Source organism: Tinamus guttatus, unplaced genomic scaffold, assembly GCF_059628265.1.
Source record: "Tinamus guttatus ecotype Peru unplaced genomic scaffold, ASM5962826v1 Tinamus_guttatus_pri_ptg000563l, whole genome shotgun sequence".
Lineage (NCBI taxonomy): Eukaryota > Metazoa > Chordata > Aves > Tinamiformes > Tinamidae > Tinamus > Tinamus guttatus.
Window position 1 is genome coordinate 1,524,379 of NW_028289097.1, and position 121,896 is coordinate 1,646,274.

The following is a 121,896-nucleotide window of genomic DNA, read 5'->3' on the forward strand; positions in this document are numbered from 1 at the left end:
TCATCCGGCACGGCAGCCGGCTCCGAGCCCTCCGGAGCCGTCCCAGGAGGAGGCAGATCTGAGGGAAGCCAGCGGAGAAGATGCCTGCAGCAATGTCAGTCCTCCAGCAGCCAGGCTGACAGGATTCAGAGCGGGGATTAAGGTTGGGATCAGGGATGCGAGGGAAAAATGGAAAAAAGCTGCTGCTTCCAGGCACCTCGGCTCACGAGGAAGACTCTCTGCAGGCACTCGGCGGCGAAGGGCCCCGAGGGCCGTCCCACAGCGGCTCCCTGCTGCCTCCGGACACTGGCACCGGCAGCGGGATCCCCTGCGGGACAACTCTTTCCATTGGAATTCCTGAGAATTCTCTACCTCTTTCCATCCAAACGCTGCTCCCACCTGAATCTCCACCGCATTCTCTGCTCTTGGGTCTCTCCCACCTTCCTCCCAGGCTGCCGGAACCGTCTTCCCGCTGCCAAGCCAGGGCAGCCGCGTTGGCTCCACGGGGCCTCCGGCCATGCCCGGGAAACGGGAGCTGCTGCCATCACGGGAGCTGGAGCGCGGGGAGAGCAGGAGCACGGGAGCTGGCGGGAAGGAAAAGGCCTGTCGGTTATGGGGGGCACAGACGGACACCCCGCTGCCGGAGCCGGGACTCCGCTCTTATCCCGGGCGGGAATTCGCAGCCCCCAGCACTGCCCAGCCCCGCTGTGGCCGGGCCGCACTTCCAGCCAAAGCAAACCCGGATTCTCTCCCCTCCAGCCTATTTCTCCCTCTCCCACTTCTTTAATTGAAATCCCTTATCTCCCTGCAAACCATTAACTTTCTCCCCGTCCTTCCCTCCCCTCCTCCTGGCTCTTTTGTCCTGGCCCGTGCCGGAGGGCGCAGCGGCCGGTGCCACCAATCCCGCGCAATTCCCGGCTCCGACGGCCGCAGCCGGAGGCTCCGGCTTCCCCTCCAGCATACAAAAGGCACCAAGTTTTCTCTTCCATCAGCACCGTCTTTTCCCCCTTTCCGCCTCTTTGATTCACTGCATCCAAACCTCCCCTCGCAAGGTTTTCTCCTTCTTTCCTACCCCTCTTTTTCTTTTTTTTTTTAATTTAAGTTTTTCTTTTAACTTTCAAGGTCAACACGGACAGACAATGCCACCAGTGCCTGTTTGATATGTGAGCGCTATTGGCGTCCATTGCCACGGTTTCCGTGGTAACACAGTAACCATTAATTTTCAATTAAAGTAGACAAAAAGCCCGATGACAGCTCCAGGTCTGCTGAAGATGTCAAGAATCCGTATTAATATACAGCAAGAGAGCATAATTGTGTGTCCATCTTCCCGAGCAACGAAAATGGAGGGATAATTACCAGCTAGAAAGCCACTCTGTAATTTTGTTCTTACTGTCACCACAACCCTACATATTAGCATAAATTAAAAGCAGGGTTTATTGTTACCAAAGTGCATTGATATTTCCAGCCTATTTTCTTCCTTTTAGCTGTTTGTTGTTGATGAGTGACTCCTGGACCATGGTGGGTGAGCCCACAGGAGCGCTCGCCGTGCCGGGAAGCGGAGACGCGGGAAGGGGAGCCCAGCGCCGGGAATGGATGTCGGATGTTGGATCTCGGCCCTTGGTCCTCCGCGGCTTGGCCGGGAGGTCTCCATGGAAAAGCCCCGGCCATCACGAGCTCCCGCTTTCCTCGAGGCCCCTCCACGCTCCGGAGGTCCCGGCTCCGTCGCTGCCGTCCCTGCAGGACTCACCTTGGAGCCGGATGGGATGGGAGGCTCCAGCCGCCGCGCGCCTAGTGACAGCCGCTGAATTCATGAATTTAAGTGAATGGAAAAAAAGCGGGTTCCTTGTATCATATCCAGGGAAAGCTGTCCTTCAAAAGGAAATTTAGTGTAATTACCCTTAAGGGAGCGATCCTCACTCAGTCAGTCACAACACTGACCTGCTGCTAGGATCTGACAGGGAAATTACAGGCTGTGTGCTCAACAAAAGGGGCTTCCTTCCTTCTTAGAGGAAAGATGAAATGCCGAGGTTTGAAAAGAAAAGTGTGGCCTTTAAAGCTGCATCTTGCTCAGGGTTTTCCTTTGCTCTGAAATCAGAAGGCGGTGGAGGGGGGCGGGTGTATTTTGATCCGTAAGATGAACCCAGAAGGGCCAAAATTCCTGCTGAATGGAGAAAGGGGCATCCCAGGGTTCCCTCAATACGCAGGGAGGCAGCGGGGACCGCGAGGGCTCTCGAGGAGCCGAGCGCAGGGCCGGGCTCACCAACTCCCTGCCGGAGCCTGTCCCGCTGCCCCGCTCTCGGATCCATGGATTTCACCTAGAGGAGCTCGGGTGCACCGGGAGAGACAATCATGACACCTAGGATTGAAACAGGGAGGGAATTAGTTGAACCAAATTGATACTCAAAGAAACACCCCAAAAATGCACCAATGAATTATTAAGTAAACATTTTATAGGGAGCTAGAAGAGCAGGACGACGGGACGGGTTTGTCTGCGATACTGCATCAAGCAATTCCTTCCTTGGACGGGATAGCGGCCCCGGGAAAACGGGAAAGCGCCAACCTCCCGTGCCAGGGAGCACGACGGCGGCTGGAGACGCGGCCTGCGGGCCAGGGCTGCCCTGAGCGCGCCGGGAACCGGAGCGACTTCAAAGCAGAGCAAAGAGGAGCGATAAGAGGTCTGGAAAACACGCGCGGCCAGGAGAGGCCGGAGGAGCGGCGCTTGTTTAGTCTAGCGCCGAGAAGGCCGGGGAGGGCAGGCGATAACACCGGGAGGATGCGACGAGGAGGACGGGGAGCTCTTCCTCCTATCCACAGGCAGAGGAGGAGGAGAAATGGTCTTCAGTGCAACAGAGGAGCTTTCAGCTGGCTATGAGGGGAAACCTGGCTGGAAAGCGTCGCGACGTGCTGCCGAGGGAGGTCACGAGCTGGTTCATGAGGAGTTTTTAAAGTAGCCACTGAATGCAGGGACGTCAAGGCTGGGACCCGGGTCTGCAGCTGGCCCTGGGAGCCCGTGGGAGGGATTGCAAGCAACAACTGACGGCCCCAGCCGCAGGGCAGTATCATTTCTGGGCCAAATCTGCCCAGATTTTATATCTCTGAGGGCTTAACCCTCAGCATGTAACTTCCCACCCAACAGAGTGGGCTGTTTGCTGTGTTTTCCATGCCTGGCAGATCCCACAAAGCTCCGAGCTGGATCTGCCCCGGGAGCACAAGAGGCCACAAGAGCATTGGGAAGATCCGCATGTGCCAGCGGCATCCCTGGGGACACAGGAAGATGCTCCCTGGGCTGCTAATGCCCCTGGCACCGCCGACGGGCCACGGGCCACCCTCCTGCTCCGGGAATTGCGCCAAATCCCGCTGCTACCCGCGCAAGGGCACCTGCTTCCTGGGGACAGGCCGCGTTTTGTGCTGTTTAGGGGCAAAAGCCACTGAGGTGCCTTGCGGGACAGGTCCGAGCGGGACGGGACCAGCTGGTCCCCAAGGAATCTCCTCTCACCCGTCCTTGCTGCAGAGCTTGAGGACAAGGGAGGGCTCGGGGCCTCCCCGGAGCGTTGCGGCCGCAGGGGAGGCCAGTGGGAAGGGACACGGGAGCCCTCCGGCCTCCGCTCCGTGTCCCGGGAGGGCCTGGGAAGGGGCCCGTGACCCGCTGGCCTCGTGGGATGCTGCCGCCTGCCGCATCCCGGTGCATCCCGGCGCATCCCGGTGCATCCCCGCGATCCCAATCCCTGCGGCTGGCCCCGGCGCCCTGGCCCGCGCGCAGCCGAGCTCAGGCGGCCGCAGCTCGCAAAGGGTCAACCCGATCCAGCTCTGCGTTCCCCCGCGACGTAAATACCAGCCTACCAGTCGACACAGAGTACATACATCTTAAACAAACACTTGGCCGGCCTGTTTATCTCCCCAGCCTTTAAACAAACTCTTTCAAAGGTTTCTGCTGATATGAGAGATTTACTGAAAACCATTCGCCCTTCTTAAAAGCCTCTCAGTTTATGCTGCTATGGGTGAAACGAACAGTGTTTGAGCCTGGAGTTTTCTGTCTTCTGACCACGTGTTTATCCTAGGGGCCACCGCTGGCTTTGATACGAGGGCAGCACGGACACAAATCTTTACAAGGGAAAATATAAAATAAACGGGGAGGCTGCGCGTGCGGCACGGGCCTGGGGCGCCGGGCGAGCACAAGCCCCTGTCCCAAGGGCTTGGGTATCCCGCACCGCTCGGCATTCCGGGGGCGTTTTCCATGCGGATGAGCGGCCTCCGCGAGGCTCCGGAGCTGGCGAGGGGCAGCAGGGAGGCTCCCGGCCGCCAGCCCCTGCGCGGGCGGCACGAAGGGCCGTTGCCTCTCGCTTTGGCTTCCCCATCCCTCCGCTCCGTCCGCTCCGTGCGGGGCAGCGGCTCCAGCTCCACCAGGGCACGATAGGAGCGGGACGGGGAAACTCCCGGCGTCCCGTGACGGAGCGGGACAGGGACGCGCCGGCCTTGCGCGCCGCGGGGAGGCCCTTTCCCGTGCTCGGCGTTTAGGAGAAACCCGGCAAAGGAGTAAAGGTCAGGCGAGAAACGCTGGTATTTATTTATACAGGAGAGCTTTAGCGAGCAACACGTATTTGGGAGCCTTTCGAAACAGCATCAGTCACGGCGCAGAGCTGCTAAACCAGTTTGGGAGCGGGAGCGCACGGAGCGAGCGCCGCGCGGGACGGGCCCCAGGAGCGCCCCGGCCACCCGCGTCCTGGCGGGGAGCCCCATGGCCAAGGCACAGGCCAAGAGAGTGAGCAACGTGGCCTGACGCCAGGGTGAGGGGCACGGTCAGCTTTTCCTAGAGGAAAAATGAAACTAAACACCCCAAGCACGGTCGGTCCCGAGGGAAACCGGTGCAGATGGAGGGGCTGCGCTGCCAGGCTGGCACCGCCTGGAGCGATCCGGACCCCGGCACGTGCTGCCTCCGGATGAGGCCGGGCCGCGCGGGCAGCAAGTGCCGGGAACGCATCCGGCAACCTGCGAGCGCCGGCGTCGCCCCGCGGCCCCGCGGCACCGCGTGGGGCGGCCGGAGCGGCCGGCGGGGCCGGCCCCGCGCCGAAGAGAAGCCTTTTTGTTCACATGTGTTGGCTCGGGTAACTCATCGGGGACCCGGCTGCAGGCGGGAAGGGGAAGAAACTCTCTCCAGATGAAAGGATGTCAGAAAATGGCATTTAGTCAGCGGCGGGTGTGTGTTAGAAAGGGGTGGAGGGAGGAAGGGGCCGCCGGGGCCGGGCCCGCGCCGGCCTTTCTGCCTTCCTAAGCTGTCAGCAGATCCCGAGTTGCGGCTGCACATGCGGCCGGCGCGCGGCCAAGGAGGCCGTCTGGGCGCGGGGGCCGCCAGCGCCGCGCTCCCCGCGCCGCGCGCAGACTAAACAGTTGTGACTTGGCTGTGAGCGCCGCGCAATTCCAGAGGCCGCTCCGCTTGCGCCTCGTTTAATTGGGCTGGCAGGCGCGGGGCCCCGGCGGCAGCGGGGAAGCCTCCCCGCGGGACCGCGCGCTTGGCCGCGCGCCCGCGCCGCTACCTTAGGAGGAGGGAAGGGAGGTGGCGGCGGAGCCCGGAGTGACTTTCCAAGGTGTTTACGGCTGCAAACGGCTGCCGCTCCGCGGTTTTATCTGCTGAAATTCTCACCTTTTTTTTTTTTTTTAATAACTCGCTTTGGAGGCAAACGAAGCGCAGGCTCCCGGAGCCCGGAATGTCACTGCTGCTCCAACGGCTCTGTCCCGGGTGCTGGTGGGGAAAGTGTCCCCAAAACGGGGACGGAGCTGGCAGGTTTGCCCTCGGCCTCGTGCCGGGATAGCAGCAACCCATAAGAGGCGCTGAAGCCGCTTCAAATCCGGCTCTAAACCGGGGCAAAACCGGTGCAACTGGGGATGCACCCAACCAGCTTTGGCCTGGGGTCCTGGCGCGGGATGCAGGATACGGGATGCGGGACGCAGGATACGGGATGCAGGATGTGGGATGCAGAATGCGGGATGCGGGATGCAGGATGGGGGATGGAGGATGCGGGATGCAGGATGCGGGACGCGGGATGCAGGATGCAGGATGTAGGATGTGGGATGCTGCTGTCGGCGGCCGGTTGGAAATGCCATCAAAACCAGCGAGGAGTCGAAACCATCATCCCCATCCCGGACCCAGCTTGGCCAAATGCACTGGGAGCGTTAAAAAATCCTCAGGAAGGTTTTCTAGACAGGAAAAAAAGAAAAAATAGGAGTCCCAAACACATCCTTAGGCTGCGCCCTTACAAGTCCCTTAACTCTTTTTTCGCCCCTAAGCGGGGCGGGAAACGTTGTGGTTTTTGCTTCGGTTCCTCGGCCGGGGCGGGGGGGTTGTTTGTTTTGTTTGTTTCCAAATTTTGCCTCATTAATTTCCAAAAAAAATTTCCCCCCAATAAAAGGAAAACATGGAAAGAAAAACAAACTATTAGAAAAGAGAGGAGGGAGGAAATGTTATTTAAAAGGTTACCAGACCACATCATTTTCCAATGATATTATATACTCCCTGCAGTATCCAAAATATATATGGGCCTTAGGCCAAGAATGTCAAAAAAAAAAAAAAAAAGAGAGAGAGAAGGAGGAAAGAAAAAGAAAAAAAAAACCCACCCAGTGTAGACACAACATCTGGACAGAGGCTGAACAAAACCTCCATTTATCACACTTAATCCTGCAATGAAGCAGTCAACAGTTTACTTCTGTTTTGCTAATTTAGCTGCTTTCATGCTTCCGAGGTGGAAATGCCAAAGTAAAAGCTCTGAATTAAGTGTCACTTTGTGAAGCTGGTTTTCCTTTTTCTCTCTTTTTTTTTTGTTTCAGAAAACTTTCTTCTCTTTTATTAATTCCTCCTTCCCTGCCCCCTCCAGGTTCTATCTTTCCCCCCCGGGATGAGTTAGGGAACCTGGTGCCCTCGAAAGCAGCTCGCGGAGCGGCGAGGACCCCAATCCGGGTGCCTGGACGAGGGCGCCGCGCTGCAAAGCGCCTCCCTCCCCAAGTGGGATAAGGAGCAAGGAGCGAAGCCCTGATTCCTACAAGGATTCAGCAGGTTCCTGCGGGACAAACCGGGCACGCAGGAGGCTCCCAAGGGAGATGGGATAGGAGAGGCCGGTGCCGGATATTCACCCGCTCCCGTGATCTCCCCGCGCTGTTTCTGCCGTGATGAGAGCAAACGATGCAGTGAATCTCTGTGCTCCGAGGCTGAGCTGACACTGGGTCCGACGGGAAGAGCCCCCGTCCCGCTGTGCGCCGGGCGTTATCCGGGAAGAACGTCCCGGGAAGTGCGGAGCGTTGGGGTCGTTCCGGGGGTTTGCGCTGCTGCCGCGGGCACAGCAGAGCCAACGCGGGGACGCGCTCGGCCTCGCGGAGCGGCTCCCGGTGCCGCCGCGTTCCCGGCGTGCCGGCGGCATCGGAGCAGCGCGGGGGCCGGCTAGAGGAGAGGCGCGAAGCAACGGGCGTCGCGCTTGGGAAAACGGGAGCGGAAAATCGCTGGCGTGCCGGGCATGGCGCGGCCTCCCCCATGGCTTCGAGGCACTGATTTCACAAAAACACACGTTGGTCGGAAACTGCAGAGCGGGTCAGAGCCCCAGCAGGACCGAACGAGACCCACGGGCAGCGGTGCCGACGCGGCAGGAGCGGCCACGGCCGCGCTCGGAGCTCGGGCCGGGCACGGGGCTGTTTGCAAGGAGCCTCCTTGGAGCCCGGCCCGGCCTCGCGGGAGCCTCCCGGCCCCCACGGCCTCGGATTCCCAATATCCCGCCCCAAGCGACACCCTGCAGCCGGCAGCGCAGGCCGAGCATCCCGCGGGAACAACCTCCTTCCCCATCCGGCCGCTTCCCGGGCCAGCCCCTTTCGACTTGTTGTCTCCTGCATTTCCCACCCCCCGTTTTTTTTTTTTTTTTGCATTTAATATTAATAGTAATGACTGTGGCAGTAAGATAATAAGCTTGAGGCAGATTAGGGGGGGGTCGCTGCTTATCGGCGGCCGCTGACGACGCATGTCTTTCACCTGCTCCTTTAATATCCCGGTCTTCCCGTGCTCCCGCCGAGCCCCCTCCCGGCGCCGGGAACAAAGGGGTCATTCTTGTGCGGGGTCGGTGGCAGGAAGGCCCCCGCCTCCCCCGGCCGGCCGCGCTTTCAAACGGGCCCTTTCTGCTCCGCGCTTTGAGCGGGGTGAACTCTGCGCAGGGTGACGCGGGGTCTCCTCGGGGAGCGCCGGAGCTCGGCCTCGCCGCCGCTCACAAAGGAGGCAGGACGGCGCCGGGAAAAGGGGATTACAATAGGAAAACCAAGCGGGATGGGAGGGAGGGCGCTCGCTTCCCCTGGGATTTGCCTCCCGCGCTGGCCCGGTGCTGCCGGGACGCTGGGCGGGCCGAATCCGCAGCCGGAGCATCCCGATGATCCGGGCGGGCTCCCTCCTGCGTCACCGCTCGGTGCGTTTGTGCGAGTCCTTTTAAAACCCTTTAAAATTAAACACTGTGGAATCAATAGCCAAGTCCCCCGGCTTCCATCTGAAAAAAGAAAATGAAGTGTCAAGCTACTGTGGCCAAGATCGAAGGCTTAAATTAAAAAAGAAAAACCCTGGACACTGAAACGCGGGATGCGAACGGAGAACGCAGAGTGTTTTCGTTTCCGAGCGCTCGTCGAGCCGTGGAGGCCGCAGCCCGTGCACAGACTCGTGACGGTGACGTGGCCGGGGCGGAGCGGGCGCACGGATGCGGGCGGTGACGTCGGGACGGGCTCCGGGAGCGCGGCTGGCACTGGGCTCCGCTCCTGGCTCTCCCCGTGCAGCTCCCGCCCGGAGCCTTGGAAACCTCCCGGCGTCACTTCCTGGGCACCGGGTCCTTCCGCGGCCGAGAAACCCACGGATTGAGTCGGGCTTCTCGTTCTGCTGTTTGCCAAGGAGCGGTTCTGCGTCAGCCTCCCTCCCTGCGCGTATAGAGACAAACACCACGACCTGTATTTACCTGTGCAGGGTCGGGCCCGCGCGCACCCACTGGTGCCGGCGGCGCGGAGGAGCCGCCGCGGGACGCCGGCAGCTCCGCAAACCCCTGAAATCTCTGTGTCCTGCCAGGAGATTCTTCCCTAATGCTCATTAAGCCGCTTGCAAATCCCCGGCTGCAGCAGTTTAATAAAGCCAAAGACAGATGCCATCAATCACGCGGGCGGCCGCACATCTGGGGGAGCAGGGCGCGCGCTCCGCGTCCCGCTGCCGCCGTCCCCGCCGGGGCTGCCTCCCCGCGTCCCCTCCGTCCCGCGCGGCTGCGCGGGCAGGACGGATCCCAGCGGAGCCGGTGTCCCCACCGCGCAATATCCCACACGGACTCCTGCCAAGCGTCCAAACCCGACCTGGCTTTACTTTGCAAAGGCCTTGACGGGCACGGAGCAAAAAGAGAAACGCAAAGGCGGGCTGTGACCTCGCCATGGGACACGGGACGTGGGACGGACCCCACGGCAGCCTGGCCCTGCGGCAATGACCAGGGTTTGCTCTGCTCCATCACCTCGGAGCGGCGGCGGGACGCGAGCGGGACGGGACACGGCGAGGGACGCGAGCGGCGATGGTGCCGGTGCCGGTGTCGGTGCCGGTGCCGGTGCTGGTGCCGGTGGCGGGGCCGCGCCGCGGGCCGCCCGCCAGCCCGCACATGTGGGACGCATTAGGCAGCGCCGCTTCGAGGGGCTCCGCTCGCTGCCACTCACCTCCGCGCCGCGCGGCAGCGGGATGGCAGGAAGGTTTTCACAGCTGGAATAAATTGCGGGAGCAGGAGGAGGAGGGGCTGGGCAGAGACAAAAAACAACATTGAACTCGAGGGGGAAGAAAGACAGTATTAGCGGAGGTAATGGAGAAAATATGTGTGTGTGTGTGAGAGAGGGTATTTTATTTACAGCCTGTTTGTTTGGTGTTGCCCACACACGGCGAGAGCCGGGCAGCGGCCGCCCTCCAAAACCCTGGCAGGCTCCGTGGCTCCGGCAAGGAAAAGGGGGGAAAAGAAAGCAGGGAGAGAGGGAAAAGCGTCGTGGGGAGGAAAGAGGCGGAATTAGGAAAGGAAGAGGTTGAGTGCTGCTGGTTTGGGATGCGCAAGGGGATCACCGGGATGGAGCTGGACTGGGAGATCCGCGTGCTCATATGGGATGGAGCTGGATAGGGAGATCTGCGTGCTCAGCCGGGATGCAGCTGGATAGGGAGATCGCACACTCAGCTGGGATGGACCTGGATAGGGAGATCCGCACACTCGGCCGAGATGGAGCTGGATAGGGAGATCCACACGCTCGGCCGGGATGGAGAGCGATGGGGAGATCCATGTGCTCACATGGGATGGAGCTGGATAGGGAGATCCATCTGCTCCGCCAGGATGGAGCTGGATAGGGAGATCCGCACGCTCGGCCGGGATGGAGCCGGACAGGGAGACACCCCCGCGCTCGGCTCCTTGGCAGGAGGGTTTTATCCTTCACCCTCTCCCCCTTGCCCCATCTCATGAAAGATTGGAATTAATATAATAACACACCTTAATAATATTATCCCTTGTCGAGTCCATAAAAGTCCCCTCTTGCATTACGGCATTTGAGAGACTATTAAGTTTTAAGGCCACGAGGCCTCCGTGAAGGAGAGAAGTCGTTTCCATTTTTTTCCCTCCCTTTCCAGGGCGCTTCCAGGAGTTTATGGGGCAGCCAGCGAGGAGGCTCCGCGTTCCCCTAGTGCGGGTGGAAAAGGGAAATTTTCACCTCTATCCTGGAGCAAAACGGCCCCCGCGTCCTGTCTGCAGCCTTTGCTACTGACCCTGGTGCTTGACGAGCTCAAGACGTGCAGGAGCTGCAGAGCTCGGCCCAGGAGCGAGGGATTCCCAGTGCGCCAGGACCGAGGGATTCCCAGTGCGCCAGGACCCCCGGGATCCGGGATCGGGCCCGGGCAGCGCCAAGGCTCTCAGCAGAACTCACCATTATTTTCCCTGCAGTGCAACCTCAGGAAGATGCGGCACTGTTGAGCCCTCCATCTTCCCTAAAAAACAAGCAGAACACCCTTCGGATCGGCAAGAAGACTTTGGAAACGTGACCACTTGCAAGCTCAAAAGAACCAGGAGGCCAATTAAAAAAAACCCTTTCGCATTTATTATTATGTAAAATCTCCTGCTCTTTAGGGCAATCTCATGATTATGAAGGGGTCAGGGGAACTGATTTATGATTAGAGAGCTCTTGGCATCGGCAATATTGTATATGTTTTAATTTTGAACCTTAATAATCCATCCAACACGCAGCCCTTGATCATGACACTCATTTCTCCCGTATAATTTTCCAGGACTCCGCGCTCCACCTCGGCCCCTCGCGCACATCCCGCTGCAACGAAGTCAAACGTGCTCCGACTTCCCCCAAACTCCCCCAAAACCCCCGTGTGCCGCAAGAAGGCAGAAAAGGGGCATTTCTGTCAACATTTGGCTATTTCTGCTGCTACCCCGGTGGTCAACGCCGACGGTGCGGAGCGGTGGCGGGTTGGCGAGCGGTGCCGAGGACACCCGCGCGTCCCCAACACCCCTCGCTGCTGCCGTCCGGGTGTTTGTTTAATTGTTTTCCCTCGGCGGCGGTGGCAGCGCCTTCCTGCCATTAAACCCTGCCACCCGCCTTCTGACTGTGTAATTTAAAGCTATAGTTAAATTATGACTTCTCTGAACCTGTTGTGGCACTGACGCATAACCCTAATTAAATGATCACATCCATTCCAAAGCCAGTCTTTTCTCCCCTCAAACGTTAATTACAACATAAGAGGCTTTAATGGCTCGCCTCACCTCCAGCTCCTCGAAAGAAAGGTCATGCGATTAATTTTCGTCATTAATCTTTCCCCAATGTGGACATTGTGCTGTCACCGGAGCCTATTAAACCCCCTGTGTCCCCCTCCCCTTCTCCTGCCGGCTCCCCCCTCCGCGGCTCCCCGACCCGCTGCCGACACGGAGCAGGATGATCCCAGCTCCGCTCGGGGCCGGGGCCGGAGCTGCGAGAGGCCAGGGAGTGGGATCGGATCCTTCCTGGGCCTGCGGAGTGGGATCGGATCCCGCGGGGAGTCAGGGAGCATGATCAGATCCTTGTTGGGGCCTGGGGAGCGGGATCGGATCCCCTGGGGAGTCAGGGAGCAGGATTGGATCCTTGTTGGGGCCTGGGGAGCGGGACCGGATCCCACAGGGAGTCAGGGAGCAGGATCGGATCCTTGTTGGGGCCTGGGGAGCGGGATCGGATCCCTGTTGGGGAGCAAGACAGCGGGATCAGATCCTTGTGTTCAGTCAGTCAGTCAGTTTTTCCTTCTTTTTGCTGGCCGAAACAGGCGTTTTCCCAAACTCCACAAAATCTCCTCCGGTGATCAATCCCCGGGAGGCTCCGGTTCCAGCCCTGCCCGTCCAACCGCGCTCCGCGAGGACACGGGGGTTGGCAGAGAGGGCACAGACGGCAGCATTCCCGTCGCCGGGAAGCGTGTCCGTGGGAAGCGTCCCAACGCGGCGGGGACACAAACAGAGGGAGAAGAGACGCTCCTGTCCCCGCTCCCCTCCTGCCCCCGCCGCATCCTGGAGGCGCTCCCGGATTCCGGCGCTGCCGGAGCGCGTGCCGGGCTCCCACGTGGCCTCGAGCTGCTGCGGGAGCCTCTCCGCGGATCCGGCCTGGAGAAAGGCCAGGGGCACGGGAGAGCACGGAAGGGCCGGAGCGGCCCCATCCCGGTCCTGCCGGGACCCGTGCGGAGGCACCGGCGGCCGGCGCCGTCCCCGGGCCCTTCCCGCCTCCGCGGGAGCCATCCCGGAGCGGCCGCGGGCCCTCCCGGCCACCGACCAGCAGCTCCCACCGACGGACACGGACAGCGGCGCTCCCGGGAATGCGCTCCCGGAACGCCGCGCCGCGGGCAGGGGCGCCAGGAGGGTTCGCGCCCGCGCGCGGCCCTGCCTCGGACACCGGCTGTTTTTTTCCCTCTTTGTCCCAAGGACGTTGGGGACATCACGTCCGCAGGGCTCCGTGGAGCAGGATAATAATAATTAATAACCATTAGCAACAATAAGGATAATACCAGCGCCAGGCCGGCCTGGCTGTGCAGAGGAGACACTTTTTTTTTCCACTTTAATGAAAACAATGATTTGACTTTGAAGAAAGTGACTTTTTTTTAAGTGAGAGCGGGATCCGCTCCCCTGCCCCCCCTGCACTCCCCCCTCGCCCCCTCCCTCCCTTTTTTTTTTAACTCTCCTTTTTTCTTTTTCTTTTAATACTCTGCGTTCTATCATGCAAATCCCCTTTCAAATTATGAGAGTATTAGAGCCATCAGCGGTAATGTCACCGCCACAAAATGAGAGCAGGGACTTAAGCACCTAACGAACAATGAAATGTGCGAGCCCTGGGACAGGACAATTAAGAACTGGGCTTAGCCAGCCAGGGAAATTTATTGCTATCAAATCCATATTTCTATTTTCCCCCTGAACAGTAACCTATTTGAATATGATTAAAGGGTTTCATTAGAGCCGGGAGAAAGGCCCGTGTCCCGCCGTTCCCCGGAGCTCGCGCGGACGCCGGGATGCGCGGGACGGGGCCGCGGGGACACGCGGCCGGCCCGGCCAGCTCTCCAGTGTCCCCATCCCGCGGCACCGCTCCGCATTCAGTTCCCGGCCGTTCCTGCTCCATGGAATTCCGAGCGGAGCCCTGACACGCTGCTCTCCGGGCCCTGCTGCACCCACAGCTGCCCCGTTCCTCCCTTTTCCAGCTGGGGCCATTGGGAGGAACAAGCGCCGCAACCCGCTGGTTGCTCCGCAGCCTGTTGCTGCAATCCGTGCCCGGCGGCACCCGGAACGCTGTGCGCGGAGACACCCCGCGGCTGCACACGGTTGTTTCGGGAACGCCTGGGCCGCTCCGGTTGTTTCCCACCTGCAAAGGCGGCTCATCCGGAGGCAGCGCCCGGCTCGCGCGCCGGCCACAGCGTTCCGGGGGCAGAGCGCGCGGATTCGGGATAGCCCAGTGCCCCGGGGCAGCATTCCGGCACGTCCCGAATCCCAGCAGAGCCGGCGGGACCCGGGGCCCGCGTGGCAGCGCTTCCCTGCACGGATCCCAGCGAGGGCTGCCAGGCGTTCCCCGCATCCCGCCGGGAACGCGGCCGGGCTCCCGGCGGCTCCCGCTTCCCGCCCCCACCCGGCATCACCGCTCCTAACGAAACGGAACTGCTGCCAGATGAAATATATTACTATTAAATACTTAATTCTTCTAGTGAGCGGAGAGCAGCCAGTATGAATACGATTATTAAAGAAAATTACTTTGGCTGATCAGATATTTCTGCATACTAATTTCTGACCCTTCTTTCCTCTCTGCTTGCTTCTCATCCCTTAGAGACCAGGACAGATAAAATTCCATCACAAATAGCTGATTACTGGGGCTTGCATTAAAATCAAATTTTTTTTCCTCTCGGCGCTAATGTCCTTGCCCAAAGTAGAGGCAGCAGCTGTCAAAAAAAAGAAAAAAAAAAGGGAAAAAAAACCTAGAGATTGGTCTAGATCTGAATATCCCTGAACTTTGAGGCTGCCGGTGTTTGGATCCAAATGTTGGAGCCGCTTCTCTCGTGGCCCAGACAGGGCCAAAGGCTGGTGGTTTGGGCGGGAAGGCACTGCCGGGATGCGGATGCGCACGGGACAGGAATACTGGGATGCGGATGCGGATGCGCGTGGGGTAGGGATGTTGGGATGCGGATGTGGATGCGCGCGGGACAGGGATGCCGGGATGTGGATGCGGATGCGCGTGGGGCAGGAATGCGGGGATGGGGATGTGGATGCACGCGCAGGGATGCCGGCACATGGATGCAGATGCGCATGGGGCAGGGATGCCGGGATGCGGATGCCAGGATGCGCGCGGGGCAGGGATGCCGGGATGTGGATGTGGATGCGCGCGGGGCAGGGATGCTCCCGGTGTCACCCGGGTACCCGCTGTGCCCATGGCCGGTGGTGGCCCGAGCGGGGCAGCCGATGGCTCCCGGCCACGGAGACGGGGCCGCTGCTGAGACCCTCCTCGTTCCTGTCTGAACCAACCTGGAAGCCTCCAATTTAGCTGCCAGGGAATGAAGACACCTGGGGAGGTGGCACACGCTGAAGCCCTAATTACAGCCTGAGCCTGTTAATTCCGGAGCCGCCGGGAGCATCGGGAACGGGGGCGGCGGGCGCTGCCGGCCCGGAGTGTTGGTGTTCCCGCGGTGCCTCTCCCTGGATGGAGGTGCCGGCGGAACGGGCTCCGGCAGCAGCTGGTTACCTGCGGGAAGCGCCCGCGGGGGCCCCCGGTGCCAGCGGCTTCTCATGGGGAGGCAGGAACGGGCCTTAAATGGCACCGGGGCAGCCACGGAGCGAGGGCGGAGAGCGCGCGGGGAGAGCGCGCGGAGCACACGGAGAGCATGGAGAGCACGTGGAGAGCACGTGGAGCACACGGAGAGCACATGGAGGGCACACGGAGAGCACACGGAGAGCACATGGAGGGCACGTGGAGAGCACGTGGAGAGCACGTGGAGAGCACGTGGAGGGCACGTGGAGAGCATGTGGAGCACACGGAGAGCACGTGGAGAGCACATGGAGCACGTGGAGAGCATGTGGAGAGCACGTGGAGCACACGGAGCACACAGAGAGCACGTGGAGGGCACACGGAGAGCACACGGAGAGCACATGGAGGGCACGTGGAGAGCATGTGGAGAGCACACGGAGAGCACGTGGAGGGCACGTGGAGAGCACGTGGAGAGCACATGGAGCACACGGAGAGCACATGCAGAGCACACGGAGAGCACATGGAGCATACGGAGAGCACGTGGAGGGCACGTGGAGCACACGGAGAGCACGTGGAGCACACGGAGAGAACACGCAGGGCACACGGAGAGCACATGGAGAGCATGTGGAGAGCATGCAGAGCACACGGAGAGAACACGCAGAGCACATGGAGAGCATGCAGAGCACATGGAGAGTACGCGGAGAGCAGGTGGAAAGCACGCAAAGTGCACATGGAGAGAATGCACAGAGCACGTGGAGAGCATGCGGAGAGAACGCAGGGAGCGCGTGCAGAGCGCACAGAGCACGGAGGAGCCGCTCCAGGAGGTCCTGGGGCCGCTCCAGGAGCCACTTGCTCTTCCTGGGGGCGGCTCCATGCGCAGTCTCCGTGCCCCGGCCTGGCCCAACGTGCCGGCTCATCCCATGGCCCGTCCCCATCCCTGGCAATCACTGGGGGGTTCAGGATGCCCGATGGCACCGCTGCTATTTGGAGCAGGTCTGGGCCCCCACGCGGCGCTCCGATGCTTCCCGAAGCCGGACGGGTCCTGCCGCTCGTCCCCATCCTCCTGGCTCCAAAGGAGCCGTCGCTCCAGCGGCCGTTCCCGCTGCCCGCGGCTGTGCCTGGATGCCAGCCCGGCTCCGCGCTCGCTTCCCTGCATTCCCTGCGGGACGAGGAGCTGGTCCCAGCGCGGCGTCTCCACGCGCTCCTGCAGGGATGATCCCTGTGCCAGGGCTGCCCTCAGCCCCGATTCCCGGGGGAGGTTCCCGGGCACAGCCCTGGGAAGCCCCCAGCATCTCTGCTTTGTGGCACGGGGGAGATCCCGATCCGAACGTTTCTGCTAGAGCGCTGCCAAGGGCAGAGGAAAGGCAGCGGGAAAACCTGGATGCTCCAGGGTATCTTTGCCCTGTGCTCACCAGGGTCCTGCCATAAGGTAGGAGGGAGGAAGGGAAATGAATACCCCAGGGATGGGAAGAGTCACGAAGATGGGACACGACCCAGGGACTCGGCACCGCTCAGGGAAATCCAGGCGGCTCCATTCGGGAGCCGCGGAGCGGGGGCGGCAGGAGGCCGTTATCCCGGCACGGGGAGCGCTCGGCAGCCCCTGCAGCTCCGGTATCCAGAGCTTTGCCGGACTCCAGCAGGGCTGGGGGGCTCATGGAGACAACGGGAACGTCGAGCGCGGTGGAAACGGGCGGAGAGGACGACGAGCAGCTCCGGAGACACCCGAGGGACGGGGACGCAGGGCCGGTCCTGCTGGGCCAGCCTGGCCCGGCGGCAATTCCGGACCCGCCGTCCTTCCCGGTGCGGAGGGGAGCGCCGGCACCGCGGGCGGGTTTCACTAACCCGGAACATTAACTGCAAAGGGATATTTTACAGTGCAGGAATATTTCTGCGTCTCTTGAAGATCCCCCCGCACACCCTTCCCTCCTCTGTGCGATCCGCACCGTTTCTCCCCAATCCAAAGTGTTTCTCCCCAGTCCACAGTGTTTTTCCCCCCGATCCATGCTGTTCCTCCCTGATTCATGCCGTTTCTCCCTGATTCACAGCGTTTTTCCCTGATCCGCGCCGTTTCTCTCCAATCTGCACCGTTTCCCCCCGATCCACAGTGTTTCTCACCGATCCATGCCGTTTCTCCCCAATCCGCAGTGTTTTTCCCTGATCTGCACCGTTTCTCCCTGTTTACCCAGTTTCTCCCCAGTCCACAGCATTTCTCCCTGATTCACACTGTTTCTCCCCAATCCACAGCGTTTTTCCCCAATCTGGGCCGTTTTTCCCTGTTCACACTGTTTCTCCCCAATCTGCACCGTTTCTCCCCAATCCGCGCCATTTCTCCTCAATCCGTGCCGTTTCTCTCCAATCTGCACAGTTTCTCCCCAATCCGCCCTGTTTCTCCCCAATCCGCACTGTTTCTCCCCAATCCGCACCATTTCTCCCCAATCCGCGCCATTTCTCCCCAATCTGCCCCGTTTCTCCCCAATCTGCACTGTTTCTCCCCAATCCGCCCCGTTTCTCCCCAATCCGCCCCGTTTCTCCCCAATCTGCACCGTTTCTCCCCAATCTGCACCGTTTCTCCCCAATCCGCCCCGTTTCTCCCCAATCCGCCCTGTTTCTCCCCAATCTGCACCGTTTCTCCCCAATCCGCGCCGTTTCTCCCCAATCCGCCCCGTTTCTCCCCAATCCGCACCGTTTCTCCCCAATTCACGCCATTTCTCCCCAATCCGCTCCGTTTCTCCCCAATCCACACGGTTTCTCCCCAATCCACACCGTTTCCCCCATCACCCCACTGAAAACGGGAGCCATTCGCGCCCTGTCCCGGCCAGACCTGCTCCCATCCCGGGACGCCCCTTTGCCGGCCTCACCGTGCGGGACAGCAGGATTCGGATCCGGATTTGCGGAGCTGTCGCGCGGCCTCCCGCTCCGAGGGCGCCGGAGCGGCCGTACGGCCGCTCCGGCGCCCTCGGAGCGGGAGGCCGCGCGGAACCGGTCCGGATGATCCCGTTCCTGCACGTTGCTGTTTCCCTGCGGCCGCCCGGATCCCTGCGCCGTGTCCCGGCTCCGCCATCCCTTGGGATCGGCAGCTCCCGCGGGACCCGGCGGGGATGGGCACGGGGCGCAAGGCAAACATCCCGTTTACATTCGAATTTCAATAAAGATGTTTTATTTTGTGTTTTATTGCCGTGGAGGAGCAATAAAAGCGGCCGTTAGCCCGAGGGAGCCTCTCCTGGCACAGGGAAGGTTTCCCCGGCGGGCAGGAGACCCCAAAGCGGCTCCCAGAGCCACCAGGCAGGGCCTCCCCATGGCACAGCCAGCGCAAGGGGCTCAGCCCCACAAGTTGAGGTGCAGCCGGGCTCAGCCCCACGGGTCGAGGTGCAGCCGGGCTCAGCCCCACAAGTTGAGGTGCAGCCAGGGTTCAGCCCCATGGGTTGAGGCGCAGCCAGGCTCAGCCCCATGGGTCTAGGTGCAGTCAGGGCTCAGCCCCATGTGTTGAGGTGCAGCCGGGCTCAGTCCCACGGCTTGAGGTGCAGCCCTGGCTCAGCCCCATGGGTCTAGGTGCAGTCAGGCTTAGCCCCACGTGTTGAGGTGCAGCCAGGGCTCGGCCCCACGGGTCGAGGTGCCACCGGGGCTCAGTCCCACACACCAAGGTGCAGCCCCGGCTCAGCCCCATGCACCGATGTGCAGCCGGGCTCAGCCCCATGGGTCTAGGTGCCGCCGGGCTCAGCCCCACGGGTTGAGGTGCAGCCCTGGCTCAGCCCCATGGGTCTAGGTGCAGTCAGGCTCAGCCCCACGGGTCGAGGTGCCACCGGGGCTCAGTCCCACATACCAAGGTGCAGCCAGGGTTCAGCCCCATGGATCAAGGTGCAGCTGGGGCTCAGCCCCATGGGCCGAGGTGCAGTCGGGCTCAGCCCCACGAGTTGAGGTGCCGCCGGGCTCAGCCCCATGCACTGAGGTGCTGCCCCAGCTCAGCCCCACGGGTCGAGGTGCAGCCAGGCTCAGCCCCATGGGTTGAGGTGCAGCCGGGCTCAGGCCCACAGGTCGAGGTGCTGCCCCGGCTCAGCCCCACGCTGCCCTCCCTGCAGCCTCGGCCATGCAGCACATCCCGAACGAATCCGACCCCCATCGCAAAACCGGGAGGTTTGTTTGGAGATGGAGAGTTTAAATCTGTGGGTTTTTTTTAATGTTTCAAAAGGGGAATCTCCTGGGTGCGTTGTTTTCCCTCTCTATTTGAATGGAAGACGCTCTCCTTGCGAGTCAATAAAGATATCCAGGACACCGATTACCATTTGGCCCTCTGCTTGTCTGCTGGATTAATTTCCACTAAATTACAGGTAAAGAGTGATTGATTATCGCGATGATTAAGAATTTATCCTCATCTAACACCTCTCATCTGCAGCGGCAAGGCCAGATACCGCAGGGACGAGCGGGGCCGGGAATGCCTGGGACGGGAGCCCTGGGGAAGGGGCCGGGATAGGCCGGGATGGGCCGGGCCGGAGAGGCCCCACACGGGAGCCGCCGGGCTAATCCCTGGCAGGTGACCCCGGCCGCCGCATTCCTGCGCGCCGCGTTAACCCCCGCGGCGCCGCGGTCAGGATGTGCCCGACGGCCCCGGCACATGTGGGAGCCAGACGGGGCCGAGGGCGGCCACGGCGCCGCGCGGGCTCCACGCGGCTCCCCGCGCCGGGCACCGCACCGAGGGCGGCAGCAGGATGAGGATGAGGAGGGCAGGGGCTGCCCCCCCCCGCAGGGGCTCTCCCCGTTTCCCACCCCGGGGCACACGGGAGCCAGGGGACACGCGGGAACGGCCCCGTGTCGCCCCCGGACCCAAGCGGGTCCTCGCGCTCCGGCGGCGGCTCCGTTGGCGGTGGCTCCGTCCGCGCCGGGCGCCGCTACCTGCGCCGCAGCTGTGCGGAACAAAGGCTCCGCTTCCCGGCTCCTGCTCTTTTCCCTAATACACACACATATTTTTTCGGAGCGACGCCAAAGTTTCCGGAGATCAAAGTGAAGCCGGTGCGCAGAGATGATGGAGACAATAAAACGGGAGAAGGGAAGCGCGGGGGGAAGGAGCGCGGGGAGCGGGGGCTGCACCGTGCCCTCTGCTGGCTGCGTCCCCGCCGGAGCGCGGCGCTCCCGGTGCATCCCGGTGCATCCCGGCGCTCCCGGGGCTCCCGGCGCATCCCAGTGCTCCCAGCGCATCCCGGCGCATCCCAGCGCATCCCAGTGCATCCTGGCATTCCCGGTGCATCCCAGCGCTCCTGGCGCATCCCAGCACATCCCGGTGCATCCCGGTGCATACTGGCATTCCCAGCGCATCCCGGCACTCCCGGCGCATCCCGGCACATCCCAGCGCATCCCAGCACTCCCGGCACATCCCGGCGCATCCTGGCCGTGCGCCCGGCAGCTCTGCCGTCCCCCAGGACCAGGCCTTGTCCTCGGGTCGCTCCGATGTCGGAGCACGGCGGGAGCCCCCTCGCATCCGCACGGATCTCCATCCGTGTCCGTTAACCAGGCCCGGAGTTTTCCCTCCCTTCCTCGCATCCCCTGCAAAGTCTTTCCCCGGGACTGAAATCTCCAGCCAGGCTGAGCCCACAAATCACCACCGCGTCCCCAGTTTCCGCACGGCAGCCGGGAGCCGCCGGTCTATCCCTGTTTTTGAAGCGGAGCGCTCCGGGGCCGGCACTGGAAGGCAGCGACCGGTCCAGAGCGGAGCCCCCGGCTGTTGTGGCCGCTTCCGAGCTCGGCCTCCGGCCCCGGGAGCCGCAGCCCCGGGAGCGGATGGGCCTTTGGAACAGGGCTCCTCTCCCTGGCGCTTCACGTGGGCCCTGCGTGCGCTGGGAAGACAAACGGAACGGCGGGATTTGTCTGGGAGCAGAGCGTGAACCGCGACGAGCGCCTTCAGCCCCAAATCCGCGTCGGCAGCGCGCGCCGATCGATCGCGCTCATCAAGAACAGGGAATATTCGCTTCAAGGGCTCCCCGAGATACTGCTTATCTGGTAGCTGGTTCCGTGACCGCCCCGGCGCTCTCGCTCCGTGTTCCCAGCGGATTCGCTCGCCGCTCTTAAGCGGGGATTCTGCGGAGCGGCGGATTCGGGCCGGGCGGCCGCTCGGATCCAGGCCCGGCCGCGCGGGGACTTTGGTGGCGGCCGCGAGGGCCCTGCTGCTGCTCCCCAGCTGTATCCCGACCACCAGCGCAGGGAATTCTTCGCTTTATAGGAGAGGGAAGAGAGCAGGTTTTCGCCTAAGCACGGGATTCCTGCGGCTCCATAAATCTCCGAGCCTGGGGAGGCTCCCGGTGCGGCAAACAGGACCGACCCGCCAGGTTTCCCAAGCTCCTGCTCCCTGCTTTTCCCCCCGGCTTCCCGCCCGTCCCGGCACCAGCCCTGCCCTTCGCTCCGGGACAACCCGGCCGGGGGGCCGTGTCCCCCATGCATCCTCCTGGAGCTGCCGCTGCCGCCGTCTCTCCCGCCTCGTCCCTGTCCCCATCCCCGTTCCCGTCCCCGTTCCCGCTCCGCGGCGTCCCGGCCGTGCCGGGGCCGAGGCCAAGGGGCTCCCGGTGCCTCCGGGTTGTGCCCGCGCGCCGCTCCGCAGCGCCGAGCGGCTCCCCCGCGCCGCTGACAGCGGCAGACGTTAATAATTAGGTACTATTTAAGGCTGATTGAAAACGAAGAGGTGGAGGTGTTGGGACAGCTGTGGCAGTGCCAGATGGATTGTGATTAGATTAGCGGCGTTCCATTTGACGGGATCTGAACCATGCTTTAATCGCTTACCGCGAGCGCTCCGCGCGGCGCCCGCCCTGTTGCGCTGGCGCGCCGGCGTTCCCGGGCGAGCCCGTGCGGCTCCGTGTCCCTGCAACGCGTCCCGTGCCAGCCGGCGCCGTGGGAACAGCCGTCCCCTCCCAGGAGCGCGGCCCGCAGGGGACGGAAGGGCCCCGGCCAACGCGGGGCCGCCGGGAAGGACGTGGTGCCGGGACGGACGCGGTGCCGGGACGGACGCGCTCCGGCGCCCTCGGGGCTGCGTCCCGGCGGCGCTCGGCCTGCGGCGTCGATCCTGCGCAGCTCCACATGGAGCAGCACGGCGGAGCAGCGGGAAAGGAGAAAGCCAAACCTGATGGCAGGATCCGTGCGGGATCCCCGGATCCGCGGGATTCCCCGGGCCGCTCGCGGTGTCACCCCTTTGTCACCGCAGGCGGCTGCGCCCCGTGGAGCAGAACCCGGCGGCTGTTCCTGCCCCTATGAATTGCCACCGGGCCAGAGGGAGCCCAGCTAGTTACCGAGACGGAGACTCCCGGGGTCACCCTGAAACGCAGCGCGGGGCCGCTGGGTCCCTGCTCTTTCTTCCGTTTTCCTTTTCCCTGGCTCTCAGCTTTGGGGAGCAGGGGGACGGGAACACATGGATGCCCAACTCCCGTGTCCCTGCGCCTGGCCAGGACACTGCAGGTGGTGACGGGGCTGCAGGGCCGCGCGGCGGCGCCGGGGACACGTGGGTGCAGGTTGGTGCACGTGAGCCCTGGCCGCAGCGCCTGGCACAGGGCACCCCGCGCCCTGAACGGCGCTGCCATCCAAGTGCATTCCTGCCCGTGGCAGCGCTCCACAATCCCGGCGCATTCCCGCCCGCAGCAGCGCTCCGCAATCCAAGCGCATTCCCATCCGCAGCAGCGCTCCACCATCCAGGCGCATTCCCGCCCCGTGGCAGCGCTCCACCATCCCGGCGCATTCGCGCCCCGCAGCAGCGCTCCACCATCCAGGCGCATTCCCACCCGCAGCAGCGCTCCACAATCCCGGCGCATTCCCGCCCCGTGGCAGCGCTCCACAATCCAGGCGCATTCCCACCCGCAGCAGCGCTCCGCCATCCCGGCGCATTCCCGTCCCGTGGCAGCGCTCCACCATCCAAGCACATTCCCGCCCCGTGGCAGCGCTCCGCTATCCAGGCGCATTCCCGCCCCGCGGCAGCGCTCCGCCATCCCGGCGCATTCCCACCTCGCAGCAGCGCTCCGCCATCCCGGCGCATTCCCACCCGCGGCAGCGCTCCGCCATCCAAGCACATTCCCGCCCGCGGCAGCGCTCCGCCATCCCGGCGCATTCCCACCTCGCAGCAGCGCTCCGCCATCCCGGCGCATTCCCACCCGCGGCAGCGCTCCGCCATCCAAGCACATTCCCGCCCGCGGCAGCGCTCCGCCATCCCGGCGCATTCCCACCTCGCAGCAGCGCTCCACCATCCAGGCGCATTCCCACCCGCGGCAGCGCTCCACCATCCAAGCACATTCCCACCTCGCAGCAGCGCTCCGCCAGCCGCTCCTTCCGCAGCAGGGCTGGATCCGCGGCGCGGCCGCCCGCCCCATCCTTGGACAGGATAAAGCGGCAGCTTCGCCCGTGCGTGCAGGCCTGAAGACCCGCGGGACAAACCCTGCCGTTCCAGCAGGCCTCCCCGACCTCAGCCCTTCCCACGTGTTTCCCGAGCCGGGGACAAGGCGGCCTCGGAATGATAATGGGATAACCCAGCTCATCCCGACCCTCCGCCACGGCCAGGGCCTGTCCCGAGGCGGGAAGGAGAAACGGGTGTTTTCCCTCACGGGGCTGGAGAAGTTCCTGTTATCTTGGGTGGCGTGTCCTAGTGTGTCCTGGCATGTCCTAGCGCATCCTAGCATGTCCTAGTGTGTCCTAGTGTGTCCTGGAATATCCTAGCTTGTCCTAGCACATCCTAGCGTGTCCTAGTATATCCTAGTGTGTGCTAGCATGTTCCAGTATGTCCTAGTATGTCCTAGCATGTCCTAGTGTGTCCTGGAATGTCCTAGCGTGTCCTAGCACGTCCTAGCGTGTCCTAGTGTATCCTAGTGTGTGCTAGCATGTTCCAGTATGTCCTAGTATGTCCTAGCGTGTCCTAGTGTGTCCTGGCATGTCCTAGCGTGTCCTAGCACGTCCTAGCGTGTCCTAGTGTATATCCTAGTGTGTGCTAGCATGTTCTAGTATGTCCTAGTATGTCCTAGCGTGTCCTAGCATGTCCTAGCGTGTCCTAGTGTGTCCTGGCATGTCCTAGCAGGTCCTAGCATGTCCTAGCGTGTCCTAGCGCATCCTAGTGTGTCCTAGTGTGTCCTGGCATGTCCTACCATGTCCTAGCATGTCCTAGCGTGTCCTACTATGTCCTAGCATGCCCTAGCGTGTCCCAGCACCCTCGTGAGCGCCGGCACGCGCTGCCGGGCGGACGCTCCCTGTTCCGCGCGGGATGAATCCCTGGGATCGCAGCCCCGCGCGGCACCTCCCGCCCGCTGCACCTTGCGCGGCCCCCGCGCGCTGGCCGCGCGCCCGGCCCTTCCACTCCTGTTTACAGAAATGGGAATTTGCATGATGAAAATAACCTGGGACGGATTTCGATTTTACTGCCCTTGGCAGAAGGCTTGGAAAAAAACGGCGCATAGTCAATTACTGGAATTTTTAAACACAAATAATATTTTATGTGATCAGCGGGCTGGCCCGGGGCCGGGGCAGCGCGCTCGGCCGGCGCTCGGGAAGGGAACAGGCCCCGATTGTGCCGGGCGCACGGGAGCCCACGGGCAGGTGCAGCCGCGTCGACCCCGGCGCGCGCGGCGCTCGACCCCGCGCGGCCGCCCCGAAGCGCCTCTCGCCCTCGGGTGCCCCCCGAGCGCCGAGGAAGCGGCGGCTCCTGCCGCTGCGGAGAGGGAGGCCCGGGAAGCCGAGGGCCGAGGCTGCGGGACGGAGCGAGGCCGGCAGGAAGGGGTTAAGCGGAGCGGGGCCCCGGCCCCCCGCGCTGGCAGGAGCCCCAGACCAACAGCCCAGGACCTGCTTCCTTCCCAGAAAGGCGCGAGCCGGCACGGCGGGTTCCGGGAAGGCCCCGCGCGGAGCCGCCCTGGCAGCCGCGGAGCTGCGGGAGCGCTCCCGGGAGCCCGGGAATGGCAGCGGGAATGGCAGTGGGAATGGCAGCGGGCGCCGTGAGGCCGCGCGATGCCTTCGCCCAACGGGGTCTTACAGGGCCTCCGCGCCCCGGAGGGCGCAAGAGGGATGGTTTGGGCAGCAGAACAATATCGATTCATTAATTTATCACAAATCCCCTTTATTTTAAAGGTCTGGCCAGCGAGGAGGCTTTACGTTTCCAGGACTACTGCCAGGTCCCTCCTTCCCTCCCGCACTCGCTTCCAAATCTCGCCCCAGGGTCCCCTTGGCGCTCACGCGGGCGCCAGGGCCCCGAGGCCACCGAGGCCACCGCTCCCGCCCTCCGACAGCTCCCGAGGACGGCACCGAAGCCGAGAGCAACCGCCCACCCGCTGTGCTCAGAAATAGGTGGAAAAAGGGGGAAAAACTGCTGCTGTTGTTCCCAGGCCAGGGGGAAGAAAAATTCTTTCCCTGTTTAAGGATTTTTAACACCTGGGTAGAGTTTCGCTCCTCGCAGCTGCCTGCTCCGAGGGCTCAGCGCTGCCTCCTAACAGCCCAGGGCTGGGTCCAAGCGCTCGGAGCTGGACGGATTCTTTCCATTCATCCGATGCCGGTCGGAGGTTTCTTGGCTCGAGCGAAGCCCCGCGACACCCGGAGCGCGGGCGCGCATGGCACACACGGAGCCTCCCTCGAGGGCCTTCTCCAACGACTCTTTCATGTGCACGGAGCTGGGTAGAAGCTGCCCATGAAGGTCCCCCACACGCAGAGGGGCTGCGAGTGATTCCTGCGGGGCGCAGGGCACGTCTCAGCTCCCAGAGCTCCCCGTGGTGCCCCCGGTGCCCCTGCTCCGGGCAGGGCTCATGGCCTGGCCAGCAGATTTCAGCTGTTGTTCCGCTGAAAGGCGCTCGCGTCGCCTCTCCCTGGTGCGGGAGCCGTCTGGGTGCCCGGGCTGGACGCTCCGCTCCAGGGCTGCCCTGGCTGGGCCAGGCAAACGGCACCAGCCCCGGTACTGCCTGGAGTAGGCACTGAGCCCGTCCCCGCGCTGCCCAGGGCTGGCACCAAACCCGTCCCCGCGCTGCCCGGGGCTGGCACCGAGCCCGTCCCCGCGCTGCCCGGGGCTCAGCAGCCGCGGCGCTGCCCCGGCCAGGGCTGCAGCTCCCAGCGGCAGGAACGAGCCCTTCCCGCAGCGGGCACGGTCCGTAACGGGCTTGGGCCGCCGGGGCTCACCCCGGGCAAGGGGGGCGTTGGGCCCGGGGCGCAGCGCAAGGGCGGCCGCTGAGGGACACGGCCGGCCCTGAGCGCATGGGGCAAGGAAGAGCCCCCGGGGCTGCCCGCCGAGCGCCCCCGCCGCGCGCATCCCTCCGTGCCGCGCTGCTGCCTTCCCGGTGCTTCCCGGCGGGATGGTGCTCCGGGTGCCGGGGCCGCACGGGCATCGGGACCCCGGGCACGGCTGGGCACCCGGCTCCGCGTGTAAACACGGCAGCGCGGAGAGCACCCGCAGCCCCCAAACTTGGCACTCCCTGCGCGGCGCAGCCGCGGGGTTAAGTAAATATGTGACTGCGAGCTGAGGAAATGAGTCAAAAAACAGCAAGGGAGAAGAAACGCAGATCTCCGGAGAGACGACGCACGCGCAGGCGGCCTCGCCGGGACTGCTCTTCCCCCTTGTCTCCTCCCAGCCAAACCTCCTGGACCGGCTCCTTTTCCAAGAGCCACCAATGGTCCCAGCACGTGGCACGTGCGGAGCAGCAAGGAGCGCCCGGCCGGCGCCGTGCCCAGCTCCCGGCCCTCTCGCATCCTCTTGCACGTGCGAGGAGGTGGCTGTGTCTGCTGGAGCACGAGGAGCTCCCTGCTTTACCTGGGGAATCCCAGGTGCCGACCACCCCTCGAACCCTCCGACAGCCGAACGGGAAGGAGGCGAGCGCTGCTGAGTGCTGAGCAGCAGCGTCTCCGAGACATCCGAGAGGAGACCGGGAATCAAACAAAACCCCCGGTCAAGCCCGTTGGGAGAGGAATGGGATCGCGGCCTCCCCCTCCGCCGCCGCAGCTGCCCCAGTCGGGCTAACTGGCCCTGTCACTCACGTGCCAGTCGGGCGGCCTCGGCAAGGGCAGCGCTGAGGCCAAGGGGCTGCCGGGCGGGCGGGCAGCGGCGCTGGGCAGTGCCCGCACTCCGGGGCTGCGGGAGCTCCAGGGCCATGGGAGCTCCAGGACAGGGGAAGCTCCGGAGCTGCGGTAGCTCCAGGGCAGCGGGAGCTCCAGGGCAGGGGTAGCTCCAGGGCAGTGGGAGCTCCGGGGCAGGGGTAGCTCCAGGGCAGGGGTAGCTCCGGGGCAGGGGTAGCTCCAGGACAGGGGTAGCTCCAGGGCAGGAGTAGCTCCGGGGCAGGGGTAGCTCCGGGGCTGTGGGAGCTCCAGGGCAGGGGTAGCTCCGGGGCAGGGGTAGCTCCGGGGCAGGGGTAGCTCCAGGGCAGGAGTAGCTCCGGGGCAGGGGTAGCTCCGGGGCAGGGGTAGCTCCAGGGCTGCGGGAGCTCCGGGGCAGGGGTAGCTCCGGGGCTGCGGGAGCTCCGGGGCAGGGGTAGCTCCAGGGCAGGGGTAGCTCCAGGACAGGGGTAGCTCCAGGGCAGGGGTAGCTCCGGGGCTGCGGTTGGGCTTCACCGTTCTCGTGCAGTCCTGCCGCCTGCAGCAGCGTGAGCTCCGGAGCCAGGGCCGAGGCGGGAGCGCAGGGGCCGGGCCGGCACCGCGGGAAGTGGTTCCGGCAGAGGGGCCACCGGGAGGCTGCTCTGAGGAGGCTTTGCCACTGACTTCACTGTACAAACAGCTTCTCCTTCCTATCCCCCATCGCCACCTCTCCACGGAACACTACTTACCCAAAGCACAAACCAGAGGAAAAGAAAGAAGGAAGCGGGAGGGAAGCAGCGCTGCTGCTGCCGGGTGCCCCCGTGCGCCGCGGGCCCAGCAGCAGCCATAGAGGGGACGGGGCTGCCGCCCTGCCTGCCCAGCACCACGGAGGGGATGGGTGCGCGGGGACGGCAGGCCGGAGAGGGGGCAAGAGCTCCAGCCCTGGCTTCTTTCCCCACTCCCTACCTGACCCGCACAAAACGCCCCGCATCATCACCAGGAACCAGGGGGAATGCTCCCAGCGGGGACAGGGAGCTCCTAGCATGGAGGCTGCCCGCGCCAACAGCCTCGGAGCCGCGGGCGTCCCGCTCCGCCGTGCGCTCCCGGGAGCAGCCTGGTGGGAGCTCCGGCTGCTGCCGCCTCTGCCCGCGCTCCCTCCCTCCATTCCCGCTTCCTTTCCTCCTCTTTGCGCGTTCCCCCCATTCCTTCCCCTTCCATCACGCCAACAACAGGTAACCAGGCCCTGCCTGGCCCGTTCCCGGGAATGCTGCAGAGCGGATCTGTGTTTCCCAGAGTCCCTTCTTGTCCAAGCCGTGGGTTCCCGGCCCCGCTCCCTGTCTGCTGTTTATTTTAAGCCGGTTGCCGGGTGGAAGCCGCGTCCCTGCAGTTCCTGTGCTTAATCCCTGCTTTTCTCTCCTCCTTTGCTTTCTTTCCTCCCTTCCCCGCCGCAAAGGTTAATTTGCCCCGGGGTCACGAGGAGGCTGCGGGGGACGGAGGCCGGCGGCGACGAGGGGAGGGTGAGCAGAGGCCCGGGGCTCCCGCCGGCTCCGAGCGGCCTCCTGGAGCTCCCTGTCCCGGCATTCCCGAGATGGAGCTGCCCACCCGGCTGCAGCCCGGATTCCTCAGTTTTTCCCAAGTTTTACCTTGAACCTCATCTGTGTGAGTGAACTTGCCTGCGCCTAAAGCCATTGACACGAGCGCACACCCGCAGGCACGGAGACGGCAAGGTCACGGGGATGGCAAGGCCACGGGGACAACAAGGTCACGGGGACGGTGAGGCCATGGGGACGGCGAGGCCATGGGGACGGCGAGGCCACAAGGATGGCAAGGCCACAAGGATGGCAGGGCAAGGGGACGGCAAGGCCATGAGGACGGCAAGGCCCCGGGGACAGAGAGGCCACGGGGATGGCGAGGCCATGGTGACGGTGAGGCCACGGGGACGGTAAGGCCACAGTGATGGCAAGGCCATGGGGACAGCGAGGCCATGGAGACAGTGAAGCCATGGGGCCAGCGAAGCCACGGTGATGGCAAGGCCGTGGTGACGGTGAGACCCCAGTGACAGCGAGGCCACGGTGACAGCGAGGCCGCACGCGCCCCCCTGTCCCAGCCCCGCGCTCCCCGCGCCCTCCCGGCTGAGCCAGGCCAGAGCTCCATGGAAGGAAGGAAGAGCAAAGCCAGGAACCTCCTTCCCCATCAGATTCACTGAACTGCTCTGAGTTATGACTGGAGGCCAAGATCTGGCTTCAGGCGATTGCCTAAATCATTTAGGAGCTGACAAGGTGGGGAGGGGGGAAAATGTTCTTGTAATTCTTCAGTCTGAGGTACATTAAGGAGCCATAAGCCATGTCGAGAGCTTGAATTACATTAGAGAGATTATCCTGTTACAGTTCATAATCCTGGATAATATACCATCCCGCGGCACACCTGCCAATGATAAATCTCACCCCGTAATGGGGCAGTCGTGACCCCGGCGGGGCCTGGCGCCCTCCTGGCACGGAGCGGCAGCGCCGCGAGGCAGAGGAGCCGGGAGGAGCGCGCGGCGATGCCGGCCTGGCAGCGCCTGCCCCGGTGCGGGAAGGACCCAGTGCGGGAAGGACCCGGTGTGGGAAGGACCCGGGTGCAGGAAGGACCCGGTGTGGGAAGGACCTGGTGCAGGAAGGCCCCGGTGTGGAAAGGACCCGGGGCGGGAAGGCCCCGGTGCGGGAAGGCCCCGGGCACAGGAAGGACCCGGTGTGGGAAGGACCTGGTGCAGGAAGGCCCCGGTGTGGAAAGGACCCGGGGCGGGAAGGCCCCGGTGCGGGAAGGCCCTGGGTGCAGCGGCCCTGCAGGGGTTTTGATGCACTCCAAAGGGAGTGGGGCCAGGGCCAGCCCCGGGAGCAGCCCAGGCCTCCGCTCCCCTCTCTGGGCCATGGTTCTGCCATGTCCTTCCTCGGGGACCGAGCGAGCGCCGGGCCTCCCGCGCTCCCCACCTGCCTCCTCCAGCACCGCCCGGGCCTCAAAAGCCCTTTTGTCCCTCCTCCAGCCCCAGCGACATCCTCGCTGTCGAGGCCGTAAATCCCTCAGTCCCCCTGACCCTGCGCTGGCCCCGCGGCCCCGTGTCCCCTGCCCTCCGCCGCTGCCATCCCCTCCTCCAGCCTTCGCCCTGCCAGCCAGGGCATCGCTCCATTTAATCTTCCCAATGTGTCCCAGAGGAAAACGCTCCAGCGCTGGGGCCAGCCCGGCCGTGAGTTTCACGGGGTTCCTGCCACCTCCATCGTCCCTGACTGCAGAGGGACGGCACCAATTTACCCAGCGGCCGAGGAGGGGCCGGGCCGGTGCCGCTCGCTCTGGCCCCGCTCCCCGCGGCAGATCCGTCCCGTGCCGCGTGTCGGGTGCTGCGCTGCCCTGCTCTGCACAGCCCGAGGAGAGAGCCCCCCTGTCCTCAGGGCCTTGCGGCGTCCCCTGGGGCCGGTGCACACTCGAAGGAGCCTCTTCCCCCAGGCCCGTGCGCTCTGTGCAAGTGCTTTGAGCCGAAGCCCTTTCGCTGCGGGAAGGGCACGAGGCCACGGGCGCTGCCAGGGCCCCCTGCTCGGGAAGGAGCTCCCAATCCCGCGGGAGGTCGGAGGGACGAGCGCGAGCGCAGACCCAGCTCCCCGCGAGCCGCCGTGCGGCGCCTCCTTCCTTCCCTTCTCCCTGCTCAACCGCTCCATCCTGCCGCCTCCCTCTGCTCCTCTCTCTGCCCGTGCCTCTCCTTCCCCCTTTTTCTCACCCTTGTTTTGCTTCCCTTCCCTCCTCCGTTCTGCCTTCCCCTGCGGCTTGCCAACTGCCAGCCGCTGACATCTCCTTTCATGTTTGGGGCTGAGCGGAGGCTCTGAACGTTCGTTTGATTCCGTTAAGATAATAGCTGGTTCACTGTCAGACGCAGACTGATCAGTTAAAACCTTAATCACTGCCTGTCTACTCACATGGCACTTATTTTTTAAGAGATTAATCCCCTAAGCACTGCACCAGCATACATTCAGGCTCAAAGAAAAGGGTGGGTTTTTATTATTACTCGATGCGTTTACTGTTTCTTTTTTCGCTCTGCCTTAAGCACGTCCTGCCCGCACCTCGCGGAGCCCCGGGGGCAGCGCTGGGAGCGCGCGGAGGCCGCGGGGTGTCCCGGGACGGGCTCCGAGAGCCGGGCCTCCCCCGCGGGCCTCCCCTCTCCCTTCCCTCTCCGTGCGGACGCAGGAAATCGCGCTGGAAAAACAACCCCGATGCGCGAGTGCCTGGGCTGAAGAGAGGCCTCGGCGCGCATGGAAGCGGGCTGGGAAGCGGGGTGTCCCCCGGCACCGGGATGGAGGCAAAGCCTCCGCAAAGCCGCTCGCCTTAGCGCGTGGACATTGAGGAAGCGCCGCTCCAGGCAGGTGGCTCCGGCCCCGCGGCTGCTCCTCCCGGAGCCCCATCCCGCTGCGGCACCGCACCGGGATTCCCGATCGGGAAACATGGAGAGAGCAGCAAGGCGCAGCCGGAGCGGGAGCAGGGCCAGGGACCGCGATGCCGACAGGGCGCCCGGCGCCGCGTCCCCCCCACCCGGGCCAGCTCCAGCCCCGCTTGGAAAGGCTGGAGCAGCTTCCCGGGAGCAGCTTCCTGGAGACAGCAGCAGGTTCGGCAGCCTCCGCTCGGCATCCGACAGGACCCGGGCCCTGGATTTCCACGTCCTGCTCCCAGCCCCACACCTGCAGCTCCGCGGAGCAGCGGCAGCGGTGTCGCCAGCTCCGGGATAAAAGAGGTGCAATTACTGGCTCCGAATTTGGTAAAACAAAGATGGAAGTGTAGGAGAGGAGGTTTATGTCAGCTCCCTTTGGCATTTCCTATTTAAAATGAAAATGTAGTGAGAGAGCAGGCTCTGAGTGTATTTTGGCAATTTTTGGCGAAATAAAACAAAACTGTCAAAGGATCTGTATTTATAGAAGCAGAGTTCACCTGCAGACGTTATTCTGCTTATTCCCCAAGATATTGCTGAGGCCAGGGGTTCAGCAGGGTTGGAAAAAACATAAAGAGAAAAAAAAAGGATGGAAATGAAATAAATAATATGCAGAATCTTAGGGATAAGGTTGGAGAAAAGAAAGCTTAGAGAGGAAAGGGATGCAAAAATCTTTGGTGTGAAGGATAAAGCAATCTCTGTCTAATGGAGATGAGGAGGAAGCGTTCCCAAAGGACTGGTTATCCCATAAATTAAGGGAGTCGATGGTGGCGCAGGTCAGGCGTGGGGTCCTCATTGCACTAAGTGCCGCAGGGGCCCCGCGCACCCTCCTCCTCCACAAACCCCAGCCTGGGCACACAGGGCCCTTCGCGTGGCAAACACAGGGCCAAATCACGGCCACAGTGTATGTGAATGAGCGAAAACAGCCCTTGTTTTTTGTCTTTCCTTGGTTTTGATCTTGTATGAACAGATGAGACCCTGTAAGAAAGTCCGTGGGGCGCACAGGAGTGTTCGGGCTGCGGCTGACACAACCCTTGGCAGGATGGATGGATCACTTGGGAAGGAAACAGGGTGCTCTGCAGAAGGGCAGCTCTGAGCCCCAGCCTGGGCGCTCCAGTGGGATCTTCCTTGGGGCAATGGACGCGTCGGCCCAGCCTCACGGCACAGCCTGCTGCAAGAACCACCCGCGCTCCCGTCTCCAGCAGCCCTGCACAGCCAGAGCCCACGGAGATTCTTAATCCACCCTGGAAAGCAGATTAAACTTCCTCCTCTCTTATCAAGGATCCTCCACTGCCTGACCCTAAAACACACGGGCTGTGCAGCGCACTCGGAATGAGCACTCGATGCGCTCGGAAAGACCCACCTGCTACCGCGGGGACTCCGCAGACACAACCCTGCTAGCAAGGATCATAGAATCATAGAATCATAGAATCATAGAATCCTTAAGGTTGGAAGGGACCTCTAGAGATCATCTAGTCCAACCCCCCTGCACACGCAGGGTCACCTAGAGCACGTGGCACAGGACTGCGTCCAAGCGGGTTTGAAGATCTCCAGAGAAGGAGACTCCACAACCTCTCTGGGCAGCCTGTTCCAGCGCTCTGTCACCCTCAATATCAAGAAATTTTTCCTCAAGTTTCTGTGGAACTTTTGGTGCTTCAGTGTGTGGCCATTTCCTCTAGTTCTGTCGGTGGCCACCACTGAAAAGAGGCCAGCACCATCCTCCTCACGGCCTCCCTTGAGGTGCTTCTAGACACTGCTCAGGTCCCCTCTCAGCCTTCTCTTCTCCAGCTGAACAGGCCCAGCTCCCTCAGCCTCTCCTCATAGGGCAGATGTTCCAGGCCCCTGATCATCCTTGTAGCCCTGCGCTGGACTCTCTCCAGCAGCTCCACATCCCTCTTGTCCTGTGGAGCCCAGAACTGGACACAATACTCCAGATGCGGCCTCACCAGGGCTGAGTAGAGGGGCAGGATCCCCTCCCTGGACCTGCTGGAGATGCTCTTCTTAACGCACCCCAGGATCCCATTGGCCTTCTTGGCCACGAGGGCAACTGCTGCCTCATGGTCACCTTGTCACCCACCACGACACCAGGATCATCCCTCCTCTCGGCCAGCGCGTTTGCCAGGGCCCCAGGCCAGGAGGGAGCTCAACGCTGCTGCCTCCGGGTGCCGCAATGCCCCAAAACAGGAGGAGCTGCCAACGCCGGGCACGGCTGAGCGCCAGCCCCGCGCTGATGCCCATCGAAGGGCACCAAACGCTCCTCTTGCTACTGCAAACCTCTCCACACAAACACCGCCTTGCGCTTCGCACTGCAGAGCGTGAACACCCAGGGGAAAACACATTCTTGTTAAACTTTAAAGATATCAAGGAAACAATTATCCAATTACCTTGTTGGTTTTTTATTATTGTTGCTGGGGCTTTGCTTATTGCTCCACAACGGGAGTTGCACTTTGCACTTCAGGCTGATATTAATAAATAATAGCCATGAATTAACAATCTGCCTCCTGCCATCCTAATCACAGATGTGCTCTCCGTGCCCGTGTTCTCAGTGTTCACGGCGCTGCTGGGCAGCGTTCCGGGCTCCCTCGCGCAGAGGGGGAAATTCCTGCATGTGGAGCCGAGTTTATGGCCCAGCTTCCCGGAGTGCTGGAGAGCTGGATTCCCACTGGGACTGCGCATTGCTCCCAGGTTCCCAGCTGAGGAGGCCTGCCCGAGCCTGCGCTGGATGAGGGAGCAACGGGTGTTTTGCTCAGGTTCACACCCTAACTGCTAGATCCTCCCTCCCGTATCTCAGCATCTCCAGGCCGTTTAAGAGCAGTAATAAACAAACCGAGGCAGAAAAGGGGCCATCTCTGCTTCTCAAAAGGGCCCCGGTGCAAAGAGCCAGATCGAGTAACTCGGAGCAGATTGCATTAAGGTTTGCTGGAAGCTCTGAGACTCCCGCGCGTGGCCGTGCTCCCATTCCCGGGCCTTGACCTCCAGGACCATCCCTGCTCTCCCAGCGGCCGGGAGCAGGCAGGCTGTGACGGATCGACCAGCCCAGCTTCCCGGAGGTATTTCCCACAGACTGTTGCTGAGACACACAATGAAAGTGATAAATATCCCCGTGGAAAATATACGGCACCTCATCTCCCACTTGTGTCGCCGTGAAGAGCAGGGGATAAATTTTAGCAAGGCCCTTTCCCTCTCGGGGGATAAATCCTTCAGCAGCAACGCTCCGGCGGGGAGCAGAGAACAACCGGAGAGACCCGTGACCCTGCCCGAAGCGCCGGGGCAACAAGTGGCCGGGCAGAGGTCGCGGGCCGGGCCGGGGCCCGCGGGCCGGCCCATCTGCCGGGCGGGCAGCAGCAATTACCCCGATCAGGGAGCTGACTCCCATTCCGCCCTCCTTCATCACGGCGCGGGGACGGGCGCCGCGGCGCAGGGAAAGCTCGCGGCCGCGTCGCCTTTGCATATCTTAATCTGAAATGACAGGGTGTGACACGGGGGGCCGCTGACCCTGCCAGCCTTCAGCTGTTCGTGTGGCAACAATTTCCAGCACCAAATTACTCCCAGGCAGGGCTTGATTGGAGGTTCAAGGCAGCAGGAGAGAGGAACCATTCAGAGGGCTGCGACACTCTTCAGAGCCCTATTTGAATACGATTTACATTCCGGGCTCTGCTGTTTGCGCACTGTTAATTGCATCTTGTGCCTTAGCTTATTTTGTAGTTGAAGGGACTTCTTCTTTGCTGTTGTTTTTCAAAGACCTGCTTGCTTACTTGCTTTGTTTTTTTTTCTCCTAAGGGGCTGTTGTTCTCAGAATATAGTTGTATTTCCTGGAAGGGAAAATAGATTAGTAGATTTAAAGGCCAGAAGGGACAAACAGATCATCTAGATGACCTCCCGAATGAGACAGGCCACAACATTTTACTCAGTAATTCCTGTGTCTCCATTTGTCCAGACTTAACCCAATACCCGAAGCTGGCTAAAACGCCAACATTTGAGGATGGCAGGAGCCAGCGGGGGCTCCTGGAGGGTTCCCGGTAGTTTTCATTCCCCTTCCCCGGAGGGACCATATGGAGAGACCTGAGCAGGACACTGCGATCCAGCTGCTTCGTGGTGGCACCTCGTGGCTCCAGCTGCACCCCCGGAACACAACCGCACGAGGCAGACGAGGAAGAGGTGTTATTTAATTGATGTTATTTAATAGATGCCTTCAAGGACCAGCGTCGCGCCCATGCCGATGTCACAGGGTTTTTGCCTTCTCGCACTTTGGAGCCAAGTTTGCCTCATACACGATGACTTGGTGACTCGTGGGCAGACACACGGGCCCCCATTTCTCATCTTTAAGATGCCATTTTCTTGCTTTTCTTCAGGCCTGTCTCTCAAACCTACTGTCCCATGTGCTGGTTCCAAAGCACTGATCGGTGCCTCACACCCGCTGAAGGCACCGACCGCTGCCGTCCTCTTCTTTGTCATCCTGAATCAGCTCAAAGCTGACCAGAGAGTTGTTGGTAGGAGATACAATCAGCTGGGAACACCAAATGATTGAGTTAGATTTAGAAGAACACGCACAAGACAGCGAGGTTGTGGATCGAGCGGCTTGTTGTCACCGAACGGGAAGAGGACACACGACCCAACACGCTCATTTTGCAGCGCTGCGTGTGCCCGCGCGGCGCGAGCAGCAGCAGGAGCCTCCCTGCCCTGCGCTCCTCACACCCCTGCGCGGGCTGCACGGCGCGGGCACGGATGGAGCGACGGAGAATCCTACACAGCCAAAGTCTGGGGTCAGCACCTCTCAGCTGGACTCAATGACCTCAACAAATTTCTTAACAAATTTCCTTCTCTTTGCAGAAAGGGTGACTACAGAAGGGGCAAATTTTTGAATTTCCAAACCTGGATGGAATTTGAAATCTCACCTCCTCCCACAGAACAAACACACAAAAAAACCAACCTAAAACACCTGTTGTGCAGAACTTTTCACTCTGCTTTTCCCAAGCGCTTCTGCAATCCAGTTGGAAAGCTCCGAAGTCTTCTGTAACTATATTAAATAATTTGTGACTGTGAGCTTTCCACATCAGCTTTGCCAGAGCCTCCATCTCCAAACAGGACCCCTCACCTTACTGGAGACCTCAGAGCTTCACCTGAGTTCTGCCAGTCCCAAAGCCGGGAGCCACCGCGTGGGGAGCAGCCGGGGAAGGCAAAATCACCCGTGAGATGTCCTGACACACGGCACGATGGATTCTGCCCTGAATTACACCACGCAGCACTGTTGACTTTTGGCTATTTTGGCATTCTTTTCTTTGAGCCCCATCTGCTGGAGTCCCGTGATTTCATGAGACACATTATCGTTCATTCGTTTGTATTTAAAAAGCACATTTTTAGCCTTTGCGGCCAAGGCCAGAAGCCCTAAGCCCGAAAAAGAAAGAAGGAAAAGTGTTTAAACGTGAGGAATGTCAGGGTTGTCCCATGATTTCACAATTTCTGACCACTGCTGGCTGGGAGCATTTGGTGCTGGCGCTGGTCAGAACGACCTCCCGGGCCCGTTCTCGGTGCGACGCAGGAGGGGGTGTCGGTGTCGGTGCCGGTGTCGGTGTCGGTGCCGGTGCCGCCCGCTCCTCTCCCGCAGCCCCGGGAGCTCCGGGCCGGGCAGCGGCTGCGGGATCCCGGACGGACGGACGGACGGAAGAGCGCCCGCCCCGGAGCGCCGCCTCCCTCCACAAGTTAAAACACGGAGGGCTGGAGAGCCCCCCGAGAGCAGGTAGATCCATCGGAGCAAGAGCGCCGGCCTCCTCCAAGGCAGGCGGGGAAGGCGGGAGGGGATCGGTTTACATAAGTACTTTGCCATATGAAGAAATAATTTAGTGGTATTAATAGAGGTTAAAGTTTCCCAGGAATCCACAACAGGCCCCGCAGACACAGGTGGGTTCTTTCACTCGCAGGGCCAGGGAGCGAAACCCGACTCCGGCCCGCGCAGGGAGCGGGAGGGCGACGGGGCTGCCGCGCGCGGGCGCGACGGCTCCGCGGCCTCCCCACGGATTCCCGGGCACAAAGCGGCCCGGAGCGGGCACGGGGAGGCCGGCACCCGCCGTGGCGCAGGGACACAACGTTGCTGCTTCCCCAACCTGGCGCTTTCTGCAAACCAGGGCCCCCCCAGAAGGAAGAGGCTTGCAAAGCTCTCCCGATCCCGGAGCCTCCTCCTCCCAAAGAAGCGCGTGGACCCTGGCGCCGCCTCGCGCTCCTCCAGGATTTGGCCCCGGCCTCCAGCCCGCGACACGGCGGCTGCTCTTCTGCTCCGGAAGGCACTGACAAAGAAACGACGATATTTGTTAATACACTTTTTTCCACTGAAAAGCAGTTAAACCTCCTAAGACACTTTTTCCAGACATCTAAATCCTTTAAAAATATTCTCTAGACTCCATAAAACTTACATTTTCCCTGGGTTCTCCCATGAGTTATTAAAAACCTGAAGGCCCTACCTTAAGAGCTTAGAGTTTGGTCATGATCAGAAATCCAACTACGCAGAATGGCGCCTTCTTGTGTATTCAGAGACGTATCCAAGCCCAGCGCGGAGCGTGTGCCGGGGCTGCGGAGCCGGCGGAGCCGCGGGAGAAAGCCCAGACACCGGGGAGGAGAAGGGGCTTGGGGACATCCCCGCTCAGCCTGGGGTACCCGAATGAGGGGACAAGCGCCCCGGGGTCCCTCGTCGATGCCCCAGACGGGCACACCAGCGTCTGCAGCTGTTGCAGAACTGCATATTTGCAGTGTTTACTCTTCTCTCAACAAACACCTGGAAAAGTCACTAAGAATTTTAATGGCATCCTCGGTTTCTTCCAAAGAGCTTATTAAAAATCACCACATATTTTTCAAAGCGCTCTGGATACGTGGGCCAGAAAGGCGGCCGTGCACAGAGCGCTCTGTGTGTCGGCGCCGCCGCGCGGGCCGGGAGCGCGGACGGGCCCGGGCAGCTCCGCGGGAGCCGCCGCGCCGATCCCACCCGCTCCCGCGTGCCGAGCGGCACCGGGAACACAACGGGCTCGGCGGGGCGGACGCCGGTGCTTCCATGCAGCCGGAGCAGAGCCGTGCTCCAACACCGCGGGAATCAAAGGGCTCCTAATACCCTCCCTGCTTCACTTAACCATCAGCTTGTCTGGGGCATGAACTCTGCCGACAGCAGCTCCGGCAAAGCGCTTAGCTCCTTCTTTCCCCCTGTTTTTCCCTTTCTTAGAAAGCTTTCTGCTCCCCTGCCCGCTCCTGCCTCGCTCCCGGCCTGCCTCCCCGCAGCCTCCCAGAAGCGCTGGCGTGTTTTTAACCCAGGCATGAAGCAATCCCACAGCCGCAGATTGTGATGTTTCAGATAACATACGGAGAATGTAAATCCTGTCAGCAAGTGCAACAGCCATAAAAGGCTAAAATGGATTCCTGTGGATTAGAAATAAAACACAGAAAGGGCCCTGTTCTCTCACTTTCCTCATCTCGCAGCCTCCTCCGCCTCCTCAGCCCTCCCTCTCTTCACTCCCCTTAAAAAATCGCCTGGAAATGCACGGGGCGGGTTTTTTTTTTTCTTTTTTTTTTTCATCAACTTAAAAGAAAAATAAAATACATTCCAGGAAAAGGACTGCTGCTAAGAAAACTAAAACCAGAAAATGCTTAAAGATGTTTTAATGACTTAAACACAGGGACGGGATTGTGCCTAAAAGTTTCCACATTAAAAAAAAAAAAAGGCGAATTTAATATTACATGTCCCCCCCTCCCCACTACCACTGCTGCTGTATTTCTTTCCCGGACCATCTGATTTAAGCGGGATATTATTAACACGGCCAGTGTGAACAGACACCAGGCTCCATTTAAGCAAAGTTTATGCTCCTGTTCCAAACCCAAAAGGTACAACAGAAAACACTCCTAAAACTAATGATGGCCACGTGAGTGGGGGGCTGAGAAGCTGTTAACAAGCAGCTGACAAGTTCCCCAGGCAGGAATTAGCCCCTCATTTCGAGGGGGATTAGCTGCGATCTCCCCCCTGGCTGCAGGACGGGCCGGGGGCGGCCGGGCCGGGCGCGGGGCCTTGAGGGCCGGGTGAGGCTCCCTCCACGGGCGGCACCGCAGGGTGAGGGGGCTCCAGCCGCGGAGCGGGCGCCACGGCCGCCGGAGCCCGGCCTTGGTGGAGCCTCGTGGAAATGGGGCCTGCGCGCGGGGGCCACGGGACATCCGAGCTCTGTGCGGGGCCACGGGACACCCCAGCTCTGTGTAGGGGACCATGGGACACCCCAACTCTGTCCGGGGCCACAGGACACCCCAGCTCTGTCCAGGGACCATGGGACATCCAAGCTCTGTGCAGGGCCATGGAACACCCCATGTCTGCGTGGGGGCCACGGGACATCCGAGCTCTGTGCGGGGGCCACGGGACACCCCACGTCTGTGTAGGGGCCACGGGACAGCCCAGCTCTGCGTGGCACCACCGGACACCCCACGTCCGCGCCGCCGCTGCTTCCAGGCTGCGGAAAAGCCGGGTACGTGACCGGGCGGCGCGGCCCGGCCTGCCGCGCGGTTCTCCTCGTGCTGCCGCCTGCACCGTCTGGGGACAGAGCAGCAGGCTGGCCCCAACCCCGCCGCTCGCACCCACAGAGGTGCTGGTTTCGTTTCCACACAGATCCTGTGAGGGTGGATGCTGGTTTCAGCGCAGCGGAGCTCTGCACCAGCTGCAAAGGGGAGCTCCGTCCTCCCCTCCGCAGCCTGGCCGCGAACAAGAGCCCAGGGAGGGCACGGAGAGGAGGAGACTCCAGCTCCTTCACTCCCGAGGTGGGAGCGCACGGAGCAGAGCTCTCCTCCCGCTCCGGGGGGCACACGGGGCTCTCCCGCGGGATCCGGCAGCGGGAGCAGGGGAATCCAGCAGCCCCGGGCAGAAGGCGACGCTCCTTCCTCTGCTCCCGCCTGCCCTGGGCGGGAAGGCCCTGCTGGAAGCAGCTCCCGGCAGCCTCGCAAGCCGCCTCCATCTGCATCCAAAAGCTCATTTCTCTCATTTCTCTTCTCGATTCAGTGTTGGGGAGGGGTTGGGCTTTTTTTTTTCTTACTGAGAACGTGCAAGCGTGTTTCAAACCCAGATTTCCATCCAAAAGAGTAGGAGGCCGAAGTCAGACTTCCCAGACCACAGAGACGCGCGGCTCCATCTCTTTCCAGCCAGAGTTTCCATTGTATCCTTCCCAAATGAACTTTCAAAACGCATGTGTGTGCGCCTGTGTGTGAATATGTGTGCTGGGAGCGCGTGCACACGTGTGCCTGTTTTTCCTTCCCTTAGAAAAAGGAGAAGAGGGAAAAGAAAAAGGCAAGTGAGCGCGTGAGGCTTTTAGGAGTTTAATAAACCGCCCTGTTGCCAAGTTGGATATGTGCATGGAAGGGGGGAGTTGAGGGTTTTAATCCTAGCTTTTGATAAATAGAAGACATTCTAGTCATAATAAAACGTGTTTTACACTTGAGGGGGGGAACAAGGGGGAGAAAAAGGAAAGTTTTGGCCAGGCACTGCAAACTCCTGAGCCCAAACAATGAGGTTAAGAAACATAACTGTAACGCATTAGTAAATTGACAATGAAATTGCAGTTACTTCACTGGCTCTTTATTAAATAAACACAGCCTGAAACGGACCTGTCTGCCCCGGAGGTATTTGTATAGGGCTCATATTACTAACTCAACACTGCTGCTAACGCACTCCCAGGCACCGCTCAGCCCGGAGTGCAAACACATTCCAGAGCAGACCCTGCAAGGTGGGGCCGACCTTGCTTTTCCCCTTGTCACTTTTTCCCTTTCGTTCAGACCCCAGCTTTTATAGCCACCGGCTGCTACCATGACATTTTATCCCCCTGCCCCGGCTCCTTTGAGGACCGAGCGGGAGACGGGCGCTCGGGAATACGTGTGCCCGGAGCGCGCTGCGGACTGGGCCTCCCGTCCGCACCGACTTCCCGCTGCGCTCCTGCTCCCGGGAAAAGCTCCTTGCTCCTGGGAAAAGCTGCCCTGCATCTTGCGCCGGTGCCAGCTCCCTCAGCTCAGCCCTTCCTGCCTCGTCACAAGCCCAACCAAAAACCCCACCAACGAACGGCCCAAACGGCTCCTCACAACCGTCCCGTTGGAGCCGCCGCTGCGCCCGCCGCGCGCGGGGCCTTTGCAGCGCCCCGGGCCTCGTCTATGTGATCCCGATCAACGTTCCCTGCTGCAGCCCACAGCGATCCAGGCCGCACCGCAGCAGGGCTGCACGTGGCAGCCACAAGGAGCTGCCGTGTTTTGTGGTGCAGCTGCAGCTCCCGCCGCGACGCGCACGGGCCCGGCGAGTCCCGCTCCGAGCGCCGCAGCCCAGCCCCGCGCACGGCGCAGGGAGCGGGAGCGCGTTCAGCACCCGGCGAGGCCCTGAGCAGCTGCCAGGGTCCCCTGGAGCTGCGCCAAGCCCCTTCCCAACATGTGAACGACAGGGATCCTGGGCGGCCCACGGGCTCTGCCGCAGACTGCGCTACTGGCGGCTTGCGGGGGCTTCTGCCCTTGTTTCAGGACGTAGCTCCTATGGAGCCACGTTTTCCCAGGGAGAAATTCCACTCCTGTCTGCACCCGGCGTGCACGAGCCCTGCTCGTCTTTCGCTCGTGACCAAAACAAAAAGAAGCGGCGGGTTAAGTGTTTTCTTGCTCCCACTGTCATCAAAGGCTTTATGAGAAAACATCAACTTCTCAAGGAGACAAAGTAGAGAGACAGGAACTAGCGAAGGGTGTAGAACGTGGAATTTACCTGGCACTAATGCTGTCCAACTAGTCTCCACCTACACTCAGAACTCACCCGGTCACTCGAGGCCTGTATTTCCAAATCCTCAGGCAGAAACACGGGCTGGTGTGATGAGGGAGCACACCAAAATTCTGATTTTCTGGAGCAATTTCTTCCCTACCTTCCACACAGACCACGGCCCCAACAAGGACAAGAACAAATCCACCCAGCACACACGGAGCAGCCTCTGTGCGCCTTCCTGCCGGGAGCGCTCGGAGTCAGGTGGATGCAGACAGCAGGAAGCAGAGATGAAGCCCCTGATGGGAATCTGAGCAGTACAGAAGAAGAGATGGACGTTTTGGGAACCCCTCTTAAGGACAGAGAAGGCATTAGACGGAAGAGCCCCCCTGAAGACACAGTATAGTAACGGCTATGGTGGCTTTGCTAACTCCAAGTGCCAGAGGCAACTACAGGGCTGCGTCGCAGAGCACCTACAGATCAGCCATGGCCTGGGCTCCTCCTCTCCCATCTCCTCCGGTGCCAAACCGCATCCAAAGCCGCCGGCAGCGAGCCGGCACTGCGCACGTGCTCGCTGCTCTGCGCTTCCGCACTAGCAAACGGAAGGGGCTGCCAAGGGTGGGGAGCAGCAAGATCTCCCTCCACTCCAGCTCCCTCCACGGAGGCGGCTGCCTCTCGCGGGGGGCCGTGTCCTGCTCCGCATTCCCGCTCGGAGCGTGCGGAATTCCCTGCTGGCCGCGAGCGGGCCGGCCCAGACGACCCCGCAGCTCCATGCACAATCACAGGGGTGTCTTGGCTTGCCAGAAAGGGTTTCAATTTTGTAAGAAGGAGCGAAAGGCAGAGCTTTCCACTGAGTTCTGTCATTCATATAGACTGCTGGGTTTTTTAACCTTTTCCTTCTTTTTCCAAGCTGCCGAAGCTTCCAAGTTTCCCTCTGGAATTCTCATCCCTGGAATGGCTTGCTCTTTCGAGTTACCATTAGCAGATTCCCTAAGTGCAAAGCACATGACGCCGGGGCCACAAAACCAACCCATCAACCAACCAAGCACCCAAGCTCTGCTCATCTGGACGCGAACGGGAGCACTGAGAGCAGAGCTGCGCGGCCCACGCACGTCTCCAAGCCAAGCCCAAGGGTCCTTCCCACTGCGCCCAGGCCGAGCGCTCCGGGAGCAGGGGGAACGCGGCGCTTGGAGCAGCTCTCCAGGCGGGACGGCACCACGACGGCCCAGCCGCTGCGTCTGCTCAGGCTGCCCTAACTAGACAACGTCCCCAGCGGGTGGCCAGCTCGGGAGCCCCCGGCAACACAAGCAGGAGCCGAGACGTGAAGCCAGGATCTCCCCTTCTCCTTCCACCTCAGAGCGTGGAGCACCCGGGTTTGTTGCCCACCTCATGTCAGCTCCCAGGCCTGGCAACGTGCACGGCCGGAGCACAGGACATGGGGCTCACCAGCTGCTTAACGGGCTCCAGCCGTTTCCTAACTGCTCCGCGGAGCCTCCCTCGCCGCTCTTTGGCACAGGGGCTGTGCGGGCCCCGCGCTGCTCCCCGCGCCTCGTCCTGCTTGCAGAAACCCCGGCGCTCTCCCCCTTCCCTTGCCACTTCCCGGGCAGGGGGAAGGATACAAGCAGTTCTGCAACGCAGTCCTGGCCTGGCTCTTTTTTCCAGCCTGCCTGGCAGAGAACGAGGCAGCTCTGGGCCTCACCAAGGATTTTAAACAAAAAGCCCCCAGCCCCCAGCCCAGCAGGTCAAGTCATTTTAGCATATGTACCTTTTATTTGTAGCGGACTGTTAATAATTAAGTGATGTCTTTCATACAGACATTTACAATAATTTAACCTTGCCCTTACTGTGTAATTTATTCTTTGCAGAAGCCAATAAAAATAAAGGCCCCATATTTCGTCTCTCGCTCTCTTTCTCTGTACATATATATAAATATACATATATATATATACACGCACACACACATATATCCAGAATAGTGTAATAGATTTCACATATTGTTCCATAGGTATCATTAGAGTAACAGAGCCAAGTGTCTCAGTTCATATGACTCTCTTTATAGGTACCTTATAATCCACATAAAATTGAGTTTATGTTTCCTTTCCATCCCCAAGTTCTAAACCAAGCAGAGGAAGGGCTGCCTCGCTCATGTATTTTCCTTCTTGATTCCAGTTCTCACTGCACCAAATTCCAAACTTGCCCCTGTTGGTGCACAGCCTCTGTAAAGGAGCCAGCCGAGAGCAAACCGGCCGCCACGTGCCAGGCGTCACGGCTCGGCTCTCTCCTCTCACCATGGCCAGTACTGGGCGCTCCAGGGGCAAGTCGGAGCAACGCTCGGAACGGCCCGGCTCGAACTGCCTGCCCAAAGCAAACCCCATCCTGGGGCTGTGCGGGACCCGCCGCGCTGCTCCCAAAGGAGAACCCAGCAGGCGAAGTGGAAGAGGAGCAAGGGAAGGCACTGCAAACAGAGATGCATTTCCATTCCAAAAAAAGAGAGAAAAAAAGCAGAGGACAGAGGGAAAAATAAAAGAGCCAAAGCTAGTGCTATTGGCTTCGCTTCCCCAGAAGGTCCTAGAGAGGCTGCACAGAGAAACAACAACAAAAATACTTTCCCCTAAAGCAACACTAGCTAAAATGCATTTATTAAAACACACACACAGACACTGAAGAGCCACGATGCTGCAGGGGCAGCGAGGCCACGGGAACGCGGCTCCGGCGGCTCCGCAGGGGCCGGGGCCTTAGCCGGGCCGGTCGTGCTCACGCTGCGGCCTGCTCTGCTGTCCCCCTTGCTCAGGGCTCTCCCCTGCTCTGCTGTCCCCCTTGCTCGGGGTTCAGCCCTGCTCTGCTGTCCCTCTTGCTCGGGGCTCTCCCCTGCTCTGCTGTCCCCCTTGCTCGGGGTTCAGCCCTGCTCTGCTGTCCCTCTTGCTCAGGGCTCTCCCCTGCTCTGCTGTCCCCCTTGCTCAGGGCTCTCCCCTGCTCTGCTGTCCCCCTTGCTCAGGGCTCTCCCCTGCTCTGCTGTCCCCCTTGCTCAGCGCTCTCCCCTGCTCTGCTGTCCCCCTTGCTCGGGGCTCAGCCCTGCTCTGCTGTCCACCTTGCTCGGGGCTCTCCCCTGCTCTGCTGTCCCCCTTGCTCAGGGCTCAGCCCTGCTCTGCTGTCCCCCTTGCTCAGCGCTCTCCCCTGCTCTGCTGTCCCTCTTGCTCGGGGCTCTCCCCTGCTCTGCTGTCCCCCTTGCTCAGCGCTCTCCCCTGCTCTGCTGTCCCTCTTGCTCAGCGCTCTCCCCTGCTCTGCTGTCCCCCTTGCTCGGGGCTCTCCCCTGCTCTGCTGTCCCTCTTGCTCAGCGCTCTCCCCTGCTCTGCTGTCCCCCTTGCTCAGGGTTCTCCCCCGCTCCTGGATCTCTCCCGTGTTAAGTGTTCCACCGTCTCCCCCGCAGGCCGCCGCCGCCAGCGTTACGGGCCCGGACACCTCCCAGGGCAGCTCCCGGAGCGGCGCGCAGCCCTGCTGAGCTCCCCGCGGGGCATCCTGGGGCCATGCTCATGCAGGGACAGGCCCTGCACCCCGGGAAACGCCACGGAGCCTCCGTTCCCGGGCGCCGCGGCCCCTTCCCGGCCCACGTGGCTGTGCCTGCGCGGCGTCGCCGCAGGGCCAGGCCGCGGCACGGATCTGCGCGCGCCGCCTGCCCCGTATGAGGTGATGGAAACTTTCCCCGGCATCAGGTGTTGCTGCTGAGCGCGAGCTGCTCCAGTTACACTCTCGGCAAGTGTTATAAACACACAGGCACAATCTAAATATTTATGGCACATGAAATCTCCCGTCTGCTGTTCCTCAGCAGAAAGAGAAAAGGAGAGGGAGGCTGGGAGGGTGAATTAAGAGGTGATTATTGTGCAGGGTCTGTAAAAGCCAAATAGGAAATCTAGATGTATTTGGTGCCCAGGGACGGTCACCGCGGCCAGGCGCAGGTGTCGGCCCCCGGCCCGGCCGGGCTGGGCTCCCCCGGCTCCGAGGGCCGCTCCGTGCCGCGGAGCCGCGTCCCGGCCACGGCTCCCTCCCTGCCCTGCAGCAGCCCCGAGCGCGGCCGCCGCGGCGCCGCACGGCGAGCTGAGACATGGGTTCCTGCCTTTGACAAAAGGGGTGACAGCGCTTGTGTTCTCCTTCTGTTTTCCCTCAAACCTCTGGGAGGTTTGTTAATAGCTGAAAGAAGGAAGAAAAGAAAAAAAGGGAGGGAGACCCCAAATGGGAAAGTTCAATATATCCTGAACAACTACCCACCGAACCTGGAAAGTGCTGGGTATCTCTGAGCAACAGCATTGCCTTGCCAAGAAGGAAAAGGGAAGCTCCTGGAGGAGACAAGCGCCACTTCATAGAGCCTGGGAAGCTCTTACAGGCCTGAAAGGCCCCCGTAGCAACAGAAACACCTTCTGCACTGCTCTCCGGTGCTTGCAATGACATTCCAGGGCATGGAATGTCACCAGCGTGGCAGGACGCAAGGACAAGGCGGCTGCGGGCGCACACAGAGCTGTTGGTATCTGGTCGCCCACCAGCAGCCTCCTCTAGACCATCACGGATGGCAAATACATACTGAGGACCGCAGCTCCCTGCAGTCCCCCCCAGAGGAAGGGTTTGGAGGGCAACAGCATCATCCTCTCTGGAAACACCCGCTCCAGGAGTGCCTTGGGAACACAAGCCGGAGCTGGGCTCCCGAGGCGCCCCCAGGCCGCGTGTCCAGGCCAGCGCTGGAAGGAGAGGGCAGCGCCCAGGGCAGCTCCCCCGGGGCTGCTCCTGCTCCACGCTCACGGCAGGACATCGGCGCTCCGAGATTCCGCTTCTGTGGCTCTCATTGGGGAAGCTTGGGGAAGTCCCGCTGGAAATAAAACAAGTCCTTCCATGCTCTGCAGCAGCGACTGCTGTTTCCAACAGACCCGTTGATTTCTATCAGGACGTGTGACAACACACAGTAATAGTTTTCTAGCTTCTGATGACCTTGGCTTCTGGCTGCCAGAAACCTAGAGGGAAGAGGCACATGGGAATTCGTACACGGCTCTGTTTGCAAGAGCGTGTTCAGTTAAGGTGGGGCCCCCAAAGTTATTTTTAACTCGGCAAAAATAACGGAGCAGGCGGCTTTGACGTTTTTCCTGAATGAGCCCCAGGCCCAAACTAAAAAATCTCAGCATTTTCAGGTCCAAGCAGGAATTTATACAGCCTTGATTTATCCTGGCACTGGTGAGTCTGAGTACGGGCTGGTGAGGGCACTGGGAGGATCAGCAGGAAGACACGTGCAGGGTACAGTTCAGATGAGTTGTACTCATTAACTACTTACTTTGTTGTCCAAAAAAAAAGTGCTTGTTTTTTTCATGGGTCTATTCTGCAAAGCTGCCGAACAGCAACTGCAGACTTTAAGGAAGTGCTCGAGTGCCTTGCAGGGCTCACTGTTGCCAAATTAGAGTAAACAAGCCGATTTCCCCGTCCCGGAAGGGCAAGCACATGGGTAGTCACTCGGGAGAGAGCTCAAGTGGAGCTGGGTCTCAGCAACAACAAAGGCAGGGCACGTTTCCCTGGCACACCCAGCCGCGTGTTTGCACTCACACCCACGGAGGCGCCAGCCCCAGCTCCTTCCATGGCCGGGACAGGCCTGGCCTGCAGGGCTTCCCGGGGCAGAACCGCCTGCCCCGCGCAGGAATCCTGCTGCCGGGAGCCGGGCGGACACGGCCCCATCGATCCCTGCCCTGGGGAAGGGCAGGTTTTCCTGGCTGCAACACGCAAAGCGAGAGCTCAGCTACTCCGTGCGGTCCCCGTGCAAACACCAGCGCCGTGCCAAAACCTGCCGCAAAGGCACCAGCTTCACAGGCCCTCGGCACTCCCGCCAGGGCTGCTGCACAGTGACACAAGGGGGATATTTTAAATAGAATTTTTGTTATATTTTACCACAGTCTCTCCTGTAATGCTCTCATGTGGCTCTCTGCAGCCAACCAAGGGAAGCAAAGTACTTCCCTCTAGGGAAAACTCAGCTGATTGCACAGCGAAACGTGAAGCTACCGTGGACGTTACGAGGCCTCCCCACTACCCAGCGCCTGAGCAGAGAGCTCAAAAAAGCCCTAAGTTTCCAGCTCAAACTAATAGACACATCTGCCAACAACTTCTCCTAATTTTTTTGGAACTCCTCTATACATTATTTCATTGCCAAGAAAAAGAAGAAATATTTATGATACTGACTGAAAAGCCTTGAAATTCCAAGTCAGATCCTCAGCGGTGTAAACTGGAGCTGCTCCAGCGAGGCAAAGGGACATTGCCAATTTATACAGGTTGAATTGGCTTTCCAGCTTTACCTGTCTGGCTCTCTAGCACACAGGTACAATTATAGATGGCTTGTTGAGGTAACACCAGAATATCCGCCACTCTTTCCTCTTGACTCATCCACTTGGGAAAGAAACACGGGAGCCCAAATTCAGGAGCATTTGCTCCTGCTGTGAACCTAGAGATAGCTGGTTTTGTACCTTTATCCTGGAGATGGAACCCCAAGCTGAGCTGAGAGAATGTCTGCTGCTCCGGCACGAGGGTCTCCGTGTAGATACTGGATCTGTCCTGTAAACCAAGGAAAAAAAATCTTTGTTTCTTCATAGGGATGTGAGGATTAAAAGCCTGTAAGACAAGCAGGTGTGTCGATACCAAAATAATGGGCAAATTCTGGAGATAGAGAAAATTCGTGCTTAACATTCAGCAGGTGCTTAGGTTTATGTGAGGGGCAGCTCAGTGAATTTTCGTGCTTTCCTGTTCTGGGGTTTCTCATGAACAAACTTCCCCCAGATTGGTCTCATTCGGAATCGGGGCCTTATATAAAATCAGGGAGGTTCCGATCCATGAGTCTCTAGGTGCTCGTTATGCCTGAGACACCTTTTCAGGAAAGTAAAGGAAATGTGCATTAAATGGCAGCCTTTAGCGTTTGGAATAAAACAGAAAGGAGTGGAGGGAGAAGCAAATGCAGCCCCGCACCCGGCCCAGCTTGCTGAACCCCCTCCCGGCACGCAGCATTCTGCAGGGCTGGGCCGCATGTCCTTGAGAAAGCTTTTCCCTTTTTTTTCTTTTTTTTCCTCTTTAATTTAAACGTACCTAATTAAAAATATCCAAACAAACAAACAGAAAAGAACAGAAAGCAGTTGTGACCTCCTGGCTTCCTGCGACTGTAACGGAGAGTTGTGTCTGCACAAGGAATGATTTCTTTGTTAGGCTGGAACACGCTAAATTTAATCTCAGAATGAATTTTTATGGCCAAGACATAACCCACCCTCGAAAAGAAAGGGAGTTTATAATGGGAAGGCTGACACAATCTGAATTATAGAGCTATAAATGACAGCACTCTAATCATTCGATTAAAATGACCAATCACTTACAACAAAGGGGAGCCTCATCTGAAGCTGTTGTAGCAAGTGGAAGGCTCCTCAATTGACTTCCATGGTCTTTGGATCAGGCCCATATTAGTCACATTTTCCAACTATTTTGCATTCATTTCAATCCTTATTCAGCTACATACTACACGCATGCAAAATACTTACGCTTTGTGTAACCTGGAACTAATCTCAAGTTTCAATTTAGGACTGGGTGTAACTATTTTGCCTACTGGTACTCAGATGAGCTGGTTTAAAAATGCTCTTCCTTGAATTTGATATCATATTTTACTAATCTTTTTGGTCTTACCCCGGTTACTTCAATGCAGTTGTCACCTTTTGCTAAAGCACGTACTGACACCGCAGTGCAGTGATTTTAATTGTGTGGATTTTTTTAACTCCCCTGTTATTTGGGGTTTCTTTTTCATTTCTTTCATGTTTAGGGAGGGAGAAAAGATACAAAAAATGAGAGAAAGTGGAAGGCTGCAAATGGCTGAGTTTCAGGAAAAAAAAAACTGTTTTCTGGCACTGGAATCAGCAGAAGACATGGGGGTTTTGAATAGTGAAGCTCGCCAACTAAGCCAGGGAAAAAACCTGAATTGAGCTCTGAAACTTCACCTTCCTTTAATTATACAGGTGACATTTAGGCTGATGTTTTTGCATCTGCATATTGAAAACACCCTTTTAAAAATACTTAAAAAAAATAGCTGCTACTGAACATTTATTTAGTGAAAAGTAAATCTTATAAAAATTCAATTGCGAAGTAGTTAAGGTATTTGAATTTTTTTAAAGAAGAAGAATCCCAAGAAAGAAAGTATTTGATGGCTAATAATCTCATTTCAATATAATAGGACCTTTCTTTTGCAAAGAGCAAGACAGGTTAAAAGATATAATTATGACTTTGCAAACTCTCCCAAGTGCTACGAGATCATCTGACAGTTCTGATCCCGGGCTCAGCTCTCAAAGGGGAAAAGTCTTTGTCTAGTTAGAGAGTTAAAGAGACAGGATCCCTATTCCACCCTCTGCCTACATTGCAATTTAACTGTCAAAAAAATCCAAGCTGCAAAATTGTCTTATTCCAACACAGCACAAGAAAAGAGAGAGGTTTGAAACTGACCTGTCAAAAGCACCCTGTTTAAAAATGTATAATATATTTTAAATATTTTTTTCTGGAGGTACTTAAAGGTTAAAGATGTGCCAAAGAAGTAGGATTTTTTTTCCCCCTTCACTAAAGCTTTTTAAAACAATTAAAACAAAAAAAAATCATTTCAAAATTAGGGAACATCACTGTAAAAAATCCCCTGAAGATCAAAAGGAAACACATTAGAATTACATTAATTCTGAATAAAAAAAAAGAGAATAAATCCCCTTTTTTCAATGGGAAGGGAAACTTGGAGGACGTTTATCTAGTGTTTTCAGTGTCAGAATTTACAGGAAGGTGGAGCGGAGTGTCGAGCCAGGCGCGAGGGCGCGGAGGCTGCTCTGACACTCCGTCCTCCTTATTCTTGGCCCTTTAAAGCTTTGCTTTTTTTAGCATTTCAAAATAGCAAAAGAAGAAGGGGAAACTATGTTCCTGGAGTAGCCAAACAAAAGAAGGCATTTCTTAAGGCACGTTTCTAAGGAGCCACAAACAAACAATCCCCTTTTTTTGGTTGTTTTTTCCTAATTTAGATGACAAAGGCCCGCCTGGTACCCGGTAAGCCAAGTGCTCACCCCTGAGAGCAGGTGATGCCTCCCGGAGCAGGGGCCTCATTCCCATTCCCCCTGGGGCCTCGTTCCCATTCCCCTCGGGGCCTCGTTTCGCTGCTGGGGACGGCAGCTTCCTCGCAGCCTTCCTGTGGCTGCCGGGGGTCCATCCCATGGGGAGCCACGTGGGTTTCTCCCTCCTCATCAGCAAATTGTAGCCTTCTCCTTCCACACAGGGCTGGACTCCGGGCCTTGGCTCCCGGCTGGCAGGGGCACGGGCCACATTGATTCTTCTAAAGCTCCCAGGTGGGATTGCTTGAAGCTGCCATGAATGGAGAGCCAAGGGAAAGCCGGAGCCATGGGAGGGAAATCTGTAACTTTGATATGAATCCCTGCAAAGTGATGGGTCTTTCCCCAAAACGAGCTTCTTGGAGCCCATCCTCTCCAGGATGCCCGGGTTTGGGCTCCACTAAGGAAAAAGGAGAATGGCCTTCAGAGTCTGGACCTCTTCCTTCTTACCAGAAGATCGAGAACTGGGCAGCAACCTGTCCTATCCTCCAATCTCAGATGCTGTTGCCAGGAGGAACAGACCCCTGAGCAGTCTGTGGACAGAAACACTTTTATCGCTGCCAATCCATGGGTCTTAAAGGGCTTTAACAAAAGAGACCGCTGTCCTTATCCTTGTTTTAGAGACGTTGGAGGGAGCTGGGGCCGAGCAGGGAATGCCATCCCGGGGCTCGCTCGGCAACCGGCGCAGAGCTCCCTGCGATCCCCTGAATCCCAGTGCCCGGACGGAGGCGTCGCTTGCGGACCCTGCACGAGGGCTGTGCAGCTGCGCTGAAGCCACAGAATTTTAAACGCTTTTAAACATACTCTTATTTATTTAGATTTATGCAAACACTAGGGCTAGACTCCAGAAACCCTTGGCATAGCCAATAAATACACCCTAAATGGTATCAGTAGAATTTAAGATAACAAGGCACCAGTGAGACAAGTGGCAGAAAATCAACCTCCTCCCTGCTGCTCCCCTGCCAAATTCTGCCCCCTTCCAGCCCTCTTCCCTCTGTCACTTCCAGGTGGCGGGGGAAATTGAGGAGCTCTGCAACCGCAGCCCGAGTGTCACCATCAGACAGGGGACCGAGGCCCCGGGGGGAAAGCAGCGCGTGTGCATTTGTGCTTATGTGCAACACCTTAATGCACATCTGAACTCCCAAATCAGGGCCTGAGCAGACTCAAATGACGGGGGTGAGGGGCGTCTTTGCAGCTTGGTTTGAGCCCCGCACACGTCCTGCGGCTGCCGCAGTGACCGGAGCAGGGAGCGTGTCCAACCACCCTGCGTTTCCACGGGGCCTGCGGGGTGACCAAGCTTCAAGTATTACTCACTAAAGATTAAAGCCAAACTGGGCGCCTGCCCTAGGAAACTCGCCAGATTTCTGCTCTTAAAGGAATGATAAGCCTTTGGGATGCTGCTCTTCTGACTGTGCAAAATCAGGGTCAAGTCTGGGATAAAAACTCCTCATTAAAGAGCTCCAACGCTGCTTCCCGTCAATCTGGAGGAAAGCCCTTCTCCAAGAGCAGGACCAAGCCCCACTGGCAAGACAAGGGTGTGCAATGCAGACTGTTGGAGGGCAAAAGGGTTTCCAGAAAATGTTCCTCTTGCGCATGCTGCTCCTGAGACGACAGCTAAGCTTTCCTCACCTTTTCCATCAAGCTCCCTAGTCCCAAATTCTCTCTCCGTTGCCTCAGCATTTCAAGACATGATATGGAGACACAGTTGCCCTTACACAACTGGGAGTGGGATGTGGGTGCCCGTGCTCAGCCCTGCACACTGGGGCACACGAGTGCACACTGAAACGCCCTCGCTCGCACCCTGGGAGAGCTGCCCTGCTTCTGCCCAGGCGGGAGCAACGTTCCCCCCGACCCCACACGTTCTCCACTCACCTTCCCTCGCTTGGGATCACTTGGGAAGGATCCAAGCCTTTGCCTCAGGGACAGGCTAGTCTTTTGCTCCTGACAGCACAGCAAGGGCTGCAGGTGTCAAAAGGGAATTCCTGCAGTGAAAATCACGGGGGTAAGGCTGAGATGCACGCAGTGGGGAGCAGGACAGGGCGAGTGTCACCTGGGGAGGAAACAGCAGAGGGTGGCAAAGAGCCGTGACACACACTGACAGGGCAAGTGGCGGCTGTGCAGCAGGAGCAGCAGCCCCCACACACTGTGACTGAGGGACCCAGCAGGGCTACCCCGGGAAGTCACAGAGCGGGACCCAGCACTGGCTGCACCGCTCGTCCTCACGGCTCTCCTTCCTTCCTACTGCTGCATGAACCACCCCCCGGGAACAGCCCTCATGCCCTTTTCCAAGGAGCACCCCCTGCCCGGCCCACTCAAACCGCGGGCAGGGCCCTAACGCGGTTGGCAGCCAAGTACCCCTGCCAGCCCCGGCAGGATGAGCTCGGAGCCGGGAGGCTGGAGGGGAGGGAAGCAGGAACCTTGGAGCGGCTCTCAGCTCCGACCCGAGACGGCGCGAGCGGAGCTGCGAGTGGAGCTGCCTCCGGGCTGGGACGGGCTCAGCGACACCCCCCGCCGCAGCGCGGCCCCCTCAGCGCGCAGCACATTTCGGTTTGATTGATTCTGTAATTGCTTGTTTAATTGAACAGTTACAGCAACACTATCAGGAAAAGGTTCCAGGGCTGGGAAGGGAGGTGGAAGGCTGTGGGGGTGGAAGGGGAATTGGAGCTGTGGAAAGAGCAAACCGGGTTTTTCCCTTTCTCTCAGGATAAAAACAGAGAGATGAGGCAAGGAGCTGAGTTCCCTTTTGCAGGCTCTGAGGAGAAAAGCTGAAATCACCAAATTAAAAATGAAGAGCAAAATGAGAAGTGGGATGAAATGTGCGGCAGGGCTGAGGGGGTCCCAGGGACTGCTCGGCCTCCAGCTGCCACCCTCCTCCTGCCAGCCAAGAGTGCCAGCAGGGAAAAGGAGCCACGTGGGGGCAAGCCAGGAGCTGCGAGTGCTGGGAAAGCAGAGGGGCAAGCAGGAGAAGGGGGACAAGGTGGCTGTGCGCCTAGGAGACACATGAGCAAACGGAGAGGCAGGAAGGGACACGGCTGGGTCCGAGAGGCTGAGGAGAGGAAACCACCGGAGGATGGGAATGGAGCAGCGGGGATCCACATAGAGCTGGGACGCACAGGAGCAAGGGGAGAGTGCACAGATCCGGAAGGGGAGCCACACGAAGGGTGACAGAGGCAGGGTGACGCTTCGCCCGCGTGCCTGCCATGAGCCCCGCTCTGCCGTGGCGCCCGGCCCGGGCATCCTGCCCGCTCCGAGCGGGACCCGCGGCGCCCCGCGAGCCCGGAGCAGCGCTGCGGGCGCGTGTCACCGAGAGGACAGCGGGACCCAGACGGGGTCAGGGGGGAAGGGGCACGCAGAGGCCACGGGGCAGCTCCCGAGCAGAGCGGCTCAGGTTTCAGGAGGGCTGGGGCTGCGGGACAGGAGGTGGGCTCTGCTCCTGCATTCCCTGGCAGGCAGCACAAGGCAGGTTTAAAGAATATCCTTCCATTTAGGAGTTTGTTTATTATTCTTCACTAAGCAGCTCAGACAGGCAAGCCGGCAGCACCATATCCACACTGACTTCCCAGGAAGGCAGGGAAGGGAGGGACAGGAAGGCAGATTTCCACGCTAGGGGACAAAGGATTTATGTGCAGCTGGGCTAGGGGAAGGGGTAAAGCTCCTTTGCCACCCTTTACAAATAGGTGGAAAACACCCAGCTCTGGGCTGCCAGGGGGTCTGCAGCCGGGGTAGGGCACACAGGCTCGTTGCTGATTTGCTCTTCCAAAACCCAGGAGTACCTTTGGGTTAGCTGCTGCTGTTCTGCTTCAGAAATTCCCACAAATTTCCTGAGAATCTCTCCTCTGTCGTGTTAAAATCCACTCACCCCATTGGGAGTCACAGGGCACCACATATCTGTGCCTGGGACTCTCCAACTCCACTCACCTTGTGAGCGTGTCCATTCCGAGGGCTCCCTGCACGTCTCCCAGCTCTGCCTTCATCCTGCCTGGCCCACCTAGCAGGATTTCAGCTGCTGCAGTGGTGCCCAAGAGCACAGCAGCCTAGATAAAAAAGAGAGACAGTATCAGCGTGCATTTGTCCCCGGGAGACACCATGTATGTTCCCGGACTCCCGGGACGTGTGTGTGATAGGAGGAAAAGTTCCCGATATCTACACACAGAGAAAAATACACACAAGTATTTTCCAGCATCCTACTTGTGCATGCTTGCCAGCTTGGCTAAACACTGTGCACATGTGCAAGGATAAAGAGACCGGCCTTGTTTGGCCGGCATCCTCAAGGCCGTGGACTCCCGCGCGCGGGACACGGCAGCGGAGCCCCAGCACGGCCACGCCGCGTGCCAAGGGGCGCGTTAGTGTCCTTGGTGCTCGGGGCCACGCTGCACAGCACGGAGGATCTCGTGTTCACAGTGCTCGTGTGTGTGCTCGCACTGCCATGGAAAGGCGCTCCGGGAAGGTCGTGCAGCTCAGCAGGGTAAACCAAGGCGGGAAGCAGGGAGAAGGCTGAGGGTTCTCGGGAGATCTCACGAGCAGGGGGTGGCCAGAGGGAGCGGGGAGGGTCTGGCGAGACCGAGCCACACACGGGCACAGCAGAAAGGATCGGTGAACGGAAGCGGCCTATGGGCCGCAGCCAAAACGGAAGGCAGGAAAGCCCGGCCTCAGGTCCTTTATCCTGCGCTACACCCAGAGCTTCCCGGGAACTCGCAGGATTATTCTGCCGGAGCCAGCAAAAGGCTCCACAGCCTCCAGCCCCGACCCGCTGACAGGAAACCTTTCACTGGAAACTTGCTCACGTTCGGTGCGAAGTGTCTCACTTCTGTTAGCAATTTGTTCCCCATCAGAGGCATTCCTGGGAGCAGCCTGGCGGGCAGGGAAGGGGCGGGAGGGCGGCGCGCGGGGCGCTTCCACCTGGCGCCCTGCTTCCTGGCAGCCCGGAACAGCCGGCTCCCCTTTCAGCACCTCCCGCGCTCACCATGGCCCTCATTCCTGCTTTCACCACCTCCCTGTCCACTCTTCTCCCTGCTCCTCTCTTTTGCCAGCCTCCCCTCCCGCTCAGCTTCTCTCCTTCCCCTCCTCCAGCTCTTCCTTCATCCCCTGCTTTCCTGCTGCCTCCCCTCCATGCTTTGCTCGCAGCTCCCGGGCCCTGTCGCGCTCAGCACCGGCTCCCAACTGCTTCGTGTGCACAGCCCCTGCACACCGGCGACAGAAGCCTCCCCCCACTCCCTTCCCTTCCCCCTTCCCTTTCTCTCCCTCCCATAATATTTTCCATATGAAGAAGCCCTCCCAAAGCCGCACGCTGCCCTCTTGGCGAGTCTTAGGCGGGTTAGAGGAGACCCTGGGAGCCTTTAATCCTCTGGCGCTCACTCGCTTTCATCCGCAGCCACAGCTGGACGCCCCATTGATGTGGAGCAGAGCGAGGAGCGGGCCCCTCGCTAAGCCGCTGCTCTGGGGCCGCCTCTGCTGCGGCCGAGCCGGGCAGCCCCGCTCCTGCCCTGTCCCACACGGAGCCACCCCCTGCCCCGTCCTGGCACCCCCTCCCCGGGGCTGCTCTGCATCCTGCCCTGCTCTGTGTCCCCGCCGGAGCAGCGAGCGGTGCCTTTGTCCCCAGGGTCCCCAGGTCCCCGGCCGCCGTGGCGCTGCAGCCCGCTCCCGCTGCAGGGATCCCCGGCTGCGCTCCCGCAGCACCTGCGATGTGCAGCCCGCTGCAGGCGCCCCAGGCTCTGCCACCCCGGCCCCGCTGAGGGGCACCTGCCTGCTGGGAGGCTGAGCGCGGGGGTGCGCACCGTGCCAGGCCGCGTCCCGGTCCCGAGGCACCGCTGTGTCACCACCCTGGCTCCAGGAGGGCACCCGAGGGACCCCGCAGCAGGGCCGCTGCTGCCAGGAACAAGCCCCTTCTGCCAGTGGCACCTGTGCCAGGAACAAGTCCCTTCCCCGCGGGGCTCAGACCCAGCATCTGCCCAGACCGCTTGCTGGGCAGGACTCGGCGCCACCTCTGCAAAAGCCAAGGGGTGTCTCGAGGGGAACAGCAATGGCAGCAGGGCCCAGGTGCGAGCAGGGGCTGGCCCGGCCACCAGAGCCACTCAGTGTGCCAGGCCCCCTCCTGCTCCCCCATCCCTGGTCACCCTGCTCCCCCATTCCCGGTGTTCCTGCTGCCCCCATCCCCGGTCTTCCTGCTGCCGCCATCCCTGGTTATGCTGCTCCCCAATGCTTGCTCCTCCTGTTCCCCCATGCCTGGTCCTCCTGTGCCCCCATTCCTGGCCCTCCTGCACCCCCATCCCTGGTCACCCTGCTCCCCCATTCCCGGTGTTCCTGCTGTCCCCATGCCTGGTTCTCCTGTGCCCCCATTCCTGGCCCTCCTGTGCCCCCATTCCTGGCCCTCCTGTGCCCTCATTTCTGGTCTTCCTGCTCCCCCATTCCTGGCCCTCCTGCTCCCCCATGCCTGATCCTCCAGCTCCCCCATTCCTGGTCCTCCTTCTCCCCCATTCCTGGCCCTCCTGCTCCCCCATACCTGGTCCTCCTGCTCCCCCATACCTGGTCCTCCTGCTCCCCCATGCCTGATCCTCCAGCTCCCCCATTCCTGGTCCTCCTTCTCCCCCATTCCTGGCCCTCCTGCTCCCCCATACCTGGTCCTCCTGCTCCCCCATACCTGGTCCTGCGCCCCCATTCCTGGTCTCCCTCCGCCCTCTAGTGGCCTCGTCCCCAAAGCCCTTCCCTCCTGCCGCACAGGGTGTCCACACTCGGCCCTGCCAGGGCAGCACAGGCCCCTGGACACTGGGGACACGGGGCCCCCTTCCTTCTCCAGGTCACCCTGCGACAGCCCCAAGGAACCGCAAGGACCTCAAGATGGGCTGGGTAAACAGTGAGTAGAGAGAGAGGATTCGCTCTAACGCCCTGTGCCAGCCGGCCCCAGGACACCCACGCCAAGGAGGCCCCTGCGGTTTTCGTGACAACACGAGCGAGAATTTCTGCAGAAGGCAACAGAGAAGTGAACGGCTGCGTCCTCCACCCAATGGAAACTGGAGAGGAAACTTCAGGGGGCCCCGAGTAGAGAGGGCAGAAAAGAGGTGGATTAGGAGAGACTTCAGAGACAGATCAAGGGATCCGAGCTGCCAGAAACACGGGCTGTGGGAAAAGAACTGGGGATGGTTATTCTGGAAGAGAAAGACTGAGGGACCACATGGTAGGAGTCTTCGCATCCAAAGGAAGAGAAAGGCAATAATCTATTCCCTGTGGATACAAGAGGGAATGAGGGATTTAAATAGACTTGGATGCTAGGAAAAGGTTTCTGATGGTATGAACAGTGCAGCCCAGCATCACCTCGCTGCAGAACAGGGCAGCCTGAACTAGTTGAACAGTTATCTTTAGACACGGCACAGGCAGGGATACTACCTGGTGTCACTGGGACACGACGTGACCTCCTGGGATCACCCTCATCCTATTTTCCATGATGTTATAATTAAAACCCACAGTGATTCTCTGCCTGAGATGCAACAAGAGCACAAACTTTACAAGTTAGTGACTAACTTGCAGGCAATCTGGAAGCCAAAGACCTTGTTCTGCCAGGCTAGGTCCTGTACGGACACCTCCTGGTGACCTGACCCAAAAGCTCCTCAGAGACGGGACCCGCTGCAAACACGGATGCTCTAGGGAAGGACGGGGCGCTGCGATGCAGCCCAGCTCCGGCCTCGCTTTGTGGGGTAACCAGTTGCAGAAACTGCAGCAACTGCAGAGTCATGGGATTCTTCGTAAGAGAACCAGGGCTTTCTGCTTGGTATTGAGCATCGAGTGCCTGATGAGAGAGGGATTTGGGGAAAAGACAACGTGGAGATATCTAATACAAAATGATTAGCCAGAACGTATTGTTAATAAGCTGCTTATTGGTGTAATTGGGAACTCTTTGCAGGCCGGGTGTCTGCAGAGATGATCTGCAGCGCCCTGGGGCAGCGAGGCCGGGGTTGGCCGGGGACAGTGCCGAGCACATGTCCTCAGGAGCAGGACCACAGCGAGAGGAGAGCAGGAGGATGGACAGGTCCTTGCAAGGGGTAGAATGAAAGTGAGGCAAAGAAAGCCAGGGACGAGGCAGATGAGAGGCACTGACTGCTTGTGCGTGCACAGATCTGCCCAACACATCCTCCCTTCCCTCATCCCTGCTGCCTTGGACTCAGGCCTGACAAGCACCGAGGCTGAGCTCGAGCCACAGGGGTGTCCATGTGCTTCTCCACACTGAAACTCTTGGCTGTTTTCTGAGGCCAAGCGCTGACTGGGGTTAATGATTTTGCTGGTGTCAGTGTAGAGCTGTCTCACTGAGCCTCTCCCAGGGGTCTTTCAGGGACTGTGCCAGAAACGGGGCAGGACAGTGAAGTGGGGCTCCTGCTGATGCAGAAAGGAGAAGCAACCCGCTTCCCCCCGCACTCTATCTACTGCCTTTGACTCCTCTGAATTAGCCCAGCTCTACTCATATGGACAATTGAATTACACGAGCACTGATCTATTTGTAAAGAAGCAGGAAGGAATCCCGTGCTGAGCCAAGTGGCAGCCACTAAGCTCAGCCACTTCCTCCTGCAGTGCCAGCATGAGGCAGGGGGCAGAGAGAAGAGACACTAATTCTGCATCCTGCCTTCGACACGGCCCTGTCTCTGGGCCCCTGGACACACATGGAGCTGGCATTCCTCCTGCTTCTGCTCTTCTGTTACTCAGGTAAGAGAAGGGGATCCAAGAGCCAAGGGGAGTCAGGTACAATATTTCTCCAGCATTTATCTAAGGTTTTGCATATTCCAGCACTGGGAGAGGAATTTTTGGAATGTTTTTGCTAGGAGGAGTACAGGGCAGGCACTGAGGAAAGGCAGGGTTGGTATGACCCAACCTTTCCCTACCCTTTCTTGTTTCGGGGATGCCCATGAGACTCACAGCACTGAGCACTAAGCTGCTCCCAGCTCCTCTCCCACTGCTTGGCTTTGGCATTTTCCAGGACTCGAAGGCCAGATGAGTGATCCTGAGGAGAACAGACTGGAGGGAGAGGCTCTCTCCTTCCAGTGCCATTACAAAGCACAGCCTCACAGCCACAACTCCAAAATCTTCTGCAAGCTCACAGAAGGACACTGCCAGCCACTGGTCCAGACCACCCTGGAACCAGCAGGCAGCTACATACACAAGGCAAGCGCAGGAAGATTCAGCATAGAGGACAACACCACCGAGGGGGTGGTAACCCTCACCATTGAGGAGCTCACGGAGCAGGACTCGGGACAGTACATGTGTGTGCGGTCTGCTGACCCCGGCATCCTGCTTCTCATGAAAATAATCACACTGAATGTTTTCAAAGGTAAGGACATTCCTTTGCATTAAAACTCAAGTCTTGTTATAATAAGACTCATTCCTTCCTCCACTCCATCTTCCCTGCCTTTCTTGCTCCCAAACTGGTTCCCTCCAGACACCCTTTTCCCTAAACCTTTGTCACCTTGTCACTAGCTCATGCATCCCTCAGCCCAGAAACTCAACCCAGATCCTGTTAGAGCTTGCTACGCCAGTCTTTCTTTCTTCTCATGAAAAAAATGACAAGTTATCTTAAGGCTTACTTCAATTTTATGTTAACTAAATATTTTTGCTAGAGATTTTTGTTCCCCAACACTGCCAATTAAGATGGGGCAGTCCTCAAATTTGCTGAGTAGCTCTCAGCTTGCTGGATTCTTCCACAAAGCTGCACTGAAAACTGAGCAACTTCCCTGTACCAGAGGTTTTGTTCTACTGCGTTTGACACTGGGCTGAGGCCCCCCACATGCGACACTCACGCTACTCCTGTGTCTGCCTCAGTGCTGCTATGGTGGTGGGAACAGGAGGACAGAGTTGGAGGGCTAATGTCTTAAAACTGCTACTGCATCTAAATCCAGCAGCTTCTTCCTGTCAGAACTTGGATGTTATGGGGAAAAAAAAATGTTGTTTAAGGGAGAGCAGGTGACGTGAGAGCTATGCCAAGCTGAGATCACAGCTGAAATCAATCTCTGCAACTGAGGTCAGAAACTGGCTTTCGCCTGGGGAGACTCTGGCAACGACGTGTGCCACTGTAACTCTCAGCCAGAATTAATGCTTGTTGTCCTATGTTTTCCAGTGGTCCAAAACCACTCTGTTACAGAGCTGCAAAGTCTCTCCATCATGTGTCCCTACAATGTTCAGAACTACAGCAATGTACAGAAAGCCTGGTGTCAAAGAAAAGAGGAAGACGAATGTGACGTGCTGGTCAGTACTTACTACTACTTATCAGCATATCAAAACAAGGTTCGTTTTTGGAAAAGCACCATCTCTGACAACACGCAGAAGGGGATGGTCACCATCACGATGCAGAAGCTGCAAGCTGAAGACTCTGGAGTGTACTGGTGTGCTCTCCGCGTACGTTCGCATTTCTCCCGAATAATACAGATTAATCTATCTGTTTCCAAAAGTGAGTACTTCTTTATGGAAAAAAAATCAAAGTGCATTTCTTTTTTTGTAAATACCTGCTCTACTTTCTCTGCCTGTCCTTTTTTCCTTTCTCAGGATTCCTCCTCCCAGGTCACAGTTGAATCATAAAAGCACTCACAGATGATCACATCAAAGGTCCATATAGTTCAGTATCTGGCCTCCAACACTGGCCAAAGCAGCTAATTAGCACGGAGTATTTCCAAGCTAATAGCAATGGGTATTTTTTTCCTCTGTTAAGTCACCCACGGGTTCTGCTAACACATGAAAACTCTTGGTTTGCAAACACCTGCAGCAGGGAGCTCCCCCCTTCATGCATTCCCGCAGAACTTCCCCTTTTCCTTGTCTCTCTCAGCTGCTACTCTCCTCCTCAGAACTGCTGTTCCTGTTCTCCCTCTCCCTGCTATTCCTAACTTTATTGACTTCTCGTACATCACTCCTATGTCGCTTCTTTTCCAGAATAGAAAGTCATTTTAGCCACTCATTGCATATATGTGTTCCTCATCTTTGTCTTGGTTGCTTTTCTCTCAGTTTTGAGGCAACTTATTAATTCAGACCAAAGAGTACTAATACTTCTGTTACAACAAGCTTTGCTTTGTTTCAGGAGATGATTATATTATTTTTTCTCAGAAGACAGCATATTTTGGATTTTTTTTTTTTTAAACTCAGCACCCCAATTCAATTTAACCCAGCCCTGCATGTGAACGGGATTATAATATTGTGCCTATTCCAGTTATGGGAAACTGATGTTATAAGGCTTGTTAGCTGGACCTTACTGACCAGTTTTGACCTTTTCCAGAAACACAGGAACATGTAAGGAAGGAGATGCAGACTTTCTCTGCTGTATGCCCATATAACTCACAAGATTACAGGGCTGTACAAAAACTCTGGTGCAAAAAGACGACTGGGAAAGACTGTGTGGTCTTGGTAAGCACAGAAAAGACAAACCTTCAGGATATCAACAAAGCTCAGAAAGGAAGATACAGCCTAAAGGATGACACCCAGAGGGGACTTCTCAACATCACCGTGGAGAGAGTCACGGTACAAGATGCTGGGAAGTACTGGTGTGCCATTTCCTATAACCTGCATCTCTTCCGAATAATGGAAATCCAGCTGCTTGTTTTGCCAAGTGAGTGTTTTTTTAATACGAGAAACTAATTTCTCCCCCTTTCCTTTGCAGCAGAATTCACTTCCCAGGCTTGTTGTCCCACCGCTCTGTACTCTGCACAGTCCCCACGCCACCTCAGCAGCTAAACTTGGTGTCCAGACTGTTCTGCTTTGTCCCCTGTTGCCAACAAAGGTCCATCCCTCCTGTGCATGTGCTTTATTTGCAGGTGAAGCTCCAAACACCCTTCCTCCTGCTTATGCAAATATTTCCTTTAACTCCTTGGAAACAACCCCCCGCAGCAAGGCGGAAGGGCTGCAGTGGAACAGGTGAGTTGTCCCTCTGTGTCCCGCAAAGGGCACAGGCCAGCCTGAGCACGTGGGGGAGAAGAGGGCACGTTTTGCCAGGGATCGTCCTCTCTTCTGCCAAGCAAAACCTCGGGATTCTTAGTGGGAACCCAGGCTTCTGAAATTCAGGGATGCCCCCATCATTTTCAGAGACCCATTCCCATTCTCTGACCTCTTCACTGACATAAATGGGATGTTAAATATGCTTCTTGCAGCAGTTTTACTATATAGGGATTTCTATATTTCAAGAGCGAGCTCCAGTATACAAACGCCCCAGGGCTGGGAGAGCAATAAAGCTTTGAAACGGCTAAACCAGCATCAGTACAATGATGCTTGGGGCACATTTATGTTCCTTTTTGAATTCACTGGGAATCTCACCCTGAATACCAATTCCAGAAGGATCCTCCTTGTGCACAACAAAAAATCTCAGGTCCTATGAGATCCTTCCTCTTATGGTGGAAACGCTCCAGCTCGCCAGACAAATTCTGTTTCCCTTTCTTATCTCATGTGTTTCCCTCATTTAATCACTTGCTTGCTTGCTCGCTAGGTTGCAGATCATCCTGTGGTTAGTCATTGGAGTCGTGAGCAACAAGACCCTGGCGGTGGTGATCCTAGTGTTCCTCACGAGAAGGAGGAACTCCAGGAAGGAGGTATCTGGACGACAGGAAGCAGCAAAGTCATGGTGCAAAAGAACAAATCCCAGCAGGAAAGCAGGTGCCTGGGGGATGCTCCCTGCCACACGCCCTGGGTTGCTGCCGTTTGCTCTAGGAGCAGGCAGGGTATTAGCTGCGCTCCCTCTGCTGCTCCACAGCAGCCCAGCTAGTTGGAATTGCCCTCCTGCTGCCACGCAGAAAGATGGTCTTCCCTAGGAGAAGATGCCCAGATATTGCCTAGTAGAGGCTCCCTTTGGCAAGGCTCTGCTCCCGGTCTGTACGACCAGGCAAGCTGTGCCCTGCTCCGGGGAGTGTGGATAATGCACAAAGCTCAGGAAGGCATTTTCCTCCTTTCAGGAAACACAGCAACATCCTGAAAGGCTTTTCCTGTCCTACCTTTCAGGGCAGGAGATACCAGAACAGGAGTAAACTCTGAGAAGAGCTGCGGGACACCCTGTACCAAGAGCCTCTCTGGGCCCTGGCTCCAAGCGGCCGTGTCCACCAAGCTGCAGCAGAAACTGCTGCCCCCTGCCAGCCCTTGCAGCCTTTCCGCACGGACACAGCAAAGCCAGCGCTGACGGAACACAGCACCAGCCTCGTCCTGCTTCACTTCCCGCTCCTTTTCCTCATGCTCTTTCCTTGCTGCCCTTCTCCAGCCCAGCCAACGGCCCCGCATCCTCCCGGGCTCTCAGGGGAAGAGCCAAAGAGCCGCAGGCTGAGGGCAGCGCGGCTGCTGGCCCTGGCGCCTGCCGTCCCCACGGCCGCCAGGAGGAAGCAGCGGCCGCTCGTGCCTGGACGCAGCCCGGCCGCTCCACGGGGCTCTGCGGTGCCGCTACCGCCCCGCAAATAAAGCCTGCGAAAGCCGAGTGCTTCTGCCCCGGTTCCTTTCGGCCGCAGGCTCCACGCGGGGCACAGCGGGGCTGCTGTTTGTCACTGCACGCAGCACAGCCAGTGCCAGGAGCCTCCCTGGCTCTCGGCGGCCCTGCCAGCACTTTGGGAGCCCTTGGAGAGCGGCTTGGCTGGGCCAAGGGGCCAGCGCCATCGCTCGGGGCTCGGGGTAGGGGAGGGAGAGCCCTGCTCCCGCTGGCACTGGGGACAGCGTGACAACCGCGCCGTGGGGAGCAGCACAGGCCCCTCCCAGCAGGATGAGCTGGGCTCCGCGCTCAGCCGCTTCCCCAAACGCAACTTCAGCTAACCCAGTTCTCGGTCCTGTTGCAAAACATGGTGAAGCACTTCCGTGCGCAGGCAAGAGCTCAGTCACTTCCTCCAGCAGGCGCAGGAACAGATGCTGCCCCAGCGAGTGCCGTGGGCAGCTCCCAGCTATGCCCCTTCCCTGGCCTTGAGGATGGCCATGGAGCGGAGATTCCTCCTCCTCCTCCTGCCGCTCTGCTGCCCAGGTAAGAGAGGGGCTGGTGCTCCCCATCATGGCCCGGAGCAGCGGGAGCCGGGCAGGCCGTGGGAACGTCCTCCCAGGAGCGCTCGGAGCTGGGCAGCTCCCTGCAGGGATGCAGGGCAAGGCTGCAGCCCCAGCGTCCACCAGCTCCGCCCGGCGCTGCCACCAACCAGGCGCCGGGGACACTGAGCAGCCACCTCCGTGTGGCCTCGGGTGCCTTCCCAGCTGGCACTCCCGGAGCGGCCGCCCCTGCTCTGCTGCAGCGGGGCCGACACAGAGCCGCGGTGGAACGGGCTTGTGCTGGGGCACTGCCTGCCTCTCCTGCCTGCCCCGCGGCGCTCGCAGGGCTGCGCCTGGCCGCTGCCTGCGTGACGTGGGGCACCAACGGTGCCAGCTCCCTGGGCCCCCTGCCAAGGGCTCGCTCGGCTCCCGAGCCTGCCTCGCGTGCAGCTCTGCATGGACAGGGCTCCGTGTCCTCCACCCAGGCGCAGAGGAGTTCTAAGGACAACTCCTTCCACAGGGGCCTTGTTCCCCTCTCCCTCTCCCCTGGCAATTCCCACATCTGCAGATGGGGAGGTTTGAGAGCCCCTCTAGCTGGGGGCGAGAGGCGCTAAGGGCAGCCTGGTTGTGCCCCTAGCACAGCACGGGCCTGGCTCCAAGGGCCTGCAAGGCGCCAGGTCCCACTCTACCCCCTTGGGCGCCTGCCCTACACCAGGCTGTGAAAGCAGAACTGCAAGGACAGCTCTGCCCTTTGCAGGGGTCGGGGCCCAAGCAGCCGATGCCACGAAGAGCCACCCGGAGGGCAGCACTCTCCTTCTCCAGTGTCCATACACGAAACAGGCCAGCTTCCCTTTGCTCAAAGCCTGGTGCCGAATGACTAATGGAGAATGTGACGTCTTAGCAGAGACGTATTACACATCTCGTAGCACGTACATGGAGCAGGACACACGTGCCAGAGTTACCATACGTGACAACATTGAAAACGGGACCGTTCTCATCACCATGCGCAACCTCCAGGTACAGGACTCAGGCACGTACTCCTGTGCTTACCATCGTCAAAGCACCAACACGTACTTTCTACTGAAGATCATCTCGCTGCACGTGTTCAAGGGTGAGTCCCTGCCCCTGAACCACCTCAGGTCTTGTCACCAAGGAGCACCAGTCCCTGCCCCAGGCCATCCATCCTCTCCCTCCTGGGTGCACTTGCCCCCTCCCCACTCCCCAGCAGGGCCCCGGGCTCCCTCCTCGGAGCCGTCTGGCTCCTGCCCAGCCCTTCCCTCCTGGAGCGGAGTTATCCAGGCAGCCGGGGCCGGGTACCGTCAGCCGGGGAGCGGGACGCCCGTGTGCCCACAGCCCTCTCACAGCGCTCACATCTGCTGCTTCCCAGAGATCCGCGTGCAGGAGCTGGGGTCGCTCACTGTGCAGTGCCCCTACAGCACCCCGCCGTCCAGCACGAGAAAAGCCTGGTGCCGGCAGGAAGGCAGCACCCCGTGCAAAACCCTGGTCAGCATAAATGACTCTTCGACACAGAGCTACAGCAAAGCCCCACAACACAGAACCACAATGCGGGACAACACAGGGCACAAGACTGTTACCATCACGATGGAGAAGCTGCAGGAATGGGACTCCGGCGTGTACTGGTGTGTGCTCGATGCAGCCGCCCGCCGCACCTGGGCACTGGAAGTCAGGCTCACCGTGTCCAAGAGTGAGTAGCTCTGCAGAACCGCGCAGCTGCCGCTTTCCTGCCTCTGCTTCCCTCCCGGCCTGTCCCGAGCTGCCACCCGGGCAGACTTGCAGCCAGGAAGGGGGCAGCGCCCTGCAGCCCTTGGGCGCTCCGGGGTGCTCACCACATGCTCCTGTTTCCAGGCACGCAGCAGTACACAGCCACGGAGTCCGGCTCGCTCTTGGTGCAGTGCCCGTACAACTACAAATACAGGGCAGTGCCAAAAGCCTGGTGCAAGGTGGGAGCAGGGGAGGAGTGCGTCGTGCTGGCCCACACGGATCAGCAGCCCCCAAGACACGGCGGGACGGCGCAACCAGGCACAGCCACCATCCAGGACGGCTTCTGGACATACACTGTCACGGTCACCCTGACGCAGCTGCGCGCACAGGACTCCGGCGTGTACTGGTGCGCGCTCTACGAGCCCCCTCAGCTGTTCCGCATCCTGGAGGTCACACTCCATGTTCCCAAGGGTGCGTACTACTGCGTAGGGAACCACAGCTACTGCATACACTGTCTCCATTGCGGCACAGCAGTCTCCAAAGCAATTTTCTCACTAAATCTTTATGTTCTTTGCTTATTTTTCACAAACCTCTATCTTTTTATGCACAGTGTTGTTTAAGACTTCATTGCTACCTGAAGATCTGTGCCACGGACCCCATCTTCCAGCACCTGTATCACAAACCCCTGCCATGCAGTGGGGTGGGAACACGTAGCAGAGCTCGTCGAGCCCCTTCCCCCTCCTTCACACATTCTGAGCTCTCTGTTGCTTTCCCTGCTCCCAACTCCCTGGATGATCCTGGTTTATAGGCTGGGCAGCTCCTCCGGCTTGTGTGTTACAGCATGAGTGACACACGTGGCATGATTGCATTTATACCAGTGGAAGCAATGGCAGGAATGTTTCACTGCTAAATGCAAAATAGCCCCCAGATGCCCATTCTTGGCTTCTTATCAGTGATTGTAACTTCATTTTGTCAGTTACTGCAGACACAAGCCAACCACCTCCTTGCACCGATGATGCCAGCTTCACAACACCTGCACCGCCAGAACGGTAAGGCCAAAGAAACGCAAATCAGAGCCATTCATGGCCCAGCCGTGACCTGCTGGGGACGGGCAATCTCTGTGCACTCCAAAGACTCCTGCTTAAGGAGAAATTAGGTTTCACAGGCATCCTTACTAGGAATTAACAGTGAAACAGTCACTCAGCTGTAATCCCATCCTTCTATTTACTAGGTTATTAAATATACAGGATTTTCTTTCTCTTTGGTCATCTGCTGCCATGCACAGGACAGCAACACCTAAGAGTACAATCACACACTGCCTCTCAGTGTGCCAAGCGCAGGAAACCATAGGAGGAAAGGGTAGCACCTGCTCCAAAGGGCTCGGAATTGTGCTCTAAGACAAATCACTGTTCAAGCTTCCAAAACCCAGAGAGCAGTTAGCTCAAAAGGCACAGCAAGGTAACAACCACCTAGACAGCACTGCCCCGCGAGAATCAAGCTCTCGTCCCAAGCGCACAAGTTATTTGTGCCCCTTGCTGCTCACCTTTGGCAGCAGGCCATGCAGCACCTTGCTGTGCTGCCCGCTAACACTGCAAACTCCTTTGTTCCTCCAACTTCAGATCCACTGCAAGCATCTTCATCCTCCTCTACGTGGTCCTGGCCATCCTGCTCATCCTGCCTCTTATCAGCGTGGTAACACTGTGCATCAAGAAGCGCAGGCAGCTGAGACGAGGTACGTGAGACCGGTGCTGCCTCCCACGTTCAAGGCAGCACTAAATAGGGTGGTTTCTGGCCATACATTTTCCACTCCAACTGAACTTACGCCCACCTCAAATACCCTGGAAAACGTAAGGCAGGTGCAGCCTGGGAAGCCTCGAGGCAGCCTTCTGCTGCGGTCTCCTCTTACAATAAATCACCATCCTGCTCCTGTTCCTGCAGACTCCACCCAAGACACCTCCTAAATCCACCCTGGTCAGACATTCCGGGGCAGAGTAAAGGGAGAGCGACAGGTTCTGTGGCAGGTCCAGGGAAGATGGGTCTCACCGGCACACAGATCCCTCCCGTCACATCCCTCACTAGGACACCCTACAGCCTTCCCCTGAACTCCTGAACATAGTAAGCGCCCAGGGAATCCATGCACCTTTCTACTTCTAAAACCTTTGATTTTGGCTCATTCCTAAGGTAACAGACAAGCACAAGACATCTACGACAAACCAGAGGACACAGAACAGGTAAGAAAAACAACAGATTTCCCATGTGGCTCCTAAATCACTCACCAATAGCCTGGGAGGACCTAGCTGAGCCATGTGATAAGAAAGTTCATGTTCATTTCTGCTTTGGGGCAGGAGGGAAGGGGGTATTTAACATGTTACCAAAAGAGGCAAGTTCTTCGGTGAGCAGAGACAGGTAACGTTAGCAAACTCCAGTGGGAAAACAATGGAGTGCAACAGATTCTATCAGACTCCAAGAAATGACTCAACTCCTTAGGCTAGGAGCAAAGGTTGGAAGCTGAAGCTGTAGTATGTACGAGGCAAGGAGCTGAAAGAAAGGGTCTGCTCTTCTTCCACCTCTGCCGTAACAAAAGCTGATTTTCTGTATGACTCTCCTTCCCGCTACAAGAATCCTGTTTTTTTGACAACAGCTGTGGCCTGGCACTGAATCATGCTAAGTGTTTCCCTTTTTTTCCTTTGTTCCTCAGTTTCAGACCACTGAACGAATGGGAAGTCCCAGGAAAGACAGTGAAGAGCTAAAATACGTCACCCTGAACTTCACAGGCCAGGGCAGCCCTGAGGAACCACTCTATGCCAACGTTGGGCTACAGCAGGTTCCCAGGAACTCCAAAGCTGAAACTGTGGAATACGCGAACATTGCACTCAAGCAACTACACACGAATGGCAAAGGATGAAGCACAGGAGTCAAACAATCCAGAAATGGGGGAAAAGAAACAAACACGGAGAGGGAATGGGGCACAGCAGGTGTCTGCAAGGACACGGGAAAAAGAACTACGGATTTGCTGCTATGTATAGTCTGCCCATGCATTTTAAGGCCTCCCAGCTACAGGAGGCGGTCAGCAATGTTGACACTGCTGTGCGGATCCTCTCCAGTCAGAAAGGCGCTGGGTAACCCCCAGGGTCTGCTGCACATCGATTTTCTTGGATTCTATTAAAATGCAGATTCCTTTGGAAAAGCAGGTATGGAGGAGCAACCTTTTTAAAGGGGGCAGTACTTGCCTGGATGCGTTCACTGGCACAAGGTCCATTCTGCTCCTAAGGGCTCAGCAACCCCAGCCAGGAAAGCCCATTTTGGTGCTGCTGTAGGAAAGCTGAACGCTGATGGGACTGGGTTCCTCTGTCACGTAACAGGGGGAGGGTGTCAGTACTGGAGTCAGAGCAAAAAACAGAAGCAGACCTGCCTAAAGGGAAAAGCCTAGAGGACACCTGGCAGCCAGCTGGAACGCTGCACCGCAAACCTGAGAAACTGAGAGGGACCCTGCTGTGTGAATCAGAGCACTAGAACATCTTCTAGCTACAAAACAACTGCATGTGTGTGTAAATCCCTGCATATTCTAAATTTATTGGACTCCATAGGTAAGAGAAATGGTAAGAGGCTTTCAAATAAAAGTAAATGTTTAGCTTTGGAGCAAGAACTGGAGCATGCACCTGGAAGTTCAACACTGCTCCCCTACAACTCCATTATTTACAAATTTGAGGGCTCAGTTTGCACTCAGGTAGGTTTGTCCAGAGCCACTGCGAATGACAATGAAGCAGTGCAGGAGATCTGTAGGCATGGGCACAGCTTCCTATCTGTAGCTTGAGCAGGCTGCTCCAGCCTTCCCCCTTCTCCTCCAAGGGCCTTGCCCTGTTCAACAGCTCCTGGCCGGCCTCCTCGCCCCACATCCTCTCTTTCCTGAGGGTGCACAAACTGGCTGCTTAAACCAAAGCAATGTGTAATAAAGACAAGGTAGGGAGAACAACAACAAAAAAATCAGTATTTCTGGAAAAAGCAACAATATGCACTACTGCACGAGAGAAGCATTCAGGGCACAAGGACTTTTTAAACAGATTTTGCCTTACAAGCCCCAAGACAGATAAGAGGGCAAAAGCCTGGCAGGGCAGCAGGGAAGCTGCAGGAAATGTGACAGAGAGAGCAGAGGAAGAGGTATGAGCACAAGAGGGCTGGTTTCAACATCAGGTGGTAAAACAGAAGGGAAGCAGTATTTCAGGGTGGATAGTTTACAAAAGGAGATGTCCAAAGGGGTCAGACATGCAATATGAGGAGATCACATGCAATATGGAGATCACAGAGGCAGGTGATCTCCAAGACTTGCCACAGGAAGAGAAGACAGGCAGGAACTTCATCAAATCCCTGCCATCATGAGTAATCTTGCCACAAACTCTCAAACCCCTTCGTACAACGCACTGAACTTCTTGTCTACAGGGTTGCGAGGCACCTCAGCAGGAATGTCCTCTCCAGCCAGTTCCAATGTAGCTTCTCCGTCAGCACGTGTTGTAATTTTAGCAGCTCTTCCTGGCCTATCCACCAGCACAGCTGCAGAAATCCTGCATTCCTACTCCCAGCACTTCTTTTTCCTTTTCTTTTTGTGACTTCTTGCTCAGTTGAAGGATACCAGAACACACAGGTCCTCATGGGAGAGCTCCAGCTCAGTAGGGACTTGGACAGTGCCTGAGCCTTGCCACCCTAGCTCTGCTGGAAATACTCCACATGATACATTCGCTGCCTCTACCTAGTAATCACCTGGTAAGTGATGTGAAATGAGGTGCTTGGGGCTCAGGCCACACTCCCCAAAACACAAAACCTGACGCTTTGTCCTCACCAAGCTCTGCAGACCCTGCAGACATACAGCAAATCCAAGGGCCTGAGCTACCCTTTCCTCACAGGCCAGTCAAATCCAGCCTCGCTACAGACCTATCTTGCTATGGCTGCAGCAGGGAAGACAGTTTATTCCTTGAGGTTTTCAGAGTTGACCCTTTTAACTTGAAACAAAAGAAAGAAAAAGAAAATAGTTACAGAAAGCTAACCCAGCCATTCATGCAATCAGTGGGTCAAAAATGCTACTAATCATCCAGAAACATGAGGTATGAGACAGTAGAGGATAAATGTGGCATACGCAGCTTCTTCTGAATCTCTTTCCACTGAAGATGACTTCCCAGATTGTGTCCCTGCCTCCACTTCACTCTCTTGATGCTGAGTTACCCGACGGTGTGGAAAGCTGCACCCCCCTTCCCTGTTAGCATTCCAGCATTTACATTGCGTGAAAAGCCTCCTTGGAAGGACGGGCACTACTGGTGAGCTCAGAGGCCTCACGGGGCCACGGCTTCAGGCCATCACATGATGCTCCCCTTCAGGCTGTCTAGACTAAACCTTGGCTGCGAGCGGCCAATGCTGATGCCTCCATTTTTAGCCTGCAAGAAAAATGCCTGTTCCTGGCAAATTGCTCAATGCGTGGGACAGAAAAAAAATGCCAAGTTCCTGTGCTCATCCCTTCCTGCTGAGCAACAAAGAGGGAAAAAGCAAGCTGCCCTTGGGCTCTCCTTTTTTCTTTTTTTTCGGCCTCTACTCTGGTGCCCTGCTCTGCTGGAGAGACATGGGAAAGCTCATGGACCTCGTCCTCTTGGTCTTCTTGTCAGGTAAGAAAGCAGAGGCGCTTGGAGTTGCAGTTAAGGGACAGGGTTCAGGACTGCTGCAAAACTCGGTATTTTCCTGCACCTAGCACAAGGTACCAGCAGGGCTATGGGAAAAAATTGCACAAGCCTTGAGACACAACAGCTTGTTCTGGATGCCAAGGCAGCCTCACTGTAGCACGGAGGCCTGCGAGTGCCCTGCTGGGACCCAGCGCAGCGCAGGTACTGGGAGACGAGGGCTGTGCTGTGCCCTGTGCTGCAGGGTGCTCTGCGCTGCAGGGTGCTCTGCACTGCGCTGTGCCCTGCACTGCACTGTGCCTTGCACTGCAGGGTGCTCTGTGCTGTGCTCCGTGCTGTGGGGTGCTCCATGCTGTGGGGTGCTCTGCACTGCAGCGTGCTCTGCGCTGCAGGATGCTCTGCGCTGTGGGGTGCTCCACGTTGTGCTCTGCACTGTGCTGTGCTCCACACTGCGGGGTGCTCCATGCTCCGAGGTGCTCCACGCTGCAGGGTGCTCTGTGCTGCAGGGTGCTCCACGCTGCGGGCTGCTCTGTGCTGCAGGGTGCTCTGCACTGTGCCGTGCTCCACGCTGCAGGGTGCTCTGTGCTGCAGGGTGCTCTGCACTGTGCTCCACGCTGCAGGGTGCTCTGCACTGTGGGGTGCTCTGCGCTGTGCTGTGCTCCACGCTGCAGGGTGCTCTGTGCTGCGCTCTGGCCACCCTCTTGCCCATGCCATGGCAGCATCGGACACCTTCTCCAGTTTGGCTTTTCCCTTGATTTAATGAAGGGCCAGTGGGGATGCAAGTGCTCAACTCTTTTTATAGGAATCCTTTGAATCAAAAGAGGAAACGTTGTTGGCAGAACTCTTATGTGCCCTCTCAGAAAGTGAAATTGCCAAACCCTATTTGTTTGGCCTTTGGAAGGGTTCAGATGTGAACTGCAGCAGCTAAGGCTGACGCAGAGCAAAGGAAAGCTCAACAGGGTAGGGACAGCTCCTCTGAAATCTTGGGGACAATGAAATGAAACCTTTGAACTGGGAGGACATCTCTGTAGAGCATCACTCTCTCAGACTCTGACAACTTACAGCACCAGACACAAGGCACAGGATCCAGCTGGGATTCCCAGTTGAGAGTTTTTCCCAGCCACAATGTAGAGATCCCAGATACAGCTGTGCAAGGAAAGATACCATATTCAGGTCTGGGGAGCACAGAAATCTGTTTCAATTATGACAAAAAAGTCTGAATGAGCATAGAAAATGTCCTTTTTTTTCAGTAGTGAAGAACATGTCAGGAAAAACAGAAATAGCAAATGGCCCATCAGCAAATTTGCTCAGCCAGTTAGTGACACAAAGTTTTCCATGCAGACATCAACAAGTCTTTAAATGCCAAGAGATTTTTGCAATGCTGTTCCTGGCCAAAAAAAAAAAAAAAAAAAAAAAACTGGGGCCATCCCATGTCAGGAATGAAGAATGTGACAGAACCAGAGGTAGGAAGGGGAGCACAACAGAAACAGAAGAGGAGGTTACAGTGTTGAGCCGGATTACGCAGGACAGGGCTGGGCTTGCAGGGCTGGAACTAGAGGGGGAGCCTTGTAGCTGTTAGAACCTTGGAGAGCAAGACATGCCTTTCTCCTTATCATAAAAATCTTTTCATTTCTTTCTTTTTTTGTTTGTTTGTTTCCACTTCACTCTGAATGGTTGAAATTCTTTTAAGGTGTGTTATTAGAAAAGTCAGCACAAAGTTAACCTGTTTTTCTATTTGCTTCTGTTTTTAGCGCTAGCCAGGGTTTCACAGAAGTCAGTAGCCTCTAATTTTAACAGATTTTCACAAATACCACGTGGCACTTCTGTCTCCAAGTATTAATAGATTTGACTACCCCTTCTCCAGTTGCCTACCATAAAGAGGAAGAGAAATCAGAAAGAAGGAATTAAGGCAAGAAAGCCAAGCAGCTGAACACAAGCTGTCAAGAGGACTAAAATTAGCATAGGATATTAAAAAAAAACACAAAGTGAAAAAAAATGCAAAGACCTAGCATTCAAGATCAAAGGTTGGATTAAAACCTAACCTTGTAACAGCTACCTGGACACTGGTCTATAGCTGTCACTGATTCCAGCTTTTGCTAGGGCTGTGTTGCTTCTCCCTGGCTGTGTAAAGGGCCTTAGAATGGGGATAAATTTCATGGACACTCCCGGGAAACGACATTTCCAGGAGTAGAGAGTTCTTTTCAGGATCAAATCCACATGTGTGAACACATGTAGAAAGGCCCAAGGCCACGACGGGAAGAAAACTGCCTTGCTCACACAAGGGAGCAGCTTGGACACTGCAAAGGAGTGGAGGGATGTGACAGCAAGACATGTCCAGCTGAGAGCAACTCAAAAACCATTCGACATTATTGGGACAGCCTTTTTTTTATGATCTGCCTTGTATAAAGAACTTTTGAAAATTGAGACTCCGGAGAGCACGGAGCGGCTGAGCTCTAGCCTGCAGTCCTGAGCAGTCACCCCAGGGCCCGAAGGGGACGGCGAGAACCAACATGTGCCAAGTTTCATAAAATCTGAAAATACTAATGAAGGACTACTTCCTCCCTCCTCAGGTCCCTCACAAAAGAACAGCTGCCTAGCAAGAGCCTAATAGCATCCCCATCAGAGGAATCAGTTGAGAAATGTTTCAAGAAAGTCTGAATGAAGACTCTGAATCTGAGCACATTCATGTTTCACAAGGGAGGTGGGTGGGTGATACAGCCCTACAGTAAAGGTTCTACTGTAGACAGCAGTCATCACTAGAGTTATTAAAAAGTTATTTCTGTAACTTAATGATAAGGGATAGGTATGAGAGAGACTTAGCTCACAGCTTCCTCCTCCTCTCCCAGCTCCCTGCACTCCAGAGAACATCACTGTGGTTCACGGAATGGAAGGTGGGACCATTTCCATCAACTGCACCTATAACCCCTGGCAGCAGCGGTGGAGAGAAAAGAGCTGGTGCAAGCAGGTGGATGAGATCAAGTGCCAGCATGTGGTGAGTGCCCGCCGCTTCTGGCTGCAGTTCCTGAAGAACAGGAATGGCACCACGTCCATCAGGGACAACATCCATGAAGGGGTCCTGACAGTGACCATGAAGAGGCTCAAGAAGCAGGATGCTGGGCTCTACCGCTGCATAACGGAGTACCTGGGAGAAACAAAAACCTTGCAGAAGGTGCAAGTGGAAGTGCTGACAGGTAGGCACTGGGGCCCTGAGTTTCATGAGTTCTCAAGTTCTTACTTAAATTTCAGGCTTGTCTGCAGACGCCAGTGCCTCACTCTGGTAAACATCTAGTCTAGACTGGCCTGTCTTTAAGGAGGTAACCGTGCTGCGTTTGCCTCTTTCTAGTTCCTGATTTACAGTGACAAGACCTCGCTGCTGCGGGATACCCCATGCACATCTCTCCCCTCGTTAGCAGCCACATTAATCTCTGGGCTCATAGCCCAGTGCCCAGTCTTACCATGGTTATCTATGCCTAGCTGGGATGCCGGTGGTAGCAGCACCAACACAATCACCTTCAAGCATCTGCAGACTCAACTTCTCTGTTTTCTAGCATCAGATACAGTGCACACCGAAATGCCAGAGGAGCCTAATGCTGTGCAAAGCATCTCCAGGTAAGATGTAAAATCCTCCTGAAGCTGTGACCTTCAACCTTCCTTGGGCTAAAACAGATTAGTATTTGATTAGTTGAGAGGAATATCACGTTATGTTCTCTGCTTCTTCCTAATCCATGAACATTTTCAGAGCTGCTGTGTGGTTTCTAGGTAGCAGCTGTTCCTAATGCAGAAAAAGCACTATTTTTATGCCAGAAAAAACAATTCCTGCAGATCATAATTAATCTATATGTGAGATTTTACAGTTAAAACCATTCATAATTGTTCCAATCTTCCAGAATGTTGTGTGCAAGCAGGGACTGCCTACTGCAAGGGATCATCTTTGCACTGAGTGTCTTTAAGGTTGAATCATCCCTTCCCAGTTAAGCCTTACTGAATATTCTCTGGTTCCCCACAGCATCACTCCTGAAGCTGACTCCATTATCTTGTGCATTATCATCGGACTCCTGGTTATGAAGTTCCTGGTGGCTGTGCTGACCTTTACCATTGCCAGCAGTAGGAAAAACAAAGACACGGGCACAGAGCAGAAGAACCAAAGTCTCCATGAACAGCAGCTCCTCCCGTTCCCTGGCAGCCTGGTGGAACAGGCACGGGATGGAGTCAGCCCCTCCTGGGAAAACATTGCTTAGAGAAGATCCGAATCGCAGGGAATCGCATGGCAACGGGTGTCAAACAGTCCCAGGCAAAGAAAGCTTTGCCATAAGGATTATCTACTAAACACAGGCAGCAGGGACTCCAGGGAAGGAATGCCAGCATCTGCCACCTTTCCATATCGTCTCTGACCAACACTTTTCTTCATCACAACAGCCCCAAAAAGAGGCTGCCAGCAACACCTGAACCTGCTGGAAAGGGCTGGGGCAGGGGATAGGAGGGTATACAGGGTATTTCAGATCCGGCCCAGACTTGCCTGCATGCAGAGGTGCTTCCACAGGAACTGGAGAGGTGAGAGCTCTGCTCTTTTCTCCCCTAGCTCTGTGTCAGGCTGGAATTTTCCCGATTCATCGAAGATTAGTGTTAAAGAGCTAAGAGCTTTTCCTTTTTCTCAGCATGTCTTACCTATCTCCATAAAACCCTTGAAAGTTCCCACCCAAAATATAGCCATTAGAGGACAGTTTGTATTAAAAAATGGTATTGCTATTTATCTAGAAATCAGTTTTATAACTGAGATTCCTCTCTCTAAAGCCTAAAGCCACAGTGACGGCAATGCAGTTCTCTCTTACCATCTCTAGAGGGACCAGTAACAGCATGACCCCACTGGCAGTTATTCCACATGGTCCCTAGGATCATTTCCCTAGGTTGTGAATTGAGACCTGTCGATTTCATGCCATCTCGGAGTCTTCAAGGTGATGAAAGGACTCACTACCAAAGATCACGGTGGATGGTGTGGATTTTTGCTGGACAGTGACTATGGAGAGGCACAACAAACTGCAAAACTTAAGAGAGAGGGATGTGGAGTCTACGCGCAACTCCGAGCCTGCTTCCAAATTTCTCAGAGTTTTGCAAAGAACAAACTGTCTTGCTTTATTTCTCCTTGTACTTTTTCCCTTTCATAAAGGGGATGTTACCAACATGTGATCATTGCTCATTGCTCCCACGAGTGAAACTGCAATTCAGTCTGCAAGGAAGAGTTCCCATTACATCATGCTGAATTTCACACAAAAAACAGAGTCAGCAAGCATTCAACTAAGCCCACTTTTCTACTCCAAACCCAGAGCTATTTACACGTCTTTTGCCTACACTGCTTGCAAAGATAAATAAAATCAACTTTGATTATCCTGCTTAGTGTGACTTCATGACAAAGAGTTGGAGTATATTAGATGATAATAAATCATCCAGAGAAGAGGTAACTTTTAGAACATGCTGGTCTGTTTGCAGTGTACAGAAGTGCCCTGAGCCTCTTGATACCCCCGGCCATTTAGCTTGCAGGGAAGTGCAGAATGGTAGTAATGAAGAACATATACAACCGAAAGCTGCTCTTGTAATGTGTTAAGGTGGCACTACAGACAGAAAATGCCTATTTCTTTTCCAGCCATAGTCTGATTGCTAAATAAGGCTATCTAGACAGTGGTGCTGTTAAAGTGAAAAGCAACCAATAAAGATTAAGCAGCCTTCCCATCCAAAAAGTATATTGAATTTGTGGTTTTCTCAGCAACTCCCAATTGGCCTCATCATTCTGGGGCAGCAGATGCCAGTAAGTGACAAAGTAAATTAGCTTCCTCCACACTAAAGAATTTTCCAGTGATAAAGACGCTGTAGGATATATTTTTTCTCCACGACATAAACTACTTGCTACTTCAGGATGGGAGATTTTCCAGCCCTGCTCTTCTTGCTGGCACTACCAGGTAAGGCTCAGAGACCCCGTATTTCTCTAAGGCAGAAGATACTCTCTGTCTGTTGCACACATTGCACAAACTGTGCATTCGCTTGCACACTTTTCACTCAGGCCAGCTAAGGCAAGACATGGAATAAGATTCTCAATTGTTCATGGGAGGAGGAAATGTTCAGGCTGAAAGTTGCCTGTTAGGAACAACTTAACGGAATAAAAGAAGAAGGAAAAAAAAGGTAGTGAGTGGCACCAAGACTGAACATAGGTGTTTATTTAGACAAACTTGCAAAGTTACTCTCATCAGAGGCTCAGGGTAAGAGTATTATTAGTGATGTAACATAAGAAAAACTGGCATACTAAAATATTCTAGCATCACTTTTCTTCTTTCTTCGGAAGGATCATGCATGTCAGGTGAGGACCTGCAAGTGTTTCTGCAAGCTGCAGGAGACTCCTTCAGAGCTAACTGCTCATACAACATGCATGAGAGTTTACATAAGATGAAATTCTGGTGCAAGGAGCTGTCACAGGGATCTTGTCCAGTCTTAGCCTTGAGCGTCCCTTTGATGGAAAGAATGCACCGTAACCCGGCACAGCGTCGCTCAGCTGACCTGACAGACACTGGACGTGGATGGATTTCTGTGATCATGAGAACACTTCGAAAAGATGATTCTGGCATTTATCAGTGTGGGATGTGGAGTGACCTGCAGAAAATTCTACTGCAGAGAGTAAAGATCGTGGTTTCTGCTGAGGGTGAGCTGTAAGGTCAATGGTGCTCTGGGTGGGTGATGATCAAAGTAAAGCAAGAGTGAAACAACATTCTTGGTTTAACAGTAAAACAGGGTGTATGTAAACATAAAGATGCCACTAGAGGTTATCAAGAGCATTGTTTAACTCTTCTATATAGCTCTGTATACATATCTATAGGTCTCTAGAAGCTGAAGTAACTGGAATCTTATTTTTGCCACGTGAAATCAAAAAGAGCCAAAGCCAGAAAAGCAATTTTAGGAATTATGATCAGAAAACATGAATACAATTTTGCTGGATTTCATTCATTCATTAAAAGAATGAAAGTGGGACATCTGGTGGGTTGTACATCACTGTGGGGATAGAAAATGTTAAAAAAAATCTACCTCTAATGAGTCATTGCTTTATTTTCTTTAGAACCTGTAAGGCTATTTGCAAAAGAAGGAAGCAACCTGTCCCTCCATTGCTCTTACTCTGTGATAGGAAACATAAGGAAACTTCCACATTTAACTTGGTGCAAAATGGAATCCCCAATTAGATGTCAGCCTATTATCAGAGGTAACACTGATCAAAGTATTGTTAAAGAAGGAAGGACTGAGATGATGAATGACTTGTCGTGGAAAATGATTAGAGTGTGGCTGAAAAAGCTCCAGTCTAATGACTCAGGAGAGTATCATCTTGAGAGCCATTTCCAGGGGAGAAACAAACCACTGAAGAGGATCATGCTGGAAGTTTTGGGTGAGTTATTCTCCTTCTGAAAGTCAGCAAATTCTTAGCACTTGGCAAGAAAGATTACAGGTCAGTGTTAGATCTCTTCTAAGCCTTGAAATTTCCTAAGATAAAAAAAAAATCTTTTTTATTTTAATGCATTTTGATGCATTTGATGCACATACTAATGGCATAAACAAACTGCAGACAATACTCGAGGCAGGTGTGTCTAGCAAAGGTTCATCAACTACTGAAATTTTACATTTACATCAGCAGATGAAATGTATCCTAAGAAACCTAAATCTTTGTTTGAATTTCCTGAGAAAAATTTTTGGAGAGTTCCTTTCTTTGTCACTGTTCTTTAATAAAATTTCATATTTATTTTAACACCTTGCTTTCTTTTCTACTTTTAGCCAGTGCAGGAAGCAGAAATACCAAAGATATTAAGGGAAAAGAATTCATTGATTCTTCTAACATGAAAAAAAATCCCAGGAAGTGTCTTTTCTCTAAAAGATCTCCTTTCTAACAGCATTCATGCATGCAAATAAGCATCTCAGTTTTCATATCCTTCTCTAAAATGGTATGATCTTTCATGGCTAAAAAGAAAGACAATAAAGCTGGAGCACCCTAGAAGCCTGCACAGCAGGATTTTTTAGTATGACAGAAAGTCGCAAGGATAGAAGTATGTGGGTAAGTCACCTCCTCTTGTTTATTATTTATTTATTATTCTTCCAAGGGGAAAACTGGAATCTGGAAACAGATTTGGAGGCCATTTCACTTTCCACTAAGAAGCAGGAGACTGCCAAGCACCCAGATGACAGCAATATGCATCAGAGGTAAAAGAAAAAGAAGGAAAAAAAAAAGAAGAAAAAAAAAAAAAGCAAGCTCCAAGGATTCCCAGGCTCTGGCTGTAGCATTCTGGATACACTGCAGGATTTGAGGGATGCCGTGACAGAGAGATGAAACCCAAGCGCAGACACAGGCTTCCCCTTCTCTCCTACAGAGTTTGGTCCTCCCTGAGCACCACAAAAAGCTGTAGAGTTCTGTTGGTTTCAGAAGCACTATGCTCAGCTTGCCCGTGTTCCTTTCTGCCTGCTTACAAAGGGACCACTATACAGCCCATGCAACCCTGCAATATCTCTGCATCTTGTACAAGCAACCTAGCCAGAGACCAACCCTAGCTAAACGACACAGCAGGTCAGAGGAGGGTCACTGTCAGGCCCAAAGGAGACCCTGCTAATGATCCCGACCAAAGAGACACCCTAAGAAGGGCTAATTCAGCCTGATGCAGGATGCCTTCTAACTCTAGTAGCGCTTCAACTGAGTGCAGGAAAAGAATCTGAGCTCCTGAGTACAAGCCAGGCTTACCTCGTGCCAAAGAAAATACAGTTGGGTGGGATTCACTACTGACCTCAGTGAAACCACATTTGTTAGGGATGGCAGGAGTAGTACTTGCATGCTGAATTTTCATCCTGGAACCATAATCCATCTTCAAACACACCAAATCCCCTCCCAAATCAACCTAGTCCCTCTGCTGCTGTAAATAGTAACGTTGATATCATGCCCTTACTTGCAGGAACCTTTATGCTCTCATGGCACTGAGTACCTTCCTGGCTACAACTGCTCTGATTGCTACCGTTATACTGCTCACCACCATTTACATCAGAAGAAAAAGGGCAGGTAAAGCTTCCTAATCCTCTTGCCTTTAGGGCTGTTTTCCCACCACCCTGAATGTAAGGAAGGTTTATTCATAGGTGTTACTGTCCATGGAGACAATGAGACTGAGCTGAAAGTGAAATGAAATATGCGAGTTGAACGGAAAGGAAGGGAGAGGGGGATATTCATTTTTAAAGTGAAAAGGTAAAGCTGTGGTTTTACACTCAAAAGAAATTCTGTCTTTTCTACCAGGAAAAGGCTTTGGCAGACATGCTGCTTTCAGACGAGCAGTGCTGCAGGTAAGAGGACATGAAAATTACCACATCTTTGTTTCATCTCTGCCGTACATAGTTGGTAGAAAGGAGAGAGAGAAGTACAGCAAGAAGGATTCCCAATGCCCATGCCCACTTTTGCCATCAGTAGAGCAGCTGTGCTCTGCAGTCTGAGTTTTTAACTTCTCGTAATTCATATATTTTTTTTTTCTCAAAAGGATAGAAGAAACAATACAAGGAGAATAGCAGATGGGGAGCTGAAAGACAATGCAGTATATGCTGTGATAGGGCACCAACCTCAACTAAAGCCTGAAGATATATATGTCAACACTCAACCTTCTCCAAAAGTTTTCTTCCATCTTCAAGAACCAGGAGGCAATTCAGTAGAATATGCTACTGTTATCTTTAGAGCCACAACTTCTCACTCGGGAGCTGAAAAGAAATAAACAGGTCCACCTAAACAAAACAGCCTGAAGTCTTGAGTGTATTCATAAAATTTTCCTGAAAAGTGCTCAAAAGCAAGCCATTTGTAAGCAATTGCTGAAGCTACATACAAGTGGGGTACAAAGCAAAATGCAGACAAAGGATGCAGCACACACAGATGAAGAGAATTTCCCTGGGGGAAAAATGCACTTTTCTAATAGTACAGCATGACAATTCAACTGTTGATAAGCAAATCCACTATTACACTGCAGCATATTTGTTTTCTCTAAATGATCTATTTTAAAACAACAGGGAACTATAAGCCCACATACAGGAAACTGGTTTTCTGTGATAGCAACTGCCACAATGTCCTAGTCAGCAAAGGACAGTGAAATAGGAGAACACGAGAAACTTCCTTTCATGCTTGCAACTTCTCCAGCAACTCACTCACACAAACACGTAAGTTAATCACTCCCCCTGCTCGTAAGGCCCAAGGCGGCAAAGTATTAAAGAATCTGCTTAACTGTAAGCATATGAGTTCTTTGATTGACTTCAGAAATACAATTCCTACACTTGACATGTTTTAGTAAATGAGTGTGTTGTTGAAAAACATTTGTATATATTATTATATCAAATGTCCTAAATTGTCCTAAATTTAGATACATGGGTGAAGAATTAAGGCTGATATTCACTCTCTACTACAAATTCTCTGGAAACAATGTGGAAATAACATTATAACAATAACTGAACAGATCAGCTTTTGGCTTTTTCCTTCTCAGAGCCAGCACCCGTAGAATATTGATTACCAGAAAACAAAATTAAGCAAGGAGATTCTGGCAACTGTGACTAGCTCAAGATTAGCAGATACAAGAACTTCTCTCCAAAGTAAGGGATTGCTTTAAATTGGCCTGTTCCTGGTCTTGTTAGGGAACTGAAAAGAATTTCAAATTAAACACAGACTAAAAAAAAAAAAAATCAATATCTGAATGTCTTTGCAAACAGACAACCTATCACGATCAGAGGGCATTCTCTCCAAGCCTACCATGCCTGCTTACTCCCTTGGGCCACTGCCCGTCATGCTGCTCTGCATTCAGGAATCTTCGGCTGTGCTGTCCGTGAGATTTATTCTGCTCTGTTTGACAACAATTACATTTCTAGTATTTCTGCACTTTGCCATCACCGCGGAGCCGCCCACAGCCCGACGGCAAACCGGGCCGGTTTTGTCCAGGCCCCACAGCGGCCCCGTCTGCGGGGGCTCTGCAGCCCGGCAGCGCCGCGGGTAGGAGGCCCGACCCGTGGAGGCTGCCTGGACTGAAGGGGACTCCGAATGGCAGCGCCGAAGCGGCTGCTCTCAGCCACCTCCCAGAGAAGCCTCCCTCCCGAGTCCCCAAGAGGGATACCCTCCTCCTAATTCAGACACTTAAAATCCAGGCACTGTGGCTATGTCCCCTTATAATTGGCTTTATAGATACAAACACATTTTCAGTTGGGAGCTCTGAGACCACTTCAGTGTGACTAAACAGAGACTCGGCCAATGTTTCCCAGCTGTTTTACAGACAGGGTAAAGATGTCACTCGGTTCGCTTTGAAAATATTATTAAGGCATCCACTGCAGAGAGAAACACAACTGTTTGCTGTGTTTCTGTCTGCTGCAAGTTAGGCTCTGAACCTCTGCTGGCAGAGGGATGATTTTTGCACCAGCAAAAGCAAAATCCTACCCTAAGAACAGCTGCACCTGAGGCAGACCATGATGTTTTGCCATCCCCAAAAAGCTTTGTAAAGGGAAAAAACACACAAGTATTTAAGGAATACTCTGACAATCTGCAACTATTTCTTACCATGCAGAAAGAGTGCCTAAGTGTGCATGACCTTATTATTAATAAAAGTATTTACTTTATCATATTTTCTAGTGTTTCAGTTACAATAGTGTTGAGAGATCCTGAGCAGCTTGCATGGAAGAAATGGCATGCCCAAGGGGGATTAGCAGACAGACACGGAAGCTGAGCATCTCTTAAACCTTTGAAAGCCTATCTAGTCCTTTTAAGAAAGAAACTTTCTTTTGTACCAAAACACAAGAAATAAGCTCTTTATGAGGGTGTCCATTCAGTCATATTTGGACAATGACATGCTAACATGATATCTGGATTACAGAGGCAAGAAAATAACACCTTCATGGAAGAGAACATAAAGATACAAAAAAACCCTGGATTGTCATCACTTACACTCACGCAACACATTTATAGGGCACCTCCTATGCTCCAGGGGGCTTTCCCCCCACACCATCTTTCAGGGATAGTTGTGCAAGGTGCGCAGTGAAGCCTGGAACAAAGATACACAAGATGAGTCTGTCAGCCAGGGGCACTTCGGGCACTAGGCCAAATGGAATCCACCAGATGGTCAGGAAAGGAAGGGCCACACTTTGAGTACTACGCAGCTCTATTATTAATTAAAACAGTAATTTTTCTTTCATGTAATAATTAGAGCAGAACCTCCTTCTGCCCAAAGACTCACCTAATGCTTATTTTCCTCACACTGGGATGGACACACGAAGGCAATGCTGCCCAGCTTGACACAGCCTTTATTTCCTCCCCCAGCGCAGCAAGGTCATTTTCTCCACTGAAAGGTGACACTGGCTGCCCTGACAGCACAGCAGCGAGAGGCCAGTGGAGGCCAGGCCCGTCCCTGCTCTGCGTCTGACGGGACCGTCCCAGCTGCAGCCACCCCCTCCACAGCCGCCATGTCGCGGCGCTGCTGCCCCGCTCTGCGGGAGGAGGGCCGGGCACCGCCACTGGCCAATCAAAGCTGCCCCGCAGTGGCCCCCATCCAATGGGCACTCGCAGCTGGATGCCCCGGCTTCCACCAGCCAATCGGTTTCCACCACTCGCTCACCCGCGGGGATGGCGGAGCTGCTGCCTCAGGCACCGCCTCGCGTGAGGTGGCCGCCATTTTGCAGCTGGAGGACAAGACGAGCAGGTACCTGGTAACGTCTGAAGGGCGCCCGGGCCCTTTCCCCCCGAACAGGAGAGCATGGAGCAACGTGCCCAACACCCCCTTCCACTCCTCGGGGCAGAGCTGGGAAAGCTGCCTGCGGGCGCCACCTCCTCCCTTGGTGCCACTGCTGCTTGACTGAACGGAGTGACTGGACTGGAAAACACAGCTCAGGCTAGTACTCAGTTTATAATTTTTTATTAGCTGGATAGTGTACACAGTACTTACAATTGCATCTATTAAAGACCAAAATACACTTGAAAAAATGCATCATATAAAAAAAATTATAAACTTTTAACTATATACAAACTTTGCCTTACATTACGCAAATCTCAGTACCCCCCCATTCACAAAGTAAGAGTTTTTTTCCTCACCTTTCTTTCCTCTAAGCATGCAAAGCCTTGAAGCCATTTAGCATCATTTGAGGACCGTTTGCCAAACCCCATTCTTTACACTTGCATAAAACTGGTTTTTGATAGGTTCACTGCTCCAGTATTTGCTGGGTCAATTGACCATATTTTTCATTCTCACCAAGCTCATTCTTTTATCCTCATCACTTTTATCCTCATCACTCTTTTATGCACTTCTAAAGTGCCTTTTTTTTTTTTTTTTTGCCAATTCACAGAGGTTTGAGTTTGGTGATGTTTCCAATTTTATGAATTCACCCAAGAGAACAAAGTGGACTTTTTGGTAACATGGTATTGACTGGTATCTCCAATCTCAGCAAGCAAACACTACTTTTTTTTAGAAGTGAATACATGTAACCCAAAGTAGATGAAAAATATGACAGTAGCACTCAGGCTTTCACATCACTAATGAAAGTATTAACAATAAGACTTCCTACATAACACAAATTCATAGGTCTTAATACATATTCTACAACAGATCAGAGAATGTATATATGAAGGGCTTACTGGGAAAAGTTTCAGGTGTTTTGAACAAGTTTACAGATTTAGAAAACAAGTAATTATTCAAGTTAAAAAAAATAATTCAGAGCAATAATCTCTGCTTCCCTAACTTCCAGCTGCTGGAGGGGGTCTTCGGGACAGAGGTGAGCTGTCAGTTAAAGAGCAGAAATGTTATGGAGCGGCTGTCTTATTCCAGCACAGAAATACTCCTCCAGCCCATGAATGCTCTAGATTGACAAAATGTACAGATGCTCTTAAAAAGTATTTACAATAATGCTGTAAACTCAACTAAAGCAAAAATTTCACTATTCCTTCACTAGAAGAGCTAACTTTTTCCTGAAATGGATGACCTCACAAGAAATGCTAGGTGAGGATTTCATAGTTGTCAACTGAAAAAAATAAGCACCATGCTCTAATCGGCTAAGTAGTTTAAGGCGAAAGCAACCAAAGGCACCAAAGTTGCCAGATATGCAACAGAGGTAACCAAATGCCTTTTGACTAATTTAAAAGAAAAACACAGAAGTTAAAATGCAAAATTTGTCACCACCATAATAGATTGCTAATATAATTTAAGACAATAGAAAGATTCCTTTATTTGCATATGAAGAACTTGGCTTCCACCTCCTCCCAAAGCTGCAAGTTTCACTTGAGTGTAACGGAGCTTCCTGCTCAGCTTTAAGTTACAATGTTAACTGTGGTAACACTAAGAACATGAAACTAAAAAATCAGCATTGGAGAGCTTGAATCAATTTAAAAAATGCAGCTGCCTAAATCTAGGCATTTAGAAATGCTAAATCTGCATTTCTTCTTTGTATTTTCAATGGCAAGAGTCTATGTACCTTCACAGATTGCTGACTTAACGTTGCCTTCCTTAATATGTAGGCAGGCATGCTCTCCCCCACAGAATGCAGCATCAAACACTTCTCCCTGTTTCTTCTTGCTCCTCTTGCATTCTTTCCCATCTGTTTTTGCTCTTTTAGCTTCAGCATTTGTCTTTTATCCAAAGTAAATAGAAGTTTGATTGCTCTGATTTTTTTTATACCCTTCCAGTACTATTTTTCCTCCATTCTGCTTCCAAGTCCATACTTAACTGCAGTGGCACAATTTAATTGCAGTAGACACAATTTTGAAAGAGATGGAACTACAGCATGCAGGTGATATACAGCCAGTCCACATAACTCATTCAAGGTAGAGGAAAAGGTGATGGAAAGATGCACCTGTCACCTTTTAGAAGACTGAAGAACTTGAGGCTCCAATGACATTTTAAGTAAGGTGTACCACATTTGAAATATATAATTAGCTACTAAATTAAAGATAAAGATTGAAGTATTAATCCAGAAGCCAGCTAAAGGTCATGAAAAATGCTTTTTAAAAAAAGAAGCATGTTTTTCTCATTCTTAAGTGCTACTTTTATCTAAAAGTTAGTATTCTGTAAAAAGTCTGAAAGATTTATCAATTCTTGTCTTCGTTTGCTTAACAATCCTTCAATTACATCAGAATAAGCCAAGTTAATTGTCCTGTGTTTCTGTTGTCATGAAACAATCCCTCACTCTTTGTAGCATGACAGAATTGCAGAACTAATATCAGCAAACACTCACAAAGATGGTCAAGTCCTATCATGCTGATATTGCGGATATTATTTCATTTGGAGGAACCAAGCACTGCACTGGCAAGCTAGAAGGAAGACTGAAAAAAAGAAAAAAACTTTAGAAAAGACTCACTTAAAAGATTTGATCCTTTTTATACTAGCATCTGCTTTTCTTCCAAAGTGTCAATTATTGGCAATAAACATATCAAAAAACACCTACACAGATTGCTTTTTCTAATTACACTTTTACACTCACATCAGTAACTCTCCTCATTTTTTCCTTGGGACAGATATGCAATATATCAAGTTGGGTAGTAATCTTGAACTATCTCTCTCATTTTGACTGGATGGCCGAACTTTTCCCAGAGAAGAGCTTGCTGTTTACGTATCTCACAGGATGGAGCTTAATAGAACCCCCTTCAGTTTTTCCAGTTTCAGAAGTGCAAAAGTAACAGCAACGAACAGTTCATTTGATAGCAGGTACAAAGTTGTAAAGGGTGGATGTAAATAACAAGTCTTTACTGGGAAAACAAAGCACTGTGGAGAAGCCAGTGCTTGTTACTATAAGCTGAATTATGTCTCTGTACAGAAGGTCCATAACTCCAACAGGTCTTTGCCGGCCCTGCTTCAGCATGCCAGAGTTATTGCTGATCACCAAAGTCAGTGGCACTGTCACCCACAGCCAATCAAAGTTTTTCTTTTTAAAGAAAACAAACAAAACCCCAACCAACAGAAAAAATAACCACGTAGGCATGAGCAGTCGGACTTTGAAATCCCTGCGCTGGATCAGAAGAGTATACCAGTGAAGTCATTAAGTTTCTATTTGTTGAGTCCACTGCAGTTAAAATCTCAGCCACATACTGAAAAAAAAGTGGTGTTTGTTCTGTAGAAAAGGATAGGCTGTGATGTGGTGATTGTCCCATTGAAAAGACTTGCTTGATACACTGGTAAGGTAGGACAGACTTGTAGGAGGGACAGGAATTTTATTCAGTTATTTTCTTCTTTAAGCAGCAGTTAAGAAACTCTTATCATCTGTGTCATTGCTTCTTCACTGGCCTGAGATGGATCCTACAGATACAAAACATATATGATGTTGTAACTTCAGCAGTTACATTCCACACAGAATCAGGCACAACTCCCTTCATCAAAAGATTCCTCTACTCCCTCCCTTTATCTCTATACATCACATCTTAAGCTAGGTTTTACAGCGGAGCAGAAAAGAATTACGTTATATATATTTTAATAAACAACCCTAAAGTATATTGTGAAGAACTGAACGTGTCAGCTGTCCAAAGAAGGAACCTCTAATTACCTGCATGTGTGTGCTATCTTTTTCCTTTGGTGAGAAGAAACGTCCACCTTCTCCCCGCTTCCTGGCCATGGCATGACGGTGCCGAGACTCATGCAAGTATTTCTATAACAATACAGAAGAAAAGTCTAATGAGATCAGCCTACTATTTCAAGTTCAATACTTTCAGTAAATGAGAACATAGGGAAGTCCCTGACCACTGAAAAAGACTGCCCAGTGCTTATAGTAAATGCCTTTTTGCAATACAATGCATATACATTCATACATATATATTCAACAACTAAAAGCATGGAAAGCAACAGGACTGTCACTAAGGTACTCCGAGGAAATACTCTGATATAGATTATGAACAAAAACAGAAGACAGACACTTAGATTTTAATTCCATTTTTTCCAGGAGAGGTTTTCTGTGTCTTTCCCATACAACAAGCCTATATTAAATCTGAGTTACAATCTCACCCTTCTTTCTTTGGGAATTTTTCCCTCAGCTTCAAGCTTAGCTCGTGCCTGCCTCCTCTTTAGGATCCGGTGATACTGCTTAGCATTTACATAGAGTGGCTCTTCTTCCAGCATTTCTGCTCCAGGCAAAGGTATTCTCTGGATAGCTGGTACTGATCCAGCTCCAGGTACCATCTGTAGAGAGAAGAAGGCTTTTAGTACCTGTGGCTCAGAAGATGAAGTGCATTCAAAAACTTCTAAATGCAAGAGTAAGTTTAAATGCGAAGTGTATAACTTTTCTTCAGATAATGCAACTCCGCTTTACATTAAAAGCAGTAAGAAATTTGGTGTCAAACCACATAATACGTTTAAACAAATAACTGCACATAACTTGTGCTTGCTTTTTTTCTGGTAATAGTAACATATCAACACATTATACAGTTCAATGACCACATTACTGCTTCTTGTACACAGGCAAAGAAGATATGTCCATTTTCTCTCCTTTTGTGTGGTTATCACTTGCTTCATTTATATAATTATTTTTAAACACTTCTCAAGCAAATACAACTTATAGAACTGCTGACCTCTAGTGGAGATGAAAAATAAAATTCAAGTTAAAATGGATCTCACAAAAAAGAAATAAGAATGTGCTGGAAAGGCCTTCTTAAGAGTCACAAAACCAAATACTAAGACATCCTCGAAAAAAAGTAGTATTTTCTTCAGTCTTTTCAAACCTCTGCTTATTACTTTAGAGCTTATTTTAAATTTCAGTTTGTATATTTTGGAACTCCATAATCCAGTATAGAAAAAAGCATAGAATATATACTTTACATTAGGAAAAGGTGTCATTAAAGCTGAAAATATATATCATTTAAATTTTAAACTAATGATAGCTACTGATAAGAGGACCTGTATTAAGTTGATGTGGATCTCAAACATTTGTGCACAGGCATCTTAAAGCTCAACCTTTAAACAACAGAAAATTAAGAACATACCATAACCATTCCCCCTGAATTGACAACATTTCCAGCAACTGGTAGCGTCACTGTCACAGTCCCTTGTCCACTGCTGGTTGTATTGGTGTTGGCTCCCGTCTGGACAATTTGAGCTCCAGCCAAACTGGCTGCTGGGATGGTGATCATGCCTGTAACAGGGACTGTAACTTTAAGAAAATAAAACACAAAAGAAAAACAAAAACACGCACACAGAAAGAAGGGAACACCATTAGTCCCACTTCTATTTTCATTCACTCACCCTTCCATAACATGCAAAAGGATTTTTAAAAGCATTGCATATTAATAGTTGTTACTATTTATTACATCACCTGGTCCTCATACTTACTTTTTTTTTTTTTTTTTTTTTTGGATTTGTTTTAGTTTTGTCATCTGAGCAGAAATCCCAGCCAAAGAGTACAGATCACATTCTAAGGCTCAAAAGCAAACCTAAGTGCTCCTATTCTAATAGCCCTTGCCAAGGAAGAGAAGATATTTTCTGTGTTTAAAAGCTGGCTGAATAATGTAAACATTCCTTCTTCCATTCATTTTGTCAATCTTTGGCACTGTCAGCACTGTTTCTCATTTTTTCCTTTGATAACACAAGGCAGTAAAAACCTACAAAACTGGTATGAATAGGTCAGGATCTTTTTCCCATTAGAGCTCATACCTTGTTGAAGAATGGTTCCATCAGCATTAACAGGCTGATAGACAATGGTCTGGCCTTCAGCTGTTTGCGCTACCTGTTGCCCTTGAACTGCTATTTGTTGCTGGGTCTAAACAAAACAAACAACACATTAAACTTACAAATTGTTTATTTCCTAAATTTTAAAATTCCTGTAGATTACACATAGTGTTCAGGGTGTTTCAGGCACTTATTTCTTTTGCTGTATTATCAGCGTAAAGAAATAGGATGGAACACAAACCAGATGAACTGCAGATTAAGTACTTGAACAAACTTATTTTAATAGCTTAGTATTTAATATTAAAAACAAACAAAACAAACAAAAAATCATAGGCTTTGTATCTGACTAAGCACATGTTAAAGGAAGGATTGTTCTGCTCAAAAATTTAATTTTGGTCCTGAACAGAAAAGCAGGTATGACTAGATGCTTTCACAAAATGAGAGAAGTTTAAAATTAGCAGTACTTCATGTCTCTAAACTTCAACATTTAGTTAAACAGTCATGAAACAAAACAGAGAAACCCAATTGATAATAACATGCAGTCTACTTATTCTGCCCCAGACTTATATGTTAAAACACCATGAAAATATTAATTTTATTCTAAAGTTCTCCTCAATATTAATAAATTCTTTTACTTCCTTTTCACTTAACCACATCTTAAGTTATTTGTCAAGTTTCTCTTCCTATTCCTCTCAAGAAAATCCTTTCATGCTGGTGCAGTTACCTGTGTCTGGCCAGCAGTAACTGCAGTCTGTGGCTGCTGTATAATGATCTGCTGGGTCTGGCCCTGCTGCCCCTGTACCTGCACAGCCTGCCCACCTTGAATCTGAATCTGACCTGGCTGGACCAACTGAATCTGTGGAAGAAAGAGTCAGAAAGGAACATTAACTATGCCTCTTGTTTCTCCCTCCTTGGCCTCAGCATTACCGAATCAGCTCCGAGGACAACATACTATTGCCAAGAAAAGGCAAGCACTGGATCTTCTCTTTTTCCATTTTAAATTAGAAAGAGTTCCGATTTATTCCTCTCTGTGACACAGCAATCACTGATACAAGAGCAGGCAGGACCATACAGAATAGAGGAAATACAACACGCTGGTGTCATCAGGCCCCAGCAGTTTTCCACTGCTTACACAATAAAATGGTCAAAGAAATAAATTATTTGCATGAAACTAGGAATAACAATATTCAGGTCAAAGGAAGAAAAGAGGACTAAGACTCATATGCCCTTATATAAATAAAAATTTTCTTCAGCTTTGCAGGGAACTTTTTCCACCAATTATTTGGAAGAGTTCTTAAGATTAAAAAGAAAAAAAAAGGAACTAAAATATGCAGCTTCTGCTAAAAAAAAAAAAAAAAAAAAAAAAGTTATAAGGCTTTCTCCAACAGACAGGCTGTAGAGAACGGAACACAAATAGTGCCTTTTACAAAGGAAATGTAAACATTCAATTAATCCTCTCAAAACACCAAGACATCATGTGCCTTCCTTGGCTGTGCTGAACTTGATTCCTAAATCCCATTCTCAAATAACCAAAACACTTTTGAGTAATACATATCAAGCACTTGCTTATGTTTAAAAACTGTCCATTGAATAAATGTTTCAAAATAATAATTATTAATAATCCATCATATATTTTTCTAAACCATTACTTTCTGTTTAATAGGAAAGTTTAAATTCAGCTCCATACATCATATATTAGATGAACTCCAATGCAAATATAATTTTCAAGAAACTTTCATTGCAAAAAAGAAAAATAAAAACCTCTTTAGTGAACCATATAATGTAATAGCCAGCTAACTGTGCAAAAAAAGAAAGTTCTAGCTGTATTTTAATGGATTTCATTTAAAAGGTCTGCACCATCCCATAAAATACAATATCAAATACAAAAATAAGTTTAGTTTAATTTTTAACATGCAGCTCACTGTGACAGTTCCATAGCTGGAGAAAAATGATCTTTGTCCAGCCTATTTTAACAGTCCCAAAGGCAAATACACTCTAGCTGGCAAGGTGAGAACTTCATCGCTCATTCTTTGTGATCTGTCTTTAATAAAATGAGAATTAACTCACCTGCTGCAGGCCCTGTGTTCCAGAAACGGGGACTTGCATGATGGTCTGGCCCTGCCCGCCCGGCACGGCCTGCACCATGATGGGCTGCCCGGTGGAGGTGATCAGCTGACCCCCGCTGACTTGTACCATGAGCGGCTGACCCTGCACCTAGAAAACGGCAGGAAAAAAACAAACAGAACAATGAAAAAAGTTTCATGACACAAAACCAGAAACAGAGCGGCTGCTACCTCAAGCTGAATGCTTACCTATTTTACTGCAGTGGCCAGAGAAACTGAGCTAAACTGGGTTCATAATCAGCATCAACTATCTTTAATTGCTAAAACTTTCTCCATGTTACACTGACGCATTCTGTAAACTATCTGTTTTCTGTCACAGTATAACCAAAAATTCCAAGCTCAATTGCAACAAAGTATGAAATACACAGATAAACTGTCCAGATACAGTGACTTTCTTCATGCACAGCCTGAGAGTGAAGGAAAGGAAAAGAAGCTTCATTATCCGCAACACTATTAGAAATCTTCAGTTGGGTTTCTTAATGAGAAAAAGCTCTAAATAAGTTATCCTAAGAGAGATTCTGAAGTAGTTCAGCTCCCTCCAATTATATTCTTACATCACCATTCCATAACTGATACAGGGCCCGTGATGTTCTTAAAAGAATCTTTTCATGGTTATGAAGTGAAGTTATTAACATGACAGCACAAACTGTAGTTCAGTAAGGAGAAAAAAGTCTCTTTTTTTTTCTACCTGAAAACTTTAAGAGTATGCAATAACCAAAATTTATAATGGGAGTGGCCACGACCTACCTCCATTATAGAACCTTCAATACCAACCAAAGCTTACTCATGAACCCACCTCCATTAGGTGGGTTCATTAAATAAAGTATCAGTACTAATTTTCCATCCCTACTGAATTACTTAAAATAAAGGTTCACTTTGCATAGGTCAAAACCCATAGTGAGTTATATGCTAACAAATCTAAAGAAACAACCATTACGTTACTTTAACAATGGAAGCCCGAAAGAGAATATTCTGTCTTTACAGGTCACCTAATACCCCTGCTAGACTGTTCAGGTCTGCCACTAACACAACTGGTAGTACTTGTTTTGAATTACAACCCAAATAGAGAGATACAGGCATGCTCACGTCAGCCAGAGAGAAACATAGTCAGCAGTTCAATGTCCAATGAGTAGAAAGAAAATGATCAATTCCAGGATTCTTGTTAATGTATTAGAGCAAGCAAGAGGAAAGCAAACATTGCAGTATGAGACTAGGAGGCCACAGAGCCAAGCAATCCAAGTCAGCCTTTTTTTTTTTTTTTTTTTTCTTCTATTTTAACTCTGAACATAAAAAATGCTGTGTTTAATTTCACATCTGGCAAGACCATTCTAGCCTTCCGGAATTTCCTTCTTCTGAAGGGTTTAAAAATCAAATACACTAATAAAAACAAAATACCAAGTGAAGAAGCTCTACTAAATTGCTAGAACTGTCCAGGCTTTCTCAGCTCCTTTGAAAGCTTCCTGCATGATCTAATGAGATGAAGCTTGCAAGAGACTTGCATCAAAACACATCAGGGTTTGAAATAATCTTGCCTTTCTTTCTGATCTGTAACATATTTACTGTTACGCTAAATGACTCTCCTGGATTTTCCTGTATTGTTCAAATTGTAAGTAAGAAATCAGGTATCTCAGTCCCGCAGGACCAAGTATGGCCCTCAGTTGCCCTTTATAATCAGAGATCAAGAAGTTTCACTCTTCAGGCTGGTGGTCACACACTCTGTCCCTGGCTTCTTTCCATATAGTATAGATACAAAAAAAAACTTATCACACTGGATAGCAGAAATCTCTTATTTTTGAAATTGTACAGAAGACTGGGGCTGTATCTCTTGAGTTACCTCTCTGGACTGCAGGATGTTACTTCTGTTAGAGTTCCATTTCAATTCACTTTCATAATTACAGCAGCAGAAATTAATGAATGGATTGGGGTTTCTGACATCCACTTGAGATGCAAGGAAAAGCTATAACCTTTTCTTCAAGAACAAACAACTAGCAAAAAAGCACAGCTGCTTTTGGCCACCAATTTTCCTATTTCAAACCCTGGTAGAAACACAGCATTAGATATGTGGTGATGGGGAGAGTCATGCAGTGCTCACAAACACAATTAGAGAGATCACCACTACCTGGAGGGTCTGGACTTGCTGGCCTGAGGCGGATGCCACCTGGGCCTCAGTCTGCAGCTGGACAGCAGTGACACCACCCTGCTGCTGGGAATAGGAACAGGAATAGCTTGAAACACGCAAATGCACAGCTCGGAAGAGACAACCACACTTTGCTGGATGAGGATGGATTTAAAATTTACATACACTGCTCTTGGAACAGAAGGTACATGGATATGTTTAGCAAACCTAAGATTGGAACACTCGCAAATCTGCATAGGCATACTGACAGCTGCAACAACCCTAAACAAAGAGGAGTTACACAGAATATGACTGTTGGGATTTTTTTTTTTGAATTTAAAATCTTTGCTTCACTGTTTTAGTATGCGACCGTTCCACCTAGGCTTCCTCTTCACTGTCTGAGCTTCTTATGGTGAAGGGATTCCAGATTTTTGTTTGATCAGTGAAGGCCATAAATTCCTTTGTGTGCAGGACAGTGGCACAGGTAACTACAGACTAAGCTTCATCTGTGTAACCCCCACATCAAAATATTCCACCACTGACCTTGAAGGACAATCTTGCAAATTTGAAAGAGCAGTTAAATCCGAAAGCCTAGTCTATCTTTAGCCTCTTTAGTAAGAGTACCAAAATAATCTCTGTTAACTATGTTAGCAGTTGGGATATGAAGGACATCTGTAAAAGCTGAACTGCAGTTGGCCCATTTGAAAGTTTCTCTTGCAGTGCAACACAGGAGAGCATTTGAGAACACATATGAAAAATTCAACAAATTAAGGTATGTTTTTACCTTCCATCTATTTAAAAATACCAGTAAAACCAAATACTTTAATCTTTGGTCACCTGCTGAAAGCAGTACCAGAATTTTTGGCAATTTTAACTTGTTATTTTTTAAACTCAGCTATAGTCTTGTTCTTGCTGAAAGAGTTAATCTCCACTAAACTCAGTGGGAGAACACTGGTTGCAGCCTGTTCCCATCAAACACTCAAACAGAGTAATAACAAAGCAAACATATCATCTTACTGCAAATATAACCTACAGTGTCTCATTCATTTGCATCGCTTAAACAAAAAAAATTCTCTGAATTAAAACATCAGATGTAACAAACCAAAAGAAGTATTTGCTGTTTGCTACATATTGCTGCCAATTTGTGAAGTCCCTACTCCACCAAAACTTGTTAACTTACATACTTCTAATTCTATTAAATTAATGGAGATTAAAAACACATAGATTTCATTGATAAACAAGACCACTGATCAGTAACATAAGTCAGATAAACACACATCCAGCTCGCACCAGGAAGCATCCTGCCGGCTCTGTGCAATATAGACATATGAGCAGAAAAAAGAAGTACAGAAGAGTTTATAGCTAAGCAGTGGGAATGCCAGCTCAGCCATTCCAATAACTTTCCATACCTGTTGCTGAATCTGCCCAGCCTGCACAACAATCTGCTCTGTGGAGCTGTTGCTATTTGTTGTGTACTGCTCCATTGCTCTTCAACTGCTCTACACAGCGCACCTCAGTCTCCAATTCTGGCAAGACAAGGGAAAAAAAAAGCATGGGATTATTTTCCCAAGGTTTCAAGATTAGTATTATCTTACAATAACTGAAAAGCAAACCATCTCGCGACACTGAGATGACATGCTTTGGTCAAACCACACAGGAGTAACCGCTGTTTAATCAAGGACCTACCTCTATCGTAACATCACCTAGTTTTCATCTAGTAACAAGTATTTTAATTCCGGTAGCACATAACTTGCCCGAGCACCAGACGTGGCCTCGGGGTCAGCTCTGCCAGTAACGTTCAGCACATCAAAGAGCAGATGCACCTCTTCCTACTCCGTGCCTGTGTTCCCTTGGGCGCGCATACTCTGCGCTGTGGGCAGCTGCCTACTCTGACTGGGGGGTGCAAAACCAAGCTACGTTTCAAGAATTCAAGAAGGCTAAGCAGAATGGTCTCTCCTTCCCAGTTACGCAGTGCTCCTTCCTTGCATCTCTCCCTTCTCCTCCCACTTTTGTATAATTTGGAAATAGCCAGCAGACTTCTCACTGCTTCCATCCTTTTCCTACCTCTCCTTTCTCAGAGCCTTGCCTAGACATATGAAGAACACTAGTTCCATTACCTTTCTTCCCCACACTTCTTCTCTTTGTAGTTGATCTACAAAGGGAGATTTCTTACCATTGCTTTTAATGAGGGATTTGTTTTATGCTATGGCTGAAAACATACCTGTTACACTAGTGGAAAAGCAGTCTGTGACCTTCGCCTTCAAAGCTTAAGGCAGAAGGAAAATTTTCAAAGATATGCACCTAAGATTCAATCACAACTTCCACAAACCATAATAGTTTTTGTGGTTACTACGGTCATGACACCTCTCGTATATCCTGCTCTTTGCACGCTTCATCTCTTCCCTAGCAGCCTGCTAGTCTGTCAGAAAACTGCAGAAAACCGCTCCCGCGTTTCATTCTTTGTGGAAGCCTTTCAGCAGCAAGTGCCAGATGCCGCTAAATGTTACAGGCCAGAAGCTTTCTGGTTTCCCTACTACCACAACCCGGAATTTAGTGCGGACCCGCTTACGTTCAGGAACACTCCTCAGACCCCCTCCCAGACCCCCGTTTGCTCCCTGGCAGCACTGGCCGCGCTGCAGGCGCTGCGCTCCCAGCCCCAGCGGGGGGCTCGCGCGTGGCCCGCAGGCTGCGCGGAGGCCCCGCATCCTCCTCCCCGCTAGAGCCAGCTGCTCTGGCCCACTGCACTGTGGATGTGAGCGGTAGCGGCAGCGCGGCCGCCCTCCCGCTGGCTCCGGCGCTCCGGGCATGTTGTGTACCCGTGCATGGACGTTATCTGCGCGCGTCGACCCGGGAGGCGCCGCCGGGCGCTGCCCTGCAGGGGAGGGCACGGCCGCGCGGGCAGGCCGGCCCGCGGCCCGCGCTCTGCCCTGACCTCCCGCCGCGGCCGGGGGTCACCCGGGGCCGTGCCTGTTTCCTGGCAGGCGGGAGGTCGGTCGCGGCGGGCCGGGCCCCTCGCTGCCGCAGCCGGAGGCGACTTCCCCCGCCGCCTTTGCTGTCCAGGTGCCGCGCGCGGCGGCGGCTCCCCCCGCCCCCGGGTACGGCGGGGACGGCGGGGAGGGGAGCAGGAGGAGGGGCAGCGCGGGCCGCCCGCGGCCCATCTGCCAGCGGGGCCGCCGCGGAGCCCCGGGGGAGGGCGGGGCCCCGCCGCTCCCGTCCCAGCAGCGGCGCCGCACAGGCAAGGCCGCCGCGGGCCCCGCCGCCATCGCCGCGCGCCCCCCTCCCCCCGCGCTCTCCTCCCGGTTCCCCCTCCCTCCCGCCCGCAGCCCCGGGCCCTCGCTGCCCCGCGCCGGCCGGGCGGCCCCGGCCCTGCGAGCGGCCTCCTGACTGGCCACTCGGCCCCGCCAATCCCGGCGCTGGGGCCGGCGCGCGGGGGCTCCATATTGGCTGCTCGCGCTCACCGTGCCTCGCTCCCCCGGTTCGGCTGCCGCGCTGATTGGCTCCGCCACCGGCGCCCGAAGCCCAATCAGCGCCTCCACTCAGCCGCCGCGCAAAATGGCGCCCAACCCCGAACAAAGGCGCGGGGAGGGGGGCGGGCGGCCGCGGCGCACGCGCACCGCGGCCCAGCGCCCGCCGCCCCCCCGCGCGCGGCCACTGCGCCTGCGCCGAGGGGAGCGCGCGCGGCCCGCCGGGCCCCTGCGGCCAGCATTGCGCATGCGCCGCCCGCCGCGGCGCACCCGCCTCTTGTCTCCGCCCCGCTCGTGCCGCGCATGCGCTCGCGGGTAGGCGGCTCTTCGGAATGTTCTCGGCGGGCACCATAGAGAGGCGCTCCGCCGGGCTGGCTAGAGCGGCCGGCGCAGTCGGCCATCTTGGCGCTCCGTCTCCCCGCGGAGGGCGGCTCGTGCGGGCCTATGTGGCGCGGGCTGGGGCGGCTTGTGGTAGCGCGAGGCCCGGCCCGGCACCCCCTCCTCCGCGCGCCTCCTGCAGGTCTGCCCGCCGCAGGGGCTCCTCGGGGCACTGGGCGGCCGCAGGGAAGGGGCCCGGCCCGCGGGTGCTGGTTGCTGCGGGAGCCCCGGGCTGGGGCCGCCTCGCAGCTCAGCGGCTGGCGCTCTGGGAGCCGCTTTGCCGGGCTCTGCCCCGCGTGCGCCGCCAAGAGGCAGCCTCGGCCCTTTGCCTTTTGGCACAGCAGCTCTTTGCCTGCCTCGGCCTTCCTAATAACTCTTTCTCTCTGTCGTCTTTGCAGCTGAAGAAGCCTTCACCAAGCCCCACGTTACCATGGCCACCCACGCCAAGGATCAGGGGGAGAGAGTGCGTAGAAAATGGGTTCTCTGGGCTGCTATCGTGTATCTCTGAAAATGAGACCTCCTGGTCCTCCTCATAACAGCGCAGTTAAACCGTGTGGCTTTTGTGGGAAAAGCAGCAAGTTTTACCATAGTAATTGTCAATTTTCCAGTGGTCCTGTGCTTGTATCAGTGGTGCTGATTTTGTACATCAGCACAGAGTTTATCCATGTCACTAAATGTCTGGGGTTGTCTTGCGCTGATGCACTGGAAGTGTGCTGGAGGTCTGCTGTAAAGCAGTTGTGCTCTGTTTTCAGTCACTTTCCTTACTCAACCATAATTTTGTAAAGTGATCTGAGCAGCTGGCCTGTGGTCTCCATAAGTGGACTAGTAGAAAATGCAGTCATGGATGTGTTTGGTTCATAAACTATACTTTTTACTTGCAATTTATCTTAATCTTGAGGCCTTGTTCTCCTTGTTGTACAAGACTGTCTAATTGCAAGTATTCTGCTGTCTAAATCTGCACTCACAAGCTATTTTTCTTTTTATTATTTATTGACGCTGCTGTTTGTGTTGCTTTTCAGATCAAGAATGTTAAGGGGGACCTTTTCTCGTGCCCCCAGACGGATGCACTGGCTCATTGCATCAGCGAGGATTGTCGCATGGGTGCAGGCATAGCAGTGATTTTTAAGAAGAAGTTTGGAGGTGTACAAGAGCTCTTAGAGCAACGTGAGTGATGCACCTGATGGACATGCAGGAGCTGATGGGCAAACCTTGATTTCCAGCAATAAAAGTATTCTGAGCTACTTGGGGCCTGGGGGGAAATAGGTATTAGATTCTAATTGCTTATAAAAGTTCTCCTTGGTCTTTTTTTTAGATAAGAAAACTGGGGAGGTGGCAGTTCTCCAGAGAGATGACCGATACATATACTACCTGGTGAGATTTACATGCATCTCGGGTGCTTTCATGAAACTTAGCTATATCAGATTATCAGATGTGGTGCTAAGGGCTATAGTAGTTGGTGTTTTGGGGGCCTTTTTGTGTTTTTTTTTCTTTTTTTTTATGTTCTAAATAAAAATTTTGAGGTGCATTTAGTCTCCCTAGATGAGAAGCCATGCTAACTTGGGTATGTGCGTTTAGACTTTTAGCTGCTATATTGCTCCATTATAATTTATAGTTCTTAATTCTTATTCCAAGTAACTGCTCAAAGCAGCAAGTCAGGGTTTACGGTTTTGGAGTTCAGTGGAAGGCACTTTTCAAAGAGAAAAGAGTTCGCAGTGGTGGTGCGTGCGGCACGATTGACCTTCTGTGTTTGTACCTAGATTACAAAGGAGAAAGTTTCCCACAAACCGACATATGAGACTATGCGAAAGAGTTTAGAAGCCATGAAAAGCCACTGTCTCAGCAACGGAGTTACTGACATTTCCATGCCTAGGTAAGAAAATGGGGTCCTGGCATGTAAACACCTCAGGGTTTCTGGGGCAGAAGAATGTTTAAGAGATGATTCCCTGCTATCGAATAAGAGCTCAAGTATTCGCTTCGATAGAACTCTTCAGTTGTGCAAATGGAGTTTGTATTTTTCAGTGAAGTTAAATGATAGCAAAACATTCAGGCTTGATTATTTCCACTTTTTAACTGTATTATGTTGCTTTCTGGTGAGCCGAGTAGCTGTTTGAAGGGCTAGTTGTTCCCAGCATGCTCCAAAAGAGTTCACTGTAGTTGTGTTGGTGTCTTATTTTCCAGGATTGGATGTGGACTTGACGGCCTGGACTGGAATAAAGTTTCAGAAATACTTGGGGAAGTGTTTGAAGACACAGATATTAAGATCACAGTTTACACTCTGTGATCAAAACACTGTCAAACAGCCTTATTTCCCCTGCCCTCAGTCAGGAGCGTCCACTTCTCAGCTCATCAGGGGGAACTGCATGCTGAGCACATTTTCCTTCTGAGCGTAGCTCACTCTTGTATTGTCAGTGGCAGTAGCTTTAAAAAGACAAACCTCAGAGCAGCTAGTTTGGGATGTAGCATTTAGGGATCCTCTGATGGGGGCAGGGGCTTGGGGGAGCCCTTGGCGAGTTTGTGCCACGTCCTCGCAAGCCACCAGATGTCACTGGTCCTCCACGAGCCGCGGAGCCTCCGCTTGGAGCCCCGAGCGGGGCCAGCTCAGAGCTCTGGAGCACCCTGGTACCTGCTGGTTTGCTGTCCCGGTTCGTAGTGACGAACCATGGAGCCCCCATGACTTTAGCTTAAGGATTTGCAGCCTTTGTATACAGAATGCAGGTTATATATTTGTTCTTTAAAGGATTAAAAATTATTATTTTTATCTTCTGGACATAGATACTACTTTTTATGAGATTGTACTTGCTAAGAACCATGCTGTCAATGTTAAGTAAATAGCTTTTCAGTACTCTGCTGTCTGATCAGAGCACTGTCCTTGTGGAAAAAACATCCCAGTGTTTGGATTTGCTCAAGCAGTATTGTAGTGGGAAGCTTGGTTTTGAGGGAGAAAGCTGTAGAGCCAGGAAAAGTGCCTACAGGTGTATTTAATTGGCATAGTCTACAGAGCCCTATTTGCTGAGGGTCCTCACATATGAAGTCCCACTGTGCTGTAAAATTCATGGGTTGATTTTCATACTTAATTTCTTACTGCATTTGTATTTAGCTGTTATGTGGGGGTTGGTGCCTGATCTTACCAAATGGCAAAAGCAGATCAGTAAGTAGCCCATTAAATTAATCCGAGCATTGGTAAATGTTTGGTTCCAGTGCCAGCAGGCTGTCGTGTAACCTTCCTGTCCTTCCTGCTCGATTTGCCACCCCCACAATAACAACCTCCCAACTTCCTTTTGGCTGCACAGCCACAAAGGTGCTGGACACTTCCGGGTGCGGTGAAAACCGTAAAGACGATGCATAACGGTTAGAGAACTTGTTAGCATAAAAGCGTTTCTATAATAATTTTTCAATAACGTTAGATGAATGATGTATGGAGCCTTTTGTTCCTTTTCTTCTGCCTGAGCATTGCGGGTGAATGTGCATGGTTTGTTTTCTTTGCAAATTCCAATTGGTGTGTTCAGCAGCCTTGTGCTATTTCTCTCCGTGGTCGTTGACCATCCTTAATTTCTTTGTAAACTTGTTTTTGGTAGACGATTACTGCAGCAAACACACAGTTGTAAAAATAAATAAACTGAGTGAGACAAATAGAAGCCTGAGTATTGAGTTAATCAAGGATGGGCATCAAGATGGCTTATTGATTTATTCCTTGTACTTATTTATATTTGTCGGGGAGTTTTTTTGTTTCTAGTGGCATTTTGTGCCTGCACGGGCTCTACGGGTGTTCCCACTGCAGCTCCTGTTTTGTTTGTCCCGCCACGGGAAGGTTTTGGCAGGAGGCAGCGCAGGTGGCCGAGGGGACGGGCGCGCTCCGCGGTTCTGCGTGCGCCTGTGCGGGGTCCGTGGTCCCCATGAGCCCTTCCCGCACCCGGAGCCTCCGCTCCTGAGCTCCTGCGGAGCCTGCACGAGCTCACGTGCCCACCTCGTCTTTCCCTGTGCATCTCCCACGCTTGGGCATGCTCTGGATTTGGTTTTTTTGGTGTGTAGTAATTCTCCCTTCTCATCACACTGCACTTCAACTATGAAGTATTTCATCTGTTGCTGTCCCAGGATGTCTCGCTTGTCAGATTAAATTTAGGACCTCCTTCAAATAGAGCAAACAGAATAAACACTGCTGCGCATTTTTGCAGTGGCTACCAATTTTATTTCACTCATTTTGCTTCCCCAGTTTTATATTGCAGACATCTGAGCAAAGGGAGATGCTGTTTGATGTATTTTAAATCAAGCACTTGAGTTACCCATATGATGTTCCATCATAATCCCCTGCACTAGAATAAATCAAGTACCCTTAAGTCCCGTTTCTGTTTTCTGGCGATGACAGAATAAATCCTCTTATTCCCCCCTTTTAAATGCCTTTCTCTCTAACGTTTTTGAAATACATATTTTCTAAATGCGTTTTAATTGGCAGCTTTGCTCTAAGATCTTTTTCCGACGGTTGTCCCAGAATTGAGACCCACACTTTCCTGTAGATCCACTGCAATCCATTTAATTCAAGGGTTCAACCACACAGTGTATTGCTTTCTGTTTTCCAATCAGTAGAGGCAGTGCAGGTTTGTTTGGAGGAAAAACAAAAAACCCAAATCCTAAACACCAAAGAGCTGTGTGGTAGATGTAGTTGTAGTCCATCAGGGCCCAGTTTTCCAGGAGCTGATACTGCATCCTGCTGGAGCCAAAGCTTTGGAAAGCTGAAGGAGTGTCCTGGACGTCTGAATCTGTCACATGTCACCTCTCTCTCCACAGTTATTTCCTTAGTAGGTTCTGGGGGAGGGGAAGAGAAAAAGAGAAGCACGTTAGAAGCTTCAAACGCTTCCATATTGTATCACTTAAAATAGGGGAGTGACTCAGTGCATCTTTAAAAACACCCAGGATCTGTAACGCTGACTGATCTCCTTCAGTGTTTTTAGAGGGATAGATTTTGGTAGCAGGGGAGGGGGAGACTTTTCCCTGTCTGCACTTCTTCACTGCTTCCACATGTGTGTGCGGGGAACCGTGAGGCTTTCTTGTTGCAGATAGTAGCCCTATTAATGTGTGTTTTAACTTCTCCTTCTTGGAGGTGTTTGGTCTGGGGAAGAAGAACTGATCCCTCGAGTGCCTGCGTTGGAAGAGCCCATCTTAGTATTCCTGCCCTTCTAAGGCCCTGCTAAGGAGAGTTCATGGTTTTCTGGTGCTGGCAATTCCAGCCAGGTGACATGCAGGAGTAGCAGGGCTGAAAATTACTACCCGTTGTGCCTTTAGCAGCCCGAGGATAAAGCAGGCAGGGAATACTGAGGGAAGGAGCTGGGGAGCAAAGGGAAATCCTCACTCACGTGAGCTTCAGTGCAGAATCTCAGCCAGCTTCTCCTCGTAGTACTGGAAGTTCTCTTGAATGTCCTCCCATGGCACGAAAGCCTTCGCTTCCTGCCCTTCCTCCTGCTCCACAAAGTTCTGCCAGACATACTCAAAGTCTTGAGGCTTCATAATGCGCAGCTTGCAGCCGGCTGCCTTCATCTTCTTGAGGGCAGCCTGCATTTCGGGCTCTTCCCACATGAAGAGGCGCCCCACCATGATGGTGAGGCGCACGTTCTTGTTCCTGCGCAGGGTCTCCGTGATGCGGTCGGCGCAGGCCACGCAGGGGCTGGACGACACGTACCAGGTGATGTTGTAGCGGCTGCCGGACTCGCACTTGGGCAGGATAGTGTTGAAGAAGGCGATTTCCGCGTGCGCTGCCGCGTGCTCGTCTTCCAGATAGCCCCGGGAAGTTACCAACTCCTTGCCTTGGGTCTCCAGGACGTAGCACAGGAAGGTTTTGTTCCTGCCTGAGCTGTACTCCACGTTCCTGAACTGGAACTTGAAAAATATGGCTGGGAGGCGCTCCCTGGGGAGAGGGGAGAGGAGAGAAGGATGTGTTAGTTCCTGGGCAGTGTTGGACGGGTTGCTCAGTCCGTCGTGGCCACATTCCTCCGTGCACTGAATGGAAACACAGTCTATGGAAGGATAAAAGCTACCTGAGCAGTTACAAAACGCTCCGCTGCTGCTGCCGCAGGGTGAGGCTGCCAGCCCTGTTCTGACATCCTAGTCTTTTCCACTTAGTTTTGACAGACTTCGACTGAGATTTTCTAGTGTCTGTATTCAGGTATTTGAAGAGGAACTTGCTTCTTAATAGTGTTTCTTGAGGCTCTGCTATTTACTCTTTGCAAGGTGGGTCAGCAATTGGCTTTTTTCCAGGCTTAATGCACCTGAAGACTGAACTTCCCTCTGCTATTTTCTAGGCTGTTAACACCGTTCTGCCACTATGTTGCACTGTTAATTTGCAGGATCTGTTGTTGGAAATTGTGAGGATGGTAACTCTGGCATTGCCAATTTATGTTACCCTCAGTGCTTTTGCAATCTCAATTTCCTCTGGGTAGAGGCAAGTGAGACCGACTATTTGCAATACGTGTGTGTTCTGCTTTTATTGTTCTGGTAGCAGTGGAATACTAATATGCAGTAGAACTGTGTCGCGGCTTTGGTTTAATCTAAGTATCTGAGATCAGATCTAGCTTTGCTGTGAACAAGTGTATTTCTGACTGGATTTTGATTGTTGTCGCATGGACACTACTGACCAACTTTGTCACTTCAGCATTTCTAAATTAACGTTTAAACACTGTTGTTTACAGTCCTCTTTCACCCGAACAAGGTATGTGCTGTTTCTAGGGAAGTTAAAATTAGTTCCTTAAGACACTGTGCGTGGCCCTTCCTGCAGAGTGCCGAGCTGAGCAGCCCCGTCGCGTGGCACCTGCTCCTCTCCAGCACAGTGCCAGGCCTTGCTGCTCGTGTCCCCACAGTGTCTAACTATGGGCTGTCATCGGGGCAGGAGCTCGTGCTTGAGGGATGCCGGGGGGAAGCGCGAGAAACAAACTGCTGCTGAAGTGCCTGGAGACGTGGTAGATGCTGCAAAGGATGGGGATGAAGATTGCACGGAGCAGCCAAACCAAAGGGAAGCAATGAAAAGCAGTAACACAACATTTCATCCATTTTATGCTAGTAATCTTCTGGCATGCTGTATTTTTCTCATCTGAGCTTTAAGGGGACCTATAACCTTGATATTCCCAGCGAGGCAATAATGAATCTCTGTAAAACACTAAGTGTGTTCTCTTGCTGTCTCATCTGCAGTCGCATGCTAATGTTGGGCATCTCAGGGGCCCCGGAGCAAAGGCTGGGAGCGAGTCCCAGGCTTCGGAAATCGTAGGGTTAGGGTTAGGCCTGCACATGAGGGTGGATCCCATGCCTTTTAAAACTGATAGATATCTGCCTCTAGAGTGCAATAAATAAGGCCTTGCTAGGACTGCATAAAATGTCCTGAATAGTCTGATATCTGCAAGTCAGTCTGGGGCCCTCAACAGAAGGGCTGGCGCAGGGCATAGTCACTTGGAAGTTCTTCACTAATTTCTGCTTGCAAGTGTAACATTACATACTGCAAGCGAATGGCTTTTTTACACAGAAAGGGATTGACAACATGTGCTTTCTAAATACCTCATTTGGAGTAAATTGCAGCTATCTTCAAGCTGCTTCTGTTGTGTTATTTTAAAAAGTTTAAATACAATTTTCCATAAATGTTTAATTCCACTTGCAAAGTGTCAGGAATATCTCATGGCTATGTGCGTGTGCACCACTCCTGCCTTTTTCAGCAGCCAGAAATTTGCTTGTTGCCAAAGTTCTGTGGCCTTTCCAGCTTTTGATAAGCTAAGCCATAAAAGAACATCCTCCCTATTTAATTTTTATGATACTACAGTAGTATCTAGGGGTCCACTTGTGCATGTCGCAAAGGTTCACAGTAAAAGGCCTGGAGTTACAGTTCCCACTTCTGGCTTGGACTTCCCAACAGAGTGATTCCAACTTCTCTTGGAGTAGCCGCGCTCCGAGCAGCCAACTGGTGCATGTGCTGCTGGGGCTGCGTGGCCACGATCTGCTCCGTGCTGACAAAGACCATCAGCCTTAGCCCAGATAGTGGGAGTATGCCCTGGCGTGCCCGAATTCTAAACTACCCAGCGAGGCTGCTTTTAACATCCTTTCTAGCATCTTGACTCAAGTTACCTGTTAAGAGCTTATCCCTTTTTCTTTAAGACGGATTGTGAAATTTCCACGGATTCCTTGAGGAGCGTGGCAACCCTGTCATTCAACATAGTGTCTCTTTTCCCTGCAAGTATTTGCAGTAACGTTCCGTGCTCACATGCACATCACAGCCGTAGGGAGGCACGTTCCTGGCTGAACTCTCCGACTGCAAAGCAGTGACATTAGTGAGGGAGTTGTGTGTGTTTGAACATGAGTGATGTGCCCCGGGATGTGCTGTCTCAGAGGTGTGTTTAGTCAGGCCTCGTGGCCAGATCTTACTGCTTATCATCCAGGCATCTGTCTAAGAGTATTTGGGACATCAACCTCAATGTGTCTTAGCGACATGGAAGATGCATCAGTTCCATTAATAAGTTTCCAGTAAAGAAGAGCAGCAAAGCTAAGGGCTCTTTTCCAGCCTGGAGTACGTGGCTAAGAGCTTGGGAGCAGCTGGTCGTGGATGTGTGAGGCAAGCAATGAGCAGCGGGACCAGCCCGAGGGAACCCTTGAACCTGTGCAGGGGGAGCAGGGAGGACGTTCCAGCACAAGGACAAACTGTGACCATGTCCTGACAGGAGTGTGCCAAGGCCCTGCCCTGCCACCGGCTGCCTCCCTTCTCCACCGAGGCTTGGGACGTGTTGCCTCTGTCCCCTGCAAAGCTGGAAAACTCCTTCCTGGCAAGTGATCGAGCAAGGAGAGGCTGGGAAGGAGCAAACAGCGCGTGCCAGGCCTGCCCACGCCAGGATGGGGTGTGTGGCACTGCCAGGCCTCCCAGCAGCAGCCCACGTCCTGGGGATTCAGCACAAGTGAAGTACCACAGTCGTGTTGTCCATCTGCATGGAATGATCCTGATCTTAACAGGAGCCAAAGGTTTACCCCTTCTAGAGGGAGACTCATTTACACCCCCCGACATGTGTGAATAAATGGGGAGGTGTAAATAATTGTGTCCACTTAAATGGCATGAGATTTGCACAGCCAGGGATTTTATTTAGCCAGCGCTGAGTTGAATCAAATAATGAAAAAAATGGGGAGGGAGGGTAATATTCTTAAACGGGGTGATTAGGTTCCCAGTGTTCTTTTTTATAAGCCACGCTCCTTAGAGCCATAAGCAACAGGTTGAAAACTTGGCTGAGTGTCATAAAATGCTCCTAATCCAAGGGCTGGAACTGCAATGCTTGAGTAGTACACAGTGTAATTGAATTTAAGTGCTTGGACAGTTGGAATTAATGTGTTTTCTCATAATTCACATAACTGGCTTAATTGCCTGAAATCTGTAAATAATTAGAAAATCCAAACAGTGATTACACTAGGTCGAGCCTGTAGTCACAGGTACTTATTATAATGAAGTAAAAATTGCAGGATTTTTCTGTACCTCTTGAATGGCCCTTTGGTATTTCTGCTCGACTTGCTCATTTCTCGCCTTCAGTAGCTGGGATTTCAGTAACAAACTAGTCATTAGGGGAGAGTTAGTCATGATTCCTCCAGGAGCTGCAGGTATTTGCAAGCAGTTTCCCAATAGATGTGATGAGTGCAATATAAATATCCCCATGCTGGCAGCTCTGCGGTACCTCCACAGAATATCCAACGCCTTCCCGCTCGGAACCTCATCCTCCTGTGTGCCCTGCTGCAGCACCCTTCACGTTCTCCCTATTGCCTTTCCAGAGCGGGAAGTCCTGGCAAGTTCTACAAGATCTCATCATTCCAACAAATATTTCAAATGAAAGAAGATACTAAGAAATTTCTTCTCATCCACAGTTAGCACACCGAAGGCTCTGCAGATCTCTGGGGTTAGTAAGGAAGTTTGAAGATCCTCCCCACTTCCTTTGCAGTTCTCTTAGTAAGCTGAATTCTCCAAAATGGAAAAATACTATTTTCTCACTGAGGTTCATTCGGTACCTGTCTAAGGTGCCTAGGAGCTGTCACCATGTGTGTTTTTGGTCCAATGGCTGATATAAATGCTTTGGGGGATCTTAGCTCAGCTCCTAGCAGAGGGAGTGCTTTTCTTAAAGTCACTGCTCCAGCAGGCGTGTAATATTGCCATGACTGTCTGTGACAGATAGCGAGCAAAAGCTGCCAGCAGCCTCAGCCCAAGAGCTTTCAGGGCAGACACACATTAAGAAGAAAGCTCTTGTTATCCCTGCCCTAGGAAGTAATCCACTCGTGCGAGAGGGGATGGAGGGCTGTCCTGCCCTGTGTGTCCGGCTCAGATTTGCCTGCTAAGTTGGTTGTGGGATCTGCCTTCCTGGTGACAGTGTCACAGGCGAGAAGCTTCCAGGGGGGTTTAAGAGCTGCCCTGGGGTTTACATCAAAGGCAGGAGAAGACAAACGTGTTTCTGTTCTAGGGCACATTCCCTTGGTGACTGCTGAGGGAGAGCAGGGACCAGAATTACACAGGGCATCTTGGTGCTACTACAAGGAGAATTGTGACATGCTTAGAGATAGTAGATTACTTTTTTTTTTTTGCAGCTTTCCATCATGCAATGTTAGTGCACATTCACTAGTCTGTTGATTATTCATTATTAAAAATAATCCTGTTATCAATATTATAGAATTTCATAAAGAACCTTTTAGGCAGGATATTTCAGGAGGATTAAGAGTTCACAAATGGGGCCAGATTTCTGACAGTTCAGATCTGGGTCTTCTCTGCCTCTTTCAAAGGCCGGGCTCGGCAGAGCAGAGGGAGCTGCTTTGCAGTCTGGAAAATTGTCTCTTGTTTTGGAGCCTTTATGTGCATTAGGCTCCTTTGAAAGTCAGGATCCAGCTGTGGTTGTGGAGCCTTTGAAAAGGTGGAGTTTCATCTCCCTTGAAAAATCCACCGCTTGGGTCGCTAAACCAAAACAGCCACAGCAGGAGATTTTTTCTAATCCGCAGGCAGAGAGGCTTTCAGAGGAAAGCCATTGATTACTGCAAGGAATCAACGCCGAGTGCTGCTCCGCTCGGCTGCCCGGAGCCCTCCTCTACGGACACGGCAGAACCTCTAGCGCGAGCGCACCGCAATGAACGCCCCTGCTCAACACTATGTACAAATACACAGAATTGCCCTGTGTTATGTTTTCACCTTTGACTACCCGACATTATAGCTGAGGCAGGGACCTTTGGAGGTCTCTGCCTCAGTCTTTATATCCCTCTTTATAGCTAAAGCTCTTACCCTGTCACAATTTCAAATGGTGGCAGATCTTCCCGCTTCACCTTCTTCTTCTTCTCCTCGCCCTCCTCTGCGTTGTCGGGTTCTCCATTCTGGGCATTGCTGGGCTCCTGCTTTTCTGCCATCTTCCTAAGTACAGGAATGCTCAGTTCTTGGCACTGGGGAAGAGAAAGAGCGATTTCTGAGGGCTCTCCGGGAGCAGAGGCAGCAGTGGCGGGAGGGAAAAACCGAGCTGGGAGTTCCTGCGCTGGACGCAGTTGTTGGGAGCTAAATATGGAACAAAGCGGCGGGGAGAGACTCGCTGGATAGGATGACCCCGCGCTCTCCGGTGTCGCCTCCTCGCCTTGCTCCTGCTAGGTCTTTTTAACCATCCTTCTTGCTCCCCTTTTAATTTAAAATTAAGTGACGATTTCACTGTGGGCGGGTTAAGCAATAGATGGAAAATCCTGGAAGCCTGAGTATCCATTTATCCGTTTGTCTGACAGATAGCTGGCAAGATGCACAGCTGGCAGCTTCTCCCCCTGCCCTCCTTGCCAGTTTGGTACATTGCTGACCTTGAAGGAGCACTGTTTGGGCCAGGAAGGGATGTTCCTCGCTTGTGTGGCTGAAAACCCCCCGTTGTGGGTGGACTGGGCCAGGCTGCATCCCTGGAACCCTGGATCAAAGGGTTCCAGGAGCGGGAATCCTCCCTTTCCTTCCACCCTGCGCCTCCCCATGGGGCTCACTGGAAGCAGGGCTCAGCGGGGTGACATCCTGGCCTTGCTGAAGGCAGTGTCCCCATCCTACTGATGCAAATGAAGCCAGAACCTTTTGCCAACTATTTTCAGCCAGGTTTGTAATTCACAGAGGGACCGTATTCCTGGCACAGGGCCCTTCCCAGCAGAGACGAGGGCGTTCGGACGGTGCTCGGTTAAGGACCGCTGCAGAATTTCTTTGCTTCTTTCACCGTTGCTGTTGCCAGGGATGTGGGTGCTGGATAAGGCGGCAGCACAGCCGCGGAGCCGGGGATGCTCCGGTCGGCTGGGGATCCCGCGGAGCCCGAGGGATTCCATGGACACGGCTTTGGGATGGTCACTTTGCTCCACACTGAGCCAGGCAGATCTCTCGAAGGGGCCATGGCAACTTGCAAGGATGCTTGGGATTAGTTTAGGTTTCACGTTAGTGCTGAAAAATGGGTTTATGTGTTTTGGGTTTGCGAGGTTGTATCCAGGATTATGTGAAATCTTCCCAACCTCTCACTCCAAATTTCAGTCACTTAAAGAAAAAATTCATATAAACCCCATGTGAGCCAAGCTGAATGAAAACCCGAGTCAGATTTTTGTGAGAGACTAATCCTGTTCTGTCGTTAGGGTGAAACAGATGGGGAGTGTGTAGCTGTGCAGAACCTCTGCCTCAGCGTCCTGGAGACCAAAGCTCCAATATCCTGGACCTGAACCCATCATCATCCAGGTTTGGATAAGTGTGAAACACCAGGCTGTGTTTGGCCAAGTGTGCAGCCTGCGTGTGTTGGAAGACCTGCTTGTTGGTTGGAGGGGCGTGGATTGTATTCTGCATAGAAACCGGAGGATAAACCCAGCTTTCAGGCAAAACTCATTCTTTATGATAGCGTTGTAGCCAGCTCATCTACACTAACAAACTTGTGCCAGTGGGCAGCAGGTTTGTTTTCTGGCTGCTTCTCTAGCCCTTTTGCTACCCATCCTTTCCGCGTTTCCCGGGAATCCCGACCCTCTGCAGCTTTCCATTAGGAGCTGAAGTGCAGTTGTTCTGTGGACAGAGCGCAGCGCCCACCCTCTTCCTCCCACACTGTTTGCTAGTGATGAGAGGTTGTTTGTGTGATGATTGACACAGCTGGCACGCAGAGTATTGTGGCAACAGTGCAGGGAAGGCTTTGACAAGTTCTAAGACACCCTATCCATGGAACATAAAACTTGCCTTTTCACGGTGCAGGACTGTATTTATTTTTAAGCTCAAAATACTTTTCCTGGAGGCAGGTGTAGTGTTTTTCCTCTTGCGTGGCAACTCTGCTTACATTCCCTCTCCCATGTCCAATTCCTTTCACCTTTGACATTTCTGGCAGTGGCTGGGGAGATGGGAATCCTCTCCTAATGAGTGATGGCTCGTCCGTGTCTTCCCCCTAAACCTTATAAAAAGCAAGCCAGCCCCTCTCCGGGCACTCAGAGCCACTTTTCTTTATTTTTGGCAGCTCTTGGCTGCCCGTGCCCCATCTCTCCTGCTGCCTTTAGCTCTTGCTGCCCGGCCCCTCTGCAGGGTTCGGTGCTGAGCTCTAATCTAATCTCGGGAATGCGGCTCTGGCCGCTGCCTCTGCCCGCCCGTTACCCAGCTGCTTCCCAGCTCCATCTAGGGCAGTGCACTAGGAGTCCTGATTCACCCCCCTGCGGCGGCTGCCTACGCCAAAAATATAAAGGGAGCCACAGAGCTGCTGTCAATCTGACATTCTGCGTTAGCCTCCGGGCCGAGAGCTGTGATCGATTTTGTTCAGTTGTTGCTCGGTGACCCCGGTTCCCCCAGGCGGCTGCGCGTGCACGAGGGTGCGCACGCACAGGCCCCGCCACGGAGCCGCCGTGGAAGGATTTTTCCATGAGCCCATTCAGAGGACAGGGTGGATCCAGAGAGGAGCTGGGGATGCGACCGGCCTCGCACAGGGGCTCCCAGGGCTCTTAGGTCAGCTAAAACAGCTGCCCTTGCCAGGCAGCATTTGCATCCCGGCTTCCTCCGGCCCTGTCCCGCTTCCCACTGATTTGGTGGTTTGGGATATTAAGACTGATCCTGCATCCTAGTCTAGAACAGGATTTTCTGACTGACTTTAGAGGCATCTGACTGACTTTTTAACACTGACTTTAGAGGCATCTTGAAACAATGTGGTGACTCTTCTCCTGTCTTAAACGAGTGTCTCCAGTAGGCAGCTGGGGACGTTGCTGCAGCCCGGGCTCCTGCTGCTCTCCCAGCTGCAGCAGCACCTTCCTGCGCTGTCCTGAGCACGAGGGGCAGGAGAGGGGCCTGGCTGCGCCGTCCTGGCCGGGGGAGGAGGCTCGCTTGCATTCTCGGGCGGGAGGAACATTTTCGGGTAGAGCCAAGAGTGAAATAAGATGCTGGCTGCGTGAGTCACGGCTCAGACGTGCCCTATTCCAAGGGGACAGCTGGTGGCAGTAACAAAACAGCTCCCTAGATACATTGTCTGGCAGCGATCCCCCTCCTGCTTTTTCCAGCTGTAACTACCGTTACGTGATAAATAAATAAACACTCTGACAGTGATGTGCAGAGGCAGCTTCCCTCGCAGGCCCTCGCCGCCCCTTCGGCCCCTTCCAACCCCCTGCGGGACAGTGACGAAGGGGTTTAGGGGAGGAAAGTGCTGCTTTGGGCACTGCGGAGTCCTGCAGGGCTGCCCCCGAGCTACGGGGCGCCCGTTGTGCTGGGCCGGGAGGGACAGAGGTGCCCTCGCTCCTGCCGTCCTCATCCTCATCCTCATCTTCATCCTCCCAGCAGAGCCGGGGTGGCGCAGGGCTGAAAGGGACAGAGGTGCCCCCACTCCTGCCTTCCTCATCCTCATCCTCATCCTCCCAGCAGAGCCGGGGTGATGCGGGGCAGGGAGGGACAGAGGTGCCCTCGCTCCTGCCTTCCTCATTCTCATCCTCATCCTCATCCTCCCAGCAGAGCTGGGATGACGCAGGACCGGGAGGGAGAGAGGTGCCCTTGCTCCTGCCTTCCTCATGCTCATCCTCATCCTCCCAGCAGAGCCAGGGCCTCCCAGCCAGGGGCTCTGCCGGGCCGGGTCGTGGTCAGTATTCCAGAGCCCGCGGGGCAGCCCTGCCCGCCGTCGCGTGGGGAATTTTCTCGGTGCTCCCGAATTCAGCAGGAGAAAGGCAGGATCTGCTGGGACGGGTTGTGTGGCCACGTGCCACTGGTTGGAAAAAAGGGAAGGCAGAGAGGGTAAGCATGAAAAATGAAAAAAAAAATCTTTATTCTTAATACAAAGTTTTCCTTTACCTGGCTGAAAAAAAATGGGAGCAAGCAGAGAGAGGAGGAATTTATGAAAGCTCTTCACAGTAACCATATATCTAATTTGGAAATGTTATTAAAATGTTGCTGGCTTTAATCAGATCCGGAGTCACTCGGCAGCTTCGCTGGGATTAGATGCTCTCCCGCTGCCCTCCCGCTCCCCGTGCCCGGCCTCGTGCCCGTCCGTGCCGGGGAAGGACGGCGTCACGGCCAGGCGCCCTCGAGCTCCCTGAACTCCACCAAATCCGGTGCGGATACTGGTGAAAAGGGGTAATTTATGTCTGCTAGTCCTTGGACACGTAGCTCCCTGGAAGATACAGGCTAGGCATTGCTGTAAATAAGCACAGTGGTAACACGCAGCCATATAAAGCCCTGAGATATAGGGGGGTGTTCTGAAGTAGCTTGTGATCTTTCTAGCGCTGCTTTATAGCCTCCTCCTGCTTGCAGTGACATCTATCCAGGGGCCTCCTCTTACGTCTCTGCACTTGCAATGTGCTTGCAACACCCGTCCTCGATAGAGGTGTCCTGCAGCCAGAAGGCAAAAATAATGGATGGGATCAAAATGGTGAAACAAGGTCTAATGCCAAAGCAGTAAAGCAAGAATAACTTGGTTTATTTATTTTCCAAACGAAAATGTCTTGGTTTTATTAAAAGCAAGCACAATTTATTTTACATCCCCAGCCAAGCCTCCTTCCCCAAAACACCTTTACCCACCCGGCCTCATCTACAGGCAGCTGCCAGGAAGAAGACACCCTTGCCACGTTTCGTCACACACATTGCTTCTATCAGTTAAAAATAATAATACTAAATATTCCCCAACAGGCAGCAACTTTTAAGTTTCAGATCTATCAAACACAAGGGCTCGAATAAAGGAGGGACAGTCCGTTCACCTTTTGTATCTGATTCTATATCATGGGCTGCCCTCAGTTGAATAATATGTACAGTTAAATCTTTCCTGATTAATTTTTGAGTGCCTGATTAATCTTTAGGAATGGAAAGGCTCTGGGTAAGAGACTGTACCGCACCTGGCAGATTTTGAATGGGACCTTTGGGCAATCATGTCATTACAACCTTCAAGGCAATGCGAGCAATCTTTTAATTTTACAAAAGTGCCTATGTTTCAGTACTTAAAAAAATATATGTTAAGTATTTTTTCAAAGGCATTGATGTTCATTTTTCTGTTCTGGTGAGGAACAGCACAAAGAGGTGCGGAAGAGAAATTTCCTCTAGGGAGAAGCATTTGCATTCTCATCATTGTTGCTTTATCCTGGAGCACGAAATCAAGAAGTGTGATATTCCACGAATAGAAGTCAAAGCGCCGAATCTCCTCGGACAGGCACAACAAGACAGATTACTGCTTGCTCAGTACCTGTCAGATAGAAAGGTAACGGTAAAAAGTGCAGACCAGAGGAGACATAAAAAGGAAGCAACGGCAAGAATAGTAAAGGAAAAAAAAAAAGTAAATTTAAAAAAATTAGTTTGCATGAGTGAAGGATATCTTCACTTCACCCCAGAAGCAGAGAGAGGATCTACATGTGTATGAACAAGCTGTGCTCTCGTGGGGGCTGGGAGCAATTCCGAGTGGTTTCACTGGTTCCAGGATTGCCACTCTGAATTACACTGCTGAAGGAGATGCAGTTCTGGCTGGTGGAATTTGGCGTGGTACAGTTAAGGTCGCAGCACAGCTGTAGCCCCAAAGCCTCTGCAGTGCTGGAAGGGAAGGTCCCCAGGTTAAAGATGCATGGTTACCTTAAAGGAACACATGGGCATATGGTGCAAACTTTCCTGCATGTAACCTTGATGAAAGGGCGAGATGGAGACCTATTCTAATGCCCATCCTAAAGTGAATCCCCCCCCCAGATTACAAGATCTTTCTTAACATCAATATTTAATTTCACAGAATGTCTTCGTTTCTCTTCAGCTCTTATTCAGTCTTTGCCGGCCTTGGCTCAGGGTTGTCCTTCCAGATGCGGATGGTGAGACACGTGGCCATGGCCAGCCAGCCCAGGTAGGGCACCATGAGCAGCGTTGCGGTCTTGTTAATGCGGTACCACGAGCACATCGTGCCTATCACCAGGCCGTCTAAGCACAGAATGTCAATCAGGGCCTGCAAGAAGAGAGAAGAACATCACTTGGTCGCTCGCTCCTGGGACAGGCTGCAGCACGCCTAGAGCAGTGAGGTAGGACAGCATGCAGGCAAAGGGAGCACTGAAGAGCTGCCTTGATGGGTCCTAGATCCCGGAACCTTGGCTCTGAACTCCCTGCGGTGACATCTGAACGCACCACACCAGGAAACAAGGCCAGTGTTGATCCTTGCTGTCGAGTTCCATGGGTTAATAGATAGTTAATGATGATCAGCGGCCCCTTCTATTGATACCACTTATGTCCGCATCTCAGCATGCCCGTGATGGTACGAGTAGCTATTATCACTTCACAGGCTTTCTAAATGCACCTTGCATGCACAGAATGGCAAAGCCCAGAGAGAAGCATAAGCCCCACTCTGCCTCTCCGTAATCCCCAGGCCTTGACACAGAATCACACAGAATCACAGAATGCTCAAGGTTGGAAGGAACCTCTAAAGGTCATCTAGTCCAACCCCCTGCACACGCAGGGTCACCTAGAGCACGTGGCACAGGACCAAGCACCTGAGCTGAGTGCTCTTTGAACAGCCCTCGTGCGGGATCCCGCCGCGCAGGGCCCTGCTGCGCCTCCTCCCCGTGCCCTGCCGTGCACGTTGCGTTGTGCTGCCTGATAAGGCCCCCGGAGCTGACGCCCTGCGCAGGCAGCAGCTTTTCTGCTTGCACGGGAGGGTGTGACTCCCAAGGGACTTATCTCCCACCCCGAATCCTTAACTAGGAGAGGCAGCAGCCGCGCTGGGGGCTCCCGATCTGCCGCCCTGCTGCAGCAGAGCCAGCCATCCGCGCGACAGGAACGCAGGGAGAAATGCAGGGGCCTGATACCATCGTCTGCACCAGGCGCAGCACGAACTATATCTCAGAAAAGCCCCTCTTGCCGCTCTGTTTACGCTCCTGTATTTTATAACGCTGCTTAGAAACTTTCCAAACAACCCCCAGAGCAGAGGCAGGGACACCAGCAAACAAATCTCCAGCAGATGAATGTATGTCTAGATACATTACCATCTTTAAGTTATGTATTCCGAAGAAGAGCGGAGGCCAAGCCCAGTTCAAGGCCAGCTGAGCCCCGTAGAGGCCAAGCGGGATGATGGCTTTGCTGTTGCAGCCCCCCAGGTCATTCCAGATCAGATACGAGGCATAGCTGTGGAGAGGAAAACCCACGTTAGTGTCCTGCAGTCCATTCTGCTTCCAGAGATTGGGATTATTGCAAGTTAATATCAAAGAGCATTTTGAACAAAGACAATTCCAAGAATGTAACTACAATGCTTGTACACCTCCAGTACAAGAACTGTTTTCATGGAAGTGTCTTGCTAGGTGGGTCTGCATGAGAGTTTGAACAGAAGCCAGCTGCATCCGTGTCCCTCACTACTCAACCCCATGGTTTGTGTCATACTACATGGCTCACATTTTCCCCATGGCAGTGGCAGCTCTTGGTATGTGTTCACAGCGTGAAGCTGAGGAACGGCCCAGAAGTGGCTCAGGCTGCACTTCATCCTTTGGGAATAAATGTACTGGACGTGTCTTGCTGGTGCAAGGAAAAGGGGTCTCCTACAATCCCTGTGAGTGAATGAAGAGCCTAAACTGACTTCTCTGATAGGGATCAAAACCAGCAGGACAAGGGACAAGGTGTGGAGTGCTCCACAGAACTTACCCCATGCCAGTGTACAGGACAGTCCAAGCAACAGGGAACATTTTGCGGGATGGACACCAGGAAGGTTTCTTCAGCCTCTCGTACCACACGGGCATGTCTTTGTGACTGAAGATCCAGCCGACGAGTCCTCCAACGTGAGGCAGGACAGTAAATCCAACGGTGTACGTCCACATCCTTCTGTGGTGAGCTGAAGTGCTCTTTTGCCTGTTGTAAATTAAAAGCAATAATTGATCATCACTTAGAAAGAACATTTCTTCCCACCCTGGTCTTTCAGGCTATCTCTCTAATTGCCTATATATCACTCTAGTGGCCAAGCCAGAAGGTGTTTAAAATTGTATCCAGCTCTGCCACAGACTCCCCTCTGTCCTTTTGCCTGCCTATGACATAGGGGAAATTATTTTTGTTATGATTATGTTTTCTCTTTGCTCTACTGAGCAAACTGGCTCCTACTTGCCGTTTTACAGTTTCTTATAATGTATATGTGACAGAGTTCACCTAAGGTGGTTATATCCTTAGAAGACAAGACTGCAGTTACTTTTATCATTCCCCTTCTGAATGCATAAGTCAGTGCACAAACTTTAATGTACGTTGGTGGAGGCTGCTCATCCCAGCAGAGCTGTTATCTCTGCTCCGCATGCTCCTCTGAGCAGGGCAAGCTCAGGCACAACGTGCCCAGGCACCCCACTCTATTCTGACTGCAGCTAATTTTTTACCATGGATTTATATTTTAAATGAGATCGACACTAAGACTACTTTTTTCACCAAATTCTGAGTGATCTATGAACCCTGTTTAATCCTCTCCTCCTCCTAGCCTGCAGAAGAGGATTCTGTATCGCAAATGGGTAGGCTGAGACACACCAGCAGTTTTTTGACTTCCTCACAGCCTTACAACTTCATGCATAAAAGGAAGGAACATTTACTTTAATAACAACATTATGCTCCCTCACAAGACAGCTGAGATAAGGATAACATCTAGCATTTCATTCTGTCCCATATCTTCCCCTGCCATCATCAATAGGATTCTGAACCTATTAGTGTTGTGTCCTTCCTCCATCTGCCACTATATTGGCTTTCCCTTTTGATCCAGACATGAACTGAAGCTGCATTAGCATTCAGCTGGGATAGCAGCAGGATGCTTCAGGAGTGCAGCAGTTCTGTGCTTGCTGTCAGCATCAGTCCTAAAGGCACCTGAGCAAATGCACCCGGGGAGGATTGTTGTTTTTAGCAGTGCAAGAGCAGAAAAGCGGACTCAGAAAATTCCCTCGTCCTGAGAAGCTGGTGCTCTGGATGCTGGTCAGAGAAGCAGAGAGCAGGAGGGAACTGATCTGCATAGTTATTTCTATTTGGGATTTTAATTCACAATTAACACTTTGCTATATCCTGTGCTAATTATTATTATTATTATCATCACATTACAAAGCATTCTGCTTTAGAAACACACACCAGCAGTACAAGCCAATTTACACATCAATAAGGGACAAGTACTCCAGACACCATCTCTAACAACTCCTTTACCAGACAATTTATAGCACTATTAAGGTGTCTGTGGATCCAGAAAATCCAGCTAACACTGAGCAAAATAATAGCTGCTAGTTCTGTATTTAAAATGTAAAACAGCATTGTAATATTGCATCTACAGAAAAGTAGGATGGAAAAAGTGGACTTTTTGCCCCCTCCCAACTCCTCTGTAGTTGCCAGACTAGCCTGACAGTAACTGAGAAGTAACTATGGGTTGAAAATACGTTATGATAATACCCTGTTTTGGCTCATTGCTGCTGTAACTGACAGCGTTTGAGCCATAAAACCTTACCGTCTCTTGCAATGAAAACGGGTTGGGTTTCCAAGGCCAGCTCCTGTCTCTAGTGTTGGTGCTTCTATACAGTGAAGAAATCGTCGGCTGAGTTTTACCTAAATAGCAGGAAAAGGGTGTGTGTGTGTGTGGCTCTATCAGATTACCCAACACAGTAGCACTGCGAGAGCCACAGGGACCTTCTGCTGGAGGCCGAGTCCCGGCCGCAGAGGGTGGCCCCGGCCCGGCCTTGTCCCCAAGGGTCTGTCTCGTCCATCCGCAGGGCAGAGGGCGGCCACAACCCCTGCTGCTGCCTGGGCGCTCACTGCACAGGGGAAAGCATGTGCTAAACGTGTGTGAGTGACCACGGCGAGCGGGAAGGCGGCTTTGCGCAGGGCTGCTGTGCAGCTGCAGAGCGACCCGCGCGTCCCCAGCGCCGCGGGCGCCGCTCCCGCGGGATCCGGAGCTGCCCCGGCGGAGCCCGGCCTGGCCCGGCGCTCCCCGCGCGCTCCCGCGCTCGCCTGCTGGCTAAACCCGCTGGAAACCGCTAGAATCTGGAATAAAGACGTTACATGGGCATGTTAAATGAGAAAGAAAAAAGCTAGAAATCAATTTCCATTAGTAAGCTGTCGGCAAGGAATGGGGAATTAAACACTAATTTACTTCAGTTATGGGTCATTACCTGAATTTCATGGCCAAGGGCAGGATTTCTGGTTCCTAGCAGAACATAATATCACAGTTATAACATAGAACCAATGAGATCTTTTACTTTATTGTACTCAGAAGAAAATTATTTTTTGTGGGACGACAGAGACAAAAAACTATGTAAAGGGCCAGATTTTCAGTCACCATAAAATCAATGTACTGCTGTTGAGATGGTGTGTTTTTATAGTGTAATTGCCACTTTGGAACAACAGATGCAACACACATTAATCAAGCAGTAGCCACCTGCATATCCTTGCAGGGTCTGTTGCTGTTTGCAATTAGAAACTTCTGTCATGCAACAGTGCAGCTACTGGATGTAACAGAGTGGTTTCCGCTCACTGCTGGCTGTTTGCTGGAGCAGTAATCGTGCAGATTGCTGGTCAATGTTATCTTCATGAGGCCTCGGCATCTCTGTCAGAAAACAAGCAATTCAGGAATTTTTAGTGGGTTGGGTTTCCTTTGAGTGCAACACCACGATTGCTCAGTATAACCTGCTTGCCATATAGCAGTGAAACTTCCGTGCCACTGTGCAATCTAATACGCCGGGTGAATTAAAACTTAAGGGTCAAATCACAAGAGTCCTTGTAAACTGGGGAAATTGGGAATGATGTTTCCTGAGTGGGGAATAGCAGGTGCAAGGAGAAAAAAGTGAACGGAGACCGTTACCAGCCTAACAGTCGCTCTGAGTCTTGCTTGAGCTTGAGCTTTAGAGCAAAAGAAGGGGCAAGTGTTGGCGTGGAGGCACGGGGCAGAATCCGCCAAAGGCAGATGGCAGCAGAC

The 121,896-nt window shown here is 53.7% G+C and overlaps 7 protein-coding genes across 16 annotated transcripts; 4 read left to right on the forward strand and 3 right to left on the reverse strand.

The window, feature by feature from the left end:
• Window positions 1–60,493: 60,493 nt before the first annotated feature.
• Window positions 60,494–70,119, forward strand: LOC104570760 (polymeric immunoglobulin receptor). Its single transcript, XM_088534494.1, has 14 exons — window positions 60,494–60,830; window positions 61,614–61,943; window positions 62,760–63,089; window positions 63,295–63,394; window positions 63,960–64,062; window positions 64,469–64,490; window positions 66,363–66,569; window positions 66,846–67,163; window positions 67,325–67,651; window positions 68,157–68,229; window positions 68,800–68,912; window positions 69,362–69,439; window positions 69,526–69,572; window positions 69,879–70,119. Exons 1-14 carry the CDS (start codon window positions 60,494–60,496, stop codon window positions 70,083–70,085), a joined length of 2,592 nt encoding a protein of 863 aa, XP_088390620.1. The 3' UTR covers window positions 70,086–70,119.
• Window positions 70,120–72,755: 2,636 nt separating this feature from the next.
• On the forward strand, window positions 72,756–77,083 carry LOC104570753 (triggering receptor expressed on myeloid cells 2). Its single transcript, XM_088534439.1, has 4 exons — window positions 72,756–72,828; window positions 75,687–76,031; window positions 76,389–76,449; window positions 76,847–77,083. Exons 1-4 carry the CDS (start codon window positions 72,786–72,788, stop codon window positions 77,076–77,078), a joined length of 681 nt encoding a protein of 226 aa, XP_088390565.1. The 5' UTR covers window positions 72,756–72,785; the 3' UTR covers window positions 77,079–77,083.
• Window positions 77,084–78,497: 1,414 nt separating this feature from the next.
• Window positions 78,498–82,105, forward strand: LOC104570761 (uncharacterized). The gene is made up of 5 exons (XM_010217805.2): window positions 78,498–78,791; window positions 79,172–79,525; window positions 79,937–80,257; window positions 80,964–81,063; window positions 81,804–82,105. The coding sequence occupies exons 1-5, from the start codon at window positions 78,749–78,751 to the stop codon at window positions 81,919–81,921; spliced, it is 936 nt and encodes a 311-aa protein (XP_010216107.2). The 5' UTR covers window positions 78,498–78,748; the 3' UTR covers window positions 81,922–82,105.
• Window positions 82,106–88,804: 6,699 nt separating this feature from the next.
• On the reverse strand, window positions 88,805–97,210 carry NFYA (nuclear transcription factor Y subunit alpha). Of its 10 annotated transcripts, none has more exons than XM_088534526.1 (9): window positions 97,133–97,210; window positions 95,727–95,807; window positions 93,552–93,698; window positions 92,209–92,340; window positions 91,470–91,575; window positions 90,803–90,969; window positions 89,829–90,002; window positions 89,374–89,475; window positions 88,805–89,129 (listed from the first exon to the last, which is right to left on the reverse strand). In XM_088534526.1, exons 1-9 carry the CDS (start codon window positions 97,205–97,207, stop codon window positions 89,076–89,078), a joined length of 1,038 nt encoding a protein of 345 aa, XP_088390652.1. In that variant the 5' UTR covers window positions 97,208–97,210; the 3' UTR covers window positions 88,805–89,075. The 10 variants fall into 10 exon arrangements, with proteins under 10 accessions (XP_088390652.1, XP_010216094.1, XP_010216093.1 ...); XM_010217792.2 differs by having other exon boundaries at window positions 95,724–95,807; XM_010217791.2 differs by having other exon boundaries at window positions 95,727–95,810.
• Window positions 97,211–99,585: 2,375 nt separating this feature from the next.
• OARD1 (O-acyl-ADP-ribose deacylase 1) lies at window positions 99,586–101,999 on the forward strand. The gene is made up of 6 exons (XM_088534454.1): window positions 99,586–99,707; window positions 99,964–100,028; window positions 100,585–100,729; window positions 100,878–100,936; window positions 101,323–101,435; window positions 101,744–101,999. Exons 1-6 carry the CDS (start codon window positions 99,632–99,634, stop codon window positions 101,844–101,846), a joined length of 561 nt encoding a protein of 186 aa, XP_088390580.1. The 5' UTR covers window positions 99,586–99,631; the 3' UTR covers window positions 101,847–101,999.
• Window positions 102,000–104,919: 2,920 nt separating this feature from the next.
• On the reverse strand, window positions 104,920–110,999 carry APOBEC2 (apolipoprotein B mRNA editing enzyme catalytic subunit 2). Its single transcript, XM_010217800.2, has 2 exons — window positions 110,823–110,999; window positions 104,920–105,461 (listed from the first exon to the last, which is right to left on the reverse strand). The coding sequence occupies exons 1-2, from the start codon at window positions 110,942–110,944 to the stop codon at window positions 104,921–104,923; spliced, it is 663 nt and encodes a 220-aa protein (XP_010216102.2). The 5' UTR covers window positions 110,945–110,999; the 3' UTR covers window position 104,920.
• Window positions 111,000–115,428: 4,429 nt separating this feature from the next.
• On the reverse strand, window positions 115,429–119,011 carry TSPO2 (translocator protein 2). Its single transcript, XM_010217802.2, has 3 exons — window positions 118,623–119,011; window positions 117,974–118,112; window positions 115,429–116,943 (listed from the first exon to the last, which is right to left on the reverse strand). The coding sequence occupies exons 1-3, from the start codon at window positions 118,871–118,873 to the stop codon at window positions 116,761–116,763; spliced, it is 573 nt and encodes a 190-aa protein (XP_010216104.2). The 5' UTR covers window positions 118,874–119,011; the 3' UTR covers window positions 115,429–116,760.
• Window positions 119,012–121,896: the final 2,885 nt, after the last annotated feature.

Coding starts and splice junctions, on each gene's coding strand:
- TSPO2 (XM_010217802.2), bottom strand. CDS start 118,873: ATGTTCTTTCTAAGTGATGATCAATTATTGCTTTTAATTTACAACAGG. Junction 118,113..118,622: donor GTCCTGTACACTGGCATGGG/GTAAGTTCTGTG, acceptor TCCTCTCCACAG/CTATGCCTCGTATCTGATCT. Junction 116,944..117,973: donor GAATACATAACTTAAAGATG/GTAATGTATCTA, acceptor CTCTTCTTGCAG/GCCCTGATTGACATTCTGTG.
- APOBEC2 (XM_010217800.2), bottom strand. CDS start 110,944: ATGGCAGAAAAGCAGGAGCCCAGCAATGCCCAGAATGGAGAACCCGAC. Junction 105,462..110,822: donor CCATTTGAAATTGTGACAGG/GTAAGAGCTTTA, acceptor CCCTCTCCCCAG/GGAGCGCCTCCCAGCCATAT.
- LOC104570760 (XM_088534494.1), top strand. CDS start 60,494: ATGAGTGATCCTGAGGAGAACAGACTGGAGGGAGAGGCTCTCTCCTTC. Junction 64,491..66,362: donor CAGGAGATACCAGAACAGGA/GTAAACTCTGAG, acceptor ACGTCTTAGCAG/AGACGTATTACACATCTCGT. Junction 69,440..69,525: donor AACAACAGATTTCCCATGTG/GCTCCTAAATCA, acceptor GCTTTGGGGCAG/GAGGGAAGGGGGTATTTAAC.
- OARD1 (XM_088534454.1), top strand. CDS start 99,632: ATGTGGCGCGGGCTGGGGCGGCTTGTGGTAGCGCGAGGCCCGGCCCGG. Junction 100,730..100,877: donor ACAAGAGCTCTTAGAGCAAC/GTGAGTGATGCA, acceptor TCTTTTTTTTAG/ATAAGAAAACTGGGGAGGTG. Junction 101,436..101,743: donor ACTGACATTTCCATGCCTAG/GTAAGAAAATGG, acceptor CTTATTTTCCAG/GATTGGATGTGGACTTGACG.
- LOC104570761 (XM_010217805.2), top strand. CDS start 78,749: ATGGGAGATTTTCCAGCCCTGCTCTTCTTGCTGGCACTACCAG. Junction 78,792..79,171: donor CTTCTTGCTGGCACTACCAG/GTAAGGCTCAGA, acceptor TTTCTTCGGAAG/GATCATGCATGTCAGGTGAG. Junction 79,526..79,936: donor GATCGTGGTTTCTGCTGAGG/GTGAGCTGTAAG, acceptor TATTTTCTTTAG/AACCTGTAAGGCTATTTGCA.
- NFYA (XM_010217790.2), bottom strand. CDS start 97,207: ATGGAGCAGTACACAACAAATAGCAACAGCTCCACAGAGCAGATTGTT. Junction 93,699..95,723: donor AAGTCCAGACCCTCCAGGTA/GTGGTGATCTCT, acceptor GCCGTTTTCTAG/GTGCAGGGTCAGCCGCTCAT. Junction 90,003..90,802: donor ATTCAGGGGGAATGGTTATG/GTATGTTCTTAA, acceptor TTCTCTCTACAG/ATGGTACCTGGAGCTGGATC.
- LOC104570753 (XM_088534439.1), top strand. CDS start 72,786: ATGGGAAAGCTCATGGACCTCGTCCTCTTGGTCTTCTTGTCAG. Junction 72,829..75,686: donor CCTCTTGGTCTTCTTGTCAG/GTAAGAAAGCAG, acceptor CTCCTCTCCCAG/CTCCCTGCACTCCAGAGAAC. Junction 76,032..76,388: donor GCAAGTGGAAGTGCTGACAG/GTAGGCACTGGG, acceptor TCTGTTTTCTAG/CATCAGATACAGTGCACACC.